The sequence below is a fragment of the Nicotiana sylvestris genome, chromosome 12 (assembly GCF_000393655.2).
Source record: "Nicotiana sylvestris chromosome 12, ASM39365v2, whole genome shotgun sequence".
Classification (NCBI taxonomy): domain Eukaryota; kingdom Viridiplantae; phylum Streptophyta; class Magnoliopsida; order Solanales; family Solanaceae; genus Nicotiana; species Nicotiana sylvestris.
This window is the reverse complement of record NC_091068.1, coordinates 34,173,878-34,318,056: the sequence shown is the minus strand read 5'-3', so window position 1 is coordinate 34,318,056 and position 144,179 is coordinate 34,173,878. Positions and strand designations below refer to the sequence as shown.

General features: G+C 38.8%; 5 protein-coding genes across 7 annotated transcripts; 3 read left to right on the top strand and 2 right to left on the bottom strand.

Annotated features, from left to right (window-relative positions):
- Positions 1–66,948: 66,948 nt before the first annotated feature.
- LOC104245520 (uncharacterized) lies at positions 66,949–69,291 on the top strand. The gene is made up of 8 exons (XM_070163530.1): positions 66,949–66,981; positions 67,106–67,235; positions 67,338–67,388; positions 67,509–67,638; positions 67,735–67,891; positions 67,953–68,397; positions 68,669–68,850; positions 68,938–69,291. The coding sequence occupies exons 1-8, from the start codon at positions 66,949–66,951 to the stop codon at positions 69,289–69,291; spliced, it is 1,482 nt and encodes a 493-aa protein (XP_070019631.1).
- Positions 69,292–74,516: 5,225 nt separating this feature from the next.
- LOC138882890 (uncharacterized) lies at positions 74,517–76,225 on the top strand. Its single transcript, XM_070163528.1, has 3 exons — positions 74,517–74,723; positions 74,807–75,542; positions 75,675–76,225. Exons 1-3 carry the CDS (start codon positions 74,517–74,519, stop codon positions 76,223–76,225), a joined length of 1,494 nt encoding a protein of 497 aa, XP_070019629.1.
- A 13,001-nt stretch (positions 76,226–89,226) lies between these two features.
- On the top strand, positions 89,227–93,115 carry LOC104230382 (ankyrin repeat-containing protein At5g02620-like). 2 transcript variants are annotated; one of them, XM_009783171.2, is made up of 4 exons: positions 89,227–89,346; positions 89,934–90,081; positions 91,010–91,419; positions 91,737–93,115. In XM_009783171.2, exons 2-4 carry the CDS (start codon positions 89,991–89,993, stop codon positions 92,595–92,597), a joined length of 1,362 nt encoding a protein of 453 aa, XP_009781473.1. In that variant the 5' UTR covers positions 89,227–89,346; positions 89,934–89,990; the 3' UTR covers positions 92,598–93,115. The 2 variants fall into 2 exon arrangements, with proteins under 2 accessions (XP_009781473.1, XP_009781472.1); XM_009783170.2 differs by lacking the exon at positions 89,227–89,346 and having other exon boundaries at positions 89,355–90,081; positions 91,737–92,745.
- Positions 93,116–93,784: 669 nt separating this feature from the next.
- On the bottom strand, positions 93,785–102,191 carry LOC104230383 (type I inositol polyphosphate 5-phosphatase 12-like). The gene is made up of 12 exons (XM_009783172.2): positions 101,294–102,191; positions 99,605–99,959; positions 98,801–99,053; positions 97,887–98,694; positions 97,298–97,422; positions 96,974–97,058; positions 96,525–96,690; positions 96,397–96,437; positions 96,041–96,308; positions 95,820–95,943; positions 95,385–95,745; positions 93,785–94,455 (listed from the first exon to the last, which is right to left on the bottom strand). Exons 1-12 carry the CDS (start codon positions 101,819–101,821, stop codon positions 94,093–94,095), a joined length of 3,477 nt encoding a protein of 1,158 aa, XP_009781474.1. The 5' UTR covers positions 101,822–102,191; the 3' UTR covers positions 93,785–94,092.
- A 5,321-nt stretch (positions 102,192–107,512) lies between these two features.
- Positions 107,513–115,126, bottom strand: LOC104230385 (probable thiol methyltransferase 2). Of its 2 annotated transcripts, XM_009783173.2 has the most exons (8): positions 114,932–115,125; positions 114,305–114,435; positions 113,406–113,492; positions 111,699–111,799; positions 111,522–111,621; positions 108,730–108,776; positions 108,503–108,581; positions 107,513–107,967 (listed from the first exon to the last, which is right to left on the bottom strand). In XM_009783173.2, the coding sequence occupies exons 1-8, from the start codon at positions 115,092–115,094 to the stop codon at positions 107,914–107,916; spliced, it is 762 nt and encodes a 253-aa protein (XP_009781475.2). In that variant the 5' UTR covers positions 115,095–115,125; the 3' UTR covers positions 107,513–107,913. The 2 variants fall into 2 exon arrangements, with proteins under 2 accessions (XP_009781475.2, XP_009781476.2); XM_009783174.2 differs by lacking the exon at positions 113,406–113,492 and having other exon boundaries at positions 114,932–115,126.
- Between the last annotated feature and the right edge of the window lie 29,053 nt (positions 115,127–144,179).

Here is a 144,179-nt window from a genome sequence, read left to right as displayed (position 1 = left end):
AGACAGAAAGAAACAAGAGATGAACAAACACAATCATATAAAGGTGATATAAGTAGGCTAAAAATTCAGCAGAACATATGCGAGGCATGGTGAGAGATTAACAAGAATCAGGTAAACAGGCTAACACACAGAACCAAGGCAAAGAAAATCATGCTAACACACAGAACCAAGGCAAAGAAAATCATGCTAACACACAGAAACAAAGTAAAGAAAAATCTTTAAAAATTAAAGCTTTTAACAGAGTCGAGTTAAAAAGCAGTAGGAACATAAATTGGTCAAAATAAGCAAGGAAAATGGTTTAATCATGAAGAAATCGGTTGGAATAGGTGTAGAAAGAACTCCAAGAAAACCCTAGTTTTTAAAGCAAATCATAGAAGGAAATAGGCTTAAAGCATGAAAATAACACAGATCTGAGAGACTTAGAAGAGGGTTAGGGTTTCAAAAGGAAACCCAAATAGAAATCGAAAGAACCTATTGTAGCTTCACAAATCGTAACACATATGATGTGATTTTTCCCAAAATCACACTAGAGAAACCTCGAACAACAAAGTCGGAAACCCTAGGTCCAAATCGACATGGCCCAGGGCCCTTGAAGGCCTTAGAGATGATGAGCAAGGTGATGAGAGACCCACTGGAGGCTTGGGGTTGAAGGAGGTAGCCGACGATGACCGGAGAAAGAGGGGATTGACGGAGTTTTAGGGTTAGGTTTGAGAGAGGAGAAAAGATGAGAGCATTTGAAGGCGGCGCCCTTGGAAAAATGACTTAGGGTTAGGGGTCGTTTGGAAATTAAAAAGGAAATGAGGAATAAGGGTCATTGATCTAAAAGATCAACGGCAAGGATTTATGATGGTTTGGGTTGCGTAGACATGTATAGGGTCTGGGTCGGGTGATTGGGTGTAAAATTGGGCTGGAGAGGGGTCCAATTTAGGCTATAACTGAAAGCCAGATTTGGCTATAATTTAAATAGCCAATTTTCCCCCTATTTAATTTATAAAAATAATAGATAATTTCTGGAAAATAATTTAAAATGCCAAAATGATTAAAATACATAATTGACATTTTAAAAATATGGGGACCAATTTTATTCATATAAAATATAATTATACCTTAAAATGGGCTAACATTGCAATTATATGTAATTTAGCTTAAAAAAATACTAAATATAATTATAAAAATGCATAAAATTTATACTAGCTATATTTTGGCATGAGTATAGAAATTAAATAAATGAATTATCAAAACAATAATTTTGGAAATAATTATTGGGGATTTATGGATAAAAAGGGAGAAAATAAATCAATTTAAACCCTTAAAATTATGGGAAAAATAATAAAAGCCTTGTGCATGCTTATATATGCTATTTTGAAGGTATTTATGCATATTTAAAATATATAGAGAAAAATTAGGTATTAACAGATGGCTGTACAGAAGCAAAAAATCGAGAGATATTATAATAGAAGAACCAACCTTCGCCACTTCGGAATCAGGGACTTAGTTCTAAGGAAAGTCACCCTTAATACTCGAGACCCAAATGAAGGGAAACTAGGCCCAAATTGGGAAGGACCATATCGGATCCTCAGTATCATCAGAAATGGATCTTACAAACTTGGCATAATGGAGGACGAACAATTGCCAAACAATTGGAATGTATCATTACTAAAACGATATTATTGCTGAGGTATGACTCTCCCCCTTTTCCATTTGTATTTGATACTAACTTATTGCAGGTGTTCGATCGAAGACATCGAGAAAACTCTTCAACACGAAGACCTTAGGTTTTAAAGCACGCGTTGCACTCTTTTTCTCTTAGATCGGTTTTTATCCCAAATGGATTTTTTCCGGCGAGGTTTTTAACGAGGCAACAACATATGCTACCTGAGGAAAATTCAACAGTATCCAATGCTTCTTTTCAATCAACCTCGAATACTGGGGGGCATCACCCTCGGAGGTTATATTTTCGAGGAAAATATTTCATGTCAGAGGGTCTCGACAGTGAAACTGTGTAATGGTCCAAACGGTCGAATGAACCGTGTTCATGTAGATTAATCAAGACCCGATAGAAAAATATGTATGCATGTATAAGTTATTCAAAGAAGCATTCTTTCTATACCAAACACTTTGTGTCTCAAAGAAAATTTGCTACTCTACGAGCTCCATACTTATGATTTTGTGAGAAATGGCTCAAGGGCCAAGCGGAAATATACCTCGAACATTCGGGGACTGTCATCGACAATCAACATATTCGAGTTATCTAAACTCGAATTCATAAGACCTTAAGAGGCACCCCTTGATCTATAGGCCAATGCCATCTTTCTCGGGGACTAACACCTCGAACAAGTTCTAAGTGTTATTGGGAAATAAGCCCAAGAGGCATACCCAAAGGCTACGGCCAAATTAATGCGATTCGAAGACGTCTGAATCCCGCAATCACAATAGGCCTTCAAATTCTTTGAAAAACCGGTTAAAAAAGGCTACCCTCGGCAAATAATAAAAAAGGGCTTCAAGAAAATTATCCCTAAAAAACGTTAAGAGGTATCAAATTACCTTAACACAAACATGTTAAGGCACAAAAAGCAGAAGGGTTTTCAATCGACATCGAACCCTAAAAAAACCCAACGGGTAAAAAATACATACTAAGGCATAAAGAAATTTTCACTAAGTATTTTAAAGCCAAAAGAGGGAATAATAGCCATCTTTCAGAGGCCATATCGGCCCGATCTAAAGAGCCTAAGGGCAAATACACTTAGAGTTCGAGATCTTGTACTCACTCTATCCGAACCCAAGGGTTCGGCTATCCCGAGCCTAAATAAACAATAACTTGATTATGGCTCAGGGACTCACCGTTATCCGACACAAACCCTTAAGGGTTTATGCCTCAAGTTTTAACCTTATTCAAACTCGACTATGGAGACTTCGAGGAAGCTACCCGAGATCAATGTCTCGAACACAGAGTTCAAAGAATAAGATTGTGCTAACAATTTTACAAGGTAAAAAACATATTTATAAAGACCGAGAAGGCATTCAAGAGAAACTTTCTTTTATATATTTGAAAAAAGATATGTAAAAGAGACCGGCAGAGGTCTTACAAAAAAAAAGAAAAAAATCCTAACTATGCTCGAGGTTGGTTTCTCCCTCGGGAGCAGCTTCTCCTTTGGGCCCTTCATCATTTTCAGATCCGCCTTGGCTGCCTTCATTATCATCGTCGTCATCAGAGGAGACAAGAAATCTGGAATCAGCTTCAAGCGCCTTATCTTGAGCTATCTCTTCAGAGAGGTCATAGCCTCGAGCGTGGATTTCCTCGAGGGTCTCCCTCCAGGATTGGTACTTCGCCAAATTATTGCTCTGTCGCTCTCAATCGTAAGCCTCTTTTAGCTGTATTTGAGTTGCCTTGGCATCGGCCAAGTATACGGCTATGGATGTTTTAGCTGCGATCTTCGTCTCCCCAACCTCTACCTTGGCCTCGACAAGCTCGACCTCGAGTTCGTCAATCCTTTTGGCCTTGGCCGAACTTTTCTCTTTAGCACCCCGAAGTTGGGCCTCGACCGATGATAGTTTGGCCAAATAAACCTCTTTCTCTGCAGCAAGGCGGTCCATGTTCTCCTTCCATCAATCACAATCAGCTTTGATGTCATCGACTTCCCCTCGGAGCAGCTCGATCCTTTCCAGCTTTTGTTGTAACTGAGATACTGAAGTGTTAACCTCCACAGTTAGGTCGAGTAGACCGTACTCTTTCAAAATGATAGTTACTTGCTTGTCTAGCTCGGCCTCATCCTTACGAGCCTTGGCCAAGTCTGCCCAAAGGTCCCTGAGCTCATCCCCCTTTTGATCGTAAAGGAGCTTCAAAGTGTTCCTCTCCTCCGAGATTTTCTAGAGCTCAGCCTCACATTGGCTCAGGTTGGCCTTAAACTTGGTAAAAGCCTACACAGAAAGAAATATACAAGTTAAGATAAAGGGAGAAGAAGGAAAAGAAAATTGTAACAATGGTAATTAATACTTACTCGAGATAAAAGACGTTGTGCCTCTTCGAAAAGTGTGGATGCATTGTTGAGATCAGCGGCATCATCAACCCCGGTAAAGCAATCCCGAAAAGGATCCTCTTCACTGGGGACTCCGCCTAAGTCAGGCATCTGCAAAGCCCGAGCCTCCCTTATGGCCTCCTCAAAATAAGCTGATAGAGAGGGAGGGTGACCTATTGTCATGGCCCCGAGTAAATCACTCGGGGCACTCTGATCAGCCCTGGGGATCTCAAAACCGGCCCCCTCCGGCATGCTTGTTGATGGCTGAGGAACAATCTCGACCTCGGGACATTCAGGGGTTTTGCCTGAATCTTTCTTCGAAGCCTCCTCATCATGAGGCAGGGTCTTTGGCTCGGAAGGCTTGGTAGCCTCGATCGGCTTCCTAGCTCGAACCACCAATGCCAAGTCGTCACCCTCGTTTTCTTCTTCTTTACCCAGCTGGTGGACCGATTTTATATTCCCAGTTATGAGATTTCCCCTGCATCTTCGAGCTGGAGCCTTTTTAGGTTAGGGGTCCTTGGGCTTCGAGGTCCTCTTCCTCTTATTATCTTTCCCTGATTTCAGAATTGGGGACTCAGTCTCTTCCTTAGGCGGGGCCAGCCTCATTTTAGAGATATCTCCAATGCCTACATAAAGGAGAATCAAGAATGGATGAAGAGAAATTTCTGATAAAGGGGAAGGCATCAAAAGCTTACAAGATGAACTTACTGTGATATTTGGCTTCCCATCTGCCCCTCGTCAAGTCACACCAGCAGCGCTCGACATGAGAGAAAGCCGAGGCTAATTTCCGGACCCAGTCTTTGAGGTCGATGATCGCATGAGGCATCCAAGCGACGACTGCAAAATAGATGAAGGCATCATATAAAGCAGAAACGGAGTACAAAGGCTAATGGGTAAGAACGTCACTTACGTTCGGGGTTCCACTTCTCTAGGAACAGCATTTTCTCCTCTGGAATGATGTTGTAGGTCCTCACTTGCATGAACCGGCTCATCTAACCCCGATCTTTATCCTCGTCGTTGCTCGCAAAAAAGGCTTTGGCCGACCGGTGTTGGAGCTTGATCAACCCTCGGAAAAGCTAAGGTCGATATAATCAAATAAGATAGTTGAGGGTGAACTCCTTCCCCTTGGCCTTGTTGGAAAAAAAACGGAGCATGATCACTATATGCCAAAATGAGGGGTGAATCTGGCCGAGGGTGACCTGGTACCTCTTGCAGAAATCGATGATGACTGGATCGATGGGACCTAGTATGAAAGGGTAAGTACAGGCAATTAGGAACCGCTCCACATGAGTGGTGATACTCTTCTCGGGGGCAGGGATCTGTACCACAACCTCGGCCCCCCAGCCACAATCTCTCTTCATATCCTCGAGGTGTTTCTCCATTATCGAGCAAGTATATCTCGACATATGCTCACATCGGCTAGGGACCGATGGGGGATTATCGACTTTGAATTCATTCTTTGTAACACAAGGGCCGGGAACAATCTTGTGAAGGGTCGGTTCCGCTGGTGCTTTACCACCGGCCGGCCAGGAAGAAGAGGAGGAAGTTTTCTCCTTTTGAAAGACGGTTTTGGAGCTTTTTTCTATTGGTTCAGGTTAGAGGAAGTGGAAATAGGTGAAGTTTGATATTTTTGGTGCTAAAAGGGTTGAATCAACAGGTAGTGAAGAAGAAAAGATGAAGAGATCAAGAAAATTTGAAGGTGGAAGCAAAAAATTTTATTCAAATAGAGAACCTGTATTTATAGGCACATGGCGATGATTCGGCGATGCTAGTGGCCCTGGCAAGCATTTAATATTTTGGGGAACCGAACTGACGGGACGTTTCGATCATCCTGAACGTCTATGTCACGAGGATGACGTCATTTTTGGGGTCTCCAGAAAATCGATGTTCAAGTCGTTTCTTATTAATTCGCTATAATAAACGAGGGGACTATCTGTATACGGTAGAAATCGGGGCTACCGAATTTTGTTCTTCGATGGAGAAAGTGATACCTCGTCAGCAGGCTAGGATGCCGAGCTCGGGGTCAAAGCTTATTTCCAATGTCGAGGTCGATATCATTTGTTCAGGTCGGAAGAAGGCATATTTCGAGATGCTACTTTTATGATTCAGTAACGGAAAGAGTGAAATAACCGCAACGACCCGAGGATCACGACGTAAATTTCGGAATGGATTGGTCTTCGGCGGTTAGGCAGTTATCAAATACGAATACTATAATTAAAAGTGTACCTTATTTTGGACTCCCCTATTATATAAAGGGGGATCCCATCCATTTGTAACACGTTGATCACTGCTCATTGATAAGAAATTATACGCTTGCTATTCTACTCACTGTTCAGCTGAGTTGTTTATTCATTTGTTCTTTCCGTTATCATACCTTGAGGCTGTCACAGCTCGAGGTCGAGATTTAGCTTATACACTGATTTGATCTACTTTATTCTTTAATTTATCTATTTAATTTCTTGTTTATCAATTGGTATTGAATCAAATTACATATCCTTAAAATTACAATACAAATTTAATTGTTACTCATCTTTTAGGGTAAATGTGAGGAACAAAAAGAAGAAACTAATAGAAAAAAACAACAGGCAATTAAGAGAAATTTTATTTTGGGTGAGATTCACGGACTCACCCAACAATAGCTGTATGAGACCACCCTATGCTTTTGACAAGTGTATTTGTGGGGTTCATTTACTAATATTAGGTTTAAACGAAGAAGAAAAGTGACATGTTGATGTGGATCCCACCTCATATTTAGTAAATAGATAGTTAAATAGATCTTGTACAAGAAATGGAGGGAAGGAAAAAGTGAAAGCCATTTTCCCTCCTTAATTACTATCTTTGCTCATTGTAACCAGACATAAGCAAGGAACCACCACTTTGTACTCTTGATCTATATAATCCAGCGAAGAACATCGCAAGTTTATTTTCAAGCAAAGGAAAACAACATCCTATACAAATGTATATTTTTTTTTTCTATTTTCATTATCATAGTTTGCATCTTTTTGAAATCATTTTCGGTTACCAAAAGTTTTAAAAATGAACCTTGTCTAACTAACAAAAAAAAATAAACCTTAGAAGTTAACCATTGATATCAGTATGAAATATATTATACAACTTGTTAACAAAATGCTCCTTATTTTATAAAATTGTGCTTACTGGCAATGAGTACTTTTGCAAATTGATCCATTTGCTATCACATTAACCTGCAAGAAAATTCTATAAATATAGAAATATTATTTATTTAAAAATAAAAAGTATGAACTTTTAGCATTAAATGTTTTAGTGCTTAAATGGAATGTTGAGCCAAATTTGCATAAAAAACTTCATTCACAAATTACTACTTAAGGAATCTTAGGAAATGGTGTTTGATGAATACGATGAATAGTTGGTTTAAGCGGAATGTTAACTAATTCAAAGTTGTAGTAAGAAACCTTAGTTATTTTGGATTTAATTTATTTAATTCATGTCTAAATAGGATTTGTAGTTAGAATTAATATAAGAATAGGCTTTCGTGTTTCTAGTTGAAATAAGTTTCGCACTATTATAAATATGGGTATTACTGGCTTATTTTATGTGTGGATATTTGCAAGGAGAATTGTAGAGATCTTTCAGAGATTTATAATAAAATATTTTTCTTCAAATTGGTATCAAAGCTTCTACGATCTTGAGAGAGAATCAAGTAGCTTCCACTGCCGGTGGGCGGTGTTAGCCAATGTGTGCTACCTGTCTGGCCAAAAAATATGTTGGTAAATTTATAGATAGTTGTCAACAGAATTAGACTATTCGATGTAAAGTTTCAAAACAAATTCAAGAAAAAAAACAAGTTTAAAGAGGTGCAACCAAATATGACACAAGAGGAAGAAATTTTTCTCTAAAAGTTGGAGAGAGGTTTAAAAAAAGTTGGAAGTTGATTACGTGCTTCAACAAATTTGAGTGCTGGTGATAAAGTGCATCAACGGGTGTTGAAGACAGATGCTTCAATAAAATTGGGTGTTGATGACAAAGTGCATCAATGGGAGTTTAAGACAGGTGCTTCAACAAATCGGGTATTGTTGACAAGGTGCATCAACGTAAGTTGGAGACAGATGCTTCAACAAAATCGGTGTTGGTGACAAAGTGCATCAACATGAGTTGGAGACAGGTGCTTCAACAGAATTGGGTGTTGTGACAAAGTTCATCAACGTGAGTTGGAGATAGGTGCTTCAACAAAATTGGGTGTTGCTGACAAAGTGCATCAACGATGGTTGGAGACATATGCTTCAACAAAAGTAAAATTTTGAGAAAAGTGCTCCAAGAAAACAATACAAACAACTAAAATGTATATAACTTTGAATTAAGGGAGAATGTTGGAAAACTAATTCAAAGTTATAATAGGAAACCTTAGTTATTTAGGATTTGGTTTATTTAATTCATGTCTAAATAAGATTTGCAGTCAGAATTAATATAGGAATAGACTTTCTTGTTTCTAGTTGAAATAAGTTTCACACTAATATAAATAGAAGTATTACTCGCTTATTTTATGTGTGGAGATTTGTGAGAATTGTAGAGGACTTTTAGAGATTTAAATATTAATATTTTCCTTCAAAATCAGAATGATTTTTTTGTTAATGCAAAGGAGAATATGGTGTGTGAGGAAATTTTTCGTTTTGAGAGTTGTTTTAGGTGGAAAAAACGAGAAGGCTATTAAGGAACCATTTATCCATAAAATATTTAAGCGTTCGATTTCTTCTATTCATTTCAGATAGAGATTTTTGGCTTTTGCGTAGGACCCATAGTCTTTTATTTTTACTAGTCTTTCCGCACGTGCATTGCACGTGGAAGTTAAATCATGTACACATTTTAAAATAATATTATATTCTTAAAACAAAACTTTGAGTAAATAATTATACAAGAAAGAATAAGATATAAGTTTCTTTGAATGATCAATATAGATCAGCGTATGGTAGCTTGTTTGTCGAGGTCAAGGTGATTGAATATATTGTTCGGACCTATGAAGATGAACAATCAGAGTTTAATTAGATACGTATGAGTTTTTACTTATTTTTCTTTATAAGGTATATACACGTAATGAAGCGTTCATATCTGATACCTACTATTTCTTTATAGATGACATTCAAGGTGTATGTTTCTTTCATCTATTTTGCTAGCTCAATTTTGACCTAAGACTCTTGTAATCAACATATAACATGCATCTACTTGACAAATAATCACAGAAAAAGCCTCTCCTTCTGAACCTCCACCATAAGTACAAGGAAATGTGAATCATCATGCTGGTAGGATGTGATCTGCTCAAGCAATTAAAACTGTGCAACCAACACAAGGAAGAACTCTACCCAATACTGAAACATCCACCATGAAACGTCGATTAGCCAATGACTGAACCTCCAATGCTAATGGACGCATATCAAATGAAATTAGAAGAGCTATATTTCCCGTGGAATTCCAATTCAAGGCATCCATTATTACAAAATATGTTCCTAAAATAATGTCTCTTGGCACGTGCATTGGACGTGCATATCAAGTTATGTAATATATGTTTTTCATCAAACAATATCAACATAATCAAATAAAAATTTGAATAAATAATTATACACGAAAGAATAAAGCACAAAATTTTGTTCGTCGTATGTTGACTTGTTTGTTGAGGGTAATTGGATATCGTTTGAATCTACAAAGATAAACAATTAAAATTTAATCAATATGTTAAGTCCTAATCATAATTATCGTTAATTAGCTTCTGTCCACCATTTTAAATTCATTATTCATATTGAATGAAAGAAGTTCCGATTTCACAATAATAGAAATTTATTAGTCTTAAATTTTTATCAACTACTTGAGAAAAAATTTACTAAGAAATCATGTTTCACCAAACTCATTTAATTAGTGCTTATTTATGCAAAATCCATTTTAATTAGGAGATATAAGTTAGTGATGAAAAATATTATCAAAACTATGAAGAATATACAGAAAGATGAAGATATACCACTATTGTATAACTTTGTTCAAAGAAAATATCACGCAGAAAACTTTTATTGAGAGTTGGTCTCATGAATATGCAAGTATAACAAAATCTTAGAGGTCTGAGCAATGAGGTTAGCGCATAAACTAAAAGTACATTTGCAACAATACTAAAATAAGAGTAATATTTTTAGTGCATTTGTTCTTGACAAATTATGGAGGAAAGTTCTAAAGGCTAATTCATATATATATATATATATATATGAAATATATATATATTAAAATTAGATACTCACACTGAATGAGATTGTGGACATCAAAGAAAGCTATAAATAAAGAAATTCAAGCTAATAGAGTTTGCACAATAGATTACCTTTCTTCTGATTCCGAATATTGGTCATAAAGAGAAGTGATGTATTATTGATCTCTGGATGAAGAAAAATTTGTTAGAGAGCAATGAAACTATTTGAAGATAATAAAGGCAACTGTCAATTTGGAATTGTTTCAAGCATTTTCGTGCATTATTTTATTATATTTGTCACACCTCCTTTTTGCGTGCTCCGCCCCGAAGGGTTAAAATGCGCGAGGGGAGTTTTTCCAATTTAAGTGACAATATTCGAAATGGGATTATTTATTTAATTCAGAGTCGCCACTTGGAAAAGGTTTGGCTTTTGGTGTCCCAAGTCACCGGTTTATCTTGAATCCCAAATCGAGGAAATTTTCGACTTTTCCAAATGAAGTCTGCGAACCAGAAATTCTAAGTAAGGAATTCTGTTGACCCGAGGGAAGGTGTTAGGCACCCTCGAATCCCGTGGTTCTAGCACGGTCGCTTAAATTGTTATAATGGCTAAATATCTGATTTAAATGCATGTTATGACTTACGTGCTTTTATTAAGTTTAAACCGCTTTTATTATTATCATTTTTTTATTTTTTTATAGAATTGCAACGTCGTGGAAATGCATCTCGAACCACGTCACAATCAATGCACCCGTGGTCGTCGACACATCTTGACTCCGTTGAGATTTGGATTTGGGTCACATCAATGTGCACCCGAGTTTAAGACTGTTATTTAATTAAACTGTGCCTAAAGAGTCTAACGTGTTATAATTCTTGGGGAAGGCCATGAAATTCACTAACTGGCCTGTCCCGAATTCTAAGTATTTGTTATGGCTAGTTATTGAGGGCCCCGCAATTTGCATTTTTCATTTAGCGAGGCTCGTCTCTATTTTAGAAAGGATATCCTAAAGTGGCTACATTTCTAATGCGTTTGTCTCTAAAACTAGAAGAAAAAAGGTACATGCTAATTTAATTATATGTTTGGGCCCAATCCGGATTCTTATCAATTTCTGATCAATTATTTACAAAGTGGAGAAAACATTATACTTCATGGAAAAATGCTTTAATTTGTCAAAGAAATCACATACGAGCTGACGAAGTACAACGCTTAAACCGAACAAACATCCTTGAGTCGAATTTAAATTAAATTGCTTAAACAGGATTAATGGAATTCCTTACCAAAGGATGCTACCTATGGTGTAAAAAAACTATCTTAAACATGCCTAATAAAATTGCAACCCAAGAATCTAAAAAAACTGTATTGTATTTTTGCGGGATTAAAAGGAACCGTCCAACCTATATATTCGAAGCATGCTGAAGAACGAATTTTGAATTAACAACTATACTAATGGTTGCATATTCCATGAATTGTAGTTACATCCTATATACCATTAAATCAATTGCATATTGTGGTTTAAAATCAGCATAAGCTTCAATCAGATACAAACTTACTAATGTACTTCTCTATTGAACTACAAACTAAAATTTACACGACTTAGCAACATTTATGAAAAAGGCAGTCAATAAACAGCGGATGATTATAACTCCTTCAGATCTTTCAATTCATGCTTTTCAATGTTACAATCAGCTACACCAATGTGAGACTCGAAATATGTACCTGGAAATACTGAAAATGCAAAGGAGAAGAGGAAGAAGATAGGGAAATCAGCAGCAGCAAAAACAGAATAGCAGCAGCAGCAACAAATGAAACAATTGGGGTAGAATCAAGATCCCAGCTAGACCAAGTCCCAGAGTAAACCAACAAACAACCAGCAGACTCAGTTGGATTTAGAAGAAATCAGTGTTGAACAAACAGATCAAGACCAGTGAAATCAAGACAGCAAATAAGAATGCAATTTCTAGTTTTGTCTGTCCGTGTTATCAAACAGAGTTCTTTTCCAGTTTTTCTGTTTTTCAGAACTTCAGCTCTCAATCTCCAAACTAAGTTTTCTGTGTGTATTCTCCTTTTCTCTGTCTGTCTGTGTGTATCTATCTCCCAGAACTTCAGCTCTCCTTCTTCTTAATTCCCTCCCAGTTCTCTCTTCTCCCTGTATGTCTCCCTCTTCCCCCTTTTATAAGCCTAAAACTTAGCCCTTTAACAGCCTGTTCATCAATCTCAAAACACCCTCCCATGTTCTCCCTCCTTTTCAGTTTCCACTCAAACTTTTAAGTATTAGAACCCCATCACATTCCCTGGCAGACTTACTCTTTTGAAAGAGGTTTAATACTTCTTAAATTAAAGCAGGGTATTGGGCAGCATGGTATAATCTGACAGCATATGCTGTCAAACTATTTTAAATGTAACAAAGGCCTTTATGCCCATGTTGTGCACAAGTGCACATGCCCTCCAATTCTGACTGCAACTAAACAAAACCAATCTTTTTTTATATTTCTGATTCAAATTAACAACTATAAGTAGCTAAATTCAATTCCTAACTGATTCATACAATGCTTAACAGAAGCAGATCAATTTGTTATTGTTCAACATCTGAAACTAATTGACGACACATGTCGACTCGACTATATTAGTTATAACACATACAATCGTAGCCAAAAATCAGACATTTAACAGTATCGACACATGATTTGAATTGTACTGACCAAACAGAATTGTACTTGAGGAGTCAGTTAATCGGTTCAAATTTGAGATTCAGTTAATTGCACAACAAATACATACATACACATTATCAGAACAAAACAGAAGAAGGACTCAAAACACCGAGGTTCCGGCAAAGTGGACAGGACACAGTTGATAAAATTCGAAATGAATTACACAAAATATGAACAGATCTTGAAAACGAACATGGACTAACAGAAATAAGAAAAGAAAAGCAAAACTCACCTTAAAACTCGAAAAATCAAAAGCCTTAATTTGGATTCGGACAGACCTTTCTTAAGGCTGAACGGACTTTAATCGAAGTGTTTCTCAAATGAGAAACACTTCGATTAAGGTCCATTAGACCTTAATCTCTTCGGCTTGAATAGATACGGAACATGTACGGAGAAAACTAGGGTTCAAAAAAATTAGATCTGGGATTCGTGTTTCCCTGGTTAGATTCGGACCAAACCAAGCATGGTTTGGTCACGAGGGGGTCTGGGGACTGTCTGGTGTGAAGTTGAGGTCGATTGGTGTAAATCGGGTTCCGACTCGAATCTTCAAATGAAGATTCGAGAAGGTGGGAAGGGATTCGAACTAAACGGCCAACAGATCAATGTTCAGGGCGGTGAGGGGGTTCTATGGTGTTAAGGTGAAGGCCACCGGCGTTCATGCCGCCGGCTTTCATGGTGAAGGTGTACAGAGGCGGCTCTAGGGTTTGGGGTTCTTGTGAAGACGATGAAGGCTGGGGTTCGGATAGGGGGGGGGGCAGGGTAAGGTTATGAGTTTATATAGTTAGTGGGTAGGTGGATCCTGGCCGTTGGATGAGATGTGATGAAGGGCCAGGATCCTTCGACTAACAGGGAACGACGTCGTTTCAAGGGTAAAGGGTTGGGGTCGGTCCGAGTGAGACGGGTCGGGTCTGTTAGTGGGTTCGGGGTGAGAGATCTTGGTCGTTGATCAATCTGAGATCAATGGCCCAGATCATACCAGATCAGAACGGTGTCGTTTGGAACGCCCCTTGAGGCCAGCTGGTCTGGACCGGGTTTACATGGGGTTTTGGGTTGGGTTGTTTTGGGCTTTGAATTAACAATAAAAGTAAGCCCAACCGATTTTTAAACCCAATTCTGCATCTCCTTTTTTTTATTATTATTTTTTATTTTTAAAACAAAACCTAAGTAAATAAAAATAAAATTTCATAAACACTTAATACAATTATTTGCACACGCATAAAAATATTTTAAAACAGGTAAAATCAAACAAAACAAAATCACGGACAAAGATGCCTATTTATGATTTTCTATTTAACAACCGGGTTACGGTTCAAATTATGCATGACACATACATTTTTTGTATTTTGTTTTAATAAAAATAAAAATGGGCAAAAATCATAAATAATTAACAAAGTGCCATGTAAAAATCCAAAAATTGTACAGCAGGACCAATTGTTATTTTTTTATTTCTTTTGGAGCGATTGTCGCGCGAAACAAAAATCACGTGCTCACAGCTGCCCCTCTTTGTTCGGAAACACGAAGAGTTTTCGTGCAAAGATAAAGTGAGCGTGTATGAGCGATTTTTGCCTATGGACTACTCCGTGTGAAGCATGTTTTTGAAAGATCTGACCGAATCTTGCTTCAAAGATTTCCTACATATCCTGGGCTAAACAGGAATCAGGTCAATGTAGTTCGGGAAGCTTTGGTAGCTGGGACTACCATGGGATTGCAATGCTTGCTGTTACTGCCGTTGCTGTTGTCACTGCTGCGTCACTGACCGCCTTATTACAACCAAAGGAAAATTGGAACTGAACTAACTACTTATATGCATGTCAACTGCGAGTTACAAGATTCCTATCTATGATTCTTTTGCGACTTGATCTTGGGTCTTAGCTGATTGTGCTTGGAGACTTTGATCCGAATCTTGATGCTTGCGAGTTGCGGCGACTTGTTCAATCTTTGGGATACTGAGTGAAACGCGACTGGCAGAGTTCAGGACCTTAATCAAATGTTGGAGTCGATCCGCCTTCCATTTACTCTGATATCTCGGGACATCTTCTTTTTGTCTTTTTCTTCTTTGATTCTGAGTTGAGACTCATCTCGTGGGTCATTTCGATCCGTGTGGCTCGAGGTTAGACCTGCGGGAGAAAACAAAACAAACGAACGAAATTTTCTGCCCCAGTTTCACTAGGAGAATTTCGTGAATTATTCGCCAGGAAGTTCATAAAATTGATGAAGGAAGATAAAAAATGCTCAGTTCAGGGTTGGAGCCCTAATACCGACTAGCTGGGGATAAGTTCAGTTTAGGGTTTAAAACCCTAATGCTACCTAAAGGAAAAATTCAGTTTTAGGGTTTAAAACCCTAATGCTGATTGCATGGAAAAACTCAGTTTAGAGTTTAAAACCCTAATGCTGGCTGAAATGAAAAAGTTCAGTTTAGGGTTTAAAACCCTAATGCTGATTAAAAGGAAAAATTCAGTTTAGGGTTTAAAACCCTAATGCTGATTACATGGAAAAGCTCAGTTTAGGGTTTAAAACCCTAATGCTGGCTAAAGGAAAAAAGTTCAGTTTAGGGTTTAAAACCCTAATGCTGATTGCATGGAAAAGCTCAGTTTAGGGTTTAAAACCCTAATGCTGGCTGAAGGGAAAAGAGTTCAGTTTAGGGTTTAAAACCCTAATGCTGACTAAAAGGAAAAATTCAGTTTAGGGTTTAAAACCCTAATGCTGATTGCATGGAAAAGCTCAGTTTAGGGTTTTAAAACCCTAATGCTGGCTGAATGGAAAAAGTTCAGTTTAGGGTTTAAAACCCTAATGCTGACTAAAGGAAAAAAGTTCAGTTTAGGGTTTAAAACCCTAATGCTGATTGCATGGAAAAGCTCAGTTTAGGGTTTAAAACCCTAATGCTGGCTGAAGGGAAAAGAGTTCAGTTTAGGGTTTAAAACCCTAATGCTGACTAAAAGGAAAAATTCAGTTTAGGGTTTAAAACCCTAATGCTGATTGCATGGAAAAGCTCAGTTTAGGGTTTAAAACCCTAATGCTGGCTGAATGGAAAAGCTCAGTTTAGGGTTTAAAACCCTAATGCTGACTAAAGGAAAAATTCAGTTTAGGGTTTAAAACCCTAATGCTGATTGCATGGAAAAGCTCAGTTTAGGGTTTAAAACCCTAATGCTGGCAGAATGGAAAAAAATTCAGTTTAGGGTTTAAAACCCTAATGCTGATTGCATGGAAAAGCTCAGTTTAGGGTTTAAAAACCCTAATGCTGGCTGAAGGGAAAAGAGTTCAGTTTAGGGTTTAAAACCCTAATGCTGACTGAATGGAAAAAAATTCAGTTTAGGGTTTAAAACCCTAATGCTGACTAAAGGAAAAATTCAGTTTAGGGTTTAAAACCCTAATGTTGATTGCATGGAAAAGCTCAGTTTAGGGTTTAAAACCCTAATGCTGGCTGAATGGAAAAAATTTCAGTTTAGGGTTTAAAACCCTAATGCTGACTAAAGGAAAAATTCAGTTTAGGGTTTACAACCCTTTTTTTTTTTTGAATTTTCTTGTTTTAGTAAAAGATAAAAGGGAGTTTCGTGGAAACTTACCTTTCGAGTGAATTCCTTATTGCCCAAAATGTTTCTTGCACCCGTGTACCTTCTTCTTTGGGCGACACCTGCTTCTTGCACGGTTGTCTTGGGTTAAACCTGTTTGAACTTTTCAGACGAAGAACAATTGTTAGTTCGGAAATGACGGTTGGTTTGGTGACCTCGATCGTTCCCGGTTGCTTTGTTGCGTCTTCATTTCTGTTGCGAAGTCCCGTCATTGATTTGATTCATATGTCGGAACCTTTTAGACTGCTCAGGCTTGCATTTCCAGATTCTGTGAAGATTTGCCCCGTAAGGCTCTTTTTCTTTTCTCTTTTTTTGTGTCCCGTTTTGCTTGAAGGTTCTCAACGGAGGTTTTATTGGAGGTATTCTGTGGGGGTTTGTACAAAAGGAAGCTCTGTGGGGGAATATTTACAAAGTGGATTCTTTGTGTGGATTTTTGTACAATGGAGCATGCTGGACATTTGTTTCAAAACGGGTTTTCTAGGATTTGTTGGGGTAAGCTTGTTGGGGAATTTTTACAAAGGGACTCGCTGGGGAAATTCCAACGGGATTTTTTTTTATTTTTTTTATATTGGGGAGACTCTGTGGGAGGATTGTACAGGGGGAGACTCTGTGGGGATTCGTCCGAAGGTGGACTTGCTGGGGGAGATTTCTCTTTTTCCTCTTTACTTTGAACGCCATCAAATATCATGATTTATCAAGTTTGGACAGACGTACCTATGAAACGGGGTGTTTTCCTTCATGAAACGGAATTCCGTAAAAACAAACCTGCCACCTGCCCTTTCCGGTGTATCCTGAACTTGGGGTTAAAACATAAAAAGGATTCGAAGAGAAACAAAGAAAGGAGAAAACAATTTCAGGAAGGGAATGTCCCTTTCGGGACGAAAAAGACTTATCTGAGGAAGATAACGCTGGCTTTAAATGACATGACATGCTCTTTGGCCTGGACGCCTGACCTTCCATGAACTCGCGTTTCCCTGAACCAGAACGAATCTGTGATTCCAAACCGGTGAAACTTTGCCGAGACCTCTTTGGGGGTGGAGTCATTCTTTTCGGCCAACAGCGCCCTTTGCGGGTTTTCGCTGGCTGACCTCTCTCATTTCTCTTCCTATCATCGCTTGATAGCACTCTTTGTGAGTTTTTACTAAACAAGCTCTCTCATTTTCGTTTCTCTGCTCCCGTCGCCTCGTGGTGCCCGAAGGTTTTCACCGACTAGACTCTCTCTTTTTATCTCTCTCAATTCAGCGTGTGCCGGTCTCCATTTGTGACGCTTATTGGTTCCCCACTATCTTTGGTAATTGATTTGAAGGCTTGTGCTTGGTAAAGAGAGGTAGATGATACTAACTTCTCAACCGCTCGACGTGCCCCAATTTCAGGGCGAATGGGATTTTATTGTTGGTGTGACTGAACCTCAGGGAGAGGCTGCCTACGTATCCTTTCGGAATCAAGTCAAACGTAGTTCAGGCCTCAATCAATGTTTTTTTTTTTTTTGGCTCAAAGGTTTGTAGGGAGAATTGGGTAGTGTTTGGGGAGTAGTGGGGAATAAAACCTTTTGTCATTTCGAATGCGTCAAGATTACTGGAGTATAATTCAGACGTAGTATCTCTTGACTGCATCCGCATTTACTGCTGTGTCGGGGTCATTTCCTTCGATATTACCTAAATACAATGCTCCTCTCGGCAATATCTTCCTTATGATGTATGGGCCTTTCCAATTTGGAGCAAACTTCCCTTTTGCTTCCTCATGATGCGGCAGAATACGCCTCAGTACCAGCTGACCTACTTCGAAATTCCTGGGTCGGACTTTCTTGTTGTAAGCACGGGCCATTCTTCGTTGGTACAACTGTCCGTGACAAACCGCGGCCATTCGCTTTTCATCAATCAAAGTCAATTGCTCTAACCGAGTCTTGACCCACTCGCTGTCTTCGATTTCTGCTTCGACAATGGTTCGAAGCGAAGGAATTTCTACCTCTGCCGGTATTACAGCCTCGGTCCCATAAACCAAAAGATAAGGAGTCGCTCCTACTGATGTGCGTACCGTAGTGCGATACCCCAACAGTGCAAATGGTAACTGCTCATGCCACTGTCGGGAACTTTGGATGGTTTTCCTCAAAATCTTCTTGATGTTTTTGTTTGCCGCTTCTACAGCGCCGTTGGCCTTTGGCCGATAAGGCGTAGAATTCCTATGCGTTATTTTGAATTGCTCGCATACATCTCCCATCAAGTGACTGTTCAAGTTTGCTGCGTTATCTGTAATGATAGTCGCAGGAATACCGAAACGACAAATAAGATTTGAGTGTACAAAATCCACCACATCTTTCTTAGTGACCGACTTGAGAGTGACAGCCTCTACCCATTTTGTGAAGTAGTCTATGGCAACCAGTATAAACCTGTGTCCATTCGAAGCCTTTGGTTCGATTGGTCCAATGACGTCCATGCCCCAGGCGACAAATGGCCAAGGCGCAGACATGGGATGCAGTTCTGTGGGAGGTGCATGAATCAGATCACCGTGCACCTGACACTGATGACACTTCCGAACGAAGCTAAAGCAATCCTTTTCCATGGTTATCCAGTAATAACCTGCTCGAAGGATTTTCTTTGCTAAGACATACCCGTTCATGTGAGGTCCGCACACACCTGCGTGTACTTCGTGCATGATTTTCCTCGCTTCCTCGATATCGACACATCTTAGGAGATTGAGGTCCGGGGTCCTCTTATATAACAATTCACCGCTCAGAAAGAAACCACTTGCATGTCGCCTAATGGTCCTCTTTTGATCTCTAGTAGCGTGCTCGGGGTATTCTTGCGTCTTCAGGAACCTCTTGATGTCATGGTACCAAGGCTGCGTATTTGATCCCGCCTCGATTACACTGCAGTAACCGTGTCTTTCCTTGATTTGGATTTCCAAAGGATCGACGTGGGCGTTGCCCGGGTAGGGTAGCATTGAAGCCAAAGTAGCAAGTGCATCTGCCAGTTCATTGTGACACCTCGGGATATACCTGAACTCTATTGATGTAAAGCGCTTGCTAAGGTCCTCCACATGTTGTCGGTAAGGGATAAGTTTGACATCCCGAGTTTCCCATTCACCTTGGGCTTGCCGGATAATCAGGTCAGAATCTCCCATAATCAGTAAGTCTTCGACATCCTGATCGATCGCCATATACATGCCATGATGCAGGCTTCATATTCAGCTGTATTATTTGTGCAAAAGAAACGAAGTCTAGTTGTGGCGGGATAATGCTGACCAGAAGGCGAGATCAAAATTGCCCCAATCCCTACACCCTTGGCGTTCACGGCTCCATCAAAGAACATCTTCCAAACATGGGCTTCCTCCGAGACCACTTCTACGGTGTTTACTTCTTCATCTGGAAAGTAGGTATCCAATGGCTGGTATTCCTCATCGACCGGATTTTCGGCCAAATGATCTGCTAACGCCTGGGCTTTCATTGCCGTGCGAGTGACATAGACTATGTCGAATTCCGTAAGCAAGATTTGCCATTTAGCCAGTCTCCCAGTAGGCATTGGTTTCTGAAATATATACTTCAAAGGATCCAACCTGCTTATGAGGAACGTAGTGTGGGCTTGGAGATAATGTCTCAGCTTTTGAGCAACCCACGTGAGAGCGCAGCATGTTCTCTCTAGCAGAGTGTATTTGGCCTTGTAGCCGGTGAATTTCTTGCTCAAGTAGTAGATTGCTTGATCCTTCTTTCCAGTTACGTCGTGTTGCCCGAGGACGCAACCGAAAGAGCTCTCCAAGACTGTCAGATACAAGAAAAGTGGCCTCCCCGGTTCTGGAGGGACTAAGACTGGGGGGTTCGAAAGGTATTCTTTGACTTTATCAAAGGCTTCTTGACATTCAGTGGTCCATTTAATCGCTGCATCTTTCCTTAACAACTTGAATATGGGCTCACACGTGCTTGTCAGTTGGGCAATAAACCGACTGATGTAGTTCAACCTGCCCAACAGACTCATTACGTCCTTCTTAGTTCTCGGGGGAGGCAGATCTCTGATGGATTTTATCTTAGTTGGATCTAGCTCGATACCTCTCCTGCTTACGATGAAGCCCAAAAGTTTGCCCGACGGAACTCCGAAAGCACACTTGGCTGGGTTTAGCTTCAAGTCATATTTCCTTAGTCTCTCGAAGAATTTCCTCAAGTCTTGGATGTGATTATCCTGCGTCCTGGACTTGACTATCACGTCGTCCACGTACACCTCTATTTCCTGATGCATCATGTCATGAAAAATGGCAGTCATGGCCCTCATGTAAGTAGCCCCAGCATTCTTCAAACCAAATGGCATGACCCGATAACAGTAGGTGCCCCAAGGCGTGGTGAAGGCAGTTTTCTCGGCGTCCTCTTCATCCATCAATACCTGATGATACCCAGCGTAACAATCCACGAAAGACTGTATCTCGTGTTTGGCGCAATTATCAACGAGGATGTGGATGTTGGGTAGTGGGAAATTGTCTTTAGGACTTGCTCTATTCAGATCTCGGTAATCTACACATACCCGAGTTTTACCGTCCTTTTTCGGTACTGGAACCACATTTGCCAACCAGGTTGTATACTGGACTACCCGAATCACTCCCGTTTTCAGTTGTTTGGTGATCTCTTCCTTGATCTTGTCACTGACCTCAGTTTTGAACTTTCGTTGCTTTTGTTGAACTGGAGGACAGTCAGGATGAATCGGCAATTTATGAACCACTAGATCAACCCCTAGACCCGGCATGTCATCATATGACCAAGCAAACACGTCTTTAAATTCAAAAAGAAGTTGAATTATCGCCTCTCGCGTTTTCTTGTCCATGTGAATGCTTATTTTGGTTTCCCGAATTTCTTCAGGAGTTCCTAAATTAACCGGTTCGGTGTCATTCAGATTTGGCTTAGGTTTATTCTCAAAATATTCCAACTCTCGGTTTATTTCCCTAAAAGCCTCTTCTGCATCATACTCTGATTCTGGGTTCATTAATTCGCAGTTAAATAGCTCATTGTGATCTGGGCGTGAAGTCCGCAAACATGTCATATTTAAAGCCGCATTATTATAACTGAAAAGAAAGATAAAAGGAAAAATAACAAAATCAGAACAAAAGAAAGAATGGGAAAGTAATGATGATGATTTTTTTTATTTTCTTTGGAAAGTTGGAGGACAACAATGTTTACAACTCAGGAATACAAAACAACAATGGAAAGGAAGAAAACGTTCAAGTTATGTCCTGGAGATAACTTGTGACACAGGAAAGGTGGCAGGACAGGTCTACCCGGACTTCCGTCTAGTCGGGAATGGCGTGGCCTCCCAGTTTTGAAGTTTGGCGTTCGGCCCTACGTACATCATCTCAGTAGTGCTTGTGCCTTCACTTGGTTGAACCATGTGGATATCGTAGAGCATCTCTCTCATTGCCCCACATATCTCCTCGATTTCCTCAGCTGTGAAGACCTCATCATCTTCTTCTTCGGCGTACCTTGGCCTGATGAAAATTGCATATAAATCAGGCAGTGGTCGAGGTAACTTCCAACCCTCATTTTTCCTTTTCTTTGCCCACTCTTCGTCTGCTGGAGTAGGTTTGAAACCTAGTCCAAAAGGTTTCTTGGTGATCGGCAAGGTAATGGGTTCTGTTATTCCCTGAAGGGTTCGTCCAAGCCCCTTCCCCGGCCTAAATCCATGTCGGATCATCTCTTTGGCCACCATAACCGAGGCGTTAGACAAGAAAGGCTGGGGGTAGGGTATTCCCTCTTCGTGCTGCTCTGCCAGTACAATCTCAAAAGCTTGATAGACCGTATGTTCGCTCCCTTCTCTTGGTTCCAGATATGGGATCGATGGGTCCCGATAGATAGCATGCTCATCTTCCCCATGGACCACGATCTCTCGGTCTTCGTACTCGAACTTCACCATCTGGTGAAGAGTGGAAGGCACAGCTCCTGCCGCATGGATCCAAGGTCTACCAAGGAGAAAATTGTAGGATGTATCCATGTCGAGCACCTGGAAGGTTACTTGAAATTCGACTGGTCCTATGACCAACAACAGGTCTATTTCTCCCATGGTATCCCTCTTGATGCCGTCGAAAGCCCTTACGCAGACATTGTTGGGTCGGATTCTTCCGGTCCCAATTTCCATTCTTTGTAGCGTGGAGAGTGGGCAAATGTCAACGCCTGAGCCCCCATCCAACATAACCCGTTTGACATAATAGTCTTCGCATTTAACTGTTAGGTGCAAAGCCTTGTTGTGTGCCGCTCCTTCCGGGGGTAGATCGTTCTTGCTGAAAGAGATTTGGTTGACGACGAAGAATCTTTCTGTCATCCGCTCTAATTGTTCCACCGAGGTTTCAACTGGCACATATGCTTCATTCAGGGTCTTCAGTAAGATCTTTTGATGCTCGGTCGACCTCATTAACAATGACAGCATGGACACTTGCTCGGGGTACTTGCGCAGTTGATCTATCACTTCGTAATCCGGCATTTTCATTTGTTGGAAGAACACTTCCGCTTCTTCAACACTCACGGGCTTCTTTGGCGGGAAGCGCCTTTGTGTGGCGTTGTTCAGTTCTTGGGTATTTGAATACCTTCCAATGAAAGTATTTTCTGGAAGTTCTCCCATGACCTCTTTACCTTTGTACATTACCAAAGTCTTTTGATAATTCCACGGCACTGTGGACGGGTTGGTCATTGGCTTTTGTGGCACGCGTCCGATAACCACTGGCTCATTCAGCCGAGGTGGTTGAATCGTCCCCCGGACCACATAGGCCCCTTTTGGCACGTACATAGGTTTTGTCTTTTTGATTGCGAAGTTCTGCGTCTTCTCAGTTCGACCCCGTGGTATGTAAAGAACTCCATCCTTTACCGGTACCACTTTCTTCTCCACCTTCTTTTCAGGCACTTTCTTTATAGTTTTGGCCTCCTCCCCTTTTTCTGGTTTCTGGTCTGTTTCGGGCCTCTTTCCCGTGTCGACAATGGCAATTATGGCTTTCAGAGCAGGGTCGAACTCTTTGTCTTCACAAATCATTCCGATCAGCGGCCCACTATTGTGAGCAGGTAATGGATTGTTAGTTACATTCGGGATCTCCTCGTCCCTTAGCACTATTTTCCCTTGCTCTATCAAGTTTTCGACCACTCTTTTCAACGACCAGCAGTCATTTGTGTCATGTCCCTCGGCCCCTGAATGATAGGCGCATCTGACTCCAGCTTTGTAAGAAGGTGACGTCGGGTTTTGCCTTGTTTGAGGGATTGGTTGCAAGAAACCCAACTGGACCAGCTTTGGGAACAAAGTTGAGTATGGTTCACCGATGGGCGTGAAAGTCCGCCTTCTGGGTGGCTCCTGAGGGCGGAAGTTATTCTGCGGGGGTTGTGGGTTATAGTGGTTGCGGTAAGGAGGCTGATTTCTGGGAGGTGGAGCTGGGCCTCGGTTGGCTTGTTGTGGTGGATGGGCATAAGGCTGGGCATTCATGACCATATAAGGTTGATGAGCATATGCCAAATTTGAGTGGGGGTAGTAGTGTTGTGGGGTTCTTTCCGGAAAACGGGGCCTGGGATGACGATACTCCCTTGCTTCCGAGGCTGCCATAGTCGTTTCTTCCTTCTTTTTCCCTCTTGTCGTTCCTCCGGACCCGCTTTGGACGGCCTGGGAGGTCGCCCTTATGGCTGCTTGACTCAGAATCCTACCTGTTTTCAGACCATTTTCCACCATCTCTCCAATCTTGATCGCTTCCGCGAATGGCTTACCCATGGCTGACATCATGTTTTGGAAATAGTCAGACTCTTGAGCCTGGAGAAAGGTAGTGACCATTTCCACTTCATCCATGGGAGGCTTCACTCTTGACGCCTGTTCACGCCACTTAATAGCATATTCTCTGAAGCTTTCTGAAGGTTTCTTCTTCAAATTCGACAGAGAATTTCGGTCTGGCGCAATGTCGATGTTATACTGGAATTGTTTCACAAAATCTCTGGCGAGATCATCCCATATATGCCATCGGGACATTTCCTGGTCCATATACCATTCCGAGGCTATCCCTACTAGACTTTCCCCAAAATATGCCATTAGCAGTTCTTCTTTTCCGCCGGCTCCCCGCAATTGGTTGCAGTATTTCTTAAGATGTGCAATGGGGTCACCGTGCCCATCGTATTTCTCGAACTTTGGGGTCTTGAAACCCGTTGGCAGGTGCACGTGAGGGAACATGCACAGGTCGGCGTAAGAGACGCTCTTTTGTCCGCTCAATCCTTGCATATTCTTCAAACTTTGTTCAAGGCTTCTCATTCTCTTGGCAATCTCATTTTGTTCTGCAATTCTGGGGTTCTGATCCTGCCCGGGTGCAAGCTCGCACTGAGGCGGTAGAGGATTAGTGCTGGTGGCGAACCTAGTTGGTTCCATTGAGAACGATGGTGCTTGGAATGTAAAAGAGGATGAGTCAAAGCTTGGCTTGTACGTGGCCGGCTGTGCCGTAATCGGGCAAGGCGATGCAGTAATCGGGCAAGGCTGTGCCGTAATCGGGCAAGGCGATGCAGTAATCGGGCAAGGCGATGTAAAAGAGGATGAGTCATGCTTGCATCAGTGGCTGACATTCGGGGATGAGGCTCAGAAGGCGATCCAGTAGGGAAGGCTGAGGTGGCTGGGTACCCGAATGGGGTAGCAGGATAATTTATGGGGACATTAGAAGTCCCACTTGACCTAGAGAATAATTCAGGGAATCCGGGGACGACATTTGGCGGCTCTTTCCCATTGTTCCAGTCGTCCAGCATTTCCAACATGCGAAGCCGTAGGATTCTATTTTCCTCCGCAGTCGCGGATTCAGGTGTGAGGACGGCTGAGATCGAGCTCTCCTCGGAAACAGGGATTGTTTGCAATGGAATTTCCGAAGACATTTCCACACTTCCTTTTGACCTGGTGAAGTAAGTGTGAGTACTGCTTCTGGTCCTGACAACAGGTAGTTGAACACTTCTCCTTGACCTCGTGAAATATGAGTGCGAGGCCAGACTTTCACCAAACCAACCGTCTTTTCAAAAACCCTGGAAATACTCAACGACAAACGCACGGTTAATTTGCAGTAAATAACAGGTAGTCAATCTCACGTTGGGCATGATGCACCTATACAGTTAAGTGTATTACTACATGTTTGCTACGAGAGCATGCGTCATTCCGGCATTTTCTTCTTATTAGTTTTTCCCCTTTTTTTATTATTATTTTTATTATTTTGCAATAAAAGAAATGCGACCGGATCCGATGAGGATTGCCTACGTATCACGATGCCTACGTGAATCAGATCATTACGTAGTTCGAAAAACACAAATGAGCGTAAAAGAAGCAACCTCTTTATTGTTGAAATGGTCTATTACAAACTACATTTTGCAAAAGAAAAAGCAAGCTTTGAAAATAAACCTAGACTCAAAACAGACTAAAAATCACCCTGATGGAAAAACAGGCAGAAGATGCTAAAATACAGGTTTGACTTATGAGTGCATTATGGTTTTGAAAATTGGTGTCCGCGGGGCATCGTTCGGCCTCGCCGCGGTCCTAGGCGTGATATCCCTCTCAAGTTGCTCCAGCTCATGCATAGTCTGCTTGACATAACCCATCACTGCCGAGAGGACGGTAACGCTGGACATGTTCTCACATCGTAGACATCGTCTGGTGATGGCATGGGCAATGGCCTTGATCCTATCTCTGGTTTGCTTCTTCTCTACGAGTAGGCGTTTTATCTGATCGCTACATATCTTGAATACTTGAGTATCCTGTATATGCTGATGCTTCAGTCGCCTTACTTCCAACTTCATCTGGGCTATTGAGTCGTACCAGTATCTGCTCTCAATTTGGAAATCCTTGGCCTGATTAGCTGCTTTGACCTCAAGTGCAGCCATCTCTCTCTTTATTTTAGCAACAGTTTTCTCGTGGTCGCCTTCCAATTGATTCAAGTATCGGCGATGCTTATCTGTTCTCGTATCCCACTGTGCCCTGAGCTCCGCTATGACGTTTTCAGATTTCTCCAAACCATCTTGCCATTCCCTGATTTCACTTTTTAACCTTTTTATCAGCTGCTCGTCTGATCGACGCCTTGGCTGTTTATCTGCATCCACCCTTATCTGTTTGATCTGGGCTCTGAGCATTTCGTTTTCCTGAATTAACCTGTTCCGCTCTCCCAGATTGGTAGCAGCTTGCACGTTGTGCTCATATTTCAAGCCTTCTACTTGTTGCTTTAACCTGCTGATTTCGGCGCAATAGCCTCTTTCCTTTGCTAACCAATCCCACTGCCTTTGCGATGATTCGGTGAAATTCCGGATGTGGGGTCTCTTAGCCGGCCTTTCATGCTCAAATTCCCTTCTATACCATGCAAGGTAACCTGGCGCTGTCTCTCCTTTGGCTCGATCCCGCACGCAAGTATCTGATTTCAAATATTGACACTCACTCCAGATTTGGCGAATTCTTCGCTTCTGGGAATTGTCCGTTAGGACTTATCTCAACTGCTTGAGTGCTAAGATCTTCCTCATGAGGTACTGTCTGGCATCTTCCGAACTGTCTCAAAACTCGGCAGGGTGCGTAAGGTTGAATGCTCTTAAGCCCCATCAGTAAGAAATGAGTTTTAGCTGCAGACATATATAGGATCTCATCAACAGGCAACCATCCTAACGTCCATTGTATTTGGCTGGCAGTAAGAGCTTGAAAGAACGAGGTCCATGCCAGGACTCCTTTGGGCAAACTGATCTCTTTGGTTCTCGTGTAAGATTCTTCTATGCAGGTCTTTTCCGGGGAACCATGGCTCAAAATCTCGGAATGATGGCAGAGGTGCTCGGTCATCCATATCTGTAGGAGCAAGTTACAACCTTCGAAGAAATTTCCCCCAGCTTTACAAGCTGTAAGAGCTCGAAAGATGTCAGATACCACCATAGGCGCGAGAGTACTGTCACTTTGCGTGAGTAAAGTGCTGACGACCCCGGATATCTTCAAATCAATGTTTCCGTCTTTCCTTGGAAATACCAGAAGGCCCAGGAACATCATCATGAACGCTACCCGTCTGTGCTTGTCCCACTTCTGACGAACTCCTTTGCTGCACAGTTTGTTGATTGGATTATTGAATCCCTCCTCATGACCGTACCTATCATATATGAAGCATGGAGTACAAAATCCGGCTGCCAGATCCGGGTTGTGGACTGTTCTAGGTATCTTCAATGAATCTAGGAACCTATGCACCGTGACAACTCTTGGGGCGACCAAGTATTTTTGCCTCAACGGAAGTTCAGCGTTCCCGATGTACCCGGCCATTTCTTCCAAAGTCGGAGTGAGTTCGAAATCAGAGAAGTGGAAAACATTGTGCGCTGGGTCCCAGTAGGTAACCAAAGCTCTTATGATATCTCCCCGAGGTTGGATTTCCAACAAACCCACAAGACCTTTTAGATATTTCTTGACCTCATTTTGTCCTTCAACACCTAGATCATTCCACCATAGCCGTAACTTGACAGAGATTTTGGTCATTATTGAAAAGTGTTCATTTTGCATCGTGCTCATCCTGCACATTTATCAAGGTGATTTTAACAAAAATGACTTGACTCAAAAATATTTTACAGAGGGGATCAAGTTTTGAACACGGCCTTTAAACACTTCGGGGGCGAAGATTTTAAGGCTGTGTGGGTCAACTGGACAAAATGCTAAGCAAGACCCAAAGGTGGATGTTTATGCAAAGTCAGCCTTCCGGCGTCCCTTTTTCGGGAACATTCGGCTATTTATGACAAAACATCATCACCTGACTTTTTTATGACTCTTTGTTTTTTAAAAATTGACACATTTTTTTTCTTTTTTTTATATTTATTGATTTTGGCTATTTTAGCAAAATGGGGTTGAACCCGACGAGGGTTGCCTACGTATCTCACATCCGGTGAGAATCAAACCGGCGTAGTTCGGGAATATCGTAAATAGAAAAAATCAAACAAACCTAGAAATCAAGAATACATATTTTTATTATATTCTTTCTTTTGGAAAGAGATAAAGACTAAAGAAAATATTATTTTTTTTAGGAAATATTTGGACTATTAGTCTGAATTCATAAAAGGGGTGCTACGAAAGAGACAACATTTTTTTTTTGATTATGAATTTCCGTTTTTTTTTTACTTTTAAATAAATACCTTCTTTTTTTTTGATTTTGGGAAGTGATAAAAAAAAAAGAAAAATTTTTATATTATTTTTTTTAATAACTCAAACTAAGAAGACAAATTTTGTTTTTATTCTCTTTTTTTTTTAGAAAAATTTCGGCGAGGTTTTGACACTACTTGGACATTGGTTTTATTTTTCAAAATAAGTAATTATCTCCCTACGCTGCTATTTTTCTTTTTTTAGAAACCGGTCGGCATGCGGAACCGAAGCAAATAAATGCACAACACAGATAGGAATGCAGCATGATGGTCTTTTCATTTCAGGTTGCTAGTCCTAGACGGACCCAACCCCTGTGTTGAGTCCCCTAAGTCAAATGCAACATGATGCAAATAAGCGTTCCTACTAGGGATCCGGCATGAAGTCAAGTTATTCTAGGTTCGTAACCTGGGTATTTGTTCTAGACTGTGTACCCGAGCGGACAACTCGAGTCGAGGAGGGGGCTACGTACCGGGGACCCGCGAGATCGTCCGGCTTTGTAACTTGTCCGACCTCTTTCTTATTTCAGGTATTGACACTAACAGAATAGGGAGTCTCGACCAGCGAGCTTCTCCCCGGAGGTAAGAAGAGAAGGGTTTCGGCACAGTTTATATACAGTTCAGATAATATCAAAGCGGTAAAAGACAACATTTAGCACGTTATGCAAAAACATGTAATAAAGATCAGATAATAAAGCCAAATATAACAATTATTCTAAGCTCGAATTCTTGAACCCTGAACCAGTGGTTCTGGGTTAATTCCCCAGCAGAGTCGCCAGAGCTGTCACACCTCCTTTTTGCGCGCCCCGCCCCGAAGGGTTAAATGCGCGAGGGAGTTTTTCCAATTTAAGTGACAATATTCGAAATGGGATTATTTATTTAATTCAGAGTCGCCACTTGGGAAAGGTTTGGCTTTTGGTGTCCCAAGTCACCGGTTTATCTTGAATCCCAAATCGAGGAAATTTTCGACTTTTCCAAATGAAGTCTGCGAACCAGAAATTCTAAGTAAGGAATTCTGTTGACCCGAGGGAAGGTGTTAGGCACCCTCGAATCCCGTGGTTCTAGCACGGTCGCTTAAATTGTTATAATGGCTAAATATCTGATTTAAATGCATGTTATGACTTACGTGCTTTTATTAAGTTTAAACCGCTTTTATTATTATCATTTTTTTTATTTTTTTATAGAATTGCAACGTCGTGGAAATGCATCTCGAACCACGTCACAATCAATGCACCCGTGGTCGTCGACACATCTTGACTCCGTTGAGATTTGGATTTGGGTCACATCAATGTGCACCCGAGTTTAAGACTGTTATTTAATTAAACCGTGCCTAAAGAGTCTAACGTGTTATAATTCTTGGGGAAGGCCATGAAATTCACTAACTGGCCTGTCCCGAATTCTAAGTATTTGTTATGGCTAGTTATTGAGGGCCCCGCAATTTGCATTTTTCATTTAGCGAGGCTCGTCTCTATTTTAGAAAGGATATCCTAAAGTGGCTACATTTCTAATGCGTTTGTCTCTAAAACTAGAAGAAAAAAGGTACATGCTAATTTAATTATATGTTTGGGCCCAATCCGGATTCTTATCAATTTCTGATCAATTATTTACAAAGTGGAGAAAACATTATACTTCATGGAAAAATGCTTTAATTTGTCAAAGAAATCACATACGAGCTGACGAAGTACAACGCTTAAACCGAACAAACATCCTTGAGTCGAATTTAAATTAAATTGCTTAAACAGGATTAATGGAATTCCTTACCAAAGGATGCTACCTATGGTGTAAAAAAACTATCTTAAACATGCCTAATAAAATTGCAACCCAAGAATCTAAAAAAACTGTATTGTATTTTTGCGGGATTAAAAGGAACCGTCCAACCTATATATTCGAAGCATGCTGAAGAACGAATTTTGAATTAACAACTATACTAATGGTTGCATATTCCATGAATTGTAGTTACATCCTATATACCATTAAATCAATTGCATATTGTGGTTTAAAATCAGCATAAGCTTCAATCAGATACAAACTTACTAATGTACTTCTCTATTGAACTACAAACTAAAATTTACACGATTTAGCAACATTTATGAAAAAGGCAGTCAATAAACAGCGGATGATTATAACTCCTTCAGATCTTTCAATTCATGCTTTTCAATGTTACAATCAGCTACACCAATGTGAGACTCGAAATATGTACCTGGAAATACTGAAAATGCAAAGGAGAAGAGGAAGAAGATAGGGAAATCAACAGCAGCAAAAACAGAATAGCAGCAGCAGCAACAAATGAAACAATTGGGTAGAATCAAGATCCCAGCTAGACCAAGTCCCAGAGTAAACCAACAAACAACCAGCAGACTCAGTTGGATTTAGAAGAAATCAGTGTTGAACAAACAGATCAAGACCAGTGAAATCAAGACAGCAAATAAGAATGCAATTTCTAGTTTTGTCTGTCTGTGTTATCAAACAGAGTTCTTTTCCAGTTTTTCTGTTTTTCAGAACTTCAGCTCTCAATCTCCAAACTAAGTTTTCTGTGTGTATTCTCCTTTTCTCTGTCTGTGTGTGTGTATCTATCTCCCAGAACTTCAGCTCTCCTTCTTCTTAGTTCCCTCCCAGTTCTCTCTTCTCCCTGTATGTCTCCCTCTTCCCCCCTTTTATAAGCCTAAAACTTAGCCCTTTAACAGCCTGTTCATCAATCTCAAAACACCCTCCCATGTGCTCCCTCCTTTTCAGTTTCCACTCAAACTTTTAAGTATTAGAACCCCATCACATTCCCTGGCAGACTTACTCTTTTGAAAGAGGTTTAATACTTCTTAAACTAAAGCAGGGTATTGGGCAGCATGGTATAATCTGACAGCATATGCTGTCAAACTATTTTAAATGTAACAAAGGCCTTTATGCCCATGTTGTGCACAAGTGCACATGTTGTGCACAAGTGCACATGCCCTCCAATTCTGACTGCAACTAAACAAAACCAATCCTTTTTTATATTTCTGATTCAGATTAACAACTATAAGTAGCTAAATTCAATTCCTAACTGATTCATACAATGCTTAACAGAAGCAGATCAATTTGTTATTGTTCAACATCTGAAACTAATTGACGACACATGTCGACTCGACTATATTAGTTATAACACATACAATCGTAGCCAAAAATCAGACATTTAACAGTATCGACACATGATTTGAATTGTACTGACCAAACAGAATTGTACTTGAGGAGTCAGTTAATCGGTTCAAATTTGAGATTCAGTTAATTGCACAACAAATACATACATACACATTATCAGAACAAAACAGAAGAAGGACTCAAAACACCGAGGTTCCGGCAAAGTGGACAGGACACAGTTGATAAAATTCGAAATGAATTACACAAAATATGAACAGATCTTGAAAACGAACATGGACTAACAGAAATAAGAAAAGAAAAGCAAAACTCGCCTTAAAACTCGAAAAATCAAAAGCCTTAATTTGGATTCGGACAGACCTTTCTTAAGGCTGAACGGACTTTAATCGAAGTGTTTCTCAAATGAGAAACACTTCGATTAAGGTCCATTAGACCTTAATCTCTTCGGCTTGAACAGATACGGAACATGCACGGAGAAAACTAGGGTTCAAAAAAATTAGATCTGGGATTCGTGTTTCCCTGGTTAGATTCGGACCAAACCAAGCATGGTTTGGTCACGAGGGGGGTCTGGGGACTGTCTGGTGTGAAGTTGAGGTCGATTGGTGTAAATCGGGTTCCGACTCGAATCTTCAAATGAAGATTCTAGAAGGTGGGAAGGGATTCGAACTAAACGGCTAACAGATCAATGTTCAGGGCGGTGAGGGGGTTCTATGGTGTTAAGGTGAAGGCCACCGGCGTTCATGCCGCCGGCTTTCATGGTGAAGGTGTACAGAGGCGGCTCTAGGGTTTGGGGTTCTTGTGAAGACGATGAAGGATGGGGTTCGGATAGGGGGGGCAGGGTAAGGTTATGAGTTTATATAGTTAGTGGGTAGGTGGATCCTAGCCGTTGGATGAGATGTGATGGAGGGCCAGGATCCTTCGACTAACAGGGAACGGCATCGTTTCAAGGGTAAAGGGTTGGGGTCGGTCCGGGTGAGACGGGTCGGGTCTGTTAGTGGGTTCGGGGTGAGAGATCTTGGCCGTTGATCAATCTGAGATCAACGGCCCAGATCAGACCAGATCAGAACGGTGTCGTTTGGAACGCCCCTTGAGGCCAGCTGGTCTGGACCGGGTTTACATGGGGTTTTGGGTTGGGTTGTTTTGGGCTTTGAATTAACAATAAAAGTAAGCCCAACCGATTTTTAAACCCAATTCTGCATCTCCTTTTTTTTATTATTATTATTATTATTTTTTTTTTAAAACAAAACCTAAGTAAATAAAAATAAAATTTCATAAACACTTAATACAATTATTTGCACACGCATAAAAATATTTTAAAACAGGTAAAATCAAACAAAACAAAATCACGGACAAAGATGCCTATTTATGATTTTCTATTTAACAACCGGGTTACGGTTCAAATTATGCATGACACATACATTTTTTGTATTTTGTTTTAATAAAAATAAAAATGGGCAAAAATCATAAATAATTAACAAAGTGCCATGTAAAAATCCAAAAATTGTACAGCAGGACCAATTGTTATTTTTTTATTTCTTTTGGAGCGATTGTCGCGCGAAACAAAAATCACGTGCTCACAATATTACTATGGTTCCTCCATTCTAATACAATAAAATTGTTCGTTTCTTTTCTGTCATGCATTTTCCTTGATTTCATCACTTTGATGATGTCTCTTTAGCCACCCGAACTTTCCATCCTCCTTTGATTTGCTTTCTACTCTCCATAGTCCTAAAATAAAAAATTAAAAGAAAAAAGAATGAAAAGAAGAAATGGAAAACCATAGTGTCACGATCCCAAACTGGACCCGGTCATGATGGCGCCTGTCGTGAAGACAAGGCCAGTCGACACAATTCCCAAATCAACCATTTTCCATTAAAAGTTATTTTTATACCGTTTATAAACCAATAATCTCATAATGAACATTTAAAAGAAAAATGCGGAAAAACTACACAAGCCCGAATCGGGGTGTCACTAGTTATGAGCATCTACCAAGGTCTGAATACAACAACAACAATAGTCAAAAGTGCACTAAGTACATTAATTAAAATGAGAGGAAGGAAGCAGTGCTGCGAACGTCGTGCAACCATCTTGCTAACTCTGATGACTCCGCGTCTGAGCAATCAACACCCGCTACCGGGTTCCAGAATACCTGAATCTGCATACGAGGTGCATGGAGTAATGTGAGTACTCCAACCCAGTAAGTCATAAGAGTAAATAAAGACTGAGCAGTAGGAAACGACGAATCCACAATTATGGTAACGCAATAAGCCCAACAGGCTTTCAATCAGAATAAAAGTCAAACGTCTCATTTAAAATCTGGCTTTTGGTAAAAATCGTTTAAAATGCTTTCCAACAGTTTCAGTAGGGGTTCGATACCATTTATAATAAAAGAGATGAAAACCATAATCGGCCCCTCGGGCAAAAACTTAGTTCGTATACAGCCCCTCCTGCATAACAGAAATTCACAACCCTTTTCGTAACTTAAAAACTTCAGTTTAAATGAAATATTTTTTTAAAACATTTATTCAACATTTCCGATAAAGGCTCGGTCTAAAGGTGAGTGAAAGCAGTAATTAAATCAACATATTCAATAGAAACTCACTTTAAGGAGGAGTGAAAAACAGTAAGTTCATAAACAGGCCCCTCAGGCAAAGCATCACTCATGTACATGTATATCTATAGCCCCTCGGGCAAGCCTCTCAGTCACTCGTGACTCAACTCTTACCAATCAACACTCACACGCAATAGGTACCATATAGTAACTGCTGCGGCGTGCAGCCCGATCCATATATAGTTGCAGCGTGCAGCCCGATCCACACATATAGTCGACTGCGCTCACTGGGGGTGTGCAGACTCCGGAGGGGCTCCTATAGCCCAAACGCTATATCACTCCAGCGTGCAGCCCGACCCAACATATCGCTGCAGCGTGCAGACCGATCCATATATATATCGCTACGGCGTGCAGCCCGATCCATATATATATAATCCTCACAACCAAGCCTTCGGCCTTTCTCAGTTATTAACCTCACAATCAAACTCTCGGTCTATCTCAATCATCAACCTCATATTCAGACCCTCGATCTATCTTAGTCATCAACCTCACGATCACTCGGACCATCAGTAAAACAGGGAACTCAGCCCAAATAGTTCTTACATTTTTAAGAAATAAAGTGATAAAACCAGGTTTAAACAATAAACAAGTAAAACGTGTCTGAGGATATGCTTTCAAAGCAAATATAGTGAGGAAAAATAGTGAAAGTGCCCCTAAGGGTCTCAGCAGGTCGGCACAAGGTCCCAAACATGGCATACAACCCAAAATATAATATAAATCTCTAGAACATAGAATATCATAAGATTTCAAATCAAATACGCGACTTAACAGTCGTACGGGACGGGCCAGGTCACAATCCCCAATGGTGCACCACTCCACGCTCGTTATCTAGCGTGTGCGTCACCTCAAAGTAACACAACGATATGTAATCTGGGGTTTCAAACCCTCAGGACAATATTTACAATCATTACTTACCACGAACCGGCTAAATCTCTAGCCCACGATGCCTTTTCCCCTCGAATCGGCCTCCACACGCGTTTAATCTATCCAAAATCAGGATGAGTACGTCAATATAACCGACCCTCGGGCCCACGTCTCGAAAGTCAGAAATTTTTACATCAATAGATTCACCATCTCCCCACGAGTCTATGCATATCAAGAATACCAATATCTGAGCTCAAATGGCCCCTCAAATCCTCATTTTAAGGCATCTTAAGCTCAAGCCCTAATCCCCCATTTTAACCTTTGATTTCCACAATTTCTAGCTCTAATCCATGAAATAATAGCATAGGAACGAGTTTTAGGTCCAAATTCCTTACCTCAATGAAGTTCCCTTGAAATCCCTCTTTCAAATCGCCCAAAAAGCTCCAAGGCCGAAGTCAACAATGGTGGAATAGCTAAATTTCGCGAAATGAAATAACTTATATGTTCTGCCCAGGCCTTTCCGCATCTGCGGTCCTTCAACCGCATCTGCGGTACCGCATTTGCAGTTAAGTTTTCCACTCCTGCAGAAGTCACTAATCCAGTCTAAATCGCATTTGCGACCATCTTTCTGCATCTGCGACATCGCAAATGCGGTCTCAGCCCACCTGGCCATTTTTTACTACTGCGATAAATCCTCCGCATGTGCGACTCCGCAAATGCGGCCATACCGACCATTTCTGTGGTCCCCAACATTCTTCCACGATCTGCTTCTGCGGCCATTCCATCGCATATGCGGCGCCTCACCTGCGGCCCCCATACCGCAGGTGCGAAAATACCAGAAGCAGCAATAACAACTGCTGCAACAAGATTCCAACCTCTTCGGCAACCATCCAAAATCACCCCGAGGCCCCCGGGACCTCAACCAAAAGCACAAACATAACCCAATACCTTATACAAACTTGTTCCAATCATTAAAATACTTCAAACAACATCAAATCAACTAAAACACCTCGGATTCAAGCCAAACTTTCTAAAATCTTCCAAATTTCGCTTTTGATCAAAAACCCAACCAAACCACATCCGAATGACCTGAAATTTTGCACACACATCCCGAATGACGCAACGGAGCTACTACAACTTCCAGAATTCAATTCTGAACTCTATATCAAAATCTCATCTATCCAACGGAAAACGTCAAAATCTCAATTTCGCCAATTCAATCTTAAACCTTCCACGAACTTCCAAAATACATTCCGACCACGCTCCTAAGTCCCAAATCACCTAACGGAGGTAACCAAATCATAAAAATTCCGATCCGAGATCATTTACAAACAAGTCAAATCTTGATCAAACCTTTCGAATTACAAGCTTCAAACTGAGAACTGTTCTTCCAAATTTCATGCCGATTACCCTGAAAACCAAAACCAACGATTTACATGAGTCATAATACATTTACATAGGGCAAGTCATGCCCGAAAACTGGCGAGCAAAGTGCAAAAACTCAAAACGACCGGTCGGGTCGTTACATCCTCCCCCACTTAAACATACGTTCATCCTCAAACGTGCCTAGAGTTGTTCCAAAAGCCAACCAATCATTGAATAACCTTACCATGAACATATACCCGGGGGTGATCCCACGTCACCCTATCTGTTATAGGTCCGATGACACAATGTAACTGAAATTTCACAGTCCAATCTAGCCCATTAACCTTGGAACCACATTTCCACTTCTGAAATCATCCACAAGATCAGAATCTCACATCTATACTCTGAATAAGTCTGAATCAGCTGTAATAACCCATACCTGCAACCTCAGGTGCAATTACATGATATACCACATAACTCAAACACTTGTAGCGATAACTTTTAATCACAGCAGCTGCACACAACAACCGAATACCGGTAGGTGACCTCTTATAAACTAAAGTCTTATTCCAACACTTTCATATATTGCTAATAATAAATAAAACACGCAGTAAGCCATAACCATTTTCTCAGATCAACTATTCACGAAGCCACTTCTCATTGGGCAGAGATCATAGCAAATTTCTGAGCTAAACCTCGATATCATCCTTCCAACATGCTGAAATCGAGTCCGTCTGCAGTCATTAAAGATCCCGACGATCTCATCTAATCCAACCCAACTACTCTGGTGACATTGACACATCAATACAGACTAAAGCCACAACTTGTGAAATCTGTGCACTAATAAGCCACAATCTGAACTTACTCAATTTATGAAAATGACTCAAATGAAAGAGTTGTACCGCAAGCTCACCAGTACCACCACAACACAAGGTTGAGAACCCGCCACCCATCATAGAAACTGAACACACGAATCTAACTTGCAAGGTCATACCTCCACATAACTTCACTCCAACGCGCGACCTCATCCAAACACTGGTCCACATGAGACACGTTAAGTTACTATGCTCAAAATTAACAACTGTGCGCAATATGATGTCTAAAACCAAAGAAATCATCATAACCACCGTGAGGCAATTACATAACACCACACAACCCGAAAGGACATAACCGATATGCCATCCACCGAGAAATACCCAGTGCTCTTCCCGCTCGAATTCTGCTGAGAGGCCCTAATAACACCGCCACATGCTCCTATAATCAACAAATCCTAACGGCTCGCAACACGGAAAGGTAACTCATAGACCCCCCTGATTACTAATAGTTAGATAACCACCGAATCAACACATCCCTTACCAATGGCAACTCGAAGTCAACAAAGCCGTCTCGATGCAAAACACATATCCATATAGGTCTATCAATGAACCACACATCAACTCTAGTCACACACAATAGATAAAACAATCCTCCGAAGGTTCACAATGACTGAATCATAGCACATACTATCATCTGATTAACTTACCCACATCCCTACCGTCCAGAACCACGAGCTAACCTGTATATGAGAACTTTCCATATCCAAGTCCATAAAGCACACGAATTACCATATGTGATCCCAATTCCGCCACTCACATATATAACACACCTCTAATACTCAATCATCTCATGAGAGGTACACCTACAATTCTTCTGAGCCACCAAGCAAACTCAATAGCATTCGTCGATCAAACAAGATAGTGTTGCAATACCAATAAAGCATCCATAACTCAAACACATCACCCTATGTCAAATGTATACCCTCATCAAGCCACACCAATCAGCGATTTCATTTATCTAGTCACCTGGAGCTGCCCATGCTATCTAAGAATTTGCGACCTTTCTTTCAAATATGAACAGTGACCTTACACCTGCAAATCTCAATCCTACACAACATACCGCCTATACCATACAGTCCTAAGGTAAACATGAGGACTTCATATCCATTCTGAGCCACACGCAACTACGTACTCAACTAGCCAAGAACTTTTCTATTAGACCTCAGCTGGGAGAAAATCACTATACATCCCATGCTCTTCATGCCCATGGTAAAATACACACCTCTAACCGTGGTAGAATCATCGAGAACTTTCCGAATTCCATTCGCACAAAACAAAACGTCAAAACTGAATCCTTCTAACTCAACCAAGCTACACAAGCTACTAAAACCCAAGAGCATTGTCGCTAAACACATGTATAAACTCATTACCTCATAAACATCCAAAGAACTAATCATGTCATTACCACACCGATCCGGGCCACTACCAAGTTATCCCATCTATCCGAGTTTCCTTCTGACTTACCTTCAACTTGATACTCATTCTTGCTATAACATCACAATTTCTCAACCCAAACTTACCACACGAGACCCAAGCACAAAACCACACTGTCTAAGACTCATAAGCCGCTGAATACTTTCTTAAATATCCCCAAAAGCACCACCTTCAAAATACTTTACTCTGAAGAGACTTCCCACGAATCTAAATCCGTTACCTTTACCTTCCTGATGCTGATACATAGAATCCCATAATTAATATAGAAAATACCACAAGTCTTGACATCTTCCAATGAAACTCAGTTCCTAGCCACACATACAACTTGAAAATACCCAATTGTTACATGTAAAATCTTGAACACATTAGAACCATTCTCGAGATCATTCACTCTACTCAAAACCCAATTAGCCCGATCAAAATAACCGAACAACCTGTGCCTCATTAGCACTTCAGACACTGCAGAATGCAACCTCATCCCAATACAACCAAAGAAACTTCCTGCTCTATGCACCGAGCATCCTTTACCAACAACAGCTCAAGACATCCCGTGATTCTCATACACCTATGAAGCATGACATAACCTTTGTAAAAATTTTCCTTTACTCGAGCCATCCTCGGTCTCAATCTTTGTAAGCCATAACTGATTCACCTGCACGCCTCGAACTGGAGTCAACGTAGCACATAACCGTGCAATCAACCAATCAATAGCGGACTCCCCCACTTGGCTCGAAGCCATAAACCAAAACACACACAATAACTCGTAATGTATATACTCTATTACTGTCAATATACCATAGTGAGATTCAAACTCAATCCTTCATAATCTCATGAAACACAGACCATCTGGTACTTTGAATCTTCTGCAATTTCGCATTCATCCTCATAACAGTCAAGCCCACTCTCTTAAGCGTCCCAAATTTAAATATTCAACACTTATATTTCACTTGTAAATGAGATCTTCTAACAGACAACATGAGGATCAACAACCTCAGAACACTACGCAAGAGATAACCCCACCTGCTTTGCCTCAAACTAATATTTCTGTATAGCTTCCACTATCATAAACATTACACAGTCACTTAATCTTCCCAAGTCTGAACTCACACCGTAACATGAAATTTATTTCACTCCCAACTAGAACACATGAAAAGATTTTTCACACACTCATAACTCGGGGCTATACCTCAAATCGAGATGAAAATCAAGCACCTAATAGTTCTTCTATGATCCAGCAAGCCCTTCTCGTCGCTTCCAAATCATATGAATATATCTCGCAGTCACATCACCTCATCACGTAACTATCCAGCCATTACCGCTACCAATACGGCACTACCGAACGTATAAGTTCAAAACACTTGCTCACACAATCAGCACCTCGGTGCTCAAGCTATAGGAAAAAATCCGGCCTTGAGTCCTCCAGGCTGGCCCAACACCAACACACACAAATCACATCTCGCCCCTCGATCAAGGAATCACAAGACATCGATGCACATCTGATATTGAGCGCCCATACGTGCATACGAATGCGTGGAAGGAATTCAAAGAGTTACTTTTCAAGCTGAATCAAGGACGCACGATAAGAAACCAAGAATGTGAAGTTTTTTTTCCTAAAGGTTCTGCAGCCTCCCGAGATAAGTACAGACGTCTCCATACTAATCCGCGAGACTCTACTAAACCTGCTCATGACTCGTGAGACCTATGTAACCTAGGCTCTGATACCAACTTGTCACGACCCCAAACCGGACCCAGTTGTGATGGCGCCTCTCGTGAAGACAAGGCCAGCTGACACAATTCCCAAATCAACCATTTTCCATTAAAAGTTGTTTTTATACTGTTTATAAACCAATAATCTCATAATGAACATTTAAAAGAAAAAATGCGGAATAATTACACAAGCCCGACATCGGGGTGTCACTAGTCATGAGCATCTACCAAGGTTTGAATACAACAACAACAGTTAAAAGTGCACTAAGTACAATAATGAAAATGAGAGGAAGGAAGCAGTGCTGCGAACATTGTGCAGCCACCTTGCTAACTCTGATGACTCCGTATCTGAGCAATCAACACCCGCTACCGGGTTTCGGAATACCTGAATCTACACACGAGGTGCAGGGAGTAAAGTGAGTACTCCTACCCAATAAGTAATAAGAGTAAATAAAGACTGAGCAGTAGGAAACGATGAATCCACAATTATGATAACTCAATAAGCCCAACAGGCTTTCAATCAGAATACGAGTCAAACATCTCATTTAAAATCCAGATTTTGGTAAAAATCATTTAAAATGCTTTCCAATAGTTTCAGTAGGGGTTCGATACCATTTATAATAAAAGATATGAAAACCATAATCGGCCCCTCGGGCAAAAACTTAGTTCGTATACAGCCCCTCCGGCTTAACAGAAATTCACAACCCTTTTCGTAACTTAAAAACTTCAGTTTAAATGAAATATATTTTTAAAACATTTGTTCAACATTTCTGATAAAAGGCTCGGTCTAAAGGTGAGTGAAAGCAATAATTAAATCAACATGTTCAATAGAAACTCACTTTAAGGAGGAGTGAAAAACAGTAAGTTCATAAGCAGGCCCCTCGGGCAAAGCATCACTCATGTACATGTATATCTATAGCCCCTCGGGCAAGCCTCTCAGTCACTCGTGACTCAACTCTTACCAATCAGCACTCACACTCAATAGGTACCATATAGTAACTGTTGTGGCGTGCAGCCCGATCCATATATCGTTGCAGCATGCAGCCCGATCCACATATATAGTCGACTGTGCTCACTGGGGGTGTGCAGACTCCGAAGGGGCTCCTACAGCCCAAGCGCTATATCGCTCCGACGTGCAGCCCGACCCAACATACCGCTGCAGCGTGCAGCCCGATCCATATATATATCGCTACGGCATGCAACCCGATCCATATATATATAATCCTCACAACCAAGCCCTCGGCCTTTCTTAGTTATTAACCTCACAATCAGACTCTCGGTCTATCTCAGTCATCAACCTCATATTCATATCCTCGATCTATCTCAGTCATCAACCTCACGATCACTCGGACCATCAGTAAAACAGGGAACTCAGCCCAAACAGTTTTCACATTTTTAAGAAATAAAGTGATAAAACCATGTTTAAACAATAAATAGGTAAAACATGTCTGAGGATATGCTTTCAAAACAAATAGATTGAGGAAAAATAGTGAAAGTGCCCCTAAGGGTCTCAGCAGGTCGGCACAAGGCCCCAAACATGGCATACAACCCAAAATATAATATAAATCTCTAGAACATGGAATATCATAAGATTTCAAATCAAATACGCGACTTAACAGTCGTACGGGATAGACCAGGTCACAATCCCTAATGGTGCACCACTCCACGCTCGTCATCTAGCGTGTGCTTCACCTTAAAGTAACACAACGATGTGTAATCCGGGGTTTCAAACCCTCAGGACAGTATTTACAATCATTACTTACCTCGAACCGGCTAAATCTCTAGCCCGCGACACCTTTGCCCCTCGAATCGGCCTCCACGCGCGTCAATCTATCCAAAATCAGGACGAGTACGTCAATATATGCTAAGGAAGCAAAGCCCAAGCGAAAACAATCAACAAAGGGCACAAATCCCGAAATTACCAAAGCTTACCCTCAGGCCCAGGTCTCGAAAGTCAGAAATTTTTACATCAATAGATTCTCCATCTCCCCACGAGTCTATGCATATCAAGAATACCAATATCTGAGCTCAAATGACCCCTCAAATCCTCATCTTAAGTCCTCTTAAGCTCAAGCCCTAATCCCCCATTTTAACCTTTGATTTCCACAATTTCTAGCTCTAATCCATGAAATAATAGCATAGGAACGAGTTTTAGGTCCAAATTCCTTACCTCAATGAAGTTCCCTTGAAATCCCTCTTTCAAATTGCCCAAAAAGCTCCAAGGCCGATGTCAACAATGGTGGAATAGATAAATTTCGCGAAATGAAATAACTTATATGTTCTGCCCAGGCCTTTCCGCATCTGCGGTCCTTCAACCGTATCTATGGTACCGCATTTGCGGTTAAGTCTTCCGCTCCTGCGAAAGTCACTAATCTAGTCTAAATCGCATTTGCGACCATATTTCCGCATCTGCGACATCACAGATGCGATCTCCTTGCCGCTTCTGCGGTCTCAGCCCACCTGGCCATTTTTTGCTTCTGCGATAAATGTCATCCCGAATGCTTCTGCAGTCCCCAACATTCTTCCACTATTCGCTTCTACGGACATTCTATCACATATGCGGCGTCGCACCTGTGACCCCCAAACCGCAGGTGTGAAAATACCAGAAGCAGCAATATCAGCGCTGCAACAAGATTCCAACCTCTCCGGTAACCATTCGAAATCACCCCGAGGACCTCAGGACCTCAACCAAAAGCACAAATATAACCCAATACCTTATACAAACTTGTTCCAATCATTGAAACACTTCAAACAACATCAAATCAACTAAAATACCTCGGATTCAAGCCAAACTTTCTAAAATCTTCCGAATTTCGCTTTTGATCAAAAATCCAACCAAACCACGTCCGAATGACCTAAATTTTGCACACACATCCCGAATGACGCAAATAAACTACTGCAACTTCCGAAATTCTATTCTGACCTCTATATCAAAATTTCACCTATCCACCGGAAAACGCCAAAAACTCAATTTCGCCAATTCAAGCCTAAACCTTCCACGGACTTCCAAAATGCATTCCGATCACGCTCCTAAGTCCCAAATCACCTAACATAGCTAACCATATCATAAAAATTTCGATCTGAGGTCTTCTACAAACAAGTCAAATCTTGGTCAAACCTTTCGAATTACAAGCTTCAAACTGAGAATTGTTCTTCCAAATTTCATGCCGATTACCCTGAAAACCAAAACCAACAATTTACATGAGTCATAATACATCACACGGAGCAAGTCATGCCTAAGAACTGGCGAGCAAAGTGCAAAAATTCAAAACGACCAGTCGGGTCGTTACACATAGTTAGAAATAGTAAGACAACATCCCCATGTATATTAATCTTGGAGGAGTTTAAGTGTTCTAAAGAAATTATTTCTCTCCATATTTGTGCTTCAATTGCTTAAAGGAAGATGATGTGCAAGAGAAAGCCATTTTTGTGTTTTTCATGGGTGAAATTAGAGTTTTCCTTACCTAAAAAATGATATGGTAACAAATATACCTCTTTCAAAACTAAATATCGTTCCAATCGGCGCTTTCGGAAAAATGGCATGTGTGACTTTTTATACTGTTATGACATCGACTACAAAAAAAAAACTGAAATTAGCTACGAACATCGTCGCTAATCTGTCGCTAAAACGCTTGTAGCAGCAGAATTTCTTGATAATCCGTCTCTAAACGAAATTAGCGACGGATTTTCTGTTTAGCTATAGAATTTATCGGTTGCTAAAACCTGATTTTTTTAGTAGTGATCCTTGACAAAGTTGCAGCACGTGTTATATATTTGCTAATGGCCATCTATTTGGTGCTAGATTATGTGAACGGTCACGACTCATCATTTTAAATTTTTCAAGGTTTCTTTTAATGAGTAGGATATTTTACGTAAATAAGAGCAATTTTAATAATTTAACTTTTAAGTTTTGGTTCCCATTTTTAATATAATATAAACATAGATATATAATTAATCCATACGCATTATGCATGTACCGCAACTCAATAAATATAATTTTTTTTAAATAAATACATAAATAATATTAAAATTATGTTTGAGAAATAAATAATATAAGTTAAAAATAGAAGTGTAAGTTAAAAAAAGTTATTGATTCTATTTAATAACTCAATAAAGGAAGAAACTCTTATCCATCCCTATATTTCGCTCCACCTATAACCACCTTATTAAGCTTTATAATTACGAAATAAAATTATCTGACAATTGACTAAGATATATATATATATATATATATATATATATATATATATATATATATATATATATATTATTAATCAAGATATTTGATCCAATTATTACCTTTAAAAATCATGAGAGTTGGCCGTATCTTTTTAAAGTCTGTAACTTTTTCATTAACTTATTTTAATTTGTATATATTTTCATTCACAAATATACTAATTAATATCAATAATTATTTTGATATTTCTTTCCTTCACATGAAGAAATAAATGAAAAACATAAGGAAATCATACTTACCTCTTTTTGTTAATCTACAAAATCCGACCAAGGGAAAAAATTAAACCAAAAACATATTATTATGGTCGTAATATATGGATACTAAATTAAACCAACATATTCAACGGACAAAAATTACAAATTGTACTTCGACATACCAAGTAATGTAATATATATGCTTTCATTTAATACACACAAAAAATAGTTATTGTCCAAAACAATATAGCATTATGATTTATGGATATAAAAACATAGAATTCACACCCTTGTAGCATTTTCAGCCACAAAGAGCGCCAGGAGATACATTTCATCAGATAATTTCCTAGCATCAATGTTGTCAATAGAAGCTCTCTACTGATAGCACAAAAAGAAGTACTAGTAGAAATTCAGCGTCCAACATTTACGTAAAAAGTTTGAAGTTTAATAACAAAAACGGATTATAAAGTTATTGCATTTACGTAAATTTTTTGAAGTTTAATAACAAAAATGGATTATACAAGTTTTGTGAGAAGTGAAAGATTGTAGGTGGGATTTACATATAGGAGGCTGCGCCTGGCTTTTGTTTATTGTAAATGAGTTTATGAAAAGGCACTGTTAGATAAAAAAAATCATTACTAATGTGAAACCCTTTAACATGTATACACAATCCTCCAGAATAATTTTGTCTTTCTTTTTATTTAAATATTATAAATTTTTAAAATAAATAGGATAATTAGTTTTTTAAAAGGGTAAAAAAGTAATTTAACTTTTGACTTAAAGGCTTCCCACTTTTAATATAGTACTAGTATCTCTACACGCGCTTTGCACGTGATCTTATCTATTCTAAATTTATTTATTTATATTATAAAATAGAGCTCAAAGTATTTGCATTCAAACATTTGTAGTGTGTATAAAAATTAAGTATGAATATTCGATATCAAGATAAATGTGGAGTGAAATAATAGATTGTCTAAAACTTATTCTAATATTAAAAACTAATATAATGTTACTCACTAATACGTTAAGTAATGAAAGTTTTACAAAATCTATTACACTCCATGTTTTCAAAGTCTTGAAAAGTAACGGTATGACTCTCGGTATAATTATAAAAAGATATTTAATACAAAAAGAAATTTAAATATCTCAATATAATTAAAAACTATTGCACAGAATAAACATGAGGAAAATACGTTAGAGTCTTTCATCATTTACAAATGTTGTTAGACGATCTAAAATACATATATGTTTTTTTCAAGAATAAAAAAATAATTACCTAGACCTTGCTTGTAATCCAATTTGTTTGGGGAGTTTATATTTCCAATATTTTGTCTTCTCAAATTCACTTTTGAATCATAATTTAAATACGATATTGTATTTGATTGGTTAAAAGTTAGTTGTTTACTTTAAAAAACATAGCCCGATAGCAAGACTCTTTGCCGTTTTCATAGACACTGTTTATTTTGATTACATATTAAAGATGAATAAACCAATAATTCTAATAAGAATTAATCATCAATATATGTGTTTCTTTCTCTGTTTCAATTGATAATTATATTACTTCTTTTAATATCTTATTCTTTTGTTTTAGTTTTTTTTAACATGGATAATTTTTCATTTGACAATCAAAAAGGGTAAAAGAAAATATTAATTGTAGCATGAAAAAAAATCTTTACATATCTTTATCATATAATATATTAACGTTTGTGCAACAATATCTTATTTAAGTTATTTCTTTTCATAATTATTCATGTATATCGTTCAGTAATACTAAACATATTTATTAAAAAAGCAAGTACTTACACTCAGTATAATTTTAAAACTAATGTAAAAGTAAACATGAGGATAACACCTCAGAGTCTTGCACCATTTACAGATCTTGTTAGATGATCTTAAATTTATATATATTTCTCTTCAAGAATAAAAGAAAGAGTAATTACCTAGAACCTTGCTGATAATTCATTTTGTTTGGAGCTTCAGTGTCAAAGTCTTGTCTTCTCAAGTCTCCTTTGGATCATAATTTAAATAAGATGTTGTAATTATTTGGTAAAAATTCGTTTTTTTTTTACTTTAAAAACTTAGCCAACAGTAGCGATGGTTCAAAATCAAATTACATCTATTCAAATAAATTTTTTTAATAAATAGGGCATTTAAAATAGGGTGGTTTGGTAATTTAACATTATCGCTTGAAACCAAACCAAAAGAAAATAGAAAACGGTAGTTACATTAGTGACTAATTATTTGAAGGATTATATCCCTTTAAATAAATTTGTCGTTTTATTAATTCAGAAGGGGTGCAATAATTGTAGTTACTCTATAAATGGACACAACTTTTACAAGAGGCACTTAAAGTTAGATTTTCTTTTCTTTATTTAAATATTAGTATTTAATATTAATTTTAAATACCTAAATAAGGTATTTAGGTTATTTAAAAGGGTAATTCAGTAATTCAATTTTTAACTTTTGAGGTTCCTACTTTTATAATAATATATAATATAGGTAGATAGATAGATAGATTTATCTAATTTTTCAGTTGACCCACATTTCACTATTTACCTTTTCTTATTTGTTTAAGCTCAATGTCAGTAAATGAACCCCACAAATATACTTGTCAAAATAATAAGGTAGCCTCATATAACTATTATTGGGTGAGTCTTGCTCAAAATAAAAATTTTCGAAAATTAAGGAGGATGAAAGAGGAAAGAGAAAAAAAGAAAATGAAGTATTTCTATTTTTAGCATGTTGGTTAGATTGGAAGAAAATATATGCCGTTTTTAAATAGGTTAAAATTTTGAAAATTTGCTATGTATATTTTCAGAGGTTAAACATTCAGATAAAAAGCTTAAAGTAGAGAAGAAATCCATGTTGTACTCCTTGGTTCTCTCGTCATGCTCTTTATCAATCGGTTCTTTGCACGATTCTCTTAGGTTTAGGATTAATAGTGTGACGACCCAAAGGGTCATCAGCTGTTTTTAATTGTATTCTATGCTTTCAAGGCCTTGCAAACCTCATTTAAAGTCGTTTCGATTTGCGTGCACAGTCCAGACGCGTAGCCGGAAAGCTTAAATATGAAATTCTATGAAAAATGATGAAATTTGAGTTTAAAATGAATAAATTTGACTTCGGTCAATATTTTAGGTAAACGGATCCGGACCCGTGATTTGATGGTCTCGAAGGGTCCGTAAGAAAATATGGGACTTGGGCATATGCCCGGAATCGAATTCCGAGGTCCCAAGCCCGAGAAATGAATTTTTAAGTAAAATTGTTTTCTGAAAATGTTTAAGGAATTTTGAAATGAAATCTGATTAGAAAGCGATGGTATCGGGCCCGTATTTTGGTTCCGGCGCCCGGTACATGTCTTATATATGGTTTAAGTCATTTCTGTAAAATTTGGTTGAAAACAGAGTCTGTTTGACGTGATTCGGACCTAAATTGCTAAAGTTGATGTTTTATGAAGTTTGAGAAAAATCCTTTGATTTTGAGGTTTGATTCATTATTTTTGAGGTTATTTTGGCGATTTGATCGCACGGATAAGTTCGTATGAAGTTGTTGATTTAGTACGTGTGTTTGGTTAGGAGCCTCGAGGGCTCGGGTGTGATTCGGATGTGTTTCGGAGGGTTTCGGACTTAGAAAATGTTGCAGGTTTCTTATCTATTGGGTTTCTGGTACTTCCTTCTTCGCATTCGCGGGAGTACTCATGCGAACGCGATGGGTTAATTGTTGCTGAAGGAATTTCCTTCTACGCGAACGCGTAGCTCAGGTCGTGAACGCGAGGCTTTGGGGGGGATAACCCTTCGCGAACGCGGTCCTGGCCACGCGAACGGGAAGGCCAAATGGGCCTGGGCAGGGGGTGGGGTAGTTGTCTTACGCGAACGCGAGCTCGTGTACGCAAATGCGAAGGCTTACCTAACCTGACCATCGCGAACGCGAAGGGCATTTTCGCCTAGTGATTTTAAAAAGGCCAAAAACAGAACACTTTCGGGATTATATAAAAATTTCACAAACCTCTTCTTCTCCAAAGCTCTTAGGCAATTTTTGAAGCTTCTCTTCACCATAATCTCTTGGGTAAGTAATCTTTAACTTGTTTTCTTCATTTTCCATCAACACCCACTAGATTTTTAGGCCTAAAACATGTAATTAAGGGTAGAAATTAGGGATTTGGGTAGAGTTAGGGCTTTTTGATTATTTGTGATTTAGACCTCGTTTTGGGGTCGGATTTGAAAACAAATTATATATTCGGGCTCGTGGGTGAATGGGTGATCGTGTTTTGGTTCGAACCTCATGTTTTGACCAAGCGGGCCCAGGGTAGATTTTTGGGATTTTGGGAAGAATGATTGGAAAGTTATAATTGAACATTGGAATTGGATTGTTTAGCACTTATTGATGATATTGAGTCAATTATGTATAGATTCGATTGGGTTGGAGCCGAATTTGAGAGGAAAAGCGGTGTTCGAGGCTTGAGTTGGCCGTAAAAGTTCGAGGTAAGTGTTCGGTCTAACCTCAGCTTGAGGGATTAGGAGTTGAGTCATATTTGTTACTTGCTTCTTGTTGAGTGCGACGTATAGACATGGTGACGAGTATCTATACGTTGTTGTCGAGCATGACCGTGAGTCTTAATTTGAACGTTGTTGTGCTCTTAGATGGCACTTCGGATGCTTTAATTAATGATCTCCTATATTGAGTAAAGATTGATTTTATCCTCGTAGATCTTAGTTATGATTGAGTATTGTCATTAATTGAGCTGAGTACAAAATGAGTTAGGATTTGGTTATAGCTGATTCTCCCTTGCCGGGATGACTGTTTCGATATTGTTGTTCCCTTGCCGGGAAGTTATTATATTATTTTTGTTCCCTTGCCGGAATTTCTTGTAATTTTGTGATGACTTGTAAATGTGAGCGGGTGGTACGCCTACCACAAGATATGATGAAATGGGAGTGGATGGTACGCCTACCACAAGATCGATGAAATGGGAGCGGGTGGTACGCCTACCACGAGATATAATGAAATGGGAGCGGGTGGTACGCCTACCACGAGATATAATGAAATGGGAGTGGGTGGTGTGCCTACCACAAGATATAATGTAATGGGAGCAGGTGGTACGCCTACCACAAGATATGAGAAATGGGATCGGGTTGCACGCCTGCAACAAGATGAAACTGAAAGTGAAAGTTGCTTTTTTTCTTTTTATCCGTGTTAGAAGTTAAATTGTAGTTTCCTTATTATTCTTTGATATTCAGTTTTACCTACTACCCTCGAAGCATGTTCCCCTTCCCCAGCTTTGATTGCTTATTACCTGTTTACTTTTTCCGCCATATATTATATAATTGCACATGTTTATCTGGAGTCTAGTCCTAGCCTCGTCACTATCTCGCTGGGGTTAGGTCAGGCACTTACCAGCACATGAGGTTGGTTGTGCTGATACTACACTCTACACTTTGTGCAGATACCGGAGTAGCCTTTGGTCAGCAGCAGTAGCTCGGGAGCCAACCTTCAGTCCACCGAGACACCGAGGTAGCCTTGCAGGTGTCTGCTGGCCCAGCGTCTCCTTTATCTTATTTCATATTCTGTTATCTCATGTATTCGAGAAAAACAGTGCTATATTTCTTTCAAACGGTTGTATTTAGTACTCTTAGTAGTCCGTGGATGTTGTGACACCAAGTTCTGGTTAGAGGCACGTGATGGTCTTTGAGATATTTTTGTTTTCTATTTATTTAAGACTTTCGCTAAATTTCATATTCTGCTGTTATTTTACGATTTATTTCCTTGTTATTATAATTGATAAGAAGTTTTAAAATAAAGGAGTTAATGATTTCTAAGTACATAGCTTGCCTAGCTTCTACGAGTAGGCGCCATCATGACTCCCGAGGGTGGGAATTCCGGGTCGTGACAAGTTGGTATCAGAACTCTAGGTTACATAGGTCTCACAATTCACGGACAAGCTCAGTAGAGTCTGAGGGATCGGTACGGAGACGTCTGTATTTATCCCCTAAAGGCTACAGAGTTAGGAAAATTTCACATTTGTTCTTTCCTGTTGTGCGGTTTTGTTTCTCAATACTGATTGCCTTCCTACTCTGTTCTTTCGATATGGCGAGAACATGCAATTTCTCATCAACCACTCAGCAGCCCGAGCCCACAACAGCAGCTCCTACGAGGTGCAGAGGGCGAGGCCGAGGCCGTGCTAGAGGCCGAGTTAGGGGCAGAGCTTAGCCTCGAGCAGCAGCACTAGTGGCGGAGCCTCAGGTTGATTTTGAGGAGGAGGTTCCGGCCCCAGCGGTTCTGGTGGGCCCAGCTCAGGTCCCGGAAGGGTTTATTGCTACCCCAGTTCTTCAGGATGCTCTGGTCCGATTAGTGGGCCTCATGGAGAGTGTCACCCGAGCAGGTTTGCTTCCTGTAGCACCAGCCGTCTCTCAGGCTGGAGGAGGGGCTCAGACTCCTGCTACTCGCACTCCGGAGTAGGTGGCTCCTCAGATTCAGACTCCAACGGTTCAGCCAGTTGGGGCAGTCCAGTCGGGCATAGTAGCTCAGAACGGCGACGAAGCAACCATGTCTGCCGATGCTTTGTGGAGGCTGGATAGGTTCACCAAGCTCTTCACTACTACTTTCAGCGGTGCTTCTTCTGAGGATCCACATGATTTTCTATACAGTTGCCATAAGGTTCTCAGGAACATGGGTATTGTTGAGACCAATGGGGTCGATTTTGCTACATTTCGCTTGTCTGGATCCGCCAAGACTTGGTGGAGGGATTATTGCTTAGCTAGACCAGCCGGTTCGCCAGCCTTGACTTGGGAGCAGTTTTCAGTGTTGTTTCTGGAGAAGTTTCTCCCCATTACTCAGAGAGAGGCCTATCGGAGGCAGTTTGAGCGCCTCCAGTAGGGTTCCATGACTGTTACCCAGTATGAGACCAAGTTCATTGACTTAGCTCGCCATGCTCTTATCATACTTCCTACCGAGAGAGAGGGGGGTGAGGAGGTTTATTGATGGTCTGATTCAGCCGATTCGTCTTCAGATGGCTAGGGAGACTGGGAGTGAGATCACCTTTCAGGAGGCGGCCAATGTGGCCCGCAGAGTTGAGATGGTTCTGTCGTAGGAAGGTGGTCATGGGTCGGATAAAAGGCCCGGTCATTTAGGTAGATTCAGTGGTACCTCATCTGGAGGTAGAGATTCATATGGTAGAGGCCATCCTCCTAGGCCTTTTCTGTCAGCTCTTCAGGTTTCTCACGGTGCTTCAGGTAGCTGTGGTCCTCCGATCCAGTATTTTGATCAGTAGTCCTTCAGTGCACCACCAACACCTATTAGTGCACCACCGCTTCAGAGTTTCCAGGGTCGTCAGCCCCAGCAGCCGAGGGCTTGTTTTACTTGTGGTGACACGAGGCATATTGCTAGGTATTGCCCTCGAGCTTCGAGCAGTTCTCTGCATCAGGGTTCTCGTGCTATGGTTCAGGCCCCAGGTGTTCCACAGGCCACCCAGTCAGCTAGGGGTGGGGGTAGAGGTGCTAAAGGTGGAGCTCAGGCCGCCAGAGGTGGAGGCCAGCCAGCAGCAGGCCGTCCCAGAGAGGTAGTTTAGGGTGGTGGGGCCCAGCCCCGATGTTACGCCCTTCCAGCCAGGCCCGAGGCTGAGGCTTCAGATGTAGTCATTACAGGTATTATTCTGGTTTGTGATAGAGATGTTTTAGTGTTATTTGATCCAGGGTCTACGTACTCGTATGTGTCGTCTTATTTTGCACCGTATCTGATCATGCCTAGTGATTCATTGAGTAATCCTGTTTATGTGTCTACACCGGTGGGTGATTCTATTGTGGTTGATCGAGTCCATCGTTCTTGTATTATGGTGATCAGGGGTATTGAGACTCGTGTAGATTTGTTGCTTTTAGACATGGTTGATTTTGATGTTATATTGGGGATGGACTAGTTATCACCTTACCACGCTATCTTGGATTGCCACGCTAAGACTGTGACCTTAGCTTTACCGGGTATGCCTCGTTTAGAGTGAAGAGGGACTTCTGGTCATTCTACCCGCAGTGTTATCTCATATGTGAAGGCTCGACGTATGGCCGAGAAGGGGTGTTTGGCCTATTTGGCGTATGTTCGCGATTCTAGTGCTGAGGTTCCCTCTATTGATTCTGTGCCTGTTGTTCGCGAGTTTCCTAATGTATCCTTCAGACCTGCCGGGGATTCCACCCGATAAGGATATTGACTTCTGCATTGATTTGGCTCCGGGCACTCAGCTCATTTCTATCCTGCCGTATCGCATGGCCCCGCCATAGTTGAAAGAGTTGAAGGAGCAGTTGCAAGACTTTCTTGAGAAGGGTTTCATTAGACCCAGTGTTACGCCGTGGGGTGCGCCGGTGTTGTTTGTTAAGAAAAAGGATGGGTCAATGAGAATGTGTATCGATTACCAGCAGTTGAACAAGGTTACAATCAAGAATAAATATCCATTGCCGAGGACTGATGATTTATTCGATCAGCTTCAGGGTGCCAAAGTATTTTCAAAGATAGACTTAAGATATGGCTACCATCAATTGAGGATTAGGGCCTCCGATGTCCCTAAGACAGCTTTCCGCACTCGGTACGGGCATTATGAGTTCTTGGTTATGTCGTTCGGGTTGACAAATGCCCCAGCAGCCTTTATGGATTTGATGAACCAAGTGTTCAGGACTTATTTGGACTCGTTCGCGATCGTCTTCATTGATGATATTTTGATATATTCCTGTAGCCAGGAGGAGCACGAGGAGTTATATGCTAAGTTCTCAAAGTGTGAGTTCTGCTTGAGTTCAGTTGCATTCCTGGGTCATGTTGTGTCAGTAGAGGGTATTCAGGTTGATCCGAAGAAGATTGAGGCAGTCAAGAACTGGCCTAGCTACAGAGATTCAGAGTTTTTTGGGATTGGCAGGCTACTATCATTAGTTCATGGAGGGGTTTTCATTTATTGCAGTCCCGATGACCAGGTTGACCCAGAAGGGTGCCCAGTTCAGATGGTCGGACGAGTGTGAGGCGAGCTTTCAGAAGCTTAAAACAGCTCTGACTACGGCACCGGTGTTGGTTTTGCCCACAGGTTCAGGGCCTTATACAGTTTATTGTGATACATCTCGTATTGGGCTTGGTGTAGTGTTGATGCAGGATGGCAAGGTCATTGCCTATGCTTCGAGGTAGTTGAAGATTCATGAGAAGAACTATCCGGTTCATGATTTAGAGTTGGCAGCCATTGTTCACACATTGAAGATTTGGGGGCACTATCTGTATGGCGTGGTGTGTGAGGTGTTCATGGATCATAAGAGTCTCCAGTATTTGTTCAAGCAAAAGGAGGTGAATTTGAGGTAGAGGAGGTGGTTGGAGTTGTTGAAAGATTATGACATCACTATCTTATATCACCCGGGAAAGGCCAATGTGGTGGCCGATGCCTTGAGTAGGAAGTCAGCCAGTATGGTCAGTCTTGCTTATATTTCGGTCAGTGAGAGATCGCTTGCCTTAGATGTTCAGGCTTTGGCCAATTGCTTTGTGAGGTTGGATATTTCTGAGCCTAGTCGTGTATTATCTTGCACGGTCGCTCATTCTTCTTTATTGGAGCGTATCCGTGATCGGCAGTATGATGATCCTCATTTGTGTGTCCTTAGAGATACGGTGTAGCGTGGAGGTGCCAAGCAGTACCTTAGGTGATGATGGAGTTTTGAGATTGCAGGGTCGAGTTTGTGTGCCTAATGTGGATAGGCTTCGAGAGTTGATTTTAGAGGAGGCCCATAGCTCTAGGTACTCTATTCATCCGGGTGCCGCGAAGATGTATCAGGATTTGCGGTAGCATTATTGGTGTCTTAGAATGAAGAAGGATATTGTTGCATATATGGCTCGGTGTTTGAATTGCCAGCAGATTAAGTATGAGCATCAGAGGCCTAGTGGATTATTTTAGAGGATTGAGCTTCCCGAGTGGAAGTGGGAGCGGATCACTATGGATTTCGTTGTTGGGCTCCCGCAGACTCGGAGGAAGTTCGACGCAGTATGGGTCATTGTTGATAGGCTGACCAAGTCAGCGCATTTCATTCCTGTGGCAGTCTCCCATCATCCGAGAGGTTAGCTGAGATCTATATCCAGGAGATTGTTTGTCTTCATGGTGTGCCCGTGTCTATCATTTCAGACCGAGGTACATAGTTTACCTCACGTTTCTGGAGAGCATTTCAGCAAGAGTTGGGCACTCAGGTGGAGTTGAGTACAACAATTCATCCCCAGACGGACGGCCGGTCCGAGCGGACTATTCAGATTCTGGAGGATATGCTCTGAGCTTGTGTCATTGATTTTGGAGGCTCGTGGGATCAGTTTTTTCCTTTAGCAGAGTTTGCCTACAACAACAGCTACCAGTTGAGCATCCAGATGGCTCCTTATAAGGCTTTGTATGGTAGGCGATGTCGATCTCCGGTTGGATGGTTTGAGCCGAGGGAGGCTCGGTTGTTGGGTACGGATCTGGTTCAGGAGGCCTTGGACAAGGTCAGGATCATTTAGGATAGGCTTCGTACAACTCAGTCCAAGCAAAAGAGTTATGCAGACCGCAAGGTTCGAGATATGGCTTTCATGGTTGGTGAGTGAGTATTGCTCCGAGTGTCGCCTATGAAGGGCGTGATGAGATTTGGGAATAAAGGCAAGCTTAACCCTAGGTTCATTGGCCCGTCTGAGATTCTTGATCGAGTGGGAGAGGTATCTTATAGACTTGCATTGCCGTCGAGCTTATCAGCCGTGCATCCAGTGTTTCATGTGTCCGTGCTTCGAAAGTATCACGGCGATCCATCCCACGTGTTAGATTTCAGCACTATTCAGTTGGACAAGGACTTGTCTTATGAGGAGGAGCCGGTGGCTATTCTAGACTGGCAGGTTCGTCAGTTAAGGTCGAAGAGTTTTCCTTCTGTTCATGTTCAGTTGAGAGGTCATCCTCCTGAGGCATCGACCTGGGAGTCCAAGTTTGATATGCGGAGCCATTATCCTCATATTTTCCCCAACTCAGGTACTTCTTTCTTCTATCCATTCGAGGACGAACGGTTATTCTAGAGGTGGAGAATGTGACGATCCAAAGGGTTATCACCTATTTTTAATTGCATTATGTGCTTCTGAGGCCTTGAAAACCTCATTTAGAGTTGTCTCGATTTGCGTGCGCAGTTCGGGCACATAGCCGGAAAGCTTAAATATGAAATTCTGTGAACAATGATGAAATTTGAGTTTAAAATGAATAAATTTGACTTCGGTCAATATTTTGGGTAAACAGACCCGGACCCGTGATTTGACAGTCCCGGAGGGTCCGTAGGAAAATATGGGACTTGGGCATATGCCCGGAATCGAATTCCGAGGTCCCAAGCCCGAGAAATAAATTTTTAAGTAAAATGGTTTTCTGAAAATGTTTAAGGAATTTTGAAATGAAATCTGATTAGAAAGCGATGGTATCTGGCCCGTATTTTGGTTTCGACGCCCTGTACAGGTCTTATATATGGTTTAAGTCATTTTTGTAAAATTTGGTTGAAAAAGAAGTCCGTTTGACATGATTCGGACCTAAATTGCTAAAGTTGATGTTTTATGAAGTTTGAGAAAAATTCTTTGATTTTGAGGTTTGATTTATTGTTTTTAAGGTTATTTTGGCGATTTGATCGCACGGATAAGTTCGTATGAAGTTGTTGAGTTAGTACGTGTGTTTGGTTAGGAGCCCCGAGGGCTCGGGTGTGATTCGGATGTGTTTCGGAGGGTTTCGGACTTAGAAAATGTTGTAGGTTTCTCAGTTGTTGGGTTTCTAGTACTTTCTTCTTCGCGTACGCAGGAGTACCCACGCGAACGCGATGGGTTAATTGTTGCTGAAGGAATTTCCTTTTATGCGAACGCGTAGCTCAGGTCGTGAACACGAGGCTTTGGGGGGGATAACCCTTCGCGAACGCGGTCTTGGCCACGCGAACGGGAAGGCCAAATGGGCCTGGGTAGGGGGTGGGGTAGTTGTCTTACGCGATCGTGAACCCTTAGACGCGAATGCAAGGGCTCGAGGAGACTACTCTACACGAACGCGAGCCAGTGTACGCGAACGCAAAGGCTCACCCAGCCTGATCATCGCGAACACGAAGGGTCAGTCGCGAACGCGAAGGGCATTTTCGCCTGGTGATTTTAAAAAGGCCAAAAACAGAACACTTTCGGGATTTTATAAAAATTTCACAAACCTCTTCTTCTTCAAAGCTCTTAGGCAATTTTTGAAGCTTCTCTTCACCATAATCTCTTGGGTAAGTAATCTTTAACTTGTTTTCTTCCTTTTCCATCAACACCCACTAGATTTTTAGGCCTAAAATATATAATTAAGGGTAGAAATTAGGGATTTGGGTAGAGTTAGGGCTTTTTGATTATTTGTGATTTAGACCTCGTTTTGGGGTCGAATTTGAAAACAAATTATATATTCGGGCTCGTGGGAGAATGAGTGATCGGGTTTTGGTCCGAACCTCGTGTTTTGACCAAGCGGGACCGGGGTCAATTTTTGGGATTTTGGGAAGAATGATTGGAAAGTTATAATTGAACATTGGAATTGGATTGTTTAGCACTTATTGATGATATTGAGTCAATTATGTATAGATTCGATTGGGTTGGAGCCGAATTTGAGAGGAAAAGCAATGTTCGAGGTAAGTGTTCGGTCTAACCTTAACTTGAGGGATTAGGAGTTGAGTCCTATTTGCTACTTGCTTCGTATTGAGTGTGATGTATAGGCATGGTGACGAGTATCTATACGTTGCTGTCGAGCATGACCGTGAGTCTTCATTTGAACGTTGTTGTGCTCTTAGATGGCACTTCGGATGTTTTAATTAATGATCTCCTATATTGAGTAAAGATTGATTTTATCCTCGTAGATCTTAGTTATGATTGAGTATTGTCATTACTTGAGTTGAGTACAAAATGAGTTAGGATTTGGTTATAGCTGATTCTCCCTTGTCGGGATGACTGTTTCGATATTGTTATTCCCTTGCCGGGAAGTTATTATATTATTTTTGTTCCCTTGCCGGGATTTCTTGTAATTTTGTGATGACTTGTAAATGTGAGCGGGTGGTACGCCTACCACAAGATATAATGAAGTGAGAGTGGGTGGTATGCCTACCAAAAGATATGATGAAATGGGAGCGGGTGGTACGCCTACCATAAGATCGATGAAATGGGAGCGGGTGGTACGCCTACCACGAGATATAATGAAATGGAAACGGGTGGTACGCCTACCACACGATATAATGAAATGGGAGCGGGTGATATGCCTATCACGAGATATAATGAAATGGGAGCGGGTGGTACACCTACCACGAGATATGAGAAATGGGATCGGGTTGCACGCTTGCAACAAGATGAAACTGAAAGTGAAAGTTGCCTTATTTCTTTTTATCCGTGTTAGAAGTTAAATTGTAGTTTCCTTATTATTCTTTGATATTCTGTTTTACCTGCTACCCCCGAAGCATGTTCCCCTTCCCCAGCTTTGATTGCTTATTACATGTTTACTTTTTCTGCCATATATTATATAACTGCACAGGTTTATCTGGAGTCTGGTCCTAGCCTCGTCACTACCTCGCCGGGTTAGGCCAGGCACTTACCAGCACATGGTGCCGGTTGTGCTGATACTACACTCTGCACTCTGTGCAGATATTGGAGTAGCCTTTGGTCAGCAGCAGTAGTTCAAGAGCCAACCTTCGGTTCACCAAGATACCGAGGTAGCCTTGCAGGCGTCCGCAGGCCCAACGTCTCCTCAATCTTATTTCATATTCTGTTATCTCATGTATTTGAGACAAACATTGCTATATTTCTTTCAAACGGTTGTATTTAGTACTCTTGGCAGTCCGTGAATGTTGTGACACCAGGTTCTGGTTAGAGGCACGTGATGGTCTTTGAGACATTTTCGTTTTCTATTTATTTAAGACTTCCGCTAAATTTCATATTCCGCTGTTATTTTACGGTTTATTTCCTTGTTATTATAATTGGTAAGAAGTTTTAAAATAAAGGAGTTAATGATTTCTAAGTTCATGTCTTGCCTAGCTTCTACTAGTAGGTGCCATCACGACTCCCGAGGGTGGAAATTCCGGGTCGTGACAAATAGCCAGTTTGGCCAAGTTTTTTCAAGGTCAAAAGACAAAAGCATCTTTTTTTTTTTAAATTTTTTTTTTAAAAATTAAAATATTTGGTCAAGTTTTTAAAAGAAAAAAATGCTTTCGAGTAAAAGAAGAAGCAATCTATACTATATTAAAAGCACGAAGGTTCTTAGCAAAATGTCGTTCGCCTTATTTAATCTTTAAAAATAGGTTTTTTATGGGATAAATCATAAAAGTGTAATTTAAGTTTCTTTCCTAATATTTAGGACTTTAAATTCAATTATATTTTAGTTATTAACTATTTTTCTTATTGAACTACGTAAAAACTCCTAATATTTAGGGAGGAGTTTTTGGAGGTTGCTATATATATTATAAAATAGGGAATCTTTAATTGTTTCCAATAATAAATACACGTTTAGATATAATTTTTTTTTACTCTAAAACACATGAAATAGTAGTACATTCTCGAAGCACAATTATATAAAAACATAGAACACATCCGAATTTGTGATTTAAATGATTCCAAGTAATTGGGTATTAGCTTATCTGTTAAGCTGAGTAATTATAGGAAAGTTAAAGTCACAAATTCTCAATTTACTTCTAAATTCTAAATAGTAGTTCATATATAATTTTAAAAAGTAACTTTATCATGTTAACATTTTATTCTATATAAAGAAAAAAAATATTAGGATTTTTTTCAGCCTATATATACATAATAATTAAATATAGCTGTATTTTTTTTATTACATTTATATAATTGATTTTATTATTTATATAATTGATTTTCTTATAGTTATAAAAGTTAAATATATAATTGATTTACATAACTAATTACGTAAGAAACAAAACAATTAAATAATAACAGAATTTAATTATTTTCTTATAGTGCGATTTTGTTTTATGTTGTACATTATTAATTGGCATCACATGTGCTAAGATGATTGAATTTTGAGGCCACATTAAGTTTGTACGAGAATAATTATTTTCTGTTCATTAGTTTTTGTGCTAAAATTATAATTACAGTTAAATAGTTAAACTTGAGATGGACTAATATTAAGAATTCAAATTAACAAAAAAAAAACTTTAATATTGAGAACAAATATTAAGCGTAAGAATTAAGTAATTAGCAAAAAATCAATTCAGTTATTTTCTAAGTTCATCTTATAAGTAAAAATATTTTTAAAATACGCTCTTAGGATATATAATTTGTTTCTAAAAGAATAGCACTGCGATGAAACAAATCGTAATATGATATTAAGATCCAAAATAGTTAAAAATGCAAAGCTCTAAGGAAAACATAAATGGAGTACACGCGGAAAACGCGTACCCTAAAGCTAGCCTTAGCGAAATATCGTTCGCTATTTTTACCCTTTAAAAATAGATTTCATACTAAACAAAATACTCATTTGCTTATTTTCTAATATTTGGTACTTCAAAATCAACTAATGTTCTGCTTATTAAATCTTTCCTTATTTAGATCATGTAAAAATTCTTAATATTTAAGACTTTAAATTTAATAAGAAAATTTATTTTTATATAAAAAATTCCTTATTTGACCAACTTTTATGTCCTTATGCATGGACTTTTTTTTTGGAGTTTAATACGTGGCACTTAAAATTTTTCATGTTCTTAGATTCTTTCCCCAAATATTACCGATAATAGAATACCTAAAATTCATTGGATATCAACAATGCATGTTCTTTTTCATTTTGACTTTTTAAGAGTTAATTTTAATTCTAAGTATAAATATTTAGAAGTTTAAACTAACATGGTAATATTAATTTAAAAAATAAATCAAGCTACAACCATACTATGTAAAATTATAACTACAATTATTATATTTGAAACTTTAAAATAACTACAAAGTTTTTAGTTTTTCACAAGAAGAGGTCCACTTAACTTACATATAATTTTAATGAACTTTGAATGAAACAAAAAAAAAAACCCTATGTAAATAGGTTACAAAGAACAAATTCCATCACCATGCTTAAAAAGACATATAAATATCAAAGAAAAAGGTTTTAATATTAGACTCAAACCCGAGAAAAGAAAAAAAAGAAACAACAAAAAGCTTAGAGCACATTTTTAAGCTTTTAGTCTGTTTAGTTATAAAAGTGGATTAAGTTTATTTTTTAACATATAATATTTATTTTAGAATCTTGATGAATTAAAATGAGATTTTATCATTTTATTCTCTAGAAAAATAAAAAACTAATTGATTCGTGTAATAATTCCCATAAAATTTTTATACTCCATTTTATATCTAGTGAGAGAGGGTGCACTCTCTTTAATTTAATAAAAAATTATTTTGTTGGTATAATAATATTATGAATATAGAGTTTTTAAAGAAATGTTAGGTGAGATGCAATAACATAATATATTATTTTATATAATAAAGTATCTATTAACCACAAATATTATACAACTAATTCCACTAAATTCATCATCTTGGTATGTTTAGAAGATATTAAATTCACAAAGATTGTGTCAATTTAATAGTTCTTATTTTTATGATTAAAATTAATATTTGATTTATCAATTGTTATTTCAACAATTTCTTCTTCTTTTATACGTTTATAATGACTGACGTGATGTACACGTGCAACGCACGTACACTAAAACTAGTTTTAAAAAAACAGAAAAAGTAGTTTCTCTCCAAAAGCACTTCTGAAAAAATTACATTTAGAATCACTTTTTAAAAGATTGATCAAACACTAATTGCTCAGAAGTGCTTTTTAAATTAATTAGTCTAACACAAACTACTTATCATCAAAAGTACTTTTGAAAAAAAAAATACTTCTCAAGATAAATTGATTTTAACAGCTTGACCAAACGAGCTATAAATGATGAAGTGAAGTATAACTAATTAAAACGAGATCTTTTGGGATATTTATCATCCTTGAGAGAAAGTTGACTGGACCAAGAAAAAAATTAAAAATAGTTGTTGATATAAATCCAATTAACCAACTAATTATAAGGCCTGATGATAACAGAATTGAGCTTGTTCTGAGGCGTGATGATAATGGAATTAAGCTTAAATAAAGAAGTAAGAATTTACATAATCGATTTTAACTTGTTTGAAACTGAAATATAATTATTATTGTTTGTGCCTCAACTGTTAATTCTGCGAGAAAATACGACACCTATTGCCTTGCTAGGTAGCTCTTACTTCCTAAAAATATTTGTTACTCTTTTTTCAGTAAAATTAGAATAGAAAAGGAAAAGAATTTCCAATTCCAATTCCAATGTAGTGGCTTGTAATGACTTATATATTATTTATAGCTATCTCTTCTAGAAAAAGTGGCTATTAGTCAAGTTACGGAGTCAACTACAACTAGTGCTTCTTTGGAGTCCAACTCCAGCGGCGATAACTTTATCGTACAATCTGATCAAATAATTGAGTCTCCTACAACTTACAACTAGTTGTATAAGACTATTTTTTGCCTCACAAATTTGTGGATCCCAATTTTACACTTTTGGGTCCACAGAAATCTGGGTGCACAAAACTGTGAGACAAAAAAATTGCCTCATACACCTAGTGTCAGTTGTATGAGACACAAAATAAAATTTTCCCCGATTAGGTGAATATTTGAGTTACTTCTATATTTATGAATAATTAGTTATATAATTATGGGAATATTAATAATTTTAATATTACTAATTAATAAACATGGGTATCATTAGTTATTAATTAAGTCAAAACAAAACAAAAGGGAAAGCAATAAAAGTAAAATAAAAATAAAAAAGAGGGGGGGGGGGGCATAAAGTGGGGGCATTTGTATCCATACCCGCTTTTTGGGTCACGTTTCAACTTGTACTCGCTTTGCAAAAAAATTGCAAGCGTACCCACTTTTTTGCGTAACTTCAGCATACGGGCCTGAAGTAGCAAAGACAATCACGCAAACTTCAACATTCTAGTAGACAGGCCTGAAGTAGCAAAAATTGTTGAACCAAGTGTGCTTAAATTTTTGTTTGTAATTGCTGAACTTAAGCATTCTAGTAACTGAAGTTTTGTTCTCTATTGCTCAAGTTTTTGTTTGTAATTGCTGAACCTCAGCATGTTTTAGCTGAAGTTTTTCACGTAAACTTAGTGTTGGCTGAAGTTTTTGTTTGTAATTGTTGAACTTAAGCATTCTAGCAGCTAAAGTTTTGTTCTCTATCATCCGTGCTAATATTTAACACAAAATGTCAGTTGTTTTTCTTCTCATTTTGACTAATTATGCTTCGTTGATTTCTTTGCATTTTCTTGCTGGTAGGTAATTTCAGTGTATTGCAATGTATTGCTACTCTTAACGTATCTAGATTTAATTGGTATTCCTACTATAGTAATTTGTTCTTATAGCAAGACACATTTTTTTTTAAACTTTGGTTCTTCAGTCCGTCAAGAGTGCAAATTTGTTACAGAAATGCTGAGATTTAAATTTGACTAACAGAAAAATAGGTCGCCATATAAAAGTATTGTTTATTCGCCAAATTATAGCAGCACCAACAACAACAGAAGAAAGAAGAAGAAGAAGAAGAAGAAGAAGAAGAAGAAGAAGAAGAAGAAGAAGAAGAAGAAGAAGAAGAAGAAGAAGGAGGAGGAGGAGAAAAAAGGGGGCTGAAGTTGTTTAAAAAGTGGGTACAAGTTAAAACTTTTAAATAAAATGTGTATAAGTTAAATGGGGGAGACCAAATAGGGTGCCCCGTGCAATTTTTACCATAAAGTGGCTTGAAACGTATTTCTTTTAAAAAGGTCAAAAGGTTTGACAGCCTTAATCAAACACAACTAAAAGGCCTGAAGGCAAGCCTTAACAAAACAAAAGGGCTTAAACGTTCTGTTCATTTAGCAAAGTTTTATACTAAAAAGGTGAAACAGAACGCTACAAAACAGAGTAGAGGCAACATTTCTGCTCAATGCTCGCGCAGGCAACAAAATTTTTAGTGTGCATTACAAATCGTTAATTCTTGAACTCAGGTATATAAAATTTCCTATTGTCAATTATCCTAAAGTAGTAGTAGGTAAGAATAGAATAGTTAATTTCCTTCTTCCTCTGTATCAACAGTAAGTTCCATGTTTAGGTGTGAAACTTTAAAAATAATTAAAATATACTGGTTGTTGTAGAATCCATTGTTTGACTGGTCTCAATTGGACTGGGGCCTACGTATTGGCTCGAGAAGTTTTGAGGTGAGTTGATATAACCCTTTACTAAAGTGGTTTAACTCACAAAAGCACGCATACAAGGTGTTTGATGAATTGCTTAAAAGAGTTTATATTTACTTAATTAGAGTGAGTAAGTACCTCTTAACTTAGAATTTTTCTAGCAAAAGTTTAGATGATTTATTCTGATATATGTGCATAAATTTTCAGATTTTTGTGTTATTCGTATATGCTATTTTCATGTTGAAAATTTATGAAGAAGCAAGAATCTTTAGAAATACTTTTAGATGTTTATTTCATTCTTATGTCATACTTTACATTTAAGAATACCAGCCCGAGCATGTACATGATGTTCCAAAAAGAAAAGATTTAGACATGAAAAGTCATAAGAAGAAGCAGAAAGAAAAGATTTTTGGGAGTATCCTTTATTCTGAGAAGGGGTCATCGTCCGGGCCGAGGGTCCTGACCAAGGCGTTGACTTCCTGAAACTACTTGTGCTAAAGTAGGGAGCACACGAGCCGAGGGTCTCGTTGCTAAGAATTTACTTAGTCATGCTAAGGTATGATACATGAGCGCTGAGAACCATGAAGCGAGTGGCACCTCGTGGATTGCGCCTATTCGATTAGGTTGGGATCGAACCCGTACCGAGCACACGGTGATTGAGACAGAATTAAGTCAGGATAGTTGGAACTCTGAAGTATAAAGTGAAGTATTTTTTTTTATAAGAAAGAAAAAGAAAAGAATTTTTTTTAGAATATTCATAAACTGCTATTATGCAATTATTTTAGAATTATTCTTATAAGCTTTATGTTTTACATGCATTTAGAATCTTTGCTCGTAATGTATATGTCATTAAAGTTTCGTCCCCTGTCTGTAATACCCTATATTTTTAAATAAGGATGTATTGATAATAATAATAATAATAATAATAATAATAATAATAATAATAATAACAACAAATATTATAAGAAAATAACTTTAAAAAAAGGATAAGTAAAGCAAAAGGGCTGAAGCCCATTTGCCTAAAAGAAAAGAAAGGTCTACTGAGTTCGACGAAGCAGAAGCTTCAGAACGAAACAAATAAAAAACAGAGAAGGAAAGAAAGGGGGAAGAAGAAAGAGGCTAGAACCAAATCTTGAGAAATCTTAAATACGCACTGAATTTTATGGGTAATACTCGAATTTCTCATCTGGGTTCTTTTCTTCTGGTAATTCTTTTTATCCCAGTTCATATATTTGAAGGGTTTCACAAGGTATAAGAAATTAAATACCAATAAGAATTATTCTAGGCAAATTAAGAGTCAAACATGAAACCTCGAGGGTTGGGTATTCTAAAATAGCTATGAATTAGCCTAAATAAGAAAATTAACATGAGATCGATATTATGTAATTATAGATTGATTGGAGGAATTTGTACGAGTTGCTTGAGGTGAAACAATTGGTATTTCGGCACGAGTACAGTGAGCAGTAATCTTACCACAATTTGTGTTTTCATAACTTGCATGATTTACACATGATTTTTAATATGAATATGTTGCCGATTATTTTGAGTTGCATGTGGGACAAGTCTTTTACTCGATATGATACCGAAATAGTTATTTGAGATGAATATCGTGGTTTTAAATATTTTCGTGTCACTAGATCTGTTTGACCGTTTCTTGAATTTACTGTTATTGAAAGGAAATTATATGATTTGATAAGAACTGAAATGCCCTATATTATTTTAAAATAGTTTCTACGAGTATATATGGATTACAGAGACAAGTATAAATGGGAGGAGACATTGAAGGATCCCGTAGCTAACGGTCGGTTCGTTAGACCTGGTGCACCTTGTAATTACAGATTACCGTAATAGCCCTCGCTAGTGGGAAGGTAGAACTAGCATACCGTTACCGATTTCCCTCGAGTAGGGACTACCGTTATATTTGACTTCTTGCAAAGAAGTTCATAGTTATACCGATTACATGATCCGTTCATTGAAACCTCCCAAATGTGAATATTGAAATTGTACAGTGGTTACCGAGCTTATTACTAAATTATTATTTGTATTATACTACAAGAAGAACATGATGAGACTGAAAATTATTTATTGTTTCTGAAAGGGCATTTTTATGTTATCTTCTGTTTGAGATACTAGCATGTTTTCTGACTTGTCCCCAATAAAAACGGTTGTGGTTAAGTGTTATTACTCACTGAGCTAGCGACTCATTCCCCACTATTTTTTTTTACAGAGACAACAGTTGACGCAGGCGAGGATTTCGTTAATTAGACCGCACAGATTGATATTTCTCGGTGAGCCTTGCACTTGTTCGCGTGGGCAGAGATTTTATTTATTGTTATGGTCTTTTCTTTGAACTCTTAGAGTCTCTCCATAGTCATTATTTTAGTGTCATAAATATTCTTTTGTTATTATAGTCTTATGTTGAGTATCGTTCTCATTTATCAAAGTTGGAGATAAATTAGTATTTCGAGTGGTTAGTTGGTGGTTTAGTCATGGTGGAGACTTGTATTGGTTAATTGACATGTTGTCAATTGTTTGGTATGATATTAGGATGTTTGGTTGTTGATTTAAGACATGAAATTTTTTGGGATGGTCCAAAAACAGAGGAAACTCTGCCCGATTTTCAATAAAATTACCGATGAGGCTTACTTGAGAGAACTTGCTCCTAAGCGCCTGTCACAATCCTAAATTGGGTCGTGACAAAGTTGGTATCAGAGCTTAGGCTTTAAGTCCCGAGTCATGGAGCAATGTTTAGTAGAGTCTTGTTCATGGGTATGTAGGCACCCATACTTATGATCTCGAGGCTACTGAACATTTAGGAATGTTTTCCCTTCTTTCATTCTTTGATCGTGCGTTGAGATAACTTGAGATTGACTTTGGAATATTTCTTTCGCAGATGGTTAGGACACACACACCCTCATCTTCTGGACGTGATGCTGGACGTGGTACTACTCGGGGTAGAGGTCAAGTTGGGGTTCATCAAACTAAAAGACAGATTGCTCCTCAACCTCAAGTTGGGAACATGGGTCAAACCCAAGCTGTTATGCCAGATCAAGTGCAAGAGTAGGGAGTTCAGAACGCTCCACCACCAGTGCCAACTGTTGTACCTATTGTTGCCTTACCTGCAGATGCAGTGGCAAGGTTATTAAATGTGTTAGAGGCATTGGTGCCTACTCAAGGTGGAAGTTCATCTCCTCAGGCTACTTTACAGACACAAGCACCTACATAAACTCAGCCTTTCGGGAATAAGGAAGTATCCCTACACGAGTTCCTGAAATTGAAATCACCAAAATTCACAGGTTCTGATAATTCAGCAGATCCTCAAAGTTTCTTGGATGGGACACTTAAGGCATTACGTGCTCTTGGATGTTCTAGTGAGAAAGTCGTGGAGCTCGCAGCATACAAACTAGAGGATATGGCCAACACATGGTATGAAACGGTATTGCTCTGAAGGCCAGCAGGAGCACCATCACTGACATGGGACGAGTTCACTAAGTTGTTCAAGAATCATTTTCTTCCAGACAGTCTGATGCAACAATATGCTAGAGACTTTGAGAGATTGGTTCAGACTCCAGATATGGATGTGTCAACATATAACACTAAGTTTTGTAAGCTGGCTATATATGCTCATCACTTAGTGCCTACCGAAGAAGCTCGAGTTCAGAGGTTTGTTGATGGATTGGTTGGTCGTATATACATTGCAGTAGCCCCACAAATGAAGACTTTATCCTACTCTGATATAGTCGACCTTGCTAGAAAGATTGAAAACAAAGGACGTGAGGAGCGTGCAGCTAGTGATTTTATGTAAGAAGGCCAAGACAGGAGGGGCTTTCAGTGGTGGTTTTAGTGAAAATAGAAGAGCAGGAAATCAGGGACAACAACAACAACAGAGTTCTCAGACAGAGACACACATGTCTTCACAGTCCACATACAGACCACATTATAGACACGGTAATAGGGGACCATCACCTTCTGGACATCGTAATTCTGGGCAGATATATGCCACTACTCCAGTCTGCCAGACTTGTGGTGGATCACATTTGGGCCACTGTCGTATTCTAACTGGAGAGTGCTTTCGGTGTGTCCAGTTGGGACATCACTTGAGGGATTGCCCTCAGCCTCCGAGAAATTTCAACCAGGCTTCTATTCAGTCAGCTACACCGACTCAGACTACTTTTAATACTTCAGGTGCTACATGTACAGGAAATAGAGGTTGAGGTGTTGGAGACCATGCTACTGTGAATCAAGGACAAGGCAATGCTGGTAGAGGTCAGGCGAGAGTTTTTGCATTTACTAGACAGGATGCTCAGGCCTCGAATGTAGTGGTTACATGTATTCTTCTGTCTGTTCATTTGATGCACTTGCGTTGATTGACCAAGGATCTACCCACTCCTATGTGTCTTCGTATTTGCTTTGAGATTTAGTAGATAGCCCGAGCTATTGAATGATCCTTTTCTAGTTGCTACTCCTGTTGGAGAGTCCCTATTAGCTGAATACATGTATCGTGCTTGTCAGATTCGGGTTGAGGGTAGAGATACTTTAGCTGACCTTATTGTACTTGATATGATTGACTTTGACATGCTGATGGGAATGGATTGGTTATGTTCTTGCTATGCTATAGTCGATTGTCATGCAAAGATAGTTAAGTTTGAGATACCAAATGAACCCAGTTTTATTCTAAGAGGGAGTCAGGTTCCAGAGACTTGAAAAACTGTATCTTTTATGAAGGCTCAACGACTTCTGAAGAAAGGTTGCTTGGGTCTCTTAGCTATTGTAAATGACACAATAAAGGAAATAATTAGTATAGAAAATGTACCCGTAGTGAGAGAATTTTCTGATGTATTTCCTGAGGATTTACTAGGATTGCCTCCAGTACAAAAAATAGACTTTGGTATTGATTTGCTACCTGACACACAGCCCATATCGATACCCCCATATCGAATGGCACCAACAGAATTGAGGGAGCTAAAGCAACAGTTACAAAATTTATTAGATAAGGGTTTTATTAGACCTAGTATATCACCATGGGGTGCACCAGTACTGTTCGTAAAGAAGAAAGACGGATCCCTAAATGTGCATTGACTACAGGCAGTTGAACAAGATAATAATACGCAATAAATATCCTTTGCCTCGTATAGATGACATGTTTGATCAGTTACAAAGAGCTGCCCACTTTTCAAGGATTGACCTCCGTTCTGGTTATCATCAACTTAGAATCAAAGATGAAGATATTTCTAAGACTGCTTTCAGGAGTCGATACGGGCACTATGAGTTTCTTGTGATGCCTTTCGGACTGAAAAATGCTCCAGCTGCATTCATGTATTTAATGAATAGAGTGTTCAAGCCATTTCTGGATGGATTTGTAATAGTAATTATTGATGATATCCTGATATCTTCTTGTAGCCAAGGAGAACACGAGAATCATCTCAGGACTGTGTTGCAGACATTGCGAGAACATCGGCTTTATGTTAAGTTCTCGAAGTGTGAATTCTAGCTAGACTCGGTAGCATTTTTGGGGCATGTTGTATCCAAAGATGGAATTATGGTAGATCTTAAGAAGACCGAAGCTGTGCAGAAATGGCCCAGACCTACTTCTCCTATAGAGATTCGCAGCTTTTTAGGCTTAGCAGGCTATTACAGGCGTTTTGTGTAGGATTTCTCCAAAATAGCAGCGCCACTGACCAAGCTAACACAGAAAATGCAAAGTTTCAGTGGACGAAGGAATGTGAGCAAAGCTTTCAGAAACTCAAAACATGTCTGACAACTGCACCAATATTAGCCTTACCATCAGGTTCTGGAGGATTTACAGTATTCTGTGATGCTTCGAGGGTGGGATTAAGATGTGTTCTCATGCAAAATGGTCGTGTTATAGCTTATGCTTCGAGGCAATTGAAAAGGCACGAGCAAAATTATCCTACACATGATTTGGAGATGGTTGCAGTGGTATTTGCTCTAAAAATTTGGAAGCATTATATATATGGCGAAACTTGTGAGGTTTATACCAACCATAAAAGTCTGAAGTATATCCTTCAGCAGAGAGATCTGAATCTTCGACAGAGTCGATGGATGGAACTACTCAAAGTCTATGATTGTTCTATTTTATATCATCTTGGAAAAGCCAATGTGGTAGCTGATGCATTGAGCAGAAAATCTATGGGGAGTTTGGCACATATAGACCCTGCAAAGAGACTTTTGGCCAAAGATATTCAGAGACTAGAAGATACAGGTATCAGATTTAGTGTCGGAAAATTCAGAGGTATTGTTGGCTTGTGCTCAGGCTAAGTCTTCATTAGTTGAGCGCATTAAGGCCACCCAATATGAGGATGAACGATTATGCAAATATAGGGATGAGGCCTTAGCTGGTAAAAGCAAGGATATGATTGTTGAAAGTGATGGTGTTCTTCGAATGGGTGAGAGGCCATGTATAGCAGACGTAGATGGGTTGAGACATGCTATTCTTTAAGAAGCTCACAACACTAAATACACTATACATCCTGGATCCACAAAAATGTACCATGACCTGAAGCAATTTTATTGGTGGGAAGGTATGAAGAAAGATGTTGCTAACTTTGTTTCTAGTTGTTTGACTTGTCAGCAGGTCAAGGCTGAGCATCAGCGACCTGCAGGACTACTACAACAAATTGAAATTCCAGAGTGGAAATGGGAAAGAATTACTATGGATTTTGTCACCGGGCTACCACGAACCCTTAGAGGTTATGACTCGGTATGGGTGATTGTAGATCGACTGACGAAATCAACACACTTTTTGCCGGTGAAGACTACATATGGTGGAGTCAGGTATTCACAGATATTTATGAACGAAATTGTCCGACTTCGCGGAGTTCCAGTATCCATCATCTCTGATAGAGGATCACAGTTCACTTCACGCTTTTGGATATCTTTTCAAGAAGTATTGGGTACACGAGTAGATCTTAGTACTGCATTTCATCCACAGACGGACGGGCAATCTGAACGTACTATTCAGATCTTGGAGGATATGTTGAGAGCTTGCATTCTTGAGTTTGGAGGTAGTTGGGACGCTTATCTACCGTTAGCTGAATTTGCTTACAACAATAGCTTCCAGTCCAGTATTCAATGGCACCGTACGAAGCATTGTATGGTAGAAGATTTCGTTCTCCTATCGGATGGTTTGAAGCTGGTGAGACTAATTTATTGGGACCCGACCTAGTACAAGAAGTTATGGACAAGGTCCAGTTGATCAGACAAAGATTGCTTGCAGCTCAAAGTAGACAAAAGTCTTATGCTGATAAGAGAAGAAGAGATTTAGTGTTCACAATTGGGGACAAAGTGTTGCTACGAGTCTCCCCTTTGAAAGGTGTGATGCGGTTTGTGAAAAGAGGCAAGTTGAGCCCTAGGTTTATAGGACCGTATGAGATATTAGACCGAGTGGGAGCGGTGGCTTATCGTTTGGCACTTCCTCCTGAGTTGTCCTTTATTCATCCAGTGTTTCACGTCTCAATGCTAAGAAAATGTATATCAGACTCATCTCAGGTGATTGAAGCACCGACTATACCACTCGATGAGAAGTTGTCTTACGAGGAGAAGCCAATGGCTATTGTTGATAGACAAATAATAAAACTACGGTAAAAAGAAATCATGTTCGTGAAAGTCTTATGGAGAAATCATACAGTTGAAGAAGCTACTTGAAAAATAGAAGAAACTATGCGAGTTAAGTACCCCTATTTGTTTCAGTCTACAGGTACGTACTTGAGTTAAATTCGGGGACCGAATTTCATAAGGTGGGGAGGATGTAATACCCTATATTTTTAAATAAGGGTGTATTGATAATAATAATAATAACAACAAAAATTATAAGAAAATAACTTTAAAAAAAAGGATAAGTAAGGCAAAAAGGGCCGAAGCCCATTTGCCTAAAAGAAAAGAAAGGTCTGTTGAGTTCGACGAAGCAGAAGCTTCAGAATGAAACAAAAAAAAAAACAGAGAAGGAAAGAAAGGGAGAAGAAGAAAGAGGCTAGAACCAAATCTTGAGAAATCTTAAATACGCACTGGTTTTTACGGGTAATACTCGAATTTCTCATCTGGGTTCTTTTATTCTGGTAATTCTTTTTATCTCAGTTTATATATTTGAAGGGTTTCAGAAGGTATAAGAAATTAAATACCAATAAGAATTATTCTGGGTAAATTAAGAGTCAAACATAAAACCTCGAGAGTTGGTATTCTAAAATAGCTATGAATTAGCCTAAATAAGAAAATTAACATGAGATCGATATTATGTAATTATAGATTGATTGGAGGAATTTGTACGAGTTGCTTGAGGTGAAGCATTTGGTATTTCGGAACGAGTACTGTGAGTAGTAATCTTACCGCAATTTGTGTGTTCATAACTTGCATGATTTACACATGATTTTTAATATGAATATGTTACCGATTATTTTGAGTTGCATGTGGGACAAGTCTTTTACTCGATATGATACCGAAATAGTTATTTGAGATGAATACCGTGGTTTTATATATTTTCATGTCACTAGATCTGTTTGACTGTTTCTTGAATTTACTGTTATCGAAAAGAAATTATATGATTTGATAAGAACTGAAATGCCCTATATTATTTTAAAATATTTTCTACGAGTATATACGGATTACAGAGACAAGTATAAATAGAAGGAGACATTGAAGGATCCTGTAGCTAACGGCGGGTTCGTTAGACCTGGTGCACCTTGTAATTACAGATTATCGTTATAGCCCTCTCTAGTGGGAAGGTAGAAATAGCATACCGTTACCGATTTCCCTCGAGTAAGGACTACCGTTACATTTGACTTCTTGCAAAGAAGTCCACAGTTATACCGATTACATGATCCGTTCATTGAAACCTCCCAAATGTGAATATTGAAATTGTACAGTAGTTACCGAGCTTATTACTAAATTATTATTTGTATTATACTACAAGAAGAATATGATGAGACTGAAAATTATTTATTGTTTCTGAAAGGGCATTTTTATGTTATCTTCTGTTTGAGATACTAGCATGTTTTCTGACTTGTCCCCAATAAAAATGGTTGTGGTTAAGTGTTATTACTCACTGAGCTAGCGACTCATTCCCCACTATTTTTTTTTACAGAGACAACAGTTGACGCAGGCGAGGATTTCGTTAATTAGAGCGCACAGATTGATATTTCTTGGTGAGCCTCGCACTTGTTCGCATGGGCAGAGATTTTATTTATTGTTATGTTCTCTTCTTTGAACTCTTAGAGTCGCTCCATAGTCATTATTTTAGTTTCATGAGTATTCTTTTGTTATTATAGTCTTATGTTGAGTATCATTCTCATTTATCAAAGTTTGAGTTAAATTAGTATTTCTAGTGGTTAGTTGGTAGTTTAGTCATGGTGGAGAATTGTATTGGTTAATTGACATGTTGTCAATTGTTTGGTATGATATTAGGATGTTTGGTCGTTGATTTGAGACAGGAAATTTTTTGGGATGATCCAAAAACAGGGGAAACTTTACCCGATTTTCTGTAAAATTACCGATGAGGCTTACTTGGGAGCACTTGCTCCTAAGTGCCGGTCACAATCCTAAATTGGATCGTGACACTGTCGTTGAGACTCACTGAGTACAATGGATGGTACTGATGTTCTCTTTTGGGAATCTACGTTGGTCTGCGGTACAACGTACGCACCGGTTTTGCAGGCGAGCAGGCTACGGATTAGGACTTCCTTCTCTTCCAATGCTATTGGTGAGATCCGCTTTTGTTCGTGGAGTATTTCTTAGAGTCATCTTTACTTAGCTATTTCGTTGTTTACTTAGAGAACTAGCCAGAAAATCTTATGTCCTGAGCAGTGCGTCAGTTTATTAGTAGAAGCTTCATAGACAATGTCGGTGGGTTAAGAGTCAGAGGTTTTCAATAATAACTTAGCAGTATTTTATTGGTTACTATGAATAAAGTTTTGAAGTTGGTTTATTTTAGATATATAAATTATTTAAAAGTATTTAGTTATAGTAGTGCCTTGTGGCATATAAAGTTTGAAATTATAATAGATTTGATAAGCATAGATGGTTCGCTCAATCAATGATTGGGTGCCTGTCCTGGCTTGTTCAGAAAATGGGTCATGACAAACTTGGTATCAGAGCCTTAAGTTTATGGAGTCCTAGGGGTCTATGAAGTTGTGTTAGTAGAGTCTTGTTTATGGGTATGAAGTGCGCCATACTTATAAACAGAAGGCTACAAGCATTTAGGAAAAGTCTCATTTTTTAATACTTTAGATCGTGCAGTAGAGCCTACCTCTAAGAAATTATCTAATGTATTCTTTTCTCCAAAACTCGCAAAAATGGCTCGTACTCGCAACTCTGACACCGACACTCAGGATGCTCAAGAAACTATTGATACCATTGTGGATCAAGGTAGAACTAAGAAGGCTTCAACTCAAAAAAAGAAGGGTAAATCCACAAAGAGGGTTCAAGTACCCTGGGTTGAGCATGAAGAAGGGGTGGAGCATGATGATCCAGTACCTCCCCCAACGGCAGCTCCGGCTCAGGCAACTATATCTCCCCAGTGGGTCAGATGTTTAATGATGTCAACAGTGCTATGGAGATGTTTAATGCCTTTATGGCTAACCAGAACGAGAGAAGAGATGAGATTCCACCTCAATCAAATAGACAGAACAATTCTGAGTCCTCAAGAGTGAATGACTTTTTGAAGTTGAGTCCTCCAGTGTTCTATGGTTTTATAGTTGATGAAGATCTAATGTTGTGGCTGGAGGGTGTCAAGAAAGCCCTCCTAGTGATGAAAGCATTTGATGATGAAGCTGTGGAGCTGGCTTCTTACCAGCTTAAAGATGTGGTTGGCGCTTGGTTTAAGATGTGGGAAAAGGAAAGAGATGAAGATGATGGTCCGCCTACTTGGAAAGAATTTGAAGAGGCCTTCATGGCTAACTTTATCCTAGAAGAGGATAGGGAAGCTAAGGCTACAGAGTTCGAACATCTCAAGCAAGGGAATAAAAGTGTGCAAGAGTACTACATGGAATTCATAAGGTTAGCTAAGCATGCTCCTCACATGGTTAAGACAGAAAAAGCAAAGATTCGCAGGTTTGTTGGCAGTTTAGTTTACCGCATTAAGGATATGACATCATCTGCAACAGTAGGGATGACAACCTTCTCCTATGTTGTGGGATTTGCCAAGCACTTAGAAAAAGACAAACAACAAAGGAGAGAAGAAAAAGAGCATAACACGAAAGCCTGGACAACGGGCAGGTTTAATGGTACATCCAGCAGAGGTGGAAGAGATTCCTCTAATAAAGAGTCATTAGCACCAGCTCAGTCCAGTCATCAGTTAGGTGGTGGGTCTTCCTTCAGACGTACTCAGAGTTATGGAAACCAGTCTCGCTAGAATCAGAATTTTAGGACATCATCCTCACATAGCCAGAGTCATGCTGAGCAACATTCATACCAACACGGTCTTTGTGGAACATGTAAGCGGCAACATTCAGGTCAGTGCAAGCTCGATTTTCATGGTTGCTATCATTGTGGAGACATTGGTCATATAAAGGCCAACTTCCCAAGGTTGCGAAGTAATTTAAGTGGTGGATCAACTCCTCCTTCTAGTTCCTTAGCTACTGCAGTTGCACTACCTCAGGCTTGTGGTTCTCATAATCAGTACCGGTATGGGGCAGGCAGAGGTGCAGATCGAGTTACTCAAGGAGGGGGACAACCCCGTTTGTTTGCTACACTTGATCGTCAAAGTGTAGAGGCATCTGCAGAAGTTATTACATGTATACTTTTAGTCTGCTCACATAATGCTTATGCCATAATGGATCTAGGTTCAATGTTTTCATATGTGATTCCATACTTTGCAATTAACCTCGGGCTAGAACTGGAACAACTTAGTGAGCCATTCCTAGTATCTACTCCAGTTGGCGAGTCAGTAAAAGTCACAAGAGTCTATAAAGGTTGCATAGTTTCAGTCCAAGGTCGCAACACCAAGGCTGATCTCATAGAATTAGAAATGGTGGATTTCGATGTGATCATAGGTATGGATTAGTTGTCTTCCTGCTATGCCATGTTAGATTGCCATGCCAAAATAGTCAGGTTCCAATTTCCAAATGAAGAAGTCTTAGAGTGGAAGGGCAGTTCAGCATCGCTTGCAGGTAGGTTTATTTCTTACCTTAAGGCACAATGAATGATCGGTAAGGGGTGTCTCGCCTATTTAGCTCACATCATTAATCCAGAAACAGAACCATCAGCTCTTCATTCAGTGCCAGTTGTTAGAGAATTTCCAGAAGTTTTCCCAGATGACCTTCCCGGACTTCATCCTGAAAGAATCATAGACTTTGGCATTGATCTCATGCCAGACACTCAGCCCATATCTATACCTCCTTATAGGATGGCTCCAGCAGAACTTAATGAGTTGAGAGAACAATTGAAAGACCTTCTTGACAAGGGATTCATCAGGCCGAGTGTTTCACCATGGGGTGTATCGGTCCTGTTTGTCAAGAAGAAAGATGGGTCTCTTAGAATATGCGTCGGCTATCGGCAGTTGAATAAAGTTACCATTAAGAACAAGTACCCACTGCCAAGAATTGATGATTTATTTGATCAACTTCAGGGTGCAAAGTACTTTTCAAAAATAGATTTGAGGTCGGGGTACCATCAGTTGAGAATCAGAGAAGAGGATATATCTAAAACAACCTTTAGAACTCGCTACGGGCACTATGAATTTCTAGTGATGTCCTTCGAGTTGACAAATTCTCCAGATGCATTCATGGACCTCATGAATAGAGTTTTCAAGCCATTCCTTGATACCTTTATTATCGTGTTTATAGACGATATTTTGGTATACTCTAAGAGCAAGGAAGATCATGCAGAACACCTTAGAATAGCCTTGCAGACCTTGAAGGAGAATGAGCTTTATGCCAAATTTTCAAAATGTGAGTTCTGGTTGCAGTCAGTGGCATTCTTAGGCCATGTGGTATCTAGTGAAGACATAAAAATAGACCCTTATAAGACAGAAGCAGTCAAGAACTAGCCTAGGCCGACAACGCCAACCGAAATCAGAAGTTTCTTGGGGTTAACTGGCTACTATAGAAGGTTTGTAGAGGGGTTTTCCTCACTTGCAGCTCCATTAACTAAGTTGACTCAGAAAGCAGTTAAGTTCCAATGGTCAGACACTTGTGAGTAGAGTTTTCAAGAGTTAAAGAAGAGGTTAACCACCACACCTATGTTAACCTTGCCGACAGGTTCGGGCGGGTTCACAGTGTGTTGTGATGCCTCCAGAGTTGGTCTTGGTTGTGTTCTTATGCAAAATGAAAAAGTTATTGCTTATGCTTCCAGGTAGTTAAAGAATCATGAAAAGAACTACTCCACACACGACTTGGAGCTTGCAGCAGTGGTGTTTGCATTATAGATATGGTGACAGTACCTTTATGGCGAGCATTCTGAAGTGTTTATGGATCATAAAATCCTCCAATACATTTTCAAGCAAAAATAATTAAATTTGAGACAGAGAAGGTGGCTCGAGCTATTGAAAGATTATGATATCAATATCCTTTATCACCCGGGAAAAGATAATGTGGTAGCAGATGCACTTAATAGGAAGTCAATGGGTGTCCTGACCCATCTTGCAGTACAAAGGCGAACTTTGGGTCGAGAAATTCAAAAACTGGTAAACGATGGAATTAGACTGGATGACACCGAAGAAGGAGGTATAACTGTTTATGCCTTAGCGCAATCCTCTCTAGTTGCGCATGTTAAGGCTAAGCAAGACAAAGATCCGTACTTAGTGAAGTTAAAAGAAGGAGTCAGAAACAAAGAAATCACTGCTTTCACCCTAGGAAGTGATGGAGTTTTGAAGTTGAATGATCGGTTATGTGTGCCTGATGTAGATGGGCTTAGGAAGGCCATAATGGAAGAAACTCACAGTTCGAGGTACTCTATCCACCCAGGTGCTACCAAAATGTATCTAGATTTGAAAGAGTTGTATTGGTGGAAAGGCATGAAGAAGCAAGTAGCAGATCATGTGGCTAAATGTTTGAATTGCCAGCAAGTCAAAGCCGAGCATCAGAGGCCTGGTGGCCTAGCTCAAGATATAGAGATACCTTAGTGGAAGTGGGAGATGATTAATATGGATTTCGTAGTAGGTCTAACTCGCACGTACCGTAAGCATGATTCAATTTGGTTTATTGTAGACTGACTGACAAAGTCCGTGCATTTTCTACTAGTAAAGACGACAGCTTCTGCAGAGCAGTATGCGTAGTTGTACATCAAAGAAATAGTTCAATTTCATGGTACTCCTGTTTGAATCATATCTGACAGAGGCCCTCAGTTCACAGTGCATTTTTGGCAGGCATTTTAGAAAAGATTAGGTACCAATGTCAATTTGAGCACCGCTTTCCATCCACAGACCGATGGTCAGGCAGAAAAGACCATTCATATTCTCGAAGATATGTTGCGTGCGTGTGTTATAGATTTTGGAGGTAATTGGGATGATCACTTGCCACTTATAGAATTTGCTTACAATAATAGCTATCAGGCCAATATTGGTATGGCTCCTTATGAAGCGTTGTATGGGAGAAGATATAGGTCTCCAGTGGGTTGGTTTGAACCAGTAGAGGTGTCATTGATTGGTCCAGAGTTTGTTTGTAAGGCCTTAGAGAAAGTCCAGCTAATCAGAGAAAGACTGAAAGCGGCTTAGATTCGTCAAAAGTCCTATTCTGACAAGAGGCATCGTGACTTAGAGTTCATGGTTGGTGACAAAGTGTTTTTGAAAGTTTAACCAATGACAGGAGTTATGAGGTTTGGTAAGAAAGGGAAACTTAGTCCTAGATTTATAGGACCTTATGAGATTATAGGAAAGAAGGGAAACATGGCTTATGAACTAGCGTTGCCCATTGAGTTGTCCTCTGTTCATCCTGTCTTTCATATGTATATGCTTAGAAAGTACATTCATGATGAGTCGCATATAATACCTGCCGATATCATAGAAATTAAAGAAGACTTGACTTATGAAGAGGTACCTATAGAAATTCTCGATAGGCAAGTAAGAAAGTTAAGAACAAAAGATTTAGCATCGGTAAAAGTTTTGTGGAGTAATCATGATTCTAAAGAGACTATGTGGGAGGTCGAGGAAGATATTAGAATGAAATATCCATATTTATTTGAGGAAAAAGGTAAGTGAGCCTAAGTTTGGTTTGACATTTATATTTTATTTATTAAATACAAGTTAGCATGTGTATATGTCCTTGCTAGATTATACTTAGTTATTGAATTTAGTTTTTGTCAGAGTATATTTAGTTATTTAAAAATTTAGTGCCATGCCAGAGTACATTTAACTCATTAAAGTGATTTACTTTTACTAAAGTGTTTTGCTTTAGATTCTTGTTGGTTATTATGGTACCTCCTTGCCGGAGTGTGAGTAATTAACTTATGAGCTATGTATGGTGCCTATGAATGGCCTGCTATGGTATGTTTGGTTGTTGTTGGTGCAATTGTGGTATTTGTGACAGGGATATTTTTTTGGATAGTCTAATTTACAAGGAAAACTCTGCCAAAATTTTTGAAACTTTAAGTAGTTAGCCAAAATTTTGAGTCCCTTGGAAGAGTAAGTAGTGCTAAGAAAATTTAAGAGGTTCAAGAACTTAATGAATGATTGTTAGCTTAAGAATAAGGCCCTAGCAACATTCGAGGACGAATGTTTTTAAGGAGGGAAGATTATAACACTCCTCAAATCTATAAAAGTTTCAATACCCGCTAAATATAGAATTTACTTTTTTATAATCTTAAATTATACTTCTATTACGGATTAAAACCCTTGTGATTGATTTTTGAGTTACTTCTATATTTATAAATAATTGGTTATATAATTATGGGAATATTAATAATTTTAATATTACTAATTATTAAAAATGGGTATCATTAGTTATTAGTTAAGTCAAAACAAAACAAAAAGGAAAAAGCAATAAAAGTAAAATAAAAATAATAAAAGAGGGGGGGGGGCATAAAGTGGCTTGAAACGTAGTTCTTTTAAAAAGGTCAAAAGTTTTGAAAGTCTTAATCAAACACAACTAAAAAGCCTGAAGGCGAGCCTTAACAAAATAAAAAGGGCTTAAACGTTCTGTTCATTCAGCAAAGGCAGATGGCTAAAAAGTCTTATATGAAAAAGTGAAACAGAACGCTACGAAACAGAGCAGAGGCAACCTTTCTGCTCAATGCTCGCGCAAGCAACGAAAATTCTAGGGTGCTTTACAAATCACTAATTCTTGAACTCATATGTATCATCTCTGTTTGCTCGTTTTCTGGTTATTTCTCCTGAGCCTTTTGACACTCATGTTCATGTGTCCACTCCTGTGGGCGATTTTGTGGTTGTGGATCGGATCTACCGGTCCTGCGTGGTCACATTCTATGGTTTCGAGACTAGAGCGGATCTCTTGTTGCTTGGTATGATCGATTTTGAGATCATCCTGGGCATGGATTGGTTATCTCCATATCACACCGTCCTAGATTGTCATGCCAAGACTATTTCATTAGCAATGCCAGGGTTGCCGAGGTTGGAGTGGAAAGGTTCCACAGTTGATACATCTAGTCAGGTTATCTCTTTCCTGAAGGCTCGACAAATGGTCAAGAAGGGGTGTTTGGCTTATTTGGCTTATGTTCGAGACACTACCGTAGAGTCTCCCATAATTGATTCAGTTCCAATAGTTTGAGAGTTCCCCGATGTGTTTCCTTCTGATCTTCCTGGCATGCCACCGGATCGTGATATTGATTTCTGCATTGATTTGGCTCCAGGCACCCAGTCTGTATCTATCCCACTGTACCGTATGGCTCCGAAAGAGTTGAAGGAGTTGAAGGAGAAGCTTGAGGAGTTGTTAGCAAAGGGGTTTGTTAGACCCAGTGTATCGCCTTGGGGTGCACCAGTGTTATTTGTGAAGAAGAAGGATGGAACTATGCTGATGTGCATTGATTACCGCCAGTTGAACAAAGTCACCATAAAAAACAAGTATTCGTTACCTCGTATCGATGATTTGTTCGACCAGTTGCAGGGTGCTAGGGTGTTCTCCAAGATTGACTTGAGGTCAGGGTATTATCAGCTGAAGATTCGGGACTCGGATGTTCCGAAGACTGCATTCTGGACTCGATATGGCCATTATGAGTTCCTGGTAATGTCCTTTGGCTTGACTAATTCCCCAGAAGCATTCATGGACTTGATAAACAGGGTATTCAGGCCTTATATTGATTCATTTATCGTTGTCTTCATTGACGACATCTTTATATACTCCCGTATCCAAGGGGAGCATGAGCAGTATTTGAGGGTAGTGCTTCAGACCTTGCGAGAGCAGAAGCTATATGCTAAGTTCTCCAAGTGTGACTTCTGGCTAGAGTCAGTGGCATTCTTGGGGCATATTATGTCAGGAGAGGGTATTAAGGTGGACCCCAAGAAGATTGAGGCAGTTCAGAGTTGGCCACGTCCTACTTCGGTGACCGAGATTAGGAGTTTCCTGGGATTAGCAGGTTATTATAGACGATTCATGCAGGGCTTTTCATCTATTGCATCACCTTTGACTATATTGACCCAGAAGGGTGCTCCCGTCCGTTGGTCTGATGATTGTGAGGCGAGCTTTCAGAAGCTCAAGAAAGCCTTGACTACAACACCAGTTCTTGTGTTGCCTTCCGGTTCAGGGATGTATACGGTATATTGCGATACTTCGTGCATTGGATTGGGGTGTGTATTGATGTAGGAGGGGCGAGTTATTGCATATGTTTCACGTCAGCTGAAAATCCATGGGAAGAATTATCCTGTGCATGATTTGGAGTTGGCCGCGATTGTTCATGCTCTTAAGATATAGAGGCATTATCTGTATGGGGTATCATGTGAGGTTTATACTGATCATCGTAGCTTACAACACTTGTTCAAGTAGAGGGATCTCAATTTGAGGCAACATAGATGGATTGAGTTGCTGAAGGATTATGACATCACCATTCTTTATTACCCGGGCAAGGCAAATGTGTTCGCAGATGCCTTAAGCAGGAAAGTAGAGAGTATGGGTAGCTTGGCGTTCATTCCAGCAGAGGAGAGGCCACTAGCTTTGGACATCCAGTCCTTGGCTAACAGACTTGTGAGGTTGGATATTTCAAAGCCCAACCGAGTTCTTGCGTGCGTTGTTGCTCAGTCTTCATTATTGGGGCTGATCAAGGCCCTGCAGTTCAATGATCCGCATTTGGTAGTTCTCAGAAAGACAGTGCTTCAAGGTAGTGCCAAGGAGATTTTTATCGGCGAGGATGGTGTTTTGCAGCTCCAGGGTCGCCTATGTGTTCCTAATGTTGATGGTCTGAGGGAGAGGATACTAGAGAAGGCACACAGTTCGCGGTATTCCATTCATCCGGGTGCTACGAAGATGTATCGTGACTTGAGGCAACATTAATGGTGGCGGAGGATGAAGAAAGACATAGTGGAGTATGTGGCTAGGTGTTTGAATTGCCAGCAGGTCAAGTATGAGCACCAGAGTCCGGGCGGCCTACTTCAGCAGATGCCTATACCAGAGTGGAAGTAGGGGCGCATTACTATGGATTTCGTAGTTGGCTTGCCCCGGACCTTGCAGAAGTTTGATGCAGTATGGGTCATCGTGGATAGGTTGACCAAGTAGGCACACTTTATACGAGTTGTAACTACTTACACTTCGGAGAGACTGGCTCAGATTTACATCCGGGAGATAGTCCGGTTGCACGGTGTGCCTGTTTCCATCATATCAAATAGAGGCCCTCAGTTCACTTCTCATTTTTGGAGAGCTGTTTAGGGTGAGTTGGGGACCTGCGTGGAGCTTAGCATAGCATTTCATCCACAGACCGATGGGCAGTCTGAGTGGACAGTCCAAATCTTGAAGGACATGCTTAGAGCATGTGTGATTGACTTTGTAGGGCAATGGGATCAGTTCTTGCCTTTGGTTGAGTTTGCTTACAACAACAACTATTAGTCCAGCATTGAGATGGTCCATTTGAGGCTTTATACGGTCGGCGGTGTCGTTCTCCTATCGGGTGGTTTGAGCCTGGTGAGGCTAAGTTATACAGTACAGATTTGATGTAGGATGCCTTGGACAAGGTAAAGTTGATTCAGGAGAGGCTTCGCCCATCTCAGTCCAAATAGAAGAGTTACACGGATCAGAAGGCGCTCGATGTATCATTCATGGTTGGCGAGAAGGTCCTCTTGAAAGTCTCGCCAATGAAGGGTGTTATGAGGTTCGGGAAGAAGGGAAAGATGAGCCCAAGGTTTATTGGCCCATTTGAGGTGTTGAGACGAGTTGGGGAGGTTTCTTACGAGCTTGCTTTACCCCCAGTTTATCGGGAGTTCACCTAGCCTTTCACGTGTCTATGCTTCGGAGGTATCATGCCGACTTGTCCCATGTGTTGGACTTCAGTACTATTCAGATGGATGAGAGCCTGAGTTACGAGGAGGAGCCAGTTGCCATTATTGATAGGCAGGATCACCAGTTAAGATCCAAGAGGATTTCAGTAGTAAAGGTCCAGTGGAGGGGCCAACTAGACGAGGAGGCGACTTGGGAGTCCGAGGAGGACATGCGGAGCAGATACCCACATTTATTCAGCACCTCAGGTACTTTTCTATGTCCGTTCGAGGACGAACGTTTGTTTAAGAGGTGGAGAATGTAACGACCCGACTGGTCGTTTTGCCTTTTAGAACCCCGTCCCCCTAAATAAAACTTTTCGCACTTGCTTTAACTCATTTACGACCCGCGGGGATGCTTGGTTCGGGAACTTGAAAGGATTTGGGTTAAAATATGCTCAATTGATTCCTTAAGATTTCTTAAAAGGCTAAGTTTGACTTTGGTCAACATTTTTAGCAAACAGACCCGGATTCATGTTTTGACGGTCCCGAAGGGTCCATAGGAAAATATGGGACCTGGGCATATGCCCGGAATCGAATTCCGAGGTCCCTGGCCCGATTAATGAATTTTTATTAGAAATTATTAAACAGAAATTCTAAGGATTTAAAGAAACTAAATAATGATTGATCATACGGGTATCTGGCTCATATGTTGGTTCTGGTACCCGGTATAGGTCCAATATAATATTTAAGACTTGCCCGCAAAATTTGGTGTCAATCCGAGTAGTTTAAGGGCGTTTCGGCTCGTTAGAGGAAAATTAAGAACTTGAAGTTCATAAATTTGATTCAATTGGTTTTAGGGGGTGATTCTTAGATTTAGCGTTGTTTCGGGCATTCCGAAGGTTCGAGCAGATCCATTTCATGATTTCAGACTTGTCGGTATGTTCGAGCGGGGCCCGGGAGCCCCGAGCATCATTCGGATGAGGCTCGAGTGAAGTTGGAAATTTTGAGAAGTGCTGAAGCATCTGCTTCTGTCATAACCGCACCTGTGGTTGGTCAACCGCAGGTGCGAGAACGCAAAAACGGTCCACCTATCGCAGATGCGGCCCAAGGTAGGCCAGGCCAAAACCGCAGAAGTGGCTCCTAAGCTGCAGAAGCGGCTTCAAAACCGCAGAAGCGGTCACAGCCCGCTTAGCCGGTTCTGCAGGTGCGTTCGATTTCTCACAGAAGCGGGACCGCAGATGCAGAAATCGTTGAAGCAGTAAGCTTCATTTAATACGGGTTCTAAGTCATTTTTGCCACTTTTCACTCCTCCATTGGCGATTTTGGGAGCTTTTGAGAGAAGGCTTCCACCTAGTATCTTGACGTAAGTTTCTCCCACCTATTCCTAGTCTATTACTTGCATCTTAGGTAGATTAAACACTAGGATTAAGGCAAAATCATGGGGTTAGAGAAAAACCTAGGGTTTTGATAAAAGTTAGATTTAACCATGAAATTTGTTATGAAATGAATTAGAAATCATATATTATTGACCCTTAGGTTATAGAGGACAACTTTCTTCGAAAAATTTCAAAATCCGGCCACGTGGGCCCGTGGCAGATTTTAGGAAACTTGTGTTAAGGGTTGGGAAATTGCTTAAATAGCTAGAATATGATCTTGTGAGCTTATATTAACTAGTTCCTACCTTATTTAACTAGTTTTGGATTGTTCGGCTCCAAATTGAGAGTTCGGGCTCGTTCTTGGTATTGGAAGTGCACTTTGGAGCGAGGTGAGTCTCCTTTCTAACCTTATAAGAGGGAATTATCCCCATAGGTATAATAATCGAATAATTGCTACTAAATGCGGGGGCTACGTACGCACTAAGTGACGAGAGTCCGTGCGTAGCTACTATTATGTTAATTGTCCGGGTAGTCTAGGACCCGTACCATGCTATATTTGTGAATGTCTCCATATCTTCTTGCTAATGTGATCACTTAGGGTATGCTAGAGACTGGGAAAGGAATATAAGTGAATGTATACACTTGTTGGACACTTGTATGAATTTGTTTGAAAATAAATGCGCATTCATGTGTTTTCTTGATATTAATTGATATTTGTGGATCGGGCTGATCGTCTCGATAGAAATAGATGCATCTATGGTTCGCGCCATTCGACCATCTGGCAGTGCACAGTTTATTTTCTGTTGGATCGGGCCGTCGACCTTGGCATAATGTGCGCATGATATCTACGTGAAATCTTATCCATGACTTGATCTGCTAAATATTTGAAATGTAAATGGCTAATTGTAAAATTGTTAAGAACATGACTTATTACCTCTTGCTACAAACTGTTGATTATTTGTGACTCCCATGCTTAGCGTAACACTTCATTATATTATTTGACCTTAGTAAGTATCAAGTCGACCTCTCGTCTCTACTTCTTCGAGATTAGACGGGATACTTACGGGTTACATATTGTTTATGTACTCATACTACACTTTTGTACTTAATTGTACAGGACTAAGGTAGGTACATCTGGCTATCAGTCTGGTGCGCGCCCTTGATTCATAGTCCGAGACTTCCACGGTGAGCTGCCCCTTCCTGTGCCGTTCATCAGCTTGATGGAGTCTTTCTTTATTTATTTTTGCTGTCTATTCTATTTTGGACAGTAGGATGGATTTATTCTTTTGTATATTCTACTAGTTGTCCACAACTTGTGACACCAGGTCTTGGCACACATATTAGTAGACGTTTCTTTTGGGTTGTATAACTATTATCGAATGTTGCATATTATCACCTGTTTGTAATTGCAAATTAAGAAAATATTGTAACTGTTTTGGGTAAGTAAAATAAGAATTTACTAATACTTCCGTGTTGGCTTGCCTGACAACGGTGTTGGGCGCCATCACGATCTGTTATGGAAATGGGTCGTGACAGGTGTCAATTGGACTGGGGCCTACGTATTGGCTCGAGAAGTTTTGAGGTGAGTTGATATAACCCTTTACTAAATTGGTTTAACTCATAAAAGCACGCATACAAGGTGTTTGATGAATTGCTTAAAAGAGTTTATATTTACTTAATTGGAGCGAGTAAGTACCTATTAACTTAGAATTTTTCTAGCAAAAGTTTAGATGATTTATTATGATATATGTGCATAAATTTTCAGATTTTTGTGTTATTCTTATATGTTATTTTCATGTTGAAAATTTATGAAGAAGCAAGAATCTTTAGAAATACTTTTAGATATTTATTTCATTCTTATGTCATGTTTTACATTTAAGGATACCGGCCCGAGCATGTACATGATGTTCCAAAAAGAAAAGATTTAGACTTGAAAAGTCACAAGAAGAAGTAGAAAGAAAAGATTTTTGAGAGTATCCTTTATTCTGAGAAGGGGTCATCGTCCTGGCCGAGGATCCTTACCAAGGCGTTGACTTCCTGAAACTACTTGTGCCAAAGTAGGGAGCACACAATCTGTGGGTCTCATTGCTGAGAATTTACTTAGCCATGCTAAGGTATGATACATGAGCGCTGAGAACCATGAAGCGAGTGACACCTCGTGGATTGAGCCTATTCGATCAGGTTGGGATCGAACCCGTGCCGATCACACGGTGACTGAGACAAAATTAAGACAGAATAGTTGGAACTCCCGAAGTATAAAGTGAAGTATTTTTTTTATAAGAAAGAAAAAGAAAAGAATTTCTTTTAGAATATCCATAAACTGCTATTATGCAATTATTTTAGAATTGTTCTTATAAGCTTTATGTTTTACATGCACTTAGAATCTTTGCTCGTAATGTATATGTTATTAAAGTTTCGTCCCATGTCGTTGAGACTCACTGGGTACAATGGATGGTACTGACGATCTCTTTTGGGAACCTACATTGGTTTGCGGTACAACGTAGACACCAATTTTGCAAGCGAGCAGGCTACGAGTTAGGACTTCCTTCTCTTCCAGTGCTATTGGTGAGCTCCGCTTTTGTTCGTGGCGTATTCCTTACAATCATCTTTACTTAGCTATTTCGTTGTTTACTAAGAGAACTGGCCAGGAAATCTCATGTCCTGAGAAGTGCGTCAGTTTATCAATAGAGGCTTCATAGACATAGTCGGTGGGTTAAGATTCAGATGTTTTCGATAATAACTTAGCAGTATTTTATTGGTTATTATGAATAAAGTTTTGAAGTTGGCTTATTTTAGATATTTAAATTATTTAAAAGTATTTAGTTACAGTAGTGCCTTGTGACATATAAAGTTTGAAATTATAATAGATTTGATAAGCGCAGATGGTTCGCTCGGTCATGATTAGTAATTGGGTGTTGGTCTCGACTTGTTCAGAAAATGAGTCGTGACACACTAAATTATAAATTTTCTCCACCAAATATTTTTAAAATACTAAAGCCACCAGTCTGGAACCTTCGATAGACTCTTGTTGTTGTGCAGATTAAATTTGACTGGATTTTATGAAAGTTTGAATGCTATAGTGCTAGTCAAACCATGTCAATGTCACGACTCTTTGTTAGAGCTACTCTGTGTTTTCATTCCTCCCTTTTTAGGTATGGGTCAATTCTTGAGGTTAAGACCAATTATACTAAAGTAGTTAGAATTTGCAATTAATATTTTAAATCTAGATATGATGCTTCGTAGAATCTGATGGTGTTTGGTTCGTAATATGAACTGAGCGATAATGACCTATAAATCCCTTGTATTAATTTATTCGACAGATTTATTAGGTGCATTTTTTTCTTCTTAAATTTGTAATCTTAAATACTTCAACGTCATAAGATTTGTATTACATTAACCCTTCTAACTTACGTGTGCGTTTTATCAACTCATATGGCCAGTGACGAAGCCATAAATATTTTTAAGGGTGTTCAAACTTGAAAGAAGTTGAAAAAGAATTCCGACAAAAGGTGTTCAATATAAATTTTATATATCTAAAATTATATTTTATTTATATACACAGTGTAATTTTTCGACGAATGGTGATCAGTTGACCACCTTTTGCTAAAGGTGGCTTCGCCCATGCATATGGCATATTTTTTCAACTTTGCAACCTTATTGTATATTATTCCCTTCGTTTCAATTTATATGAACATATTTCTTTTTAGTTCGTGCTAAATTTCCTTATTTGAAAACAATTTACCTATATGCAATGATTTATAGTCACACAAAATATACGTGTCTTATTTTACATCACAAATTCAAAAAAAATTCTCTTTTCTTAAACTCTGTATCCAATTAAATGAGTTCACATAAATTGATCGAGAAGGAAGCATATGGTAAAACCTTTTTTTTTTGGTTTAACAATCACGCTTGCAAGGTACGGTAATGTGCCAATAGCGTGGTTTTCCAACGTTTAACGTTTTACCAAAATTTAAGACTTTGAGAGACTTGACAAATACAAAAAGTGAGGAAAAATCCAATGACTTAGAGACCGTTTAGACATAACAAATTTTTCACTTTTTTTTCAAAAAGTATTATTTTTTTTGAAAATCAGCGTTTGTTCATAAAATATTTGATGATGTATTTTGGAATCTTTTGAAAATTAAAAAACTTCAAAAAACTATTTTTCAAAATTTTCACTGGTATCACTCACAAAACTTCAAAAACAACCCAAAATTATATTCATATCTAAACACAATTCTAATTTTCAAATACCATTTTCATTTTAAAAAAAATTTCAGTTTCTTTTCAAATAAATAGGATGCTTTAAACTTAGTACAATTCTTTTATGAAACGTGTTTTATATACAACACATGGGTAGGAAGTTTCCTTTGTGTTCTTCTTGATTTGCTGAAAAATTGTCTCTTTTGATATTTGGAGCGGCTACAAAAAACTGAAATTTGCACAATTCAGGTGCGTTTCTTTTTGGACCTTTGAAATTTCTTTCTTGCTGAACTCTGAAAATCTTACAAATTTTCAAGCTTAACTTGGAGTTTCCTTTTTGGTTTAAATTTGTGTCTGGATTTTAGTCTCTGAATTGGAAGTTTTCCATAAAAGTTGATGTTATCAAGTGTTTTGAGCTAGAAATGGGAGAAAAAAAGTGATCTTTTTGCTTAGCTTAGTGCTTCACAATATTGACCTGGTAAAAAAGAAAAGGGAAAATCTTCAAGATTAGCTGCAATTTCAAAGTGGAAAGAAGTTAGCACTGTCTTTGATAGAGAAGTGGCATTTCTGAAATTAGCTTCTTAAGTGTAAGAATGGAAAAACAACAGAGTTTTCGAAACGGGGTGATAGAAAATCAGAAAAGTATTAGGATAGTAATGGATAGGCAAGTTAGTTTTGATGTTGAGAAGAAAAGGGATAAAGAATCACCAGGGAAACGAGGGGATTCGCCTTTTCATCTTGCAGCTAGAGTAGGGAATTTAGGAAAAGTGAAAGAACTTATTGAGAAATTTGATGGAAAAGGCATCAAAAGTTTGCTATCTTTGCAAAACCAACAGGGTGAGACTGCATTATATGTTGCTGCTGAAAATGGCCACACTTTAGTTGTTGCTGAGATGTTGAAACATTTGGACCTTCAAATTGCTTCTCTTGTTGCAAATAATGGCTATGATGCTTTCCAAGTTGCAGCAAAGCAAGGTCATCTTGGTAAGTCTTCTAACACAGAACAATTGTCCTTTAACCCCCCCCCCCTATATATATAGTACAACAACAAAACATTATAATCCCAAAAGTGGGGTCTGAGGAGGGTAGTGAGTACGCATACCTTACCCTAAAATAATGAATGTAGAGAGGTTGTCTCTAGTAGACCCTAGGCACGAAAGACATATATAGTATGATGAGAATTTTGAAAAAAATAGAGATCATGTTTCAATTAATTGTATGAAGTTCTGTTCAGAATGTCTTTCACATTTTGGTGTTGATGCAATTAACTTTCAGATAAAAAGTGTGTATACTTCATGGGGTTTGTGCTTTGCTAGTATATTATGCACTTGACCTTGACACATAGCGTGCAACTTCCATCCCGGATTTTAGCTTCTGAACCCTCAAATTAGATGGTACTGTGTCGATAACTTCTGGTTGTTCATTCAACTGTAGGATTGACTAAAGAACCTAGATAATTGTTGGCTCAAAATTTCAAGAAGCCTAGATGTCTTATAAGTTCTTTCTAAAATCTTTTTTAGGTTCTCTAATCCATGACTAAAGAACCTAGATAATTCTTACTTTTTGCTCTTCCCATGGGTATAAGCTCTAAATAAATATCACATTGTAAAATTGTTAGAGGAGTTGTGAAACTGTATTGTTCAAGACCAAGATAACAATACATCTTTAACAAAATGATGGCGAAATACATTTCTTAGCCTCAAAGAATGGACTTGTACCTGCCAATTGCCATCAAGTTGATACTGCTGCTCAATAGTCCTTACTTAGTATTACAGCTTAGGTGTTCGTGTGTAGAAGTAAAAAAGAGAATGAGTGGGTAATTGCTTGAAGTTTGTTCTGTTAACACTTGTTCGTAACGTTCTTTTTATTTCCTCCACTCTTTGAAACTTTTTTTTTGGATATGACATTGCAGAGGTACTGAAGGAACTATTGCATTTATTTCCAAACCTGATTATGGCGACAGATTCATCCAATTCTACAGCCTTACATACAGCAGCTGCTCAGGGACACACTGATGTCGTAAATCTGCTTCTGGAGATTGATTCGAACCTTGCTAAGATAGCTCGGAACAATGGAAAGACTGTGCTGCATACAGCAGCAAGAATGGGCCGCTTGGAAATAGTTAAATCGCTTCTGAGCAAAGATCCTGAGATTGGCCTTAGAACAGATAGTAAAGGCCAAAGTGCCCTGCACATGGCTGTAAAGGGACAAAATGTTGACATTGTGCACGAATTAATCAAACCAAATCCTGCAGTATTGGCTTTGGAAGATAACAAAGGAAACAGAGCTCTTCATATTGCAACAAAAAAGGGACGGGCACAGGTTTGTCTCTGTCTGTATCTCCTGTTAAAACAGTATTCCAGAATTCATGTGTTTTGCGGTGAATGAGTATATCTTAAGAAAAAATGCGGCTAGAGTGAGTCAAAATTGTTTGTTAACACAGATTTATTTACCACCTTTGCTTTTGAAAAACTGGAGGGGCCTCCACTTATATGTGAGTTTGATACTCGTCATGTTTAAGTAACAAAAGATTATGTTGTTTGGTTGATTAAACGCTCCATTTAGGAAAACCAGTGTCCTTTTCCTGTGCTCTCTGTTTTTAGCATTCATGTTGAAACTCTCGTATGTTACAATTGCAGATGGTACAGTGTCTGATATCAAGTGAATGCATCGATCTGAATGCCACTAATAAAGCTGGAGAAACGGCTCTTGATATTGCAGAAAAGTTTGGAATGCCAGAGCTTGTTTCCATTTTGAAGGTGGCCGGAGCTACCCATTCCAAAGATCACGGAAAGCCTCCAAGTAACGCTAAGCAACTCAAGCAGACTGTCAGTGATATAAGACATGATGTGCAGTCCCAACTCCAACAAAGTCGACAGACAGGCTTCAAAGTACGGAAAATTGCAAAGAAGGTGAAGAAGCTCCATATTAGTGGTCTCAACAATGCCATCAACAATGCTACAGTGGTCGCTGTCCTTATTGCTACCGTAGCTTTTGCTGCCATCTTCACCGTGCCTGGTCAATATGTTGAAGAGAAAACAGATGGTTTTTCGCTTGGTGAAGCGCATGTAGCCGAGAAAGCAGCTTTCATAATCTTCTTCTTGTTTGATAGTATGGCCTTGTTTATTTCCATTGCGGTTGTTGTTGTCCAGACCTCTCTGGTTGTGATTGAACCGAGAGCAAAGAAGCTACTCGTGTTTTGGATAAACAGGCTCATGTGGGCAGCTTGTCTCTTCATCTCAGTTTCCTTTATTTCGCTTTCTTATGTGGTGGTCGGATCTAAAGAAAGATGGCTTGCTATCTATGCAACTGCGACTGGTAGCATCATAATGCTCACTACAATTGGCTCCATGTGCTACTGTGTGGTTCGACATAGGCTAGAAGAGTCAAAGATGAGAAGCATAAGAAGTGCTGGAACTCATTCACATTCGTACGCAATGTCTGTGGCATCAGATACAGAGCTTTATGCTGAAAACTACAAGAGGATGTATGCAGTATAGGAACAAATAAAGGTCAGCTGACTTTTCGCCTATGGTGTCAAACCTGAAGCTCTGTGGATAAAATGTACAAGTCTATACCATGAAGTCTGATAAACGTCTGTGCATAGCACCAGATTCGAAATGGTCAAGCATACGAGGGATTTATTTTATGCTAGTTAGGAACAAATAAGGGAAATGTCTCCAATAGAGTATTGCAGTAATACGGCAATTCTCTGATTTGGTGGTGTTGCAACTACTGGAATGCTGCAACCTGAGACAACTCTTACTCAGTAGTTCAAGATAAAGGCTCTAACAAATCTTTCAGTTTTGTTTCCATAACATTTATTAGTTCAAGGGCAAGTTATCACGGATGGCTACAATAAGTAGTAAACCAGAGAGCGACTTGGTAACAAGAAGGTTCAGATGCCTGATATTTTTTTTTATTTTCTCTGTATACAACCAATTTCTTAATGAAAGTGTACAAACAGAAAAGCTATTCTTTTAATATAATTCATTGTAGTTCTTCTCTCTTCATAAAATACATGTTTTTCAGCTTTCTAGCCACTACTCTTCGTGGTGATGAGGTGGAAAATTTCTTGCTCCATCTTGAGAGTAGCATCTTTGCTTGATCAAATACTAACTCCTCACTCTGAGATGCTTCTGATCTATAGAACAAGAAGAGAAGGGAAAAAACTTACCTACACCTGGTATTTACTCCAAACCATACTAATTTGCCACAGTTAAGTCATAAACTAAGGTGAGAATGTGTAACTATGGTTTAGTGATAAAAGTCAATCATTCCCAGCTTTGATATGAAGGTATGGGGGAGATCAAAAGGGAGTATGTTAGTCAAATAGAGGGCTCTCATGGGGTGTGGTCCACGGCTTTAGCCTTAAGCTAGGTTGGGCTGTAGTTCTTGTATTAGGCGAACCCTTCTTTTGGTAGGGGGCTTTCGTTTTCCACGTGGATTTTCTCCCCCTTCTGGTGTTAATGCCTATGAAGCACCAAAATCACAAGATCATAACGTTATCATAGTTTACTTTTCTGGCATGCATATGTGCTGGCAAGCAGAGATTTCTAAAGACAGGTTTCTCCCTTAATGTATAAAACATAAGTACACGACTGCAAACAACTTGACCAAAAATGAAGTGCAGAATTAAGAGCTAGCTAGAATTATGCACATCAACAACAAAAATGTCTTTCTGATGATGCACAACAAGATTTGGGATGACCGAACTGCAAAATTGATCATAAAATTTTCAGTTAAAAAGTAGCATATCAATCCAGAAATTTAAGATTGATTCTACAAAAAAAAGGGTGAACGACTTTATACCCGTCTATCAAGATCTCTGAGTTGGAGACTCAGCTCCATTCTAAATCATCTATGAGTATTTACATCAAGATCCTATCAAGTAGTATTGCCAGTAAAATAAATCCGAACGCTTAAACATCTGAGCATTGTCTTGGAAACTCTTGTGAATCAGTTTTTTTGTTTGTCTCACAGGAATTCTTGTAGCTATCTAGGACCCCGAAAGCTTTCATTGTCAGTCATCATTTCAGAGCCACTTCCCACATGTCTAAGTGCAGATCTATGGTGGGAGCTACCACCACCTTGACTTCTTCTCGAACTGCTTTTTGAAGTTGTGCGAACTGCATTAGCTGAGAAGCTGTGGCGAACATGCACTTTATGCGTTCTTGCCTCTGTCGAGCGACTGGCTGTCACATTTATCAGCAAAATCACCTCCTTATCTCTGGTGTCCTCACACCACCAGCTTTGTGGAATTCCATCAACAGTGTCTTCTAATTTGTTGAACTCTTCATGACGTATCAAGATTTCAGCAGCTTGATCCGGTTTGATGATGCCAGCAGCAGGTGTGACCTGATTAACAAAACATAAGATGTTTCTAATAGAACAGGTCCGTTTTCGTCTATAGAAGTGCATTTGAAGCTGCTTTTAGTTTTTGGGTACAGTCAAGAAAATAGAATTGAACTGATATCGGATTCTCTTAATGACACTAACAAAGAAACAAATAGATTTAGGCATCAATCTAGAGAAAATGGCTTGCTTGGTTGATCAGATTAACCATTGCCTTCTCCATCAGTTGAAATTTGTTACGGTGTAGTAACATATCATGTGGTAGATGTGGTCGGACTGTGATAATACATCTGTCTGAGAATCAGAATATGGCCGAATGCCAATCATCAAAGGTTGCATTTTCTTATCTTCCTTCCTCACAACCTGTTTTCTAATGGATAAGTGGGTTTGACCAAAATAACAAGGATAATAATGATTAAAGAAAGAGTTCATTGGAGTAGTGTTATCAAAGGCGAAAAGCGCAAAAAAGCTTTAAGGTCCGTTGGGGCTATAAGTGCAAAGCACAAATAAAGCATGGGCTTTAATGAAAAAAGGCACAAATATGTATGTGTACTCCAAAAATAATAATTATAAGTATGAATAATAAATATACGGGCAAAGAAATTGAAAAAAATAACGATAAAATGAAATATCAGTTGTTTAGTGTCGCCTCTTTAGGATTAAGCTCATTGTCAAGCAAAATATGCCTTAGAGCCTTGATGATGACACTGAAGCGCCTGCTAAGCGAGGCGAAGTGCTCAACATGTTTTGATCCTCGCGTCAAGGCTTAACCGTGCTTTAAGCGTGCCTTTGACAAGAAGAGGTTTAGAACATGGTTAAGCATGTTATACATGGACTTCCATGGCCTTGAAACATGATAGCATACACAGGTGTTTACCATAGGAAGAGAAATGTAACCCTGAGTTAAGAGCATCTAATAAATTAGGAATCACCTCAAGCCACCGGGGGAAACCAAAGGAACCTCTGGAACGATACTCTGATTGTTGTTCATCCTCTTTGACAGTGGATTGACCTCCACAGTTTATCTGGAAGAAAAGTTTGTCTTCTCTGCTTCTACTGCTGATTCTTAAGCTGTATGTGTCTTGATTCTGAAGGACTATCTGGCTCGTGCTAACAATCGTTTCAGGAATATAACGAAATTCTTGTAGTAAAGACTTGATTTTTTCATTGCACTGGAAGACCTTCCCAAATTCTTGTCTCCTTACTGATCTGTCAACATGGGCTATTTCAACATTGAACTTACACCTTACCGGTTTATGATCACTTTCTGTCACTTCCATGCAAGCCTCATACCTATCATATGAGAAAAATAAGTTTCAAGATGAAGCAAAAAAAGCCAAAGTGAAGAAAGCCCCGAGGGAACCTACTGTATAATGGAAGCAACCACAGGGCACTGTAAACTGCATTCTGTGGATGGAGTTGCCCTGTTGTCTCGATATAGTACTCGGTCACACCAAGCTGGAATTCGTTTCTTCTCCCCAGAATCATATCCTAAAATTGAAAATGTATGTTTTAGTCCTTTTTAGTATCTCAACCATTAAGTTGGACATATTCGGGAGTGCAATCTCTAACTATAAATATGTCTCACCTCCTAATCCCGGTTTTCCTCTTTCAAACTTGTACGTCGGTGGAAATCTGATGATTGCTTCCCGCATCCCTTGGAAAACCTTTCCAGCTTTCATTTCTGCTCTCAATTGATCTTTTTCTCGAAGCCAATCGAAGCATCTTTGCGATACAAAATCCCTTGCTTCATCATAAGATATTCCAAAAAGACGATAATTGAAATCACCACAGAATATCACCAAGTCAGCTTCAGCAAGTTCGGGTTTTCCCTCATCAGGATTAATTTGTGCAGCCTGTTATAATTAATAAGGGTTAGTTCACATGAATTGGATTAGACAACAAGATGAGTTGACAATTACTACAAGAAGTTCAGGTCTATACATTTGCACCACGAAGCATCTGAGCAGAAGATGAGACACCAGCTGTAAGAGAGAGGATGCATGCAAGTCAGACGAGTGAATAGCCAAATTAAATATGTGGAAGAAATAAAAACAGGTAAAGAAGCATACCAGCAGAATTAGTTAGAAGGTTGGAGGATTTGGTGAAAACCATTGTTCTAAATATATGGTTAAAATCAGCATTGCGACGGTTGACTGCTTCTAAATGTGCAGCAAAGTGACAGTTTGTAAAGCACATTATTCGATCAAAAACTCTTAACCTCAGACCAACTCCACCCTGCATTTTAAATGTGTAACCATGAGACGATTATACCAGACATTTCATTGTTCCGAGGGCAAAAACAATAGTTTCTGACCAGTTTTCAACGTGATTTGTTATCTGAAGAAGATGCGCCAAACTCAGTTATATGTTAGCTTTAGTGTCTCATTTATCTTAATTAGATGAAGTGAATTTACTGCAAAGTATGTTCAGCAATTTGAACACTGAAGTAGCTTGTTCAAATGCTAATCAAAATGAATGTTTGATTTATGATACAAGTTAACATAGAGAAGAAACTTACCTTATTACCAATTGCACGTCCTATTCCACATGCAACTGCTCCAACATCAAGGTCCCCCACATGAGTCCTAATAGATTTTCTAACCCTGAGTTTTGAAGTACAATGAAGAATATTAGTATATATAGGCAGGAGCCGATTGGACTGCTAATTCACCCCATTTAGTCAGAAAGATAAAGCTTAACGAAGGATGAGGTTCGATGAAGTAGAAGTTTGGACTGCAAAAAAAGGGCAGTCCGGTGTACAAAGCATCCAACAGTCACGCAGGGCCCGAGGAAAGGCCGCACCCTAAGAAGAGATTACCCAAGTAACCTAAAAGTTTCTTACCATATAGCAATAAGCAATGCAGCTAGTTGTCTTGATCCTACTCGCTCAAAAGTTGATCCTTCGTTTAATGCCTTCCCTATAGCATCCTGCCACCATTGTCCAACAGAACTTCCTTCCAGTCCTACCTAAAGTTGACATTAGTTATTAGGATACTGCTACATACATTATACAAAATGAGGAAAACAGAAGGTTACAATATCTAGATTGACCGTAAACATGCAAGTAAATATAACCTAGAGAACCACTAAGAGAAAAAGGGCCACCCAGCACACTAAGCTCCGGCAATGCATGGAGCCTGGGCATTGGATCTACTGTATGCAGCCTTACAATGTATTTCTGCAAAAAACTGTTTCTACCGCTTGAGAAATGCTAAGAGAGATGTAAAAATTTGAATCTAGATTATTTCTTGCAATTTACCATTTAAAGCCATATACTACTCCACTTTTTGCAATCAATTAATTGTTTCTTGAATTGCAAAAGTTCAAATCGTGATCAATTCTTTTTACTGCTAGCAGTTGCAGAAGGTGTTTAGATTTGTTAAGCAACTAAAATCCTAATAAGATGTAAAGGGTGTTGGTTGGTAGCTTACCGTTTCTTTTGCAGCAGACATAGCAAGAAATCCTGCTCCCATTTCTACTTCTTGCAAGCCAACAACTACAATCCCGACATCTGAAACTGTAGAACCCAACCATGTTGCAAGTGCTTCCTGCGAGGCTCTTCCTTGGCCGACATTCCAGGTGCCAACCAAAACCCTGAGATTTTCTTGACTCGTGTATGAATATTCTTTCTCGGCTAATTCTGGTCGTAATATGTTGTCAATAGGTCCTGGAGACGTCAGGTTCCATCCACGAATACCACCATGATTTGCCAAGCTAAACATATAGTCATTCCCAACTGCCATTTTTATTACAGGCCCATTGTGTGCAACCCAACCAGCTAGCAAATTCCCGTCAAGGTCCAACGCCTGTACCATACCACTTACATAGCCAACCCAGATTCGAGAACCATGAGCGCATAAGCACAGAACTGCACAACGGTGGTGATGAAAATCTTGCAAACGGTTTCCATTCCCATCCCACTGCACAAGTAAGCCACTTGAACATCCACTCCAAATCATCCCATCAGCTGCAAGCACAACAGCCTCTGTTTTCTTACTATCTTCTACAAATGCCCCCTTTGTCGCAACTCGACGAACAGCATCTGCAGCTCCCATTATAGCATTACGTGACCGCTGCAAAAAGCTACTTCCTTGTGACTTTTCTTTTTTTGATTTGGAGACAAACTTAACATTCAGATCATCTTCCGTTGACTGATCTTGCACAGATGATATATCAACCCGGCTCTCAATCTGACCTTCTACATTGTACACTTTAAGGAGTTCTCTACTCCGTGCATCCCTGCAGTTTCGCAACTATCGGAGTTATTAGGAGTGACAACTAATCTGTAAAGAAACTCTTGCCTATTTCATAAAAGATCAGACAGAAGCAATAATGAGGAACATACCATAATGAGAAGGATAAAGAACCAGCTGCCCACACTTTTGCCCTTACATGATCAGATAACAGACACTTTACATCAGATGATGAGATGTTACATACACCATTAACCGTAACTAGGCTCCTAAGGTCAATTGCTGACCTTTCCACGAGTAAAGCAGCCATGTGTTTTTCTTCTGGTGATAAAGAAAGGGATTTTTCAACAGATTCCCATGGCCATACCTTTATGATACCACCCTCAGATCCAGACCATATATCACCTAATATCGACAAACAATTAGTCATAGTTGTTGTTTGGAACAAAATTAGAAGCAACAAATCATTTCACCATTATTTGATAAGCTGATTAAAGCTAGCAAGTGAGTTTCACCATGTTCAGTAAAACAAAATAACATTTGAAACCAGGCAGTCCTGAATAAACATCAAAGAGGTAAGAGGCAGCTATGCAGTCAAGACTTTATGTTACAATAGTTTGAACTTGTAATTTGTTATCTAGGAGATATCACTTCAAACTGAAGCATTCTACAATTGTAGGTTCCTCTTTAATCCTTTCGCCAAACTTCAAGCACAAAAACTACAGCTACACTGGAAATGTAAAGCAGAAAGAGTACATGATGCTTAGAGGTTCAGAGTTCATTGATGCATCAAAGGACAAACAAAGAAAAAAATGGGTGCTATGTATATCCAAATCTTGAGCTCATAAAGAGGAGAAGCTATCTATAAATTGATTTAATAATAAACATTGATCAGGATCATATATGTTCGTTCCATAAACAAATTATGAACGGTTTTAAGGAAATCTAGATATTACCATAAGAAGATATGACCATTGAAAGAACTGGACCACGATGAGCCTGCCAAGAAAGTCCTTCCTTAAAAGGAGAATCATCAGAATTAGGTTGGTCCATCCTCCAGGATCTAATCTTTCCATCCTTATGTCCAGTCCAGACCAACTTACTCCCGCTATCAACGGTCAAGCATATTGCAGGTGATGTATTTACTGACTCGTAAAATGGTGCAGCATCCTCATCTCCTCTCTTTGCCCTTCCATTAATTCCAAGTCCGGCCTCATATTGATCCGAAAAATTCCATACTCTTACACCACATTCTTGTCCTGCCCATAGTTGTGTCTCTGTGCAGGCAATGGTCCTTAAAAATCTGCCAACCTGGAGTTATGTTTCATTCATTACTAGAATTAACAGAGGAAAAAAAAGGAAAAAGGAGGATAAAATCAACAGAAAGACATTCACTGCTTATCAAAATCTCTCCTTCCATTGCAATGTTTTTCAACTTATTTCTATTTATTCTACCATGGACATCATTGGACAGATGTAAATAAAGGAGGTTAAACATCCCATTTCGCTCGCCACTACTACAGGAATCAATTTTGTTTCTTTTTTCCATTCAATACTATTCAAGCAGTCGATTCTCTTTTCTTTTTTCTTTTTTTTTTTTTAAATCTTAACTCATTGGCTGGTGAAGCTGTTATAGATCAACCTAGTCAAAGTGCCGAGGTGGAAGACTCGCAAGCTGCTGACATGGATATCATGACAACAAAAAATGTAGTCTCCCTCTTCTCTCTCTTCCTCTATTGCGTGTCGTCCACCTTGGGACTTTGACTAGGTTGCTCCATAACAGACGTGAAATGCAATTATTTCTTACAAGTATAGCCACCGCAGTTGCTTAAGCATGAGAGTCTGATATATATCATTTGATAACTTCATATCCAAGAACGAACAAATTCGGCTCTACATTGTTTACCAAGTCAACAATTCAATCAAAGGATATTGAGCATGTTTCCCATGTCTTCTTAGGAAAGAAATACAAATTCAAATTCTGATTATTCGATTAAATATACATCAACAGAAAATTCTCTACTTAGTTATAATTAATAGCTGATTGTTTAATCAATATCTCTCTGGATAAGTTATGGAAGTTTGCTCATCAAATCGGTCTTTATCTTACAAAAAAGAAATCCATAAACATGACAACAAACCTTTGCAAAGAAAATGAACCTTGAACCTAATTCAACCAAAAAAATTAGCTCATTCACTATCCAAGACCATACAAGGAGACAACAACCATTTCCTCAACCAACCATTACGGGATAATCTAACACTTCATACCTATACATCTAAAGCATGATAAACATAAGATGGGAGCATATTTGCTAGACTTTAAAGGAGCTCCGACATGAATTATGTGGACTCCACGTGTCAAATTACTTTAGGGAAAAAGTTCAAATTTACCCATCTATTTTGAAGATAGTTTAAATTAACTTTCCTTATACTTCAGGTCATGAGAGCTCCGCCAAGATCAAGGACAAATACGAGACAATTTGTTAAGGGAGAGGGAATGAATGGCCCCAGAGTAAAATGAAGTATGAAATTAGAATTATACAAATGGGGTACTTTTTACCCTTCCCAAAAAATCATGGACATAAAATAAAACCAACACAACAATAACATAACAAAATTGACAAAATTAAAGATTTTGTCACCTGGGATTCTCTAAGGGGGTGAGGTCTCAATTCATGGCAAGTTGGACGAGAAGGATGTACAGCAGCACGAGTAGGAACCTTAAACATTCCAACACCACCACCCGTTGCAGTGAATTCCGGCAAAGGAAGTTGTTGATCATCATCCAAACAATCAGGAATCACACCAAGCCCAGCAAAATTCTGACTCATCAAATGAAAATCTTGACGATCACTTCCACCAACAACAGGGCCCGCAGCAGCAGCAACACTACTGCTAACAACACCACTATTTATAATGTTGGAATTTGTAGAATAAGGATAAAAACCTTCATCGTCGGATGAATCCTCGTATAAACCGGAGTTGTTAATGCTGTTCGGCATGTAATCATCGTCAAGACTGTGTTTGCGGATTTGGTGGTGGCGTTTGTGATGCGTTCCTGTGTTTGTTCTGAGTTGGTGGCTGTAGGAATGTGCTTTTCTTCTTGGTGGTGGGATTTCGCTTAGACCCTCTAATGCATGCTTCTCGTCGTCTTCGAATTTGTCCTCCATTTCGAATAAAAACCTTAAACGTGGAATGACTGTAAGTTACAGCAAGACGAATCCAGAATTTGAACTTTAACAAAATGTGGTACTAACGGGGCTTGAAGACATTCTCTCATACAAATCTTGAACGTGTTTTTAAACGCGGAACGATTTGAAGTTACGGATAATTAGAGACGAATCCAAAATTTTAACGTGACAAGAATGTGGTTCTAATGGGGCTTCAACACATGATCTCATACAAATCTTGAAGGTTTCAAATCATTACTCAAGAGAAAGAAAATGTTGGTATGGAAAAGGGGAAAAAAGGAAAAGATGAACATGGAAGAGAGAGAGAAGGAGAAAGAAAGATTCAAGAAAATAGGATTAAAAAAATGGGAAATATGAGTGAAGAAGAGAGGGAAAAGGGGAAGGAGTAGACATGCATGGGAAGAGAGAAAAATGAGAGGAGAATTAGGCGAAGCTTGCTGAGATTGTACGGACAGAAATGTTCTTAATTTCCCCCCCTTAAAAACTGTCACTGTTGGGGGTATATTCTATGAGGTAATGACGTCGCTAATTAAGGGTGTGATTTGGTGATCCGGATTAGAAAATTACTTATATAATTTTATACGTTAATTTTGGTATTATTTTATATATACCGAATTTAATATGAGATAACCTATATGGAGATTAACTTTATGTTAGGAAAAATTAGGCGATATAGCAAATATATATTTCCTCTGTTTCAATTTAGATAATGTAGTTTGACTTGACATAAAGTTTACGGAAAAAAAATATGATTTTTGAAGCTTTAGGGGCAAAAATTTTGTGGAGCCATAATATTTCTGTGGCTATAAAAGCTTCTCATTAAGGGTAAAGTTGATAAAATAAAAAGTTTAAGTTAAATTGTTTCTAAATATAAAAATGTGTCACTTTTTTTTAAATGGACTAATAACGAAAGTGTGTCATCTAAACTGAAACGGATGGAGTATATGGGGTATTTGCATCTATACCCATTTTTTGTGTCACATTTTAACTTGTGTCCGTTTTGCAAAAAAAATTGCAAGCGTACCCGCTTTTTCGCATAACTTCAGCACACGGGGCTGAAGTAGCAAAGGCAATCACGCAAAACTTCAGTATTCTAGTAGCCGGGCTTGAAATTCAGCTCTAGAGCTGAAGTTTTTGTGTTGTAACCGAGAAACTTCAACTCTAGAGCTGAAGCTTGGATAAAATTCTCCTCTTGAAGCTCCAAACCACTCAAAATTCCATCGACCTTCTAAATAGGGAGACCTTTTGATTTGACTCTTTGACTAGTTCTTGTTCCTTCTAGCCTTTCTCTTTACAGCTACTATTGATCTCGTAGAAAAATTCACTGCTTGTTCATGGAATACATGATTTTATTCCTTTCTTTCTTTGAACAAGAAAAAAGGAAGAAATCTGGTTAAATGAGAGTATAAGATAGCTGCAGATTTTGGGTCCCTTTTTTCTGCTTTAATAAAGTTTAATCCATTGATTTAACAGCGATCCTAAAAGAGTGTCACCTTTCTTTTGGTGGAGACGGTCAACAAATATCGTACAACAGTATTCTTGTTTAAGAGAACACTAGCTTTTGTTTTCCCTAGCTAAGCAGTATTCTCCTTCTTCGTTTTTAGAAGAAGAAGAATACGAAGGAGGAGAAGAAGGAGGAGAAAGGGGACTGAAGTTATTTAAGAAGTGGGTAGAAGTTAAAAGTTTTAAAAAAATGGGTATAGGTTAAATGGATTTGGTCGCCCCGTGCAATTTTTACGGGAGTATATTGTATTTACCATATGTAACTATACTTTCAAAAAATTACTATTCGTAGCTATATTTGAATTTTATAGAAAATCCACATGTAGTACGGAAACAAGAGATAAATAGTTTTTAACTTAAACAAGACAACAATAAGCTCTCGAAAACCAATTGATTAGAGCGTCCGCTTAGTAAGCGGAGGTCTTGAGTTTGACTCTCTGTGAGAGCATTCTATTTTTCGTATTTCTGTATTTTGCCGACAAATACAGTTGACACAGGCTCTATTCGTTGCACGTCTGAGTACAAGTGGTACAAGCTAATAATAATTGAACAGTAGCTACAAAATTGTATACAATTGCATGAATGAATACAATTGATACATGTTTTATTTGTTCTCGTAACGGATACAGTTGACACGGGCTTTATTTGTTTCACGTTACAATAGCTATCAATGTTAATTAGGCAAACTATAGTTACATATGATGATTAGGCTCTAAACATATTGCTTTATGAAAATTCTTCTTGGGGATAAAACACACAAAAGAATATATATACCTTGATTTTGTCTTTCTAATTTTTATTTACTTTAAAAGTTAGTGTTTCTAAACCTAAAATATCTTAGTTTCTATGCAATGAGTCAGACATTGTCAAAACAAAAGCATATGAACTGTATAATACAATGATTGTTAATTTTTATATTATCTACATTTATATAATAGTCTTTGCATTCTAATGTTTATATAGAAAAGATTGTTTTATCTTCTTTCCTTTTTTATGTTTTATTTTCTTAGCTGAAACTAGTATACTATATTTTGAATTAAAGGGAAACATTGAAGGACGTAGTAAAGTTGCATTTGTCTTTCAATTAAAAAGGAAGGAAATCAATGAAATAGGGAAGAAAAAACGTAAAAGAAAGAAAAGCATTTGTATTTACATGCAGTAGCAGTTTGAAGCTATACTCAACTTGTGCAAGATTCATATCTTGATCTCTTTCCTTCTTGGTTTTCATTTCCTATTGACTATTGTCTTACTCTTCTTTAAAGAAAGTATACTTTATATTTAATAATAAGAAAGAAACAGCAGGCAAACAGAAAGCAAAAGAACTTATCAACGTATTTGGTTCTACTAAAATCATCATGGTTATCACTACACTCGTTGACATTGACTCTTCTTTTCTCTCAAGGTTTCTCCTTTTTTTGTTTTTTGTTATTATTTCTATTAAAAAAAATTTGTTCTTTTATTCGGACGTAGTTTGGTATGCAAATGTTAATCTAGAATTTAAAGTTTATAGGTTCTTATATCGATCCTAATTAAAAATATAACAATAATTAAATTCACATCTAAATATTTATAAATATTTAATATATATGATCAAAAGTTACTGAATTCTGTCGTAACGTGGCTCAAAATCATTTTGATGGTGTTGGTTTTTGCGAGACTTATTAGAGAGAAGTAATATTTTACCCCTTGCCTGTACTAAATAGAAACATATCCAATAGAACTATGTTGCTAAATCTTCGAACATTGAAGATCATGTTTCACATTATATATTATTTTAATAAGGAAAGAGGTTCACCACAAACATTATTTTTGAAAATTAAGCTTCGACGTGCATAATGCATAGATAGCTAGACAACAATTTTCCTTGTTAATAGTGAGTGAACGTCTTTAGTTGTTATCCAATAGTCATCCCAACTAGTCCACTTGCTTAATAAAGAAAGTTTAATACTTTAATACACATTGACATCTTGCACGGTTCTGTACGTAATTCAACTTCTTAATTTTGCGATTTATCAATTAAACATAGTAAGATGGTAAAGACACTCACATGCCTTAATCAGTTGCACTTATGTGGATAGCACATAAATATCCATGCTATATAATGTGTCGCCCATAGGTTAGTAAAGTGGGTGATAAACAGAAAATCATGAAACATCATAGTTCAAATTCTAATAATCACAACAAAATTTTAAGTAATTCAAAAATAGCTAGATTTATAAGTGGTAATTGAAAAATAGTCACGGTTTCAAAAGTAATCAAAATTTAGCTACTTTTCATGTAAAGATAAATCTGAACGAAAACACTGTTCAAAATCCAAAAAATATTCCAGCATAATATAGTGGAGTTCGAATTTTTTAGATGTGAACTTCCAGCATAATATACTAGTCCAGCATATACACAGGTGCTCCAATCTCCAGTATATTAAGATGGAGCTTTCCGTGTGCTACAGTTCCAGCATAATATGCTAGAAGTTCATATACAGACAAGTGCACCGATCTCTGGTATATTATGTTAGAAACTTTCTGTGTTGCAGTAAACTAGTGACTATTTTTCAATGATTTTGCAAATGCAGGCTATTTTTCAATTACCAGTCCGAAAACTGGCTAGCCCATGCTATTTCTGCCCAAATTACTTGATATCTACGTTAGAGTAAGGTACTCGAACCTGATAAAATAGTCGAGGCACATGTATACTAGAAAAGAGATTTGGGGATGTCTTGGTTAAGAATGGGGCTCCGTGGGAAATGATTGTAAAAATTGCACAGGGCGCCCTATTTGGTCGCCCCCATTTAACCTATACCCATTTTTTTTTAAAAGTTTTAACTTGTACTCACTTTTTAAACAACTTCAACCCCCTTTCTCCTCCGTTTTCTTCTTCTTCTTTTTTTTTTTGTGGGGGGGGGGGGGGTAATCCAGTTTCCATAGTTGACTCTGCTTATCTCCATGCCTGAACTAATTTAATGCCTTTGCATTTTCCAACATAAATTCAACATGTTCAATTTGCATCTAAGAATTGACTTACTTGTTATAACAGTAAGCAAACTTGAATTGAGGCCTAGGCATAACAACGGTGAACGTCCATGCAACAGCCCACACGATTGCATTATTTAAAGAAAGCTTAACTACCCAAACTCCTACCAAAAACTTGACAGAACATCTTTAAACAACAAACAGACACAAAAACCAGAACTGTTTACTAGGTAACAAACTAGCATGAATATAGATGCTTACACATTTTCATGTGTGAGACGAGCAAATCAGAAAAACTTCAGTTCTAGAGCTGAAATTTGCCAGTTACAAAATAAAAACTTCAGCTCTAGAGCTGAAGTTCGCCAGTTACAAAACAAAAACTTTAGCTCTAGAGCTGAAGTTTGCCAGTTACAAAACAAAAACTTCAACTCTAGAACTGAACTTCAAGCCCGTCTACTAGAATGTTTAAGTTTTGCGTGATTGTCTTTGCTACTTCAGCCCGTATGCTGAAGTTATGCAAAAAAGCGGGTACACTTGCAATTTTTTTTACAAAGCGAACACAAGTTAAAATGTGACACAAAAAATGGGTATAAATGCAAATGGAGAACTAGACTTTATCATTCGAGGAAGAAAATTTGGAGATAAAGTTTTAGCACATTTAGGCTTTTTTCTTTTACCCCTCCCTAGGAGCTTCCCCAGTTTGCTTTTATGGTAACTCGAATCCGCAACCTTAAGGTTAGAGGTAGAGGTACTTACCACTTGAGGAATTCTCTTTTATCAGACATTTAGTTGAAAAACCATAAAGTGAGTAAATTAACAAGTAAATATGTTAACTTGTTAACGCCATAAAAAATAAACTGATCCTAACTTCACCCCAAAGATTCACAAGGTGAAGATTACTCAAGATCATATAAGAAGACAGGAACTCTTTCTCTCACTAACATGAGATACTATCAAAATCATCCGCATACTCAAGGCTAGACATCTTGAGCGTGAACATAACATGGCATTCCAACATTGGGTAAACCAAGACATAAATGGACTTGGCTCTAATATGAAATTAAACTCCAAGTCTAATTCAACCCTGAAAGTTATCTCACAAGACCATATCAGAAGACAACAATGCACTCCCACAACCAATACAGCAAACTCTAACATGTAGTAGTATAAGCGAGTTAGACACTAATATTATGACTAATAAAAGAAAAATGGATGTATCCTTTAATTACAATATGGTATTGACATAGTTACACGATTCTGTATTATTAATATTATCTTTTAAACCTTTAAAAAAAACACTAATATCTTCCTCTTCAGCCCAAACAACTAAGTACACCATTAGATGGACCCAAGTTGACTACCTGTGAGAAATTTTAATACATGCCTCACATAACTAAACATAAGCTATGTGGGGTTGGTTTATTAATGGGCAAGTGGACTTTAATAGGTCTCACTTGTCGATTCATCAGAACCAACTCCTGCTCTTTCTTTCCTGTGTACATATAATTCTCTGTGTGTTTGTTAACAATATACATTGGGAGGAATCACAGAACAGATGGCACAACCTGAGAATGAAAACCAACAAGGTTGAAATGATATTCAGAGCAAGGATTTGCATATGGACCTTTTCCACCTTCCCAGCTTCTCTCTTCCCTGTAAAGATAACAAGAAAGCATAGTACTAAAGACTCCTATCGCACAGAGAAATTACCTTAGAGAAAACTACAATCCAAATAAGATTGCATTGGCATATCATTATGCAGAAATCACGAGGTCTCAGACTCATATACGCACAACAACAACCAACCAGGTGTTCACCAAATATCAGTCCTTAATATGAATGATATCTAGCGAAACGGGAGCCTTGGAGCAATGGTTAAGTTGTTTCCGTTTGACCTAAGTCACGGGTTCGAGCCAGGAAGCAGCCACTAATGCTTGCATTAGGGTAGGTTGTCTACATCACACCCTTGGAGTGCAGCCCTTCCCCGGACCCTGAGTGAATGCGGGATGCCTCGTAAACCAGGCTGCTCAATATGAATAATTTCTAGCATTGTTCTTATGGGCATGCGCAGGAAGAGCAAGGCTCTCAATAGCAATGAACTTTTCACAAAGAAATATGCAAGTGTTGTGCAGTGAAGCAAAGGAAATATGCCAAGTGTCACTGCCCAAATTTAAGCAAATGTACTCACTCTCCGAGGTGGAATAGCGAAGTGATTCTCCACAATGGACTCTGCCCTGATCCCCAGGGGGTGCAAGACTTCTTCATAACTACTCAGAGAAATCATAACAATTAGTCATTCATATTAATGAACTCATGAAAGAAGCTAGATAAAATTCAGTGACTTTAACACAACAAGATGAGAAGTCTCTGAGGGGAGCAGATCTATAAAGAGACTAAAAGAAAATAGAGATTTACTCGAAAACTGATACTTTATATGGAGGCCCGCCTTCATGGTCGCTTATCTGGAAAACAACAAGAATCTCAAAGCCGAGGAAGAAATGAAAGGAAATAATGCCAAGAATAGCAAATCTACTAACTCATAGTAAATTACAGTGAGCTACCAACCCTTTTAGCAAATTGTAGGTTTGACCTAGCAATGCGACTATCTTTTGCCCCTTTCCTTGGGGATAAGAGCACATGTAAATGATGTTTCCATCAATAGCACGAAAACGTTGAAGACTGACAATTTCACTGATATCATGTAGGATACAACAACAACGGCCCAGTATAATCCCACAAGTGGGGTCTGAGGAGGGTAATATGTACGCAGACCTTACCCCTACCCTGAGGGGCAGAGAGGTTGTTTCCAGGAGACCCTCGGCTCAAGAAAGCAACAAGAGACGATATATTAGTACCATCAATAGAATCATAATAAAATAACAGCAATATAAGAAATACGAAATAGATAGAAGGTATAATATTAACTAGCAGATAAAGCCCTGCATCAGTAGATGACCACTAGCATCCTAAAACTAACTCCTAACTGGCTAATCTCACTCTAGTGCGCTGTAGAAATATTCACAACTTCCCCCTAGCCTACAACCTTAATGCTCGACCTCCACAATTCCCTGTCAAGGGTCATGTCCTCAGTAATCCGCGCCATGTCTTGCCTGATCACCTCTCCCCAATTCTTCTTAGGTCGCCCCTACCTCTCCTCGTGCCCACCACAGCCAGTCGCTCACACCTCCTCACCGGTGCATCAGTGCTCCTCCTCTGAATGTGCCCGAACCATCTGAGTCTTACTTCCCGCATCTTGTCCTCCATGGGGGCCATGCCCATCTTCTCTCGAATTTCTTCATTCCTAATCTTATCCATCCTTGTATGCCCGCACATCCACCTTAACATCCTCATATCTGCTACTTTCATCTTCTGGATGTGTGAGTTCTTAACCGGCCAACACTCAGTCCCATACAACATGGCAGGCCTAACCACTGCTCTATAAAACTTACCTTTTAGTAACGGTGGCACTTTCTTGTCACACAAGACTCCCGACGCTAACCTCCATTTCATCTACCCCACCCCTATACGGTGTGTGACATCCTCGTCGATCTCCCCGATCCCCTGAATAACCGACCCAAGGTACTTGAAACTACCCCTCTTGGGAATGACTTGAGAGTCAAGCCTCACGTCCACTCCCGCTTCCGTCGGCTCGACCCCAAATTTGCACTCAAGATATTCTGTCTTCGTCCTGTTCAACTTGAAACCTTTAGACTCAAGGGCATGTCTCCAAACCTCTAGCCTCTCCTTGACGCCGCTTCGTGTCTCGTCAATTAGAACTATGTCATCAGCAAATAGCATGTACCATGGCACCTCCCCTTGAATATGATGAGTTAGTGCATCCATCACCAGGGCAAATAGGAATGGGCTGAACGCAGACCCTTGGTGCAACCCCGTAACAACCAGAAAGTGCTCGGAGTCGCCTCCTACTGTCCTAACCCGAGTCTTAGCTCTATCATACATGTCTTTAATCACCCTAATGCAGGCAACCGGAACCCCTTTAGCCTCCAAGCAGCTCCATAAGACCTCCCTAGGAACCCTGTCGTACGCTTTCTCCAAATCAATACACACCATGTGGAGATCCTTCTTCCTATTCCTGTATTGTTCCACCATCCTCCTAATAAGGTGGATAGCTTCTGTGGTAGATCGCCCCGGCATGAACCCGAACTGGTTGTCTGAAATAGACACCGTCCTTCGCACTCTCATTTCTACCACTCTCTCCCAAACTTTCATGGTATGACTCAGTAATTTGATACCCCTATAGTTGTTACAGCTCTGGATATCGCCTTCTTATACAACAGAACCATTGTACTCCACCTCCACTCTTCAGGCATCCTATTAGTTTTGAATATAACATTTAAACAACCCAGTAAGTCATTCTAAGCCTGCTCTACCCACACACCTCCAAAGTTCAACCGGAATTTCGTCTGGCCCGGTAACTCTGCCCCTCCTCATCTTACACATCGCCTCCATGACCTCATCGACCTCAATGTCCCTACAATAACTTAATTCATGGGGATTGTCGGCATTCCTCAATTCACCTAGTACAATATCCTGATCCCTTTCTTCATTTAGAAGTTTATGAAAGTAGGTCTGTCACCTCCTCTTAATCTGGTCAACCCCCATCAAAACTTTGCCGTCCTCATCTTTTATGCACCTCACTTGGTCCAGATCCCGAGCCGTCCTCTCTCTCACCTTAGCCAGTCGGAATAACTTCTTCTCCCCGCCTTTGTTCCCCAGTTCCTCATACAGACGAGCAAAAACTGCAGTCTTAGCCTCCGTGACTGCCATCTTCGCCTCCTTCCTAGCTACCTTATACCTCTCATTGTTCGCTCTCCTCTCCTCCTCGCCAGTGCTCCCTACTAACCGCAGGTAAGCCGCCTTCTTTGCTTCCACTTTACCTTGGACAACTGCATTCCACCACCAGTCTCCTTTGTGGCCACCGGTGCGGCCCGAATATATCCCTAACACCTCTCTCACCGCCTTCCTTATACAGTCCGCCGTCGTCATAGGATATCATGTAGGATACTTACTTGAAAAATAACGAGTCCTATATTGGATCTATTACATGAGCATAACATAAAATTTCCTATGATATTATAAGTAACTTCAATCATATTATTAACTCTTTATCTCATAAGAAATTAAATGATCATAAGTTTGTAAATGAGAAAGGAAGAAATTTGATGGAAATAGAACTATTGACAAACCGGAAAAATCAGTGTAATAAGCTCTCCATCTGGTTTTAGAAGATCTCGAATTCTACTGGCCCATTGTGCTCTCACCTCTGGTTCAATGGCACAAAAGAAACTGCCAATTCGAAAGTAATGCCGTCACATAACTGGTCATTTCGTACGATAATAAACACATGGTCATGTCAACCTTACGTGTAGTCAAAGATAAGATCAAACAAATGAGTGGGACGCCAGGTGAAGAAATCTGCCTCTAGAAAAGCAAAATACTCCGCACTTTTTGATGATGAAAACAGCTACCTTGTGCAAAAATAAGGTGTAGATACCATGAGAAATCATCAGAATGTATGAATAAAACCAACAGAATCACCACTATAAACCTGTTCTCTGAACTTTCAAGAAGTTAGAACTATATACTGAAATGGGTCCTCAAGAACAACAGACAACATATGAAGCATTATGTTAGTGTTGGCTAAACTACTACTCCAAAAAGCATTTCCTTTGACCAAAATGACAATGGAAAAATTAAATGCAGAGTCTCATGGTTGAGCTTCTGTGTCACTCAAAATTCTGGACGAAAAGCTGAAACTTCCTATATCAAAATCACACAGCAATATCAACAACCAAACTGAGAAAAACTTAGCTAAGTGATCAAAGAAGTTTATAACAGACCGAAAGCTAAAGCTCCTCCTTCAAGTGAAGAACGTAAATTTATCCACCCAATAAAACAAAAGGGAAGGTAATAAGCATACGCATGCAAGAGAAAATTTGAGGTTACACTCCGTCCATAGCTAGCTACTTCTAGCTCCTTATCAGTTTCTATTTTTAGGTTCTCAGGGATCCAATCATACTTTCTTCCGGAAAGAGATTATTTTGCACGCCAAAATACCTAAACTAAGCCCCCTCTTCCTTACACCATAATGGTGGCTCCTAGCAAACATTACCCTCAAACATCATCACCCCCAGGGTTGGTCAAACATAACAAACATAAAAGGACGGCCAGAAGGCATACAGTGATAGCTAAGGCACTCTGCGTCCAGCTAAGATCAAAAGCACCTTCCATCATCCAATTTCCAAGAAATTGTTGCCACCACATAATCTCAAATGGTTACAGAGCTAGGACCTCCCCTAGTTGGATTCTGAGAAAGGGCATATCTCTGGTAGTCATGATCCTTTTAGTCTACAGGGAACATACTCTAACATTATATTTAAAGAGATTTGTTCAAATTCTTGATCCTTGACAACTAAAAGTCAAATTTCCAAAGGAAGCAAGAAGATGAGCATCATTCACGAAATCGAATTCTTCAGCCAAAGATAACAGTCAGGAAGTTATTTAGTTTCCAATGCACATTGCATTAACAAGCTATACATCAAGATAAGAGTAAGCAGTGAAGAATAAGCAGAGAGGTTGCATAATATTTCAGTTTTGGAAGACAAGTCTTTGAACCATTTCTGTAAGGAGGTTTTAGGCAGTGTTGGGGAAACCGCTCGCTTCTGCGCTTAAACCAAGAAGCGAAGCGAAGCCGTAAGGAAGTCGCTTCAGATGGGGGGAAAGCGATGCGGCTTCGATGAAGTGTACGCTTCAAAGAGTGAAGCGTGAGGCGAGAAGCGCGCGTTTTACTTTCTTTTAAGTTTTAAAGGGTTTAATTTAAAGAAAAATACTTTCTGAAGGGTTTAATTTTTGTCTACTGCACCTGTGAGTCCACATTCAGAAGCTGCACGACTCAACAGAGCTAGGGTTTTCAGAAGTTGAAGACTTCTTCAAGGCTCAGGTATGAATCGGGGCCTTGTCGCTTCACGTTTTAAGTGAATCGGGGCCTTGTGGCTTAGCTTCGCTTCACGCTCGCCACAACACTAGTTTTAGCACACCAGATTGAAGTGATCAAAAGTATTAGCTCTTACTTTTGTAGCTTGCTTAATAGCATTTTCTGATATATCCAAGCCAACAACAAAGCGTTCAGGGCAGGCAATTGCCACCACGTCATGACCCTGCGCAGCATTTACTTCAACTAAGTGAAACGAAACAGTATCAAAACAGTAAAAGAGAAAGAGAGGTAGCTTTTGGTGCAATGAAGCAGTGGTGCTACGTATAAAGTATAAACAAAAGAAAAAAATCGGAAGACCAAATCAGTTGATTAGACCCATGAATATTTGGTGTCAAATGGCCTAATAACAACAATATTGGAACCACGTGTTGCATATAAATAAATGGTTGATCACCCGTTCTTTTTTTTAGAAATCCTAAGGGCCAATAGCGCATGGCTCAAAACTCGACGAATAATGGGTACGCCACTCTACCACCTTTTCCACTTAATTACCACGTTTCCTCTGCAGCAGGGTTTGAACTTGTGACATGTGCCTAACCCACACATCACGCACTGCGCTCTGGCCAATATATCAAAGCCCTGGGGACAATCTCAAGTTCATGTATTAATCAGAAGAAAACATTCTACTTGACTTTTTATTCTTTTTCTTTTTGAATGAACATTCTACTTGACTTTTCTCATAAGGAAAAATCAGAAACTATAAAAGTCAGCCATCCTTCCATAATTATGCAAATTGAGCATGCATGAACTCTTAATTTCTGGATATTACCATTACACAATTAGCAGAGAAAACCTAACTTTTTTCTTAAAGCATAAATCATTGAGTATTATAATAAAACTGGCCCCATCAAACCGGACTGAATGTAAAGAATTCACAAAACAAGATATAAGACACAATAATGAAGCAAGAAGTACAACATCATGATGTAGCTCGATTCCCATGAACGAATCAGGAGATAGAACAAAACAACTCACACTGCCACAACCAGGGACCAAAGCCCTGCCTTTGGGAAGGGCACCTCTCTGATGAAGATCAACAAGTATTGGGGTAGGCTGCCCTAAATCCCAGGGTGTCAACCCCTTCTCCCAGCAATGTTCCCAACCACCTAGCAATTACATATGTGAATTTGTAACATCAAATAAAAAAAAGATCCAATTTTTCTTGGGGAGAATAAAAAGTTATTGGAAATTGGAAAGAAACAGATGCAAATGGAGCAAAATTATGATATCACTCCGTCCCAATTGATGTGGCATATTTTCCTTTTTAGTCTGTTCAAAAAGAACATCATACTTACTTATTTAAACACAATTTATTAAAAACCTTTCCATTTAGATAATTATAGCCACACAAATGTCTATAGCTTGTTTCAGAAGTATCTCTTTCTTTCTTTAAAACACTTTGTTCAGTCAAACTATACCACATAAAATGAGATATAAAGATTCAATTTTTCTTGAGTAAAATCATAATTATTGAACATTGGAAAGAAACAGATGCAAATGGAGCAAAACAATAGTAAGAATTCATATAGCCAATCCCCCCCCCCCCACACACACACACACCCCACCACCACCCCCATCCCCACAAAAAAAAGAAGGGTTTACCAGAAGGGTCAGAATGAACTAGCTGTTGCATTTTGTCAACTTTAGGTTGTGAATCCTTCGACGAATGGTTTCTTGCCATTGCGAGTCTACTGAGGGGAGCAGTTAATAATGGCAAAGTGTTGAACAGAAGGGCATAGGAGGAGGAACACAAATGGGTCCTCATTGGTTGGCCCGTCGGGAATGTAAGAATGGTCGTTCCCATCGGGTCGGATCATTAATATAGTTGGCAGTTAATTATAGCGTGTTTGGCCGATCTTCAAAAAATAACTTATTTTGAAAAGTATTTTTTCTTAAAAATATTTTTATCAAAAAACATCTAGTATTTAACTAATTAATTTATAAAATACTTTTGAGTAGTAACTAGCATTTGGTCAAGCTTCTAAAAAGTGATTTTAAGTATATTTTTCTCAAAAGTGTTTCTATTTTTCCAAAACTGCCTTTTTCTTCTAAAAGCTTGCCAAACACTTCAACTTAGAAAGAAAAAAATGGCTTTGGGGAAGCGGCCAAACAGATTATTACTTACTTTATCAATTTTCTCACTTTTTATATAATGCACTTTAATTGTGTAAGAAGATTTTTAAATATTTGTGGGACTATAAATAAAATATGAAGTTTAAAATTTTTAATTTTAAAATTTTGTGTGGCTGCAGATTAAAATATGAAAATTAAAAATTTTAATTTTAAATATTTGTGTGACTATAAATAAAATTTAAAATTTAAAAACTCTTATTTTTAATATTTGTGCGACTATAGATAAAATGTAATATTTAAAACTTTTTATTTTTAATATTTGTGTGACTAGATAAAATGTAAAATCTAAATTTCTAAATATAAAAATATTTTTGTTTTAACGTTGTGATATTTGAAAATATTAACTTAATACTCTTAGGGATCGTTTGGCTGTGGGGCAAGGTGGATAAGGTAAGATAAAGTATAGTACTAAATTTATACTATGTTTGGTGTAACACCAAATTTCGTGTCTGCAAAAAATTAATAAAGACAAGAAAAATAGTGATAAATATTATATTTGATTTCAAGCAATGGGGTTACAATCTCTAGAATATCTCAAATCTAAAGAGATGTAGTCCTCTGATTCTTCTCCTTAAGAATGATGGTTCAAGGGCTCGAGAGCTTAATCTTGAACTTGATGGATTTCAGATTTGTGGTGTGTCATGAATAGTTTGAAGACCGTCACGAATCAGGATTTGATGTGAGTTATTACGAACGGAAAATTTGAAGCCGCTCGCCTATGATTTGAGTTCGTATTTGGAATTTGACCACAGATGAAGATTGTAGATATAGGAATCTTGGTGTTGTTCTTAAGAGCTTCTTTAGCCTTTCTTCTACTTGCCTGATGTGCTTCTAGTCTTGTATTTTGACACCTTTATATAGATGTGGGGTGGAGTAGCCTCAAAGAAAAAGTTTATGGGCCATTGGACTTGGAACCATGGGTCGACCAATTTGATAGAAGACCAATTAATGGGCTAGCCCAATAGTATAATGGACTTTTATTTAAATCAATTTAATTGAATTTAAATAATTGACCTAAATATAGCGATCCATAATATTTATTTGGACTAATATATATTTAATTTATTGTAAAATCCAAAATTTTTATGGATTTAAATTTGATAAAAATTTAGTTGCTTAAAAATCCCCCTGCTCCAAGGCTTATCGGGTTGTAGGCTTACCGAAATCAAAGAGAATACTTGAAGCACAAGTGACGACAATGTCTCTTTATGACTCATTTAACCAAACCGTTCAATATGGCAAGGTGAATCATCTTATCTTCCACTCTATTTTAGAGAAGAATTTAATTGCATCAAGTTGTTATAGTAAATACCATGATATTCCCATTGCACCTTGAAAGTTGACTTTCAATGTGAACCATCAACATGGAACTGGGTAGTGGATTCCTAATATAACATGGTTGTGACATAAGTAAATAGTCCAAAATAAACTTGGTTGACTTCCATAGAAACTACTTCTTTATGGGTGTGGATTACCAAATTTGGTAAGAATCCACTTGAAACCTACTTCATGTAGGACGAGTTCACTTTTTTAGTTCAAACAAATTCCAAAATGTAGGTGTTTCTAACTTAGTAGCTCTTCCAAAACTTCCATATGAGACTTCCTTGGTCAACTAGGATTGATCTTTTAAGGAAGTTTCTTGCACAACAAGCCAAGAGCAACCCCCTTAACAATTTTATATAAGGAACAAGTTATACAACCATGTTCATCATATATTCTTAGAACTCCTTAGTTATTGGCTTCCTTCGAAGGTTGTGTTGGAGAATCCCTTACACTTCTCTTATTTAGTTACTACCTTTGAGCCATGCTCTCGTCCATCGGTTTACGTGACTAATAATTTTTTCTTTTGCTCCAGCTGCTGCTATGAATTATTAGCTTTGTGCGTCTATCGGAAAAAATCAAATCTCGTCGTAGGAGCTTCCAAAACTCACTCCATAAATTTGACATGTAGAATTAAAACATATCAAAAAATGGAGGCTAAATCCGTTTTGTACCGTTTTGGGTGAATTTTTTAATCTTGCTTCAGATTATGATGCTCTTAGCTTTTTTGTTTTGTGCAACTTCACCAAAAAATCATATCTTAGTGTAGTAATGTCGAAATCAAAAGCGATTTATGGCGCTAGAAACTAGACTTCAATTGATATGACTTAGGTAAAAATCACAATTAGAATGTTCCTACTTCCCAGATATTTTCTTGAAATTAAGAAATAAATTATGACATGTTGGCCTCTTCAGTTTTGCCGGTTTTCATGGATTCTGCCTTTTTCTTTTGTAAACTCTTAAAGCATCACATCGGACCGTGAATTCCATCAGTAATGATGCATTTTATTGACCACGATACACCATATCCATATCTTGAGATTGTTAGAGATAAGCAAAATCTGCGCGCCCAAGTTCTCACTTTAAAAGTTTATTCTCCGGTGATACGTGCTCTCGTACTCGCTAGAAAGCCTCTTGAAGCCTCCCTTGATCTTGCAGAATGTTCAACTAAAGAGACGTAGGATGCATTGGACAGATTCTTGAGCAAAGCAACCATCATGAATGTCCTACTTTTGAAGTCCTCCATACATCAGAAGCTCACGTCTGCTAGTCCTCCTTATCACGATCATGATAGACGTCTCCACGCCTGGAGTGTTCCTTTTTTAACTGTGGTGAAGTTTCTTGTATGTCCCAATATTGAAAGTGGGTAGAATATGTTCTTTCTCACAACAAGGAGACTCAGGATTGCATCAAGGTCTATGATGTCATCTTTGCTTCATTGTTTATGTACGACTACAATAAGAATATCCTTCATGATGTTTGCGAGCTTTGGCATCCATTTACCAACACAGTTTCTACCTCTATTGGTGACCTCTCCATCTCTTTGTAGGACTTGCGAGCAATTCGAGGCCTTCCCGTACATGTATCCTTCTACGATGAAGTTATCCCCTCAACAAAGGAGTTGACACAAGCAAATGATCAAGGAAAACCTTTCCTCCAAAGAAGTTGCCTGCATCTGTTCTTAGCGTTCTATAAACTCATGAAAGATGATATCCACAAGATCTCTATTTGGGATTGAGTGGTGTTGTAGTTTCGAGGTCTAAGTAGGTATACCAAGCCTCCCCAAAAGTCATCAAGGAATCGGACTACGAGGCCAAAGTTGAATCATAATCTTTCTGGAAATATTGACATGAGCTTCCTGCCACGAATCGACGAAGAGAATGCCCCATTCGTTGAGCTTGGATTAGAGGAATCACTTCGAGCTGAGACTTATTTGGTGACTTTCCTTGTTATCTTTTCAATTTTTTATTCTCCAATAAGAAGATTGACTACTCATACTAGTGTCTTCAAAATCGCGAGTTTGATGGCTCATGAAGAGAAGTTTTCTTTGGCGGTTCCGGTCCTTGCAAGTATCTACTGTGGCTTGGATGAGATATTCGTTTTCAATATTTAGGTGCCTGCAAAGCACTCTTTCCTATTCTTATAGTCCCTATAGTTTTAGTCGATAATTCTGCTTTTGTCAAGACGTTTCTGGCAACGTCATAGAGCAACCTTTTGATGGCTCACTTGCTACACTCCATATTTTCGTACGTAAAAGTATGTCGTAAGTCAGTTGATGTAAGCTCGGAAATAAGATCACCTTTAAAAGTACATAAAGTAAGTTAATCATATTTTTTTGGAGGTTACAAATATTTAAGATCGTGAACTGCAAGTATAAATAGGATTGGAAGGTTTAGAAGCTAAACAAATCGAAGAAAATAAGTTTTATCGAAAGTCAACAAGTTGGGAATGTTATATCCCTTACTTTTGGGGTGAGACTAAGGTTCTTAACATGATAAGAAGTTGATTTTATGAGGTATTTTAGTCGTATGATAGTCGTGTGTTAAGTTTTGAAGTCAAACGAGTTGTGAAACAAAAGTCGACGAAAGTCATCACAAGTTACGTTTATAAATTGTACTGAAATTTGGGTCTAATGTCAATGAGATTTTCTCTCAATGTACTTAGAATTATTGGATGATCCATCCCACAAATGGAATATCTATGAGTATAGTTTCCAATGCAATAAATCGTTCATCTATACAATGTCGAAATAGGGAGATAATTGTATTTTCATGAGATTGCGCAAGCAGCTCCCTTTAGGGCCCACAAGGCCGGTTGAGGATTATCTTGTTATATAATGTTGTGATCTTCGTCTCCAAACCTTATCTTTTTACCCAAATAAGACCTAAAACCCTCTCCAGACCTTCTAAACATATCCTTAGGTTTTGGAAGCCAAATCAAAGGTGGAGAAGGTGAAATAATTGGATTCAAGCGTTAGGAATCCGAGCTAGTCGATAGTTCACCTTTTTCTCTCTTCGTGGTTGATTGAGGCATGCATAGTAACGAAGTAATCTCCACAAATTGGGGATTTGTGTGCTATAAGGTATGTTATTCACCCTCTCCTTGGGTTGAGTCATTATTAGGTCATAGCAAGCCTAGATATTAAAGGATAACATGTTAAACTTGAAGATGGAAGTATGTTTGAGGTGGTGTGCATATGAAACTATTTTGGAAGGCTTTTAAGATAGGTTTAGGCTGGTTCTTGATGTAGTATCTTGGGTGTGTTGTTGTTGATATTGTTCTTGTCATTTTTGGTGTTGGTTTGAATTGAAAAGAAGTGATACATGTGCTGCCCAATTTTCTGAAAGTCGTAGGTGTGTTGTTGTTGATTGTTAGACTATTTGGAAGGGTTAATATGATTATTGTTGATGTTGTTTAGTACGTTTGGTGATTGATGTAACTTGTGGGAAGTCATATAAATTTAGGGGGTGTTTTCCGTTTTATTATCGAATAAAGTGTGCCATTCAAATGCGATAAGTTACGGCATACGTATTGTGACGATAGTATTGTTCATTGCTTGTAAACACAAGAGTTGCAGGTTAAGTTAGCTTGAGGATTGGATGGGATATTATGAGGTATGTTAAGGCTAATTCTTCCTTCTTTTGGCATGATCCAAGTAACGAAACGTAAACATAATGTTATTCCATAAATGGTTTTACTCTTAGTAGTTAAGGATGTCTATGTTATTCATACTTGTAAAATTTAATTTAAAGCATGTCAAATTATGTTCGTAAGTCTCTATTGGGAATATAATAAAGATGTTAATGTTCATAATATAATGTTATATGCATCTTCATTTACCATCGAGCTAAGGCCGGTTGGGTAGATATGCATATTCATTTGCCACCGAGCTATGACCGGTCAGGCAGTCTTGCATTTACCACTGCGCTACAACTGATCGGGCAGTTACCATTGATCAGTTAGGAAGTCATGTTACGATATGGATAATATTCCCAAAGAGAGGCATTAAATATATAAGTATAATTAGTATGCATATCATGGCCCTCAGTGGCGCTTCAGAGGTTCAGGTTGATTCTTATATCTCTCTTATTGATGTTGGCTTATTGTTACATTTCAGTTCTACCTTACATGCTTGATACATTATTCGTATTGACATCTTTTTTGTTTTGTACGTTGCATTTATGCCTGCAGGTGTATTTAATCAGTTTGACAAGCCCTCATAGTAGACGAGGTTAGCATTCATCGAAGGATCGGTAAGACTCCACTTCATTCGGAGTGCAGCCGAGTCTATAAGCCATCATGCTAGAGTTTTGCTACAGACTTATGGGGTCCCTGTCCCCACCATCTTTCAATTTCAAATACTCTTTAAAGCTTTGTAGATACAAGTTCATTATGCACAGTATGTTAGAGGCCTTGATGGCCCGTGTGTATTCATATTTTGAGTACGATAGTTCACTGATATAGCATTTCCCCATTTACAGTTACACATTACAAGGTGTGGCTACGTTAGCCCATGATAGTTACAGAAAGTGTGAGTTCATCCAATTAGGCTTATATATGTTCTAGTTTTTGTCAAACGATTATGAGTTACAGAGTTGTTCTCTCGAGCCAGTACGATACCGGGTGCTAGCCACGCCTCCCCAAGTTGGGGCGTGATATCACTAAAAATACTAGTGCAATTCTGGGACTCCTGCATTTGTCTTGGAGGCTCAACAAAGGTTATCATCCCTACGCATTCATCAGAAGGGGCCTCTTATAACTCGTGAGTATGCAGATTGGGGGTCAGCTCGTCGAGAGGACTCTTCCAAAAAAAAGTACTCATATAATTTTGAAATTTTTGAGGAAATATGATATTCCTTTACCAACGAAAGGCGATTACATCATAAGAACATTCATGAAAGGTATTCCAATTCTTCCAAGTCCAAGTTAAGATCGAAAGATCCTTCACAAAACACCAAGGTCTTATCCAAGTCTACCTCTTCGATAGGCAAGGATACCTGTGTGGACAAAGGAACTAAATGTGTTTTGTTGACTTCTAAGACATTTGTTGCAACTCCCAAGGTGATGGACAATCCTTGCAAAAGGAAAGCGCCTCCTAATTCACCAAACAAAGATATTACGAAGATAACAAATGTCATGCTAACAAGCGAGGAAAGGACTCAACCTTCTGCTTTGCCCAATGAGATTGTGAATGTTAGTGAGACTTCCAATTCGAACAAGAGTGATATTAGTCTGTACACACACTGGAATCATTCAAAGAAAAAAAGGCTAAGGACGTGAGCCATAAGGAGTTTGCTGACTTGGACACTCTACTACCGATACTGGATTTTTCTATAGGGTGACCCTAGCTCAACAACGCCGTTGTCTGAACTGGAGAAACAAGTAAATATTATTTCCTTCAAATTTACTCCTTTTTCCTTCTTTTACTTGAAAACTATTTTTTTATATTGTTGTTGGTTCTCGACGAGTTGTATGATAATATACTTGATGATGACATGGTGGAGGACTGTATTACAAACGCAAATCCCTTAGGTTGTGGCTGCAAAAAGTCCTCACACTTCATTTGATAGTGGAGAACATCATACTGCAAACAAGGCTCTGTTGACATATCTCAGTCTACCCAAAGAGCCACACCTCGCTCTTCTAGAAAATATTATGCTTTTCCAGCCAACCATGTTGAGCACGACAGAGGCTACTGCGAATCAAGCAAAACGTCAAAAAGTCTTCGAACCTTCTCCATGGCCATTATACCTTGATACTCCAAACTTCAAACCACAAGAGACTATCTCTCGTATCAAACTTTATTTTGTTACCACGGTATGGCATACCTTGTGTGAATGAATCAAAGATTTATCTCTTGATTCTCTAGATAGCTTCACAAAGCTAGAAGGAAGTATCTCTTTGATTCTTGAGGAAATTGGTAACGGCCCGATCGACCATTTTGAGATATATCACATAGTTCGGTGGTTTGAGTCCTTGAATAGCTTTACTTTATATTTTATGACTAGTACGCGTGGTCGCAATTGAACTTTGGGAAATTCGATGTTGATTTGGAAGGAAAATTCTCAATTCAGAAACTTTAAGTTGGAAGAGTTTATCAAGGTTTGACTTTAGAGTAAACAAACTCGGAATTAGGATTTGAAGGTTCATAGGTTCGTGTCGCGCCCCCTTTTTCTAAAAGCGAAATCGGGTTCATGACATTTGGGAGGACAACTCGTTCCCTCTTGGGAATTGGGTTTTTTGAAGAGTCGCCACCTAATGATTAAAGTACATTAGGACACTAAAGAAGAGTTCGAGTTGGAAAATCAGAGTTCGGTAAGGGCTAGAAATTATCTCGAGGGGAAGGTGTTAGGCAACCCCCAAGATCCACTAATGTGGTTCCCGGCCATGTTACAATTGTGACTTTAATAACAAGTAAGCAAATAAAGGTCTCAAATAGAAGGGGATTTACACATAATGTTGTAAGTGAATTGAAAGTTTGAAGAAAGATAAAGAAAACATAAATCTTAAGAAATAGTCTGGACAGTTAAAAAAGAGATAACGAGTAAAGGGGAAGGGGTCCTAGGTTTACAAACAATATGGATCACATCAATGCAATACCTAGTAATTACTCCTCAGAAAAGGGGTCGCACATGGTATTAGCGCACCGGTCATCATGTCCATATCTACCCTTTCCTACCCCGTTAAGGTATTAAATACAGAATAGTGTCGTTACTTATTGCATGATATTACCCGTCCCTATCCTATCAGTCCCGGAGGCATTTGGGACTACTAGTCCTAAAGGGAGGGAGGTTGGGGCTTTTCAGAGTTTTAAAAGGACAAAATTCTAATGCGACAAAAAAACACATAAGCAAGTAGGGGGAAACAAATAGCAGTTTAAGGGCTCAAACATGCCTACTCACTTAAAGGAGCAAATTATTTAGCATGACTTCAAATACTAGTTATGGTCTGAATTAAATTTAAAGCGTTAGGACATGCTGCTTCATCACATATTTCTCAGATGAGGAGTCCGAATTAGGCCTTGTCTGGTTGCAGTTTACTAAAACTAAACAGTTAAACAACTACCTACTGCTTGCCTAGGTGGAAGTATACTGATTTAAAAGAAGGGTTACTGATTTTAAGACCAATTAAATTCTGCAGATATTAAACAAACATTACTACTGATTTTAGATAAAATAGACGAATCAGATTCAGATGGCTGCTCCTATAGGCATGATTTCTAAGCGTTATTGATTTTAAAAAGATTATGTAAGTGCAGGAGCCCTATATGCATGGTATCTAGAATGAAGTTGATTATTATTAAACCAATGATTGTTTGCCTAACGACAGATGAATATGCAGAAATGCAGAAACAAAACTATAGTCATGATTTCTATATGCAGAAACTTGTAGGCATGGTTTCTAATGCGGTAATGAAACAACTTATAGGCAAGATTTCTACGTGTAATGCATAACTTATAGGCAGGATTTCTAAATGCATGAGTGCAACAACTTATAGGCGGGATTTCTTTATGATATGCAGAAGTGCAGAAACTTATAGGCAGAATTTCTATATGATATGCAGAAGTGCAGAAACTTATAGGCATGATTTCTATATGATATGCAGAAGTGTAGAACTTTTAAATAGTAACACCTATGAGCATGCTGTCTACCCTTTGCATACATAAATGACCCTCTCCTTTTTTACTTAAAACCCCATAAAATATTACAGACCAGAATAAATCAAGAAAAGTAAAATTACATCAGAAATTTAAGCTACAACCAAGGAGCCTAATTCAGCCTCAAGGTCTAACAATATGAGATGAACCAACTTCCAAGATCAGATTTCCAAAGCCTTTCCCTCATTTGGGATGTGTCAAAGTTCCCTAAGAGCCTCAAGTGGATTCCGGGCAGTGCTTACACCCCAAATATATTACAGACTTAAGCAAGTGCAGTGTGGAAGAGTCAGCCCTCAAATGTCCAAGTTCAGAGGGAACTCAAGGTCCCAAAGCAAGGTTCATAAGAGGGGGGCAGAACTTAAGAGTCTAAGAATAAGTGTAAGTGCATAGGGGAATTAGGGGAAAGCCATGGCAGGCTGGTGGTCATGCTCTGCAATTGGGAGTGCTGGCACACCCCCGACCAGCCTGTTAGACAAATCGTAAGAGTTAGGATCCATTGTGGATCAGGTTATGACTTGGGCAACAATTTGAATACTGCCAGGCCATGAGCCTTAACTCAAACACATAGAAGGGAATAGAGGTATAGGGAATTCATAACAAACAGCAGATGTAAAGAAAAAAACAATTTACATAGTTAACATTAATCACTGAACATGAACAACAAAGTAAACAAGCTTGCTGAAACTGTAAATAAACACATAGGGGAGTGAGGCAGAAAAGTTAAATTAGAACATACCAGTTTCAGGGAAAACAAACAAGTAAAAGCAGTCTTGAGAAAGCCAAGTTGCAAGCAAACAGTTCCAAAAGATCTCAGAAAGAGTAGAATGTTGTAAGAGTATTGTAATTATGTTGAAAGTATTGATCTAAAAGTTCGAGGTATTGAACTCGAAGTAGTGGTGTAAAAGTATTGAAGTGGAAGTGTGTTAAAAGTACGGAAGGGTAGTCCCTTTTATAGTGTAGAGAAGCAAGTAAGAAAGGTAAGAAAATAACTTGCAATCAATCACATAGAATTTCCCTTCAGTTAAGGGATTTGATTTCAAACGGGTAGAAGACATTTAAGGAAAGAAATTTTGAATAGAACAAAAAGAGTAAATACATAGAAGTTTATTTAAGGAAAAGATCAGTGGTACACGACTTGGAAAATTTAAGGAAAGGGAATCAATCAAACAACCAGGGAAATCAAAGTTACAGGTTTAATCTCGAATGAACCAAGTCAGGAAAGGTAAAGAAGGTTCAATTAGAGAGAATCAGTAACAATCAGTCAAGACTCATTAAAAGGAATTCGAAACTAATCAATTAGTCGGTAAAGACCTTTTGAAAGAAGAGTTTCCATATATAAAGCACACAAACATGTGAATCAAGAAGTTATATAGAAGAGAGTTTACTCAAAGAGAGGTTCAGAATCATGAGCAAGAAAGGGTACAAGTCCAGTTTGCAGACTCACAATGAGTCTGAGAGTTCAGGGTCCCAAAGCGGAACCCTAACTCGCACAAATCAAAATTTCCAAGAAACCCCCAAATCCTAGAGTTTCATAGAGATGAGAAAGCAAGTCATTGAAACAGCTCAGAAGCCTCTTTCAAAGACTTATGAGAAACAAACAGACATGATATAAAGAAAGAAAGCTAATTTGAGGTCATAGAGAACATATTTGAGAAACTCAGAACTTAAACAAGTTCAGAAAAGAAGAGGTGATATAGACTTAAATTAAAACAGAGGAAACATGCTCAACAAGAACGCAAACAGAGTCTAATAGAGCAAACAAAAAATCAAAAAAAACTCAACAGTACGCACATATAGTAGAAGAGTAAGGGAAACATAACAAGGATTAATAGGAGTAACAGGTATAGTAGAAAAAGAAGAGTAGGAGAATAGTACACGCGTAGTAAAAGAAGCCATACGAGCATAGCACAGACAAACACACATAAAGAAAGAATCAGAAAGATCTTTTTTGAAAACTTTTTCAGAAACGATTTTTGAAAAGAAAATTTGGGGTAAACACTTTAGAAGCCCAGTAGAACACGAACATATAAGAAAATAAATAGAGAAGAGCCTCGAACAACTTAGGGTTTCGGAGAAACCCTAGAAATGAGAAAGGCTTGGAAGAAAAATCAGATCCTGAGTCGAAGAGGTGAGGAATCAGGCTCCTGAGGCCTGAATCTGCCGGAGCATGGTCGAAGAAGCTATAGAAATGAAGATCTGAGAAGATCTGGAAGAACCATCGAAGTCAGCCTTCAAAACCTCGAACACCCAAGGTATAATGATGGAGAGGGGTGAGTACAGACCGTCCATGGCCTGAGAAGCCATGGATTCCGGTGAAAACATGGTGAAATAAGGTAGGAGGAGGCTAGGGTTTCGAAGAGCTGATGAGAGGATTTGAGAGTGTTTGGGATTCAAAAGCGGGGGGTCAAGTGAGAATGAGGGAGATTAGGGTAGGTCGTTTGGTTTAATTATGGAAGGGTGAGTTATGGCCGTTGATCTTGTGTGATCAACGACCTAGATTTAGGAGGGTAGGTGGGAACCGGCTAAGAGTCATTTGGATTGGGTTGTGGGTTTGGTAAAATTAAAAATTGGGCCGGTCCAAATGGGTTAAGATTGGGTCAAATAATGGTTAAAATTGAAAGGTAAAAAGGCTGTATTTGAAATGGAATGAGGCTAGATGTTAAATAGTTAGTTTCCCTTTTATTTTATAAAAATAATAAAAAATAATTTTAAAAGCAAACTAAATGTCCTGAGCCAACTAATAATATATAAATATTAATTTAAAAATACTGGAAATAACTTTACAATTATAAAATGCTATTAATCTTAAAGTAGACTAGAATTGCAATTATATGCAATTTAGCTTTAAAAATACCAAACAAAATTTGTAAAAATATATAAAAATTACCTTAACTATATTTTGGTTTAAATATGAGAATAAAATAAGTTATTCACCAAAATGATAATCTTGGGAATAATTATTGGTTTTTGTACTGCTAAAGAGGATAATAAATTGATTTTAAAATCTTTAAAAAATTAGAAAAAATAGCAAAATACTTGGGCATGCTTATATATGCATATATATACTATTTTGAAAGTATTTTGTATATAAAAATACATAGGAAAAAATTGGGTATCAACAGTTCGTATAATGATTTTGGACTTGGGCATATGTTCGTATTGAGTATCGGGTAGTCTGGGAGCATTTTGACGCTTATTGTAGAAAGTTAGAATTTTGAAGTTTTTTGAATTTTGTAAGTTTGACTTGAAGTGGACTTTGATGGTATTGATATCCGTTTGGTATTCTGAGCCTTGGAATAGGTTCATATCATGATTTGTGACTTGTACGTAAAGTTTAGCATCATTCCGGAATGTTTAGATATGATTTAGACGCGTTCGTCAAAGTTTGAAAGTTAAAAGAAAGATTTTTGATCGTAGATTTTTGATTTTGATGTTATTCATGGCTTTTTGAGCCTTTGGATAAGTTCGGATAAGGTATTAGGACTTGTTGGTGTGATTGGACGGGGTCCCTAGGGCCTCGAGTGAGTTTTCGGGTGGTTTCAGATCATTTCTCCATGTTTTGATGTTGCTGTTACTGGTTCTGCTTTTGTCCATTGCGAATCCGTAGGGGTTCTCGCGTTCACGAAGAAGGATATGAGCTGGAGGATTTTTGTTCATCCCGTTCGCGATGAAGTCCTATGTTTGCGAAGGTGTGGGAGGATGTTCGCATTCGCGACAGATGTTCGCATTCGCATATGGGAAGAAGTTGGGCCTGGGAGCTTGGTTTTGAGTTCGCATGGAGTGGTCACACCTGCAAAGAGATGGCCTGGTGAAGCATCACGTTTGCGATCCTTATCTCACATTCGCGAAGAGGAGTTTTGGAGCTGAAGCAGGTTGCTCATCGCGAACACGAGGATCAGGCCGTGTTCGCGAAGAAGGTCAGGCGTGGGCAGAGTTGTTTTAGTTCGGGAGGTTGTTCACTTATCTCTCATTTTCACTTGGGTTGCCGAATTTGGGGAGCTATTTTGATGATATTTTTATCAAGCCACACAAGGTAAGCGATTCCCACATATTGTAAGTTAAATACATGGGTTATGGGTTTAAACATGGAAATTTGTAGAAAATGTGGGATTTTTGAAGAAAACCTAGAATTTGATATTTTTGGATATTGACCACGAAGTTGGACATGGAATTGGAAAAAAATTTATATATTTGAGTTCGTGGTGTTATGGGTAATGTTTATCTTCAAAAAATTTCGGAATCCAGGTACGTTTACTCGAGGGTTGACTTCGTTGACTTTTCGATTGGAGTTGGGAATTGTTATAAATTGATTAATTATGAGTGTTAGAGTATATTTTTATTGGTTTGCATGTTTTTTGACTAGTTTCAGATAGATGGGCATCGATTTGAGGTGTTAGAGAGGCGTTGGAGCCGGTTATAGAACTTCGAGCGAGGTAAGTCTCCCGTCTAATCTTGTGAGGGTGAAACTACCTCGTAGGTATTAAATTGTTATGTGCTACTAGTTGGGGTGCTACTACGCATGAGGTGACGAGAGTCCGTATGTAGCTAAAAGCATATTTATGTCCGGGTAGACTAAGGACTTTATCGTGTAATATTTGAATTATTTAAACTCAATTTACTAGTTTAATAGCTTGAATTTATAATTGAAATTGATTTGGGAATATAATAGGCCGAGTTTTATCTCCTTGAGTTGTTTGACGATATATTTGATAGACGGTAAAAGTCATATTTACTTTATGCTCCTGTACTTATGTTGCAAAAACGTGGCCCGTAATTCAATAAGCTTCTTCCTTTCCTATGGATCGGGCAGAATGCCTCGACAGTATATTGGGATGCATCTCTGGTTCGTGTCGGTCGACCCTCGACCGTGTACACACTATTCAGGATCGGACAATACGACCTCGGCATAATCGTGTGTGATACCACTAGAAGTCCGAATATTCATGAGATTCCCTTTGATATAGACCTAGCAGTTACATGATATGATTTGTTTGTTTGAGATAGCGCTTGATGTCCCTTATCCATTTGAGGTAGCCATTGATTCTTCTATTTGTTGAGGTAATATTTGAGTTTGAGAAATTTTTGTCACCATCAGGTTGAGGATTATGTTAGTTACAGATCTTACCTCATTATTACTGTTGTGTTTCATATCTGTTTATAATTTATTATATTATTTTGTTGGACCACTAGTAAGTGTCAATATTGACCCTTTGTCACTACTTCTCCTGGGTTGAGCTAGATACTTACTGGGTACGTGTTGATTTATTTACTCATGCTACACTTCTGCACTAAATGTGCAGGATCTGACATGTTTATTTTGGTGGTCATTCTTGCACGCAAGCCCAGGTGCTGAGGGAATTTTATGGTGAGATGCATTCTATGCTACGTACTGCAGCCCACAGAGTCTCCATCATATTTATTTGCTTTATCTTGTCTAATTTACATTCCAGATAGATTTTGTACTATTATTGTACTCCTTAGTAAATACTCATGCACTTGTGACATCGGATTTTGGGATATTCTTGTTGATGTTAAGGGTTTTGCTTCAATATTGTCACCTTTTATTTTATGTCTTACTAATATTGTAAGTACTTATGATTTCAAATGAATTAATTTCACGATTTAATAAAACTTATGATTTCAAAAGTAATAAAATGGATAATTATTAGATGGTTCACTGTTGGTTCGCCTAACGGTGACATTGGGCGCCATCATGGCCTATAGTGGGTTTTGGGTCGTGACAACTTGGTATCAGAGCAATAGGTTCACTTAGGTGTCATGAGTCATGAGAGAGTCTAGTAGAGTCTTGCGGATCGATACGGAAACGTCTGTACTTATCTTCGAGAGGCTACAGGTTATTAGGAGAACTTTCCTTCCTTTATTCCTCATCGTGCAATATGATTTCGTTGAAGCTTATGCCTTTGGTTCCTTCCTACTCATTCATACGCGACGTCAGGCATTTGTTATTAGTTGGGCACCACTAGTTGTGAAGATGCTACAAATGCGGTGCAAGATGTTTTTCCCTGAGTATGCAGGCGGACTATTATTGTTTCCTTGTGCAAGAGTGTTCTATCATTTCAGCCTAGTGTTGGTATTGCCTATGGTTTCGAGGCTATGCACAATGTATTCTGATGTTCATGCATTGCTATCACAGTGCCAATGTGAATTGTAGGATGCTTTCTTATATGTCGCGGCAATGAATTGTAGGATGCTTACTTATATGTCGCAGTGCCAGTGTGAATTGTAGGATGCTCAATCACACCACAACATCATAGAAGCATTCTCTTGTAGTCTTTAACATCTTTGATAATGATTTGAGTTGATTTCCCTTGAGCTTGGTTCTTGGGATCGTGGGATATGTTAGGAAGGGTTTTGGAGAGCTTTTTGATGAAATTTGGGTGATAAATGACTCGAAATGAGCATGAAACATCTTTTAAAAGATGTAAAGTCAGTGGTCGTCTCAAGTGGGTCCCAACCGAGTTGCTTGCGCAGTCTTGCAAAAATGCGAATATCTCTCTACTTTGATATCATATCGATGAATGGTTTAATGATTTGGAAACTAGACTCGTAGATATTCAATTTGATATGTATATAATCCCCTAATTCTAAGTATATTAGGAGAAAAGAACATCTACATTTGACCTAATTTTCAACATATTTATGAATGTAACTTGTGATGATTTTTGCCAACTTTTGTTCCACAACTTACTTAACTTCAAAACATAACACATGACTATAATACGACTATAATAACTCATAACATAACCACCTTATCATGTTAAGAATCCTAGTCTTACCCCAAAAGTACATGTTATAACATTCCCAACTTGTCGACTTCCAATGAAACTTATTTTCTTCAATTCGTTTAGCTTCTAACCTTCCAGCCCTCTTGGTACTTGGTATTTATGATCTTAAATATTTGTAACCGCCACGGTAACATGAGTAACTTACTGTATGAACTTTCAAAGATGATTTCATTTCTGAGCTTACACCAATTAACTTACGACGTATGAAAACTTGGGTGTATCATTGTAAACGTGAAGATCAGATCGTGTTCGCGAAGAAGGTTGGGAACAGGAAGAGTTGTTTTAATTCGAGAGTGGGCTCATTTTTCTCTCATTTTCACTTTGTTGGCGGAATTTGGGGAGCTATTTTGAGGAGTTTTTCATCAAGCAACACAAAGGTAAGTGATTCCCACTTGTTGTAAGTTAATACATGAGTTATATATGGGTTTAAACGTGAAAATTTGTAAAAAATGTGAAATTTTGAAAGAAAACCAAGAATTTGATATTTTTGAATTTTGACCACGAAATTAGATATGGAATTGGGAATAAATTGTATATTTGAGTTCGTTGTGGTAATATTTATCTTCGAAAATTTTCGAAATTCGGGCACATGGGCCTTAGGGTTGAATTTGTTGACTTTTTGAGCGGAGTTAAGAATTATTATAAATTGATTAATTATGAGTGTTAGAGTATATTTTTATTGGTTCGCATGTTGTTTGACTAGTTTCTGATTGATGGGCATCAGTTTGAGGTATTAGAGAGGCGTTGGAGCCAGTCATAGAACTTCGAAGCATGGTAAGTCTCCTATCTAACTTTGTGAGGAGAAAACTATCCTATAGGTATTAAACTGTTATGTGCTACTAGTTGTGGGTGTTACGTACGTATGAGGTGACGAGAGTTCGTATGTATCTAAAACCATATTTTTGTCCGGGTAGACTTAGGACTTTATCATGTAATATTTGAATTATTTGAACTCAATTTGCTAGTTTAATTACTTGAATTTATAATTGAAATTGATTTGGGAATTTAATAGGCTAAGCTTTATCACCTTGAGTTGTTTAGCAAGATATTTGATAGACGACAAAAGTCATATTTACGTTATGCTCCTTTACTTGTGTTGCAAACACATGCCCCGTAATTTGATAAGTTTTTCCTTTCCTGTAGATCGGGCCACATGCCTCGGCAATATATTGAGATGCATCTCTGGTTCACGCCCGTCAACCTTCGGCAGTGTATACACTATTTTGGATCGGGCCGTACGACCTCGGCATAAACATGCGTGATATCGCTAAAAGTCCGAACATTCTTGAGATTCCCATTGATTGAGATCTAGCAATTACATGATATGCCTTGTTTGTTCGAAATAACGCTTGATGTCTCTTAGCCGTTTAAGGTGGCCATTAATTATTCTATCTGTTGAGATAGTATTTGAGTTTTGAGAAATTTATGCCGTCATCAGGTTGAGGATTATGTTAGTTACAGATCTTACCTCATTATTGCTTTTGGGTTTCATATCTGTTTATAACTTATTATATTATTTTATTGAACCACTAGTAAATGTCGATGTTGATCCTTAGTCACTACTTCTCCGGGACTAGACTAGATACTTACTAGGTAAGCATTGATTTACGTACTCATGCTACACTTCTGCACTAAATGTGCGGGATCTGACAAGTTCATTTTGGTGGTCATCTTGGTGCACAGGCGCAACTGCTGAGGGGATTTTATTGTGAGCTACATTCCAAGCTACGTGTCGCAGCCCGCAGAGTCTCTATCATATTTATTTACTTTATCCTATCTAATTTACATTCCAGACAGATTTTGTACTATTATTGTACTCCTTAGTGAATACTCATGCACTTGTGATATCGTGGTTTTGAGATATTCTAGTTGATGTTAAGGTTTTGCTTCAATATTGTCATCTTTTATTTTATGTCTTACTAATATTGTAAATACTTATGATTCCAAATGCATTAATTTCTCTATTTAATAAAACTGATGATTTCAAAAGTAATAAAATGAATAATTATTTAGATGGTTCACCGTTGGCTCACCTAACGATGACGTTGGGTGCCATCATAGCCTATAGTGGGTTTTGGGTGGTGATAAAATTAAGAAAGAAAATATTATTGATAGCTGTACTTTAGAGGCTCTTGGTGAGGCTTTCTTCAAGACGTATGCGGATTATGATGCTTTAAGATCATCTAAGATGACTGAAGAATTTCACCAAGAGTTACTTTATGATGTACGACAACGCCTCGATGATGCGAAACAAGAATATGAAAAAGTGAACGAGTCTATAAAGAAACTTCAAGTCATTCATGTAAGTGTCAAACAACAAGTAGTTGTCTTGGCCTCCAGAAGGAAGAAGATCATTGCACTCTTGGATAAAATCCAAGTTAATTTGGCCAAAAGTCAAGAGAATGTCGCCATTACCGAAGGGGAGATTTAAACCATTGAGGCGAATCATCCATTGTTTGATGATGAAGTAGAGAAATTATCCCTCCTGAAAGAGGCAGTTGAGACAAGCCGCCAATAAATCCTTAGCTTCAAACTTTTTTCATGATTTTAGACATATTTTTTGCTTAGGATTCTCTGTTTACAATTTTTTTGTTTATATTATGTAATGGCCAGGTGGGTGTTGGCCAGTCAAGAGCTCCCACGTCCAAAAGATGAAGGTAGCAGAGATGAGGATGTTGAGATAGATGTGCCGGCACACCAGATTAGATAGGATTTAGAATGAATTTATTCAGGACAAGGTGAGTGTGACCCCTATTGAGGACAAGATGTGGGAAGCACGACTTAGATGATTTGGACATGTGAGGAGGAGAAGCACAAATGCTCCGGTAAGGAGGTGTGAGAGGTTGACATTGGAGGGCCTTAGGAGAGGTATAGGTAGGCCGAAGAAGGTTTGGAGTGAGGTGATTAGGCATGACATGGCGCAACTACAGTTGACCGAGGGCATGGCCCGTAATAGGAAGGTGTGGAGATTGAAGATTAGGATAGTAGGTTAGGTAGTCTAGATTATTCATACTGGTAGTGTTAGTACGTACTCTCGCATTTGGTTGGTAGTAGGCTTATTTGAATACCTGTCATTATCTTACAGTTCGATCATCTTACTATCTTGTGGTGTATACTGCTTTTATATGATTTTTCGGTGTTTTCCCATCTTGTTTTCTTATTATTATTGTGGTACCTATGTTTGCCTTAGCTGAGGTTCTATTGGAAACAACCCCTCTACCTCTATAAAAGTAGGGGTAAGGTTTGCGTACACACTATTCCACCAGGCCCCCACTATGTGGGATTATACTACGTATGTTGTTGTTGATATTATGTAATAGAGTACCTATTTCTTGGAGCAATAAAAGTATCTTTCTCTTTACTATGTGATATCTCTATTGGAGACTTGGACTCCCTCTGTTACTCCTTGTTCTTTTCTCTTAAATTTTGACATGTGTCTTGTGTGTATTTTCTTCGTAGAAGCAACTCAACAAAGGACCATTCTTCATCGTTACCGCGACATTGTTGTTTTGATTCGCTTTCTATCTACTTTGTATTGAATTCGATCTTCGTTGTCTTGCTAGTAACTTTTGCCTTAGATAAATCTTTTGGAGTTGCTACGCCTCTTTAGTTTTTAGTGCATCTCAGAAGAGAAAAATTATAACTTTTTGTGGGAGCATAAAAAATGCAAGCCGTTTGGTAGCCAAGTTCCAAACTCAAAAGACAATAACATATCAAAAGTTTAGATCAACGTCCCTTCCGTATCAACCAGAATTAATTTCCAAAATTGATCTTTAAGTTCAACACGTCTGCTTAATAGCTCTGTGCGTTCTCATTAGAAAACACATACATCAAGTTAGGAGCGTTCAAATTGTAAGGTGCTTAATCCTTTAGAACTAGACTTCACATTCTGTGGCACACCATAAAATAGGAGCAAAATGCCTTTTGTGCTAGCCGAAATCAATTTATGAACTTGAGGCTGCAGTCTCACATGTTGGCCTTGCTGCTCCACGTAATCTTGCTAAAGAAAGTTGTATTGTGAGCTAAGAGTATTGAAATTGCAATCCGTTTGTACCGTTAGAAAGTAAACTCAAATACCTATAACACCTATGAATTTCATGGTAGAATTATTTTTGGGCTATCAACAAAAAATTCTCGAAGTCAACCTAACTGCAGTGAACTTTCATATTCGCGTATTCAGCAAAAAAAAACCATATTTTGAGTTAGGAGTGTCGGAATTGCAATCCGTTTATTCTATTTGAAAGTAAACTCGGAGACATACTCATATAAATTTTATAGATGAAATCCTTTTGTAATGTGAATATAAATTTCTCGAACTTGACCTAACCGCAATAAACTTTCAGATTCAAATTGCAACTACACAAAGCTTTTGTGGTGGCATCATCTTTTAAAGAAATGAGGCAAACTTTGTAAGGCATTCAATACAAGTCAATGACATTCTTCGGATCAATTGCTTTCATGACTTAGATTCTTTGTATAGGACGATGTATAAATATTTTAATTTTTTGACATTGATGTATCAGATCCACGTAACATTAAAGCAATGTGATGTTTTAGACTTCAATACCACACAAGAGGGGGGGGGGAGGGGAGTGATTTGTGTGGTACCTAATTTTTGCTTAACATAATTATAGAAGGACCTGGTTCTTCTATGTGTTCCAACTATTACTGTTGCGGAATAATAAATACAGAAAATAAAGAACATAGAGATTTTACGTGGAAAATACCTGGCTCAAAAGGTGAAAAAACCATGACCTACTTTCTAGTAGGAGTTTCCCAAGCTCTCCACTAAAATCACTGAGCCAAAAACTGCATTTACAAAAACTCTTTTGTAAACCTAGGATTAACCTTAATCCCGTTGTGGCACACAGTCTCAACTGTTGCGATAACTTCAAGTTAACTCTAACTTGAAAACTCTAAGTACCTAATACAAATGCTTCTAAGTAAGCTGAAAGGTACAATGTAAAATCACCTACTACAACTGAACTAGAATAAAAGATAGACACTTGGAACTGATTCTTCTATCTGGTTCAAGTAGTTTCAGGATTGCACGCTTGAATCACACATATATTGCTTGCAAAATTGCCTTGCTATTTTGCTTTCAATTCACGTTTAACTTCTGCTTATGTGCATTACCTGTAAAAGAGAACAACACTGATATTTAAGGGGTTAATAATTAGAGATTAACTAGGATACATATGCTGCTCTTCTATGGTGGAAGAGTTCTAGTTGATCTCATACTCTAACTCTATCCTCTTCCTAAACTGTGTTCTCTTTGTGTAAGGAGTCTTTCTCCTTATCCAATATGCAACCTTCGATCATGATCAGGAGATATTACTTCTGATAAGTTAGATTTATCTCCTTCACGTGCATCTCACATATTTGGGTTAATCACGACTGTGCTTCACAAGATGGACCTGGTCCATGTCTGAGTTCTTTTGTTAGTCTTCAAAACTTCACATTTACTTGGTCCAACAAATTTTCCCTTTTTTATGATGACAAACTTTGTGCTTTTCACTCACTTAGTCCCTGTAAGAACTCAGCTTATTCATCAATACAAAGTTTAGAAAAATTCACTTATCATTAAGGACCAGGTTAATTAGGTTATAAGCATCACATATTCAGAATAGATAAAGCACAATATCTCATATCTCTTCCCCCTTTTGGCATCATCGAAAATTTGCATAAACAAAGTGTGAGTCCCAGATTTTAATATGTACTCACGGCCACTGGGGCAACTACAAGTGCAATCATAGATTAATCATCAATGATCAGGTAACATATTTAAACTATCAAGGAAATAATAACAGTTAACAAGAGCAAAAAATAGTAGATATCATTGATAGAAGATATGTTGCTACCACAATCCACAAACAAAAAGCCAAAATATTCAAAACATGAGCAAAACGAAAGAGAAATCCCTAATCTGGATCACTTATGGTACTAGACAGGATCAGGAGATAAGGCTAGAATTCCTAAGGCTTGGGGGAGCTAGAGGGTTGGTTTTGGGCTTGGAGAAGATTCAGCATATTGTGAAGAATCCCATCATTCTTCTCCTTTTCCTTGGTAAGCTCAGTTCTGAGAGCATCCCTCTCAGTTTCAACCTCTGCTAAGCGAGCCTTTAGCCTAGCTATCTCAACATCCTTGGCCTCACTTTCCTGAACTAAAGCCCCGACTTTACTGTTGATATGTGTCTTCTTGGATGAACCAGGTTCATTTGGAATGACATTGACTAGATAGTCACAAGCAATCAGATTATTAATTCCAAAGTAGTCCTTGCTTATTGCCATTTCCCATTTTTTCAGAGGAACCTTGCATCGATCCAGAACAGTAGTCAGAATAAAGCCATAGGGGGTGGTATGGGCCTTGGAGCCATTGATAACCTTGTCCAGTAGCTCGATGATGAATGCAGGCCAGTTGATTTACCTTCCACTTTTAAGGTACTCCATCAGAACTATGTCCGTATACTTAGCAATATGCCTTCTTTCCTGCCTGGGCAGTAGGCACTTGTTGACAAACTCAAAGAGGACTTTGGGATGTGGCTTCATTTCACTCTTGTGCACAAACTTGGCCTCATTCACTTCTTCAACATCACAAAATCTCCTAGTGATTTCAAGGGCAAGAGGAAGGGAATCCAGACATGGCCATCTTTGCCTGGTGTAGTCAACATATCCCTCAGTAGGGATGTCAAGAATCTCTTCCAGCTTCTCTACATCAAATGTCACTTGAACTCCTTTTACTTGGCTGGTGACTCTGCCATCTTTGACCGCAACATTTGCCATGAATTTAATGATCTCATTCCTGGCTAGCCTTCCATCCATATGAAGGACCATGTCCTTCCATCCCTGAACAGCTAGGGCATCAACCAAACGAACCATTCCTAGTTCCACTAAGTCTTTCAGCAATCTTTCCTTAAAAAAATTTCTTTTGTCAAACTGGGCCAGCTTGTCTTGTTCACCATCAGACTCACTTTCTTCTTCACCCTTGTCCTCTTGGCCAATGAAGGTTTAGCAGCGTTAGACATAGATGAAGACTTCTTGGAAGAAGTCTTGGTCTTTTTGGGCTTGGGGGTCTGAACCTCCATTGTTGTATGGTCCTCCTGATGGACCTGTTCCATCTCCTCAATAGCTTCAGAGGACTCTGCAACCTTACCTTTTCCTCAAAGCCTTTTGTAGTTCACTCTCACTCTGTTTCACCCTACTTCTTGTGGCTCTTCCCTTTGGCAAGAGAATTTCAGTAGTTGTTGGGGAGGAAGTATTTCATTTCTTGGAAGATTTTGCAGCACTGGGGAATTTTGGTGTTGTAGTTCTTCTTTTCTTTGGATCATAACTGGCACCTACTTTCTTTAGAAGGTCTGCTAGGTTTTCCTCAATAGATGAACCAGGTTCATCTGTCTGAGAACTTAGATTAACCAACCCTTCTGCAGCTTCCTCAGAACCACTTTCCCCTGACTTCTTGCCCCTTTCTTCCACAGATGCATGTTCGACCCCACAAATAACTGGTACTATCACTTCAGAAGTGAATGAAGAACCACCTTGTTACACCCCGCAATATTACGTCGATATCACGTTTCACAGTATTATATTACGGTGATGTCACGCTTCGCAGTATTAAGTTACGACGATGTTTCACCCTGAAGTATTGTACGTGGAATTTATCGTAAGGTAATTGACATCAGTCCAAGTAAAAGATTATTTGGAGGTTATAAGGATTATACTATTTCACAAGTGATTAGTAAATTCATGAAGGTGAGAGGGGAAGCAAGTCGAAGAAAATGAATTTCATTGAAATTTGGTATTTTGGGATAAAATATGGCCCGAGCTGAAATACTCGATATTTATGAACTAGTGTCATACAAGGTACTACATAACCATAAGGTATACAAGGTATGTTAAAAGAGAGTAGTATTTAATTAAGTTGAGATAATTTTTAAATTATGCGGGTAATTAATTAATTATCGAGTAACGGCACATTAACCAGTTAACTAATATGTGGGTAAAGATTAATAATCTTCACCCACCCTTTCATGTGGCATAAAGCCACAATAGGCAAAGGATGACTCTTCGGTCACCTTGCCAGATGGCTACCATGTAGTAACCAAATAATGACTAAGTCAAAATCTTGATTAGAATTGAATAGAATCCATAAAATTCCTTATAAAAGGCTAAGCCAAATCTGCCTTTGGCTTAAAAAGGCAAGAACATTAGGTAGAAGCAAAAATTCCATTTCAAACAAGCTTTATTACAGTACACACTTTGTTTTCCTCGAAAAAACATAGTATTTGTACTTGGTCTAGATTCCATCCTTACTGATGGTCCAAAAGCAAGAAAATTCCAGATTGGTGATGAAGTACAAACACGGAAATCACTCGGATAGGGAACCTTTTCATGGTTTTGTTCCATTCAAGACGGAGAAAAGTTGGTACATTTGGTCTATAATCTAATGTTGCATTAAGTGTTATTATACGATGCTTATTTTAGTAATGTAAAATTTTATACTAAAAATTTGACACTCTATAAACAATGACGGAATTTAAATTGGTTTCTTTCCAACTTTCAACTTTCGTTCCTCCCTGTCCAGAAATGATTTCATTCCAGCTTCCAATGTCAGAAGCTTAATCCGATTTTTTGGTTCTAAGTTCAATCCATGAAGGTTTCTAAAGGAATATTATATAGAGTTTTTTCTATTCCTGGTATGTTAAGGTTAAGCTCTTCCTTCAGTTTGGTATGATCTCGTCATTACACAAGTTTGATAACGTGACATAAAGAAAAATTCATATCCCGGAATTTACGTATATTTTACTAGTCTCGCAAGTTACAATATTCCCTTTATCGGGACTTCATATTCATTTGGGTATTTCATTCTTCCAGTCAAGAGAGCGGAGGGTTTATATATATAGTATTAAAGTATTTTCATTACCATCGAGCTATAGTCGATGGGTAGGTCCCTATTGGGTAACCTCTGATTAGATGGTAAGATATATACCGAGCCTACTGTGGCCAAGCGCCTATGAGCGAGCCCAGTTGGTCGAGATATAGAGCCTAGTATGGCCGAGCGCCTATGAGCGAGCCTACTACGACAGAGCAGTTATATATATATACCGGGCCTTATAGGGCCGGAAATCTATTTACTCACTATATTGAGAGAGTTGAGTCAGTAGCAACAGGTAAGCATACCTTCAGATTATCTTTGACTCCCAGTTACTTTCAGTTATTGTATTATCAACTCAGTTTCAGTATACTGCCTTACATACTCGGTATATTATTCCATACTGATGCCCCTTTTCCTGGGGGCGCTGCATTTCATGCGTGTAGGTTCAGACAGACAGACGGGTAGACCTCCTCATCAAGTGTTTCCCGAGTTCAGCTTGATCCGTAAGCTCCATGCCTTTCGGAGTTGCCGGGTCTAGAGCTTTATGTATATCTTGTGTATATATGTATATATATTATGAGTAGGTTAGAGAGTTGTTCCGATCACAGTATGTCCATCAGTAGAGGCTTATAGACATATCCTGTCAGTTAGTGCAACATGTTAGGCTTTTAGACCTTGTATGTATATTTGGTTGGTTTGTTAGCTGTAGTAATGATGACGTCCTTGTCGGCCCAGCTTTATATTGATATTTAGTCAGCATTCACAGTTGTCTTGCAATATGGCCCATGGTCAAAATATGACATTATATGCTCAGAATCCCTTAGTCGCAAGTTGGTATGATGGTGAGGCACCGGGTGCCGATCTAGCCCCCAAGTTTGGGGTGTGACAAAAGTGGTATCAAAGTAGTTCTGTCTTGGGGGTCTACAAGCCGTGCCTAGTAGAGTTTTGTTTATGGGTGTGTCGTGCATCACACTTATAAGCAGGAGGCTACAGGGCATTTAGGATTGTCACTCTTTCTTCTTACTCTAGATCGTGTGGTGGAGCTCACTTATAAGAATTCAAATTCCAAAATTCTTTTTTATTTATTTGTTAATAATAAGACAATACCTACACCTGGAAAGAAGGATTGTAAAGAGAGATAGTTGTGAAAGAGCTGAGTAAGAGGAATTGGATTTTGTATGATGCTTACAATAAGTAAATGTGAGGTCTTTAGCATATCATGAGTGCACTGAAAGGTGTAAGCTTCTTGATAAGAAGCCTTAGGGCAAGAATGTCTATCCATCTTTATCGTGAAAGGCAATGAGAGATTTAGAAGATAAATACAAGTTTCAACAAGCAAAGGAAGCAAGATGAAGAAGGGTACGAGGCGCCTAATTAATGAAGGTTAACGACGTTTATAATTGAGGCAGAGGAACATAAGCTTTTTGAGTTATATTCAATAGTAACAGAGGTATATACAATTGGTCATACCCATTCCAGATATGCCCTATGGGGGTTAACAAAAGTAGTATAAGAAGATATGATGGATGAATTGATTGAGTCAGTTAACATTTCCAAAGGATATTGCAAATGTGCTAATAGATCTCTTTATGAGACACCTAGATGGTGCACTTTAAAATAGTGCAGCCAGATATGAGTACTACAAAGACATGCACTATAAGTCTTGAAGGGATTAATATTACCTTAGTGTGGCTCGCACCCTAGTAAAGCGAGAACGTTAAGCAACTTGAAGAGCCACTGGATGGAGCAAAGGAAAGCAAAAAGCGAAAGAATGTCGTATTAAAGTTTTCACAAGAAAAAGGATATGCAGAAATATTAGCAGAGTAATTAGAAGAGAGATAAGGAAGCATTATGAATAAGGTGTGAGACATGGATGAAAACGGTAGAGTGTTACAGAACCTATAGTCCAATGAAGAAAGAGACGAAAGGTGATGGGCCTTAAGACAACAAAAGAGTATAGGCCATAAGGTTATATCCTCATTTCGAGAAATAAGTTTGTGACTCCAACGCGACTACCAGAAGGGAGAGTTAATCCTCAGATTAATAGAAATCAATATGGACTGGTAAACAAGATAAACTAAACATGAATTAGGGACTGAGTGATTTGATAATAGTCAGCATCATGAGAATTTCAGATTGCGTTTCGGCAATAATAGAATGGATAACAGAAGAAGATCCATGACGAATTTAGAGGATGGTCGTTCATGAAAACGCTTCCCTAAAGCAAGCAATGTGAGCAAAGTTAAGCTTAAGGGACCATATGTGCCAGTTACACTAAATGTCACCATCGCGAGTGAGGAAATTTGTTATCCTTGGTACAAAAAGATTTCCGCGAGTGAGTAAGGTCATCGATGATGTGAAAGGACGCCAAAGATGAAGAGGAAAAACATTTATAGGCAGGTCGTCGTAGCTCCAAGTCTTAGTACTCCCCTAAAGGGGGGAATATGGAATAATAAAAGGAAGAATGCGATAAAAATGAGAAAGGGATGCGATTGCACTTATCCAAATGCTGCAAATATGCTACGATTCCAGAGCATTATGCAAAAGCGACATCAAGGAGAAGAAGTAAGGGTTCCTGCCTGAGATGTTATTGATGTTGATACCTAATTTTTCCTCAAATTATTTTAAATATGCATATAGACCATCAAAATTAGGTTTTCATAACAATTGGTATTTTTCTATAATTTTCCTCATATTTTACTAATTCATTTTTTATTTATCTAGTATTTTTATCTCTAATAATTAATTATAAATTGCATTACAGATGATTTCAAAAGCATTCCTTGATTTAATATATCTTTTTTGGTTCTATTAAGACCAAATGTATTTCACAAATTAGCCAAATTGGCACTATCTGTTTATAATTGCAATGACTTTGCAATTATGGCCTAATTATATATTTTGTGCTATGTTTTTACTCAATAATTAGTCATTTATATTTTTAATACTAATTAATCATTTTAATTTATTTTATTAAGCATCAATTTCATTTTTTATAAGTATTATCCATTTTTATAAATTATTTATCTATTTTTATGGGCTATTTAACAATTAGCCATTTTTAAATTTCAATTCTAGCCTAATTAACCCAGACCCCTAACCCAATAAACTAACCCAGTTACCCAACCCAAACTTAAAATCTTACCCGGCCCAACCCTCGTTTGATCTGAGCCATTGATTAATTCAAATCAACGGCCCAGATTAACACTTACCATATTAACCCCTAAACGACTACCCCCTTTCTCATTTTACCCCGTCTCACTTCTCACCCGTATCTCGGAATTCTCTCAACTCTCTCTAGAACCTTCATCTCCTGAGCTCTATCTCTCCCCTCTCCGGCCATCTCCTCGCCGGAAACCATGAAGTTTCCACCTCTCATCGACCTTATGGATCTGTCTTTCACACTTGTGTCACTGGTGGAGGCTCTCAAGTGACCCTGAGGCGGTCCACTTCCATCTCCGGTCTCATGCCATATTTTTTGGCCACCTATGGCCGTTCGAGAAGATCTCTACATTTTTCGGCCAAAGGCCGGTGATATTTTAAGCTCTCTTCTCCTCCTTTGGGTTTTCTCTAGAAACCCTAGCTTTAAATCCTCTGATCTTTTTAGATCTGTGATGGATCTATGTGTCTTTTAAAGTTCTCACCTAGATTTCTCTGATTTCAAACGATTTCCTCATTTTCCAGGTTATGGTTTCAAAATGCTTTTGCAAAAATGATTTCTTTCTGATTTTTAGCAATTACTTTGTGATTTTTAGCATATTTAAACATCACCAGAGTCTTTCCTTTTGCTCGATTCATTTTTGTTAAGAAACCCTAGTACTTCTGGGTTCGATTTGAAGTTTGAGTCTGTTTGCGATGTTTTTGCATGTCTCTCATGAACATTCTAGGTTTCATGTATGTTCTATATGCTCTTGTGCTTCCTGCTCTAATTTGTTCTTAGGGTTTCTCTGATTTTATTCAACACATGTTGTTTATTGTTTAATAGGTCCAACTATTTGTTTTATTGATTGTTCACATAATAATTTATATTATTTTTTGTGTAATCTCCTTAGACCTGCGATA

Excerpts from the sequence above, each read along its gene's own strand:
- LOC104245520 (XM_070163530.1), top strand. The coding sequence starts at position 66,949 with ATGGAGCAATGTTTAGTAGAGTCTTGTTCATGG. Across the intron at positions 67,236-67,337 it reads ACCTCAAGTTGGGAACATGG|ATGCAGTGGCAAGGTTATTA; the intron begins GTCAAACCCAAG and ends CCTTACCTGCAG. Across the intron at positions 67,892-67,952 it reads AGAGGTTTGTTGATGGATTG|TCGACCTTGCTAGAAAGATT; the intron begins GTTGGTCGTATA and ends ACTCTGATATAG.
- LOC138882890 (XM_070163528.1), top strand. The coding sequence starts at position 74,517 with ATGGCTCGTACTCGCAACTCTGACACCGACACTCAGGATGCTCAAGAA. Across the intron at positions 74,724-74,806 it reads CAACGGCAGCTCCGGCTCAG|AACGAGAGAAGAGATGAGAT; the intron begins GCAACTATATCT and ends ATGGCTAACCAG. Across the intron at positions 75,543-75,674 it reads TGGTGGGTCTTCCTTCAGAC|GTCAGTGCAAGCTCGATTTT; the intron begins GTACTCAGAGTT and ends GGCAACATTCAG.
- LOC104230382 (XM_009783170.2), top strand. The coding sequence starts at position 89,691 with ATGGAAAAACAACAGAGTTTTCGAAACGGGGTGATAGAAAATCAGAAA. Across the intron at positions 90,082-91,009 it reads AGCAAAGCAAGGTCATCTTG|AGGTACTGAAGGAACTATTG; the intron begins GTAAGTCTTCTA and ends ATGACATTGCAG. Across the intron at positions 91,420-91,736 it reads CAAAAAAGGGACGGGCACAG|ATGGTACAGTGTCTGATATC; the intron begins GTTTGTCTCTGT and ends TTACAATTGCAG.
- LOC104230383 (XM_009783172.2), bottom strand. The coding sequence starts at position 101,821 with ATGGAGGACAAATTCGAAGACGACGAGAAGCATGCATTAGAGGGTCTA. Across the intron at positions 96,691-96,973 it reads GACGTGCAATTGGTAATAAG|GGTGGAGTTGGTCTGAGGTT; the intron begins GTAAGTTTCTTC and ends TTTAAAATGCAG. Across the intron at positions 95,944-96,040 it reads AGGAAAACCGGGATTAGGAG|GATATGATTCTGGGGAGAAG; the intron begins GTGAGACATATT and ends TTTCAATTTTAG.
- LOC104230385 (XM_009783173.2), bottom strand. The coding sequence starts at position 115,094 with ATGAGGACCCATTTGTGTTCCTCCTCCTATGCCCTTCTGTTCAACACT. Across the intron at positions 108,777-111,521 it reads TTATTACACTGATTTTTCCG|ATAAGCGACCATGAAGGCGG; the intron begins GTTTGTCAATAG and ends GTTGTTTTCCAG. Across the intron at positions 108,582-108,729 it reads TATAAAGTATCAGTTTTCGA|TTATGAAGAAGTCTTGCACC; the intron begins GTAAATCTCTAT and ends TTCTCTGAGTAG.